Source organism: Gobius niger, assembly GCF_951799975.1.
Source record: "Gobius niger genome assembly, chromosome: 14".
Taxonomy (NCBI): domain Eukaryota; kingdom Metazoa; phylum Chordata; class Actinopteri; order Gobiiformes; family Gobiidae; genus Gobius; species Gobius niger.
In genome coordinates, this window is record NC_136865.1 from 21,871,375 (window position 1) to 22,012,258 (window position 140,884).

Below are 140,884 nucleotides of genomic sequence, written 5' to 3' on the forward strand. Positions count from 1 at the left end.
GTTTGACATTTGGCGACTATTTCAGTCTCTCTTGTTGCTTTACCTGATTAAGTGCGTAATATTGGACAGACTGACCGTTGTAAGGTTGAGAATTTTGTACATGTACAATTTCTATACAGGTGCATCTCAAAAACAATCCAAATATAATGCATAGGCAAAGTAAATCATTTCAACACAATAAATAGTTTTAGGGATAGTCTATACACACACTCATATTTCATTAGACCACATTATTTAGCTTTGATTACAGCATCCAGATGATTCTCAAAGGGATTAAAGGGATATTTCAGGATTTTTGACATAATATCTCCAGAAATCAGCAACTCTCTGGATAACAAGGAAATGAGGCCCTATGTCAAAAATCCTGAAACATCCCTTTAAGATCGGGACTCTGTTGTGGCTGTAGCTGGGGCAGATTTACCAAAGTGTCAACGCCACTACAAGCTTTCTGGCTTGTAGTCGACCACAATAATCACCGAGCTCCACCAAAATCTAACTTTTTGAGATGCGCCTGTACTTAAAAAAAAAAATCTCAATCAGCACCGAAACAAATAAAGAAAGAATTAATAAAACAAATGAGTGACATTATAAAAAACATATTTTGAATCAGGTTTACAATTAAACACCATGATGTATCCGTAAAGAAAATATAAAGAGTGGTCTAGGAGTTCATATGTGTGTGTTTCAGGTCCAGTTAGTTCCTCACACGATGTACTGGTAGACGTCCGCTTTGCCGTGGTCCGGGGTGGAGAAGGGGCTGAGCCAGGCCACGGAGAACGGGTGTCCGAACACCACCTTCAAGTTCATCCATTTGGACTTTTTGGCCCATCGCCGCTCCTCCTTCTTCAGCTGCTCGATCCCCTGGAAAAAGAGACATCGAGGTGAGGGGTTTAGTCGACAACGATTGTTTTGAGTAAAATAGATCAAGGTGTATTTACGCAAATTGTCAGCAGAATATAGTTTACTTTTATTTTTTGTTTATTTATTTTAATATTCTTTACGCATGCCCTGATAGCCTTATAGTTTTAAACATTCCTAGTTTGTGAACCTGTTCTCAAACAATGGCAATAAATACAATTCTGATTCTGATCTAACTTCAAATATGAGGTGAGGGGTTTAGTCGTAGAATGATTGTATAGTGTAAAATAGATCAATGTGTATTTAAGCAAATTGTCAGCAGAATATAGTTAATAATAATAACAATAATGCCTTACACTTGTATTGCTCTTTACAAGCCTGTATTACCAAGATTCTGAAACCGCCACACTGTCGTCATTATTCGTTCACTCCATACTCGGCGGTGGTAAGCTACTGTTGTAGCCACAGGTGCCCTGGGTTAGACTGACAAGGCAAGGCAACAAGGCAACCAGTCTGCGCCATCGGCCCCTCCGACCACCACCAGCCACACTCACACACCACATTCACCCAGGCTTCCTGGTTTTCACAAACTGTCTCCATCCAAGTACCGGCCAGGCCCTTCCCTGCTTAGCTTCCAAAGTCTGACGGGATTGGGCAGAGCAAAGGCGGTGTGGTTACGTTTATCTAGCTTTAAATACGAAATTATCGTTTTAAGCAGATAGATGTTACATCCAAGATGCGTCATAATAGTGCTTTTGTGTTTCTACAAACTACTAGAGCTAAAATGAAAGCCTTTAGGCAGTTTATAAGTTTATATTATGCAAAAAACATTTGAAAATTGTCATTACACCTGAATAAATGGTTAAAAGAGCTTTTGTGATTATATTGGTGTCTCAAATAATGTTGTTGATTATTTTGAGAACAATGCAGTGGCGTGTCGATACAGTTTAGGAGCGGATAACATTGCTCATCGGCAAAATTTGTGGTGTGGTTGGATGCAATAATACCACTATATATACATGCTCGGTTATCTGGTTGTAACTCCTTTAGCTTTGATGACAGCAGGCATTCACTGTGGCATTGTTTCAATAAGCTTCTGCAGTGTCCAAAGATCCAGTGTTGCATTAAGATCTTGTATTGATGATGGGAGAGTGTGACCACTGAGCAAAGCCTTCTCCAGGACCAGCACATCCCAAAGATTCTCAATGGGGTTAAGATCTGGACTCTGTGGTGGACAATCCATGTGTGAAAATGATGCCTCATGCTCCCTGAATCACTCCTTCACAATATGAGCCTGATGAAGCCCGTGCCATCAGGAAAGAAGAAATCCACTGATGGAATAACCTGGTCATTCAGGAAGTCAGCGGATCTCATTCTTTGGGCTCATAGTGTCGCTGAACTTAGACCTGACCAGCTCACAGTTCAGCTGAATCATCACTATTGTAAAACTGTACATTGACAGATTTTCCTCATGAAATTAAACCACTTGATACAGAAGGATAAGCACATTCCAGTATCTGAAAACATCCTTAATCTCATCTTGGTCGGTGTTTGTCAGTGCGCTACTCACGGTCTCGTCAGAGCAGATGGAGTGGACCTGAGTCCCGAACATCACTGCGGTGAAAATGAGGAAGAGCAGCCCCTCAAAGCACAGCAGGATCAGCAGGATCACAGTGGCCGGAGGAGAGAAGTTACTGCACTCTGACAGAAGAGAGGGGGGTCATGGAGTTACAAAATACTGATAAATTAAAAAAGTGTAAATGTGTTCTGTAAAATATAATCTAAATAAAATCTCCTCAGGATATTTTTCTGTTTATTATTAACTAGATATGGCCAATTTAACAGAAGCAAAGGCACATTAAGTCTGCTGAATGGTGTTCGAGCCTTTTGGGAATTTCAATAACATGCATTAATCATGGAAACAAAAAATACAAAATTTTTAAGGACATAATAAAGGCTAAGATATCAATTTTGTGTGACAGGAATCTCGAGTGGATTCTTACTTGCCCAGTCTTTTTCAAAACAGAACACAAAATGAAAGGCCGCCATGAGAAGAGCATGGAAGGAGATCAGTGCAATGTACATCTGCAAACATCACACAAATCAAAACAATAATGAACTTATTAACAATAACACGATTCTAAATTTACAAGAGTGTTTGAAAGATACTCACAGTGAAGAGCACAAAGTATTTCTGGTTGTTTTCCCCCACACAGTTGTTGACCCAGGGACAGTGGTGATCCATCTTTTTAATGCATCGTTTACAAACACTAAGGATGCGAGGAAACCACAATAAAGATCATAAAGTTGCACATTATGTTAACATCAGTGTGATTAAAACAATGCTTATCTTGGCAAAGATATAGTAAAGAGAATTATCCTTTCTACCGCAGTCTCCAGAGAGAAACGAGTGGCTCTAAAAGCATCTATAAAAAAACAAAAAACAGCTACAAATTTGTATTTAAAGGAATAGGCCACCGTTTTTCCATACTGAGCTTAGAAGAGTTTATATGTACCTGTCTGCGCTCAGTCAAGCAAAAAACATCAAAGAAGTTGTTAGCATTTAGCCTCTCCTCCTCTCCTCTATGGGGCCATACGGGGGTGAATTTAAAAGCGACCAAGCTCTTCCACGTTTTCCCTTTTTAAATACGATTTTAGGGCTGCAACGATTATTTTGGTAATCGATTAATCTGTGAAAGGTGTACGAAAACTGTATTTTTACCTTTTTTTTTAAATCACATTAAGCTAAAGTGGCGCCGCTTGAGGACATGTTGATGGAGTAAACTTAAAGTGAGTGTTTATGGAGTAGTGCCAATTCTGCTTTCTGAATGGATGAGACGCAGACAGATATTAATGAAATTTACAATGTACAAAACACTACATATCCTAAAAAAAAGTAGGCTTCCATCAAAAATAAAAAAGCTTTCATGTCATTTTTGTTCTTTTTGAGTCCGTGTTTACTAGAATCATTGTCAGCTATTTGAATAATCGATTAGTTGTCGATTAATCGATTAGTTGTTTCAGCCCTATGTGGTTACGTGAGCAGATACATGATCCAAGTATAGTTACACAACATTAAACATGTCGATTTTCTAAGTGGATAAAAAGGGGTACTATATTGTAAGGCGTAATAACACCTTAGGAGCACTTCGACGTCCGCGCAGTAAAGAAGCGCTCCTAAGGTATTATTACGCCTTGCAATATATTTCCCCTTTTTATCCACTTAGAAAATCGACATGTTTAATGTTGTGTAACTATACTTGGATCATGTAACTGCTCACGCAAATGTATTTAAATAGAGAAAATGTCAAATCAAAAATCAATCAAAACAACTTTATTCATCCCAATGGGCAATTCTGTTCACTGCTCTCCGGTCATAAAAACAGTAAATGGAGACACATACAACCATATACAGACGTCATGAACTGAAAGTGCATCAAGACACAGGGGGACCAGTTAAAATGAGGGGGAAAAAGAACAAGATAAACACTGCCTTCCTAGCTATTGTCATTTAAATTTCTGACAGCAGTCGGAATGAAGGATTTTGAGTAGCGGTTTCTATTCTGCTGGGGGACGACATATCGCCTCCCGGAGGGCATCAGAGTAAAGTGCGACCGCAAGACATGGTTTTGTTGACCCAAAATCGATCGAGTCTTTTGGAGGACTCTTTTCTTACAGAGTGAGGCGAGGTCTTCAAAACGCACACCAGAAATCTTACTACACACTTTGACAATGTGGTTCAGACTGTTCTTATTTTTCACAGACAAGCCATCAAACCAGCAAATAAAAGAAAAGGTTAAGACACTTTCAATAAAAGAATGATAAAAGTTACTTGAAATATTTGCTGATACATTAAAAGAGCTCAGTTTCCTCATCAGGTGAACTCGCTGCTGTGGAAGAACTTGGTCGCTTCTTCACCCCCGTTTGGGTCTATAAAGGAGAGGGGGAGAGGCTAAATGCTAACAACATCTTTGGTCTTTTTGCAAGACTGAGCTCGTCTAAGCTCAGGCAAGAACATACCTCAGTATGGAAAAACAGTGGCCTATTCCTTTAATGCAAACAAGACCAGAGCTCACACTTGTTGTAATCCAGGTCCATCTTTCATCCAAAACCCACTGGTGCCCCAAATAACCTCCACAATCTGTCAAACTAAACGAATCAATCAACCTCCATGCATAGTCTCCATGTCTTCTTAACCAGGCTGTATTTATAAACAGTATCTTTGAGTAAGATTATGTCTTGAGCGTAGGTCGGCCACCCACAAATCTGAAATAAAACAAAGAACAATCCCCCCTTTCGATCAGACTGACACCGTTTTCTCCCTTTGAGCCCGCTGTGGATGACTCACTCCCTTCAAATCAATTACTCCGCAGCGTTTTTGTTCTTTTCAAGTCGCGGTTCCCGAGAAACTACCCAACATGCACCAGTGGGACTCCGTATTGTGAAGCTGCGAAGTCCACGGAGGAACACGGCACAATAACAAGGGAGCAGAGACGCAACGAGAGGAGGGCTGTGGATTCCCCAATGGCCCGACTGCACTTTTGTCTGAACTGTTCCGTACCTGCAGTGGTGCGCTCGGTCCGGTTTGATGCTGCAGCATTTGGGACACTTGTACACCACCTGCCCCGGCTTGAGCTGCAGACTCTCGATAAACTCTTTGGTCGCGTTTCCCTTCGGCACAGCGCCCTGTAGAAGAGGACACGGGGAACTTAAAGGACCAACATTCTACTTTACGATGCCTTAGCCTTCACATTTTGTAGTATAACTTAGAACTTGTGTCTAGCTAAACAAAACGCCAGCAGAGGGAGCAACAAAAGTGTTCGGATTCTAAAATGTGGCTAGGGCTGTCAAAATAATTACAATGAGTAACAGATAAACGATATATATTTGGGAACAGGCTCTAAAGTTGTTTTTCACGTGTCCAATGAATTCCAATGGGAGACTAGCGGTGATATGGAGGGACTACAGCAATGACGGAGCAATGGCGGCCTCTAGTGTTGTCGTAACAAAGCAGAGCAGCCAGTGGGCATTGAATTTGGCTAATTTTAACCTGTTGTAGAGCCGACTACAAGGATCTACATCTGATCACAAAGAAATAATACATCGACTCTGGACTTTCATAAGTAATGCTTTTCTGGCATTCATTATCCAATTACTTTTCCATACACAATGAAGGCTTATTTTAACAAAAATATCTTATACTTTGCCTGGAGAAAGGGTGATCTACATTGTTCGAATTAGGTGTAAACGTTTTTGGCCTTTTATCCGTTGTAATTTCAGCAGGATATTAAGATGAAGTTGCGTTTTTTTTTTACTGTGTTTATCTAAGGAGCTCTCAGCGGTTTGGACCCGGAGGTAGCTAATTATTGTGTGTGATGTCACAATTAACAAACGCATTGACTTCACATGGTTGGCACGGCAACAGTTTAAAATTGTCACTCCCTGTCGGTGTTAAATAAGGAAGTGAAACTATAAACATCACAAAAATGGCCGGACTAAAGAAAGCTGGGTACAAGCTTTAGCAAAATCTGAAAATAATCGTGTTAACCATGTTTTAGAAAACAATTGCACTTAAAGCAATTTTAGAACAAAGGTTTACTGTCATTTTATGATTTAGAGTTGAAAGTATCCAGTACCTTTACAGTCAATAATACACAAATCCACTAGGGGGCCCCATCAAGGCTGAATGTAAAGCCTCAGCAGAGAAGGGAGTTCTTTTTTACACATACAAGTTTCAAATCTACGTGTGTGCACTCAATATTTAAGACAAAACTGATGTTTCTAGTTATGAATTTATTATAAACTGACATATCATGACTGCTCTGCTTCAAGAACTCACTAAAAGGAGCCTCGGACAGAAATTTGCACAGGGGCCCCCATAAAGTTAGAAACTGCCTTGTCTATCCCAAACAATACATAATGTGTATATTGCCACATACCGGGTCTGTGCACATAGCCCTGGCGTGGGACGCTAAGGCGAGGAAGGCCAGTCCGTTGAACAGCAGCCCGTTGAAGAGACTATAGGCCACGTTTTTGACCGGGAGCAGCATGACGAAAACCACCACAAACTCCGCGTAGAACACGAGGAACCAGGTGATGATGCCGCACACGATGCCGCACCCGTCCCGAATGAACCACATGGTGCCGTGGGAGGAGCGGGGCGGGGGAGGGGCGCAGTGCTCCGGGCGCAGGTAGCCAGGCTGACGCTCGATGTCCCGTGTGCGGTGGGCGGGGCTCTTCATCCTACAGCAGCTCCAACCTCATGCTGAGAGGGAGAAGAGAGGCAGATGGAGGAGAGAGAGACTTAATAATGAGTGAAACAAGAAAATCTGAGATGCTGGGGTGTGTGGCGGAGTTAAAATTATGCTGCAAAGAATGGTGAGCAAGAATCCCCCCTCAGCGATGTGACAAACTCATCACGGGTTATTGCAACCGCTTGATATTAATTATTGCTGCCAGGAGTCGGGTGGCACTGGCACAACTTATTAGGTTCAGGGGGCATTGACTCTTCACATAGCGCCTGTAATTTGTCCCATTTTGTCTTTACTGGGGTTGTAAAAGCGCAATATTAAAATGAGTTTGATGAGCCGCATTATTTAAGTCTTACAAACAAACACATACAAACACTGTTAATTGCTCAGTCCCCAAGTTAACGTCTTTTCCCCCACCAGACCCATTTTCTCCAGTTCTTGAAAAAAAAAGACCAAGAGAAATGAGATGAAAACGAGTATGAAAATGTGTGTCGAAAACACAATGCAAGGAAAAAAAGATCAATTTAGGTGAGCTTTGTAGGTCTTAGCTTTCAAATGAGGTGTTACTCTGGCCTATAGTGTAACCTGGGTAAAGATGAACTGGAGAAAATGCACTTGGTTAAGGCGGGGGTTAAGGCGAGGTTAATATAAGCATTCAATAGCGAGAATTAAAGCAGTAATAAAGTAACTCATGCCCCTAGAGGCCTTAAGCGCCACTGCAGGTGTCGCAGCAAGTTGCAGTTTTCTACTCATTTATTGTTCGTGAGAGTAAATACTGCGCTGACAAAAAAAACAAGGGGAGAGAGGGATATTGTACATCCAATTACACAATATAAATATTTTTTTTCACTCAAACTTGGCTGTAAATACTGTTTAAGTGGCGCTAGCCCGCAGTTAGCTTTGCCCGTTAGCTTCTTCGTGATTCCATTAGTGTGTATTGGTGCTCCGGGTCGGTGCAGGTAAAGTTGCGATTGTGGTTTTCTGGCCAGAGACACCCGGGGGAGATGAAAGACCCCCAATCATCCCATCAACACTTATATTATCCCCAGAAGGACTACAAAAGTTACTTAGTACCAGTGTTAATTTCGTCGACTAAAATATTTAGTCTTAATTTTAGTCAAAGTGTTATTTTTGACGACTAAAATTGGACTAAAACTAAATTAAAAGTTTTTCATGAGACTAAAACTATGACTAAAATGTCCGGATATTTTAGTCGACTAAAATAAGACTAAATAAAAATGAAAGGGAGAGACTAAAATCATCCAAACTTCTATTGAAAGTCTGAAAGAGCCTCATATCATGTAAATTCTCTGCCAAAGGATCAGCTCTGAGCTTTGTTCATGTGGAGCAGCTCCATGAAGTCGAGGAACAAGATTAAATATGATTATAATGAATATTATCAATGCAAAGTCGACTAAATTTGTCTTCAATTTAGTCGACTAAATTCACTTGCAATTTTAGTCAACTAAAACTAGACTAAAATTGAAGATATTTTTTGGACTAAAACTAGACTAAAATCGAATTACATTTTCATCAAAAGACTAAGACTAAAACTAAATTAAAATATGTTGTCAAAATTAACACTGCTTAGTACTGCTTTAATTGTCTGATTGAGCTTGCCTAAAGTGACAGTCTGTAAGTTGTTTACAAATGTAATAGATTGTGTACAGTTGACTGCCTGGGCCTGTGATTGTATAATATTAAATAATAATAGTTTTTCAACTAATTAGAATCCCTGACGCCATAACGTTGACGACAAAGTATAGCAACGTCATTTGCCTCTCATACAACTAAAAATCTTCTTAAGTTTCCATTACTTTGTGGCTTAAGTAATAACATTAAGCCTGGTTCAAGTCCATTTTAAGGCTTGATTTCATGGTTAATTAAAAAGTTTGTTCATCTTGCCACAAAAGAAATTCGCCTTTGACACAAGTGTTCGATCAGCATCTCAAATTAAACAAAGTCATTTTTCTTTCTCGCTTTTGTGACTCATCGTTCTCTGTGAAAGCAATATTCATAATAACCCCACAATTATCCTCCTGCACAAAAAGTGACTGTCTACAAAGAAGCACAAGAAAATTACAGCGAACAAATAAGTTCAGTCTCATTCAGTATTAAAAGGGAAATAAAATCTGCTTCAAAGCTCGGGCTCATGAATAAGCCATTACGTTTAGCCATTGCCGGGACTGTGTGTGGGCAAACGCAGACTTCAAAAAGAGGACAAAATGTTGAGAACTCAGATAAGGTTCACTATTGAGAGCAGAAACACAGAGATATCCTGTACTCCGGCTCAGATCATTGTATTTTCCTATGGTCCAGGTTAGTCCATCCCCCGGGAGCACAACCCATTCTCAAATTTCACCAACATCCGAATGCTCCTGCAGCTGCCCCAGACCTGCTGTGTAACAAAAACAGATTTCAGCAGATTTTTATCTTCTTTTAAACTGATAGGAGGCAGGATTTGCTAGTTTGGTGCTGGATGAAGTTGGGAAGTAAGATGTTTGTCTAATCTCAAAAGACCTAATGGACATCCTACAGTCAATAATTGAGAGTGTACAATGTTATTTCCTGTATAACTTCCCACATTATCCTATTAAAGGTCACTAACATCTGCTCTTCTTAGTGATGAAGTTCAAATAAAATGGCACCACATTGATGAAAAAGGTCCAATATAAACCTCTAACCTCTCCCTTAAAAGTAAACCCTTATTTGAAAGTTAAGGCCCACCAAACTGATCTGAACTTTTTTGTGCTTTTTGTTACATTTATGAAGCATTTTCGTCATGTTTTTATGTTGTTTTTTGTCACGTTTTGGTTATTTTTTCATCGCATTTTTGTCACCTTTTTGTCACTCTTTCTTGTTGATTTTTGTAGATTTTTCATAACTCTTTAGTTGTTTTTTGTTGTACTTTTAGGTGTGTTATTGTTGCTTTTGTCACATTTTGGAAGTAAAGTTCTCGTCCTTTTTAATAGCTTTTTCGCTGTGTTTTCATCACCTTTTTGGTTGTGTTATTGTTGCTTTTCTGCCACGGTTTTGTCCCTCTTTGGTCACTTTTTTGCTTTTATATTTGAGTAATACCAAAATGGAGAAAATGTACTTGGTTCAAGGTGGGGGGTTAAGGCACACATAAAATGATCAGAAAATGTAATTACCTGCTATACAGTGTAAATTCAAGCACATTATATTTGGTTGCCGGTAAAGACTATTGCCGCATATTTCATTTCAAAAGGAAAATCGAGTGGTATGTTGTTCCCTCCAAAATTCAGCTGATTCACTTATGACAGAATTTCAGGTCCAACTTGTTTCAGTGAGAAAAGCACTCTCAACAAAGTACTACTAATAAGAACCTATTGTTTATGCTCATTATTATTTTGACTTTCCCAGCAGTAAGCGAAATGAAATAAAAGTGTATTATGGCTTTTATTAGGGCTTCAAGATAAGAGAAACAAAATGCTATACTCAATAACTGTCACTTAACCATGCCTACACTTTATATTGTACAAGGGTTGTACTGATACTGATACCAAAGACTTTCCTATTGGTATCGGTGAGTAACTAAACCCTAGACCAAATTGTGTTTTATGGGCTATGCAGACAATAAAACCCTTAAAAATAAATTTTGGGTTATCTTTTTTGGCTACATAGAATCAAGCAGGAACAGTCACAGTGCATAGATTATGTTTAATCAGCATATTGAGACAGTTTTGGCTTATTCTTACAGGCTTTGTTATTGTTTTTATTCACTTGCTGTGGTACTCAGTATGGGTGACTACTCTGAACCCAAGTATCGGTATCGGATGGGAAAAACTGGTATCAGAACAACAGTATATTCTACTAAATTTAAGACGGAATTGTAAGCAAAACGAGTAAAATAGGGGATTAAATCTGAGCGTTGGCAATTTTTTTTAAATAACATGGGATTGTTTTATGCAATACGATATGGATATAGCTCAACCCAATTATTATTTGGGGTTTATTGCGCAATCCAAGCTATTTTATTTCTGCCATCTCTATAGGTATGGTGAAATTTAGATATAAGGCCACCTGAAGTACAATAAATGAAAATACTTACTTGATAACAGAAGATCCAGTACATTTATCTTTATTCAAATAACTACTATGCCTTATACTGTCTAAATGAAGGTACAGCAAGTTTAAAATGTATGCCTGATGCTCACATACTAAATTATTGAGGAGATTGTCTGACACCCCGGCTCTGATGGAGGGGCAGCAGAGCAAGCAAGGGCTGTTGGGATAAGCAGAGGAGACTCACGGAGGTTCTGGTGAGATAAATTAACCAATTACCACTTAAATGAAAAGTAATGGCACCAAGGAATACAGATGTGGCTCTCTTAAATGGCTAAATTAGGATGCATTAACTTGGACCAGAGATAGTGCTGCCAAGAGACCAATGACTGTGGGTTGGCTGTCCATCTTTGAACTATTCAGAGGCAGGTTTAAGAGAAACTATTTTGGAGGCGTCACAGTGTAAAGGAAGCAACACAATTTTGATAATTTGCTTAAAGTTTACTTTTCGTATCTAAACATATCTTTTGCGACTGAGTTGCAGGTCACAGTTCGCTTTCTTTAAATGTTTGGATTCACTTCCTCTAACCATGATTAATGACTAAGAGAATATGTGGGATGTTACAGTAAATTGCAACGCAGGATTAAGTAAGCATAAAAGATGCCTGACTGTGACACAGAAATAATCTAATATCAACAAGAGCTGAAAAAATTAATAGATTAATCGGATCGATTATTGAAATAGTCGACGACTATTTTAGTAACCGATTAATCGTTTTCTGGTTCACAGACTCAAACAGAGCAAAAATGAAATGAGTATTTTTGATGAAAATCTACTTTGTTTTTAAAGTTCAGGTCTGTTGTGTTTTGTAAGTTGCAAATTTCATGAATATCTGTCTGTATCTCATCCAATCAGAAAGCAGAATTAGCCAAGAGCCTCCAACAAACATTTACTTTAAGTTTACTTCATCAACATATCCTCAAGCGGCACCACTTTAGCTTTATGTGATAAAATAAATTTGAACTATTTTCCAACGCCATTCACAGCCAAGCGATCAATCGATTAATCAAAACAATAATAAATAGATTAATCGATAACAAAATAATCGTTAGTTGCAGCCCTACGAGTAATTGGTAATATGAGCATATTTGTTGCAATTGCATACACATTATTATACAATTACACAATTAAAATTCCATTGTTATTAATCATTTAACAAACCTTTCCCCGACCAGCTCCAGTCAGTGGGTGACCTCTGCTCGTAGTCTCTTTGTATTTCAATAAATAAACTCAGATCAAAGTAATTAATCATCATGTTCCAACAATTCCATTTTGTGAGAGGGGCTACTCATTCACGACCAGCAAGTTATTCAAAGGAGCAGTATCAGAATCCATCATCTTTTCGAGGCATTTTGATCACTTTGAAGCACGCCTCGCTCTTAATGTTAACATACCTCTCCCTCTCCTCCGATGTATCCACGAAAGTTTGCAGTCGCCTCTTGTATTTTGTGTACAGGAGAGCAAAAGAAGTCTCGACTCGCTGCTAGCCCCTGTCCCCGAGCTACAGTGCTCTGTTCCCGGGCGGCCGCTGCGAGGAGCTCCCGCGGCTGGGATCCACTTTCACTGCCGCCCTCTCGGTTTCGATGTCCCGCTAAAATCCCCGCCTGTCCGTGTACTAGCGACGGGATGGGGTCTCGAGATGGACACGTTGCCTAATTTACCCGTGGTATCGGTTTTAGGCAGGTCCAGAAATGAATATAAATGCGGACCACAACACGCACAGTCAACCAGGAAGTGTGTGCGCCGTTGAACCAATCATGTGCCCTGGGCTTGGTCTGTCAGGCAGAAGGAAGCAGGGGGAGTAAATTTTATAAAAACTCTTTGAACAAGCGAAACCATTAACTGAACGCGTACATATTCCAGATTGAGTAGGCTAAGTCACACTAAAACACAGAAGCCGACAAAAAAGAGATTGATTTATCATAACAAATCTCATATGAATGGGATTGTCATGTCAAGTAGAAGGTGTCTTGTCTTGTTTGCGTCTATGAAATTGGGCGTTAACGTAGGCATAGATTAGTGCATTAACCTTTATCTCAAAATGACTCCTTGTTGTATTATTCAGGCTTTCAATAGATTCAAGCCTTTCCTTTGCTCTGAGCGGAAACCTGAATGTCTATGGCTTAAACAAGATGCCACACCAGTGCAAACAAAAGAGGAGTCTGGGGGAAGTTTGTTTGAAATACAACTCATTGATATTCCTCTTAAACGTCTGTGCAACTAAGTAGACAATTTAGAAAAAGCATTAATTCAAAGTCAAGATATTGTAAAGCACATTTAAAAAACATTTGCCCAGTGCCGTTCTCAAACAAGAACAAGCGTAAAGATGAAATAAGTGACTGAGTTGTTGATTAATTCATAGAAACCAATGTACAATTTCCAAATATTGTATTGCAGTATTACAAATCACTTCTTTCCAAATTCCTTGAAAAAGTGTAAAATTAGTCTGAATAAACTTTTGTAAAAAAATAATAATAAATGAATCGGACTTTTTTAATGACTTGCACAGATATAAGTGTGCACCATGTTTGTGTATATCCCATAGTATGGACCTCAACCACTTTATTTGACTAAAACATTTTAAATCATGAGAAGTTTTATGGTAAACCGTGGTAAACTAGCACGACGCTGACGACACGCCCCTTTCCCCGTGTCGTCGGCTGATGACGCACTAAGTAAGCGCCGCCGCCTCGTACACACGCCGCTCTTGTTTTCACAGAATGGCAACAGTTCAAGTTAGTGAGGCTGAAAAAGTCTATATTTTACATGGCATACGGGTACGTTGCAGAGTTTGAATTTAAGTGTATGCCCCGTCTTTGAATTGGCGTATAAGCTATTGTTATGTTGTCGTTATTGCACGTTAAACGCTTCAGTTTCATTGTTGACATGTCCTCTTCTTCTTGTGGTCAGGATGATTTGCGAGTGGATGGAAGAGGCTGTGAGGACTACAGACACGTGGAAATAGAGACAGACGTCGTGTCAAATACAGATGGATCAGCTAAAGTCACACTGGTAAATAATAAGAGCATTGTGGCTGAAATGCCCTGTGCTAACCTGCTTCCTTTACATCTGCATGCCTAATTCTAATATTGCACCCTGTTTGTTTACACGGTAGGGGCACACGGCGGTTCTAGTTGGGGTCAAGGCTGAAATTGGGAAACCTCGGCCCATGATACTAGATGAGGGATATCTAGAGTTTTTTGTTGACTGGTGAGTGTGATGAGAACACAATGGAAAACGCAAAAACACATGCAAATACATTCAAAATGTTATTAATGCAGTTATTGTTCAAATCAGGTTACCTTTAAAGATAGAAATCATGTCATTCAACATCCACCAGGAGGTAGTGTTGTGACATTTGAAGTTATAAAGAAAATATCTCATGCCATCACAATTAACTAAGAAAGTGTTAAATGCAAAGAAAACAGTTATATACGTTATGTAATAATGTAGTAGTTAGTACATACTCTCGTTGACTCCCCTTTATCTCGATTGTTCCCAGTTCAGCCAATGCGACCCCTGAGTTCGAGGGCAGAGGAGGCGAGGAGCTGGGCACGGAGCTGAGCAACACTCTGTACAAAGTGTTCAACAACAAAAATAGCGTCGATCTGAAGAGTCTGTGTATCCTCCGAGGAGAGCACTGCTGGGTGCTGTATGTGGACGTCCTGGTGAGATACTGTGGCAAACTGGTGACATTACCTCTATTTTGCATGATGATTATACCGAACAATGTTTTGCAGCTTTTGCAATGTGATGGAAACCTTTATGATGCCATTTCAATAGCAATTAAAGCAGCTCTTTTCAACACAAAGTAAGTTAGAGATCTACTGAGTTTTACACTTCTGTACGACTAAAATGCATGTGTTGTAAAATGTTGTTGAATATTATGTTGTTAAAAAGCACTGAAGTGGCTATGGCTGCAAAAATGAATAATACACAAAATTGTAAAACTATCAGAAAACCAAACTACTATTTTACTAATTCACAGGATCCCAAAGGTGCACATATCTTCAGATAGCGAAGGAAGCAAAGAGATCGAGCTTTCAGACGATCCTTACGACTGTATGAGACTGAATGTAGAAAACGTCCCATGTATCGTGACTTTGTGCAAGGTAAGATCTTAATTATTGATGTGTGTAATGGTGCAAATGACTGGTTTAGTGCAGTGGTTGCTGACCGTTTTGGAGCCGTGTGTACCCCCTGAAGCTTTGTGCGACGAGTCACGTACACCCTACTTTGACGCGATTGAAACACTGGGAATATCACATGTAATATTATGTTTGTTTCCTTCATTATTACAGTGAACTCAAGCAAGTTTTCCACATTCAATATTTTTTGCTCGTCTGTTTTTTTTTATATATTTTTGAAAACAGGCTGTTAGTGTGAAAGAGTAAAGCTGAGTGTTTTGCTTGCCAGTGACCAGCTCATTCTGAACATCAGACTCAGGTTTGGACTCTGCGCTCTGGCCCCGCCCCCTGAGTCGTACTGTCAAGCCAACGGTACAGATTCAAATGCGCTGGTTTATGCTTTTGTTAAAGCGAAGATAATGTATACGCAGGACATTACTATCTTTGCACGTGCCACTGCATCAGCTCGTAAATTTTAATGTATGTCAGATACAAAGCCACGGGTTTAGCGGCAGAGGACGGGGACAGCCACATACGCTTCCCATTCTCCCCTCGCTCCTCGGATCTGAATTAGAGGAAAACTCCTGTTGTAAATCGAAGTCACCGTCAGTCAGTTACGGCGCTGCTGTTGTAGCGAGGGCTGACACAGCCGCACTCCGCACTCCGCACTCCGCACTCCTCGGGTCCAAAGCGGCGCTTGAGGTTCGTTTCATTTAGGTCCAGAACAAGCTCAGCCATGTCTGAATTATAAGACTCTTTTGTGTGTATAAACACGTTTCCCGTGCAATGGTTTTAACGGGTCAATATCGATCAGATTGTGATTTTTTTTCTCCAAAATTTCTTTGCGTATCCCGGGGGCGTCCTCCGTACCCCTGGCGATGCGCGTACCATATTTGGGGAACCCCTGGTACCCTTGGAATTGTTTGCGTAAAAATAAAAGTCTTCTTCCACTTTAATGATTTAATGAATGAATTAATTAGATGTTCTGGGCACACAGTGCAGATGCAGCGAACAACATGTAGACAGAGATGGACAAAAACAACAATGAGTGCAAATTGATTAAAAATTGCCAAATATATAAAAACATTAAAAGAGAAAAAAACTAAGTCAAAAGTACTTTAATGATGGTTTGCTTGTGACATTCAGCAATAAAACCCACATTCCCGCTTGTCCATGTTCCATTCACGTTTTGCGGTGTCTCTCCAGGTGGGCCACAGACACGTGGTGGATGCGACGCTGCAGGAGAAGGCGTGTTCCGTTGCCAGTCTCCTGATCGCAGTGACACAGAAGGGCACAGTGACCTGCCTGAGGAAAGTGGGAGGCGGGAGTCTGGACCCAGAGTCTGTGTTCGAGATGACAGAGGTGAGGCAGGGCCATCTGTGCCGCCGAAGCAGCTGATGAATTAGCAAAACGTCTCGACTATAGAAGCCAGTTTGTGCTTTGTAGTGCATAAAAATACACACTTTTCTCAAAATATAACCAAGCCCCTTATGGTATCACTATTCAAGGATTCTGGCATTTTTTATTAAGTTTTGGGGCTGTTCATCGTCATTATATTGTTTAGCATGGCTTTCCTTCAATGAAAGCAATGAGAGAATGCACACTGTCCACTTATCCTATGTTGAAACTACTAAATTTGTCATTTGTCTGTCTCTGTCACCAGACTGGAAAACGTGTCGGAAAAGCCCTCCACGCTCCACTCATGAATCTTCTGCAGCAGGAAGAGAATCTGGGAAAGTCGAGACAGAAAGTTGGTTTTCTTGGATAGGCCATTGTACAAACAGCACTTTTTCACACTTTTCTAATAAAATTCAAAAAAATATATTTGTGTGTTCCATTTTTTGCTTCTAGTTTCCATAGCAATATTATGAAAACAAGTAAGAAAAGTCCTTTCCCTCCATCTCCGTCCAGTGCCACGTCAGACGTTTTAGGAGGAGCAGATGTGACCTTGGCCAGACTCGCTCCACTTGTGCTCAGACCATTTTGGACCAGTTCAAAATTAACTCTCGTCGTTTGCCAAAAGTGCACTCAAAGTCTGGTCGACAGAAAGTATTCAGTCTTTCTTTGCAAAGGCTGGATGGTTAAATTTAATCAGCTTGCACTACCCAGAAACCTTTGTTTTTCTGTATGTCCCAATGTGAAGTAAAATGTTTGTCACTGAATGCTCATAGTTCCCTTTGGAGAGCTATCCAATATTACCCTTTTAGCCTTTATAATTAAAATAGTCATGCATACTTTATGGACTCACGTGTTACATTCAAACCTGTTGAGCAGATCTGGTCAAAATTAATTTCCAACGAAAACAGACACTGATCAGACCTTCCAGCATGACACCAGACAGTTTTCCTCCTACCTTTCTGCCATTAAAATGTCAAAGTTGTTTAGGTCTTTTATGCAACATGTCAGACTCAGACAGTGTTTATTTTCCCTCAGTTTCTTTTGCACTTGCAGAAGGTTACGTCAAAGTCAAGTTCACAGTGTCCTCTGCCAATGTCCAGCTGTCTCCCCCGCCCTGACTTAAAGCCGCACTTTCCAAAACATCTGGAGTTCACGTGAGTCCGGTCCCAAAGCTGTCAAGTTTTGGACTTGGGTGTTTTGTCTGGGAGGGTGTGAGACAGACAGAGAGGCGCACAGAGCGAGAGGCGGGACATGATAAATTGACAGCATCCACGTTGAAGCTGCCTCAGAAACTCTAAAGGACTAAAGATGGACGTGAGAGGAGCCTGTGTGATGCTTGGGGTGCTGCTGCTGGTGAACGGGTCAGTGCAACAAAACCCAACCAAAAGGAAGCCAGTCAAGAAAGGTAAAGTTGCTGTTTTTAAGAATGCAATATAATGAGACCGTCATTTTTGGGGGAAGCTGAAGAACCCCATTGATCTCCAAACAAATGCATGTGTGTTCTATTAAATATAATGGCATATTTTTCATTATAGTGTGTAGTACATGAATAAAAATGCACTCTAACAATTGACATAAGTAGTGCAAATTTTTTGGTATTAAAGATGATTCCAGTAGCTAAAAATCTCCATGAATCACAGCTGGAGACCTGTACGACTCAAGTGAGTTGGGATCTAAAATTTTCATGGAGTTACCGACATCAGGTTTTCAAATTCAATTTCAGGGAGTGGTTTCTCTGTCTGCTGATTTGAGTTGTAACTTTAGCCTATATGATTCTATTTAGAAGCAGCCACAGATACAGCGATTGCGGATCTTCAAAGCCAGATCAATAACATCGTCCAGGAGCTGAATGTGCTGAAGGAACAACAGGCTCTGCAGACAGGTATTAAGACACTGTCATGTTATCCACTGTATGGAATGAATGAGGCAGCAGACACGAGATATACTGTATGATTGAAAAAATAATATTATTTTTTACAATATTGAGCCATTTCCGAGGTCAACTGTGTCTTACCACCTCAACATATCAGAAAATCACCGTACCCCCAACCCATCCCCAACAATAGTAATAATATAATTCTGTATTGTGTATATTATTTTGCCTGGGCTAAATACACATTCAAAGTGAAGGACCCCACTTTGGCAACCACCAAAAGTGTTGTAGGGATATTTTTAATCACAATTTCAGCTTCTTTTTACTTCATTCATGTGTATTAAACAAGAAGTTTGAAGAAAAGACAATATTTTACATTCTATTTCTATTATTTTATAAGTACAAGTCGTATTCGGGTTGTCGCTGGGTCGCAATACAGGTGAAACTTGAAAATTAGAATATAGTTAAAAAGTGCATTCACTTCTGTTATTCAGCTTAAACTCTGAAACTAATGTATGATAGACTCATGACATGCAAAGTGAGATATGTATCACCTTTGTTTGTTTTCATTTTGATTATTATGGCTCAGTTTTCAAAAATCCCAAATTAAAAATCTCATAAAATTGGAACATTTTGAAAATGGGCACAAATTATCACAAACAAAGGCTTGACATATGTCACTTTGCATGTAATGAGTCTATATCATTAGTTTCACATTTTAAGTTGAATTGCAGAAATAAATTAACTTAATGATATTCTAATTTTTCGAGTTTCACCTGTATTGTCATCAAACAGACACATATTGTAATATTGCCAGCCTTATTTCTGTCAAATGATCCCACAGGTGTTTCCAAATCTTTAGTTTTGTGTCCTATAAGCCACAAACATCCCAGAGACTTGTTTGACAGAAATAAACATTGACAATTTTTACTAATGTCATACTGTCTAGTTCGAACACAGTGGGCACAGACACTTCAGATGGTTCAAACTTAACAAATATTTTCCAGAGTTTAAAAAAACAAACACTTTATTGCAGTTTCCTCAGAGTTATGCAACGACCAAATGGTCGTCAAAGCTCAGATCTGCTGCCTCGATTAAAACGTAAAACACAGATGGATCACATGTGCAGCCTTTCATATCAAAAGCACATGTCTAACCCCCTTTGTGCAAAAATTACATCCATCCTTTTGATCTCAGCTTTTGATCTCGTCCCGGGACATTAATCCAAAATATTTCCTGTCCTTTTCAGTTTGTTTGAAAGGCATCAAGGCCCACAACAAGTGCTTTTTGGTCGACCCGGTGAAGAAGAGGTACCACTCGGCGAGCGAGGACTGCAACTCCATGGGGGGGGTCCTGTTCTCGCCCCTCTCGAGCGCAGAGAACGACCAACTGCGGGACTACATCCGCCAGAGTTTGGGGCAGGACGAGCAGGTCTGGCTGGGCATCAACGACATGATAACAGAGGGCGAGTGGATGGACCAAACGGGGTCAAGAATCACCTACAAAAACTGGGATATGTCCAACCATAGGTCCCCCCAGCCTGACGGAGGAATGGCCCAAAACTGCGCGGTCCTTTCCCTGGCGTCCAACGGGAAGTGGTTTGATGAAAAATGTCGAGAAGAGAAAGCTTCTGTCTGCCAGTTTAACATAGTCTGAAAAGTTATTGGGTTTAAGGGTGGATTCACACTAGATAAAGGCTGTCTTATGTAAAAATGGCACAATTCATATTAATCCAGCAATTACTACTGCTATATCAAGTTTCATCTTTCCTTTTACACGCGTTGCATTTCCAAGTCATTCCAAGAGTCAAATCTGGACCACTTTTGTTCCTCGTGTCAACACAGTCATTGCACAGCTATTGCACCTTCAACACTCTTTTGGCTTAAGCCGCTTCAAAGCCATTGTTTTAAAGCTTAAACCAGAGAATCAAAACAAGTTACACAATCCAGAAGTAAGGTGTAATTTTGGGTCCTTCTGTGGTCAATGGACAAAGCACAAAGTTTGGTCATGATGCGTCATTGTGCTCCATAGCAGGGGTAGGCAACGTCAAATCTGTCCCTCCAGCATAGAAGCCCTCCAGATGATTTTGAGAAATAAGATCAAACGGAGATAGAGTCTCTGTTAATCTCTTAACCCCCACCTGAACCGAGCACATTTTCTCCAGTTTTGGCATTAGTCAAATCTAAAGGCTTGAAAAAAGTGTCAATATGAGATGAAAACGTAACAAAAAATGACAAAAAAGCAAAGAAAGAAAGAAAGAAAAAAAGAGCAACAAAAAACATGAGGAAAAAAGTTCTGATCAGATTTGTCGGTCTTGGCTTTCAAATGAGGCACTGCCCTATCGGCCTGTAAACTTAGGTGGGGGGGCATGAGGTTAAAGTACTGAAAAATGTGAAACATACAGTCAATTCCTTTACATTTTTAGCCGAACACCCACTGAAGTCATATATGACGCACAACTGGCATTTGTTGAATGTGATGCTTTACTTACATTTGGGTGGTTCGGCCCTCGGTCTTTTGACGAAGAGAATCGTCCCTCCACCAAGCAAACTTGCCTACCCTTGCTCTATTGTCACTGCATTTGCAAGTATATTTTCCTTCAAAAACAAAAGGTTTGTGATAAAAAGTGTGCAAAGGTGCTGGCATCTTTCAGAACCCAATATTTAATTCGATCCAAATAATAAACTCACCTTCCAAACGTGACCTTACTGACCATTTTCCCCTCCTGGTTTGAACACCACCAGTTACAGATGAGTTTTATTCATAAATTACATTATTTTATTGAGTCAACACATATCTCTGCAAGTAACAACATGAAATACTAACGTTTTGTCTTGAAAGCACATTAACCCAAAGAAAAGGGGGGAAAATATCTACAGCTTTCAGAGTATCCTGAACACACTTTTTTGACAATGAGTCAATCCATTTGGACCCAGCATCAAGCTCAGACTTTAAAAATGAATGTATTGACTGGTTGCATGTTTACTTTACAATGTAAAATTGCATTGCGCTTGTTGTTTGCTCTGAATGCTTTCTCAATAAACTAAGAAAGCTGTTTGGCATCGGGTTTCTCCATTTTAAATAAAATGTTCCGACATAATTCTGACAGCCAGTGTGAGAAGGTCTGCATATTTGGCTTTTATATTTGCGGCAAAACAAACCGGCCCTTTTACGGTAAGTGCTGGTCACAAAATGGCGCCTGCTGCAGTCAGTCCAAAACCAAACACTATTCCACTTTGAGACACCTGTGGTTTCAAAAGCAAAGCACCATCCAAAAAGCACTGTCCAAGTTAGCATTTAGGCGCCGAGGAGAAACAAAACATGCCTGTAAAAAACCCAATCTTAAAAATGTATTCCACAAAAACTAAAATTGTATTTACAGAAATCCATAGAAAGAAACTATTATTGACAAAAAAGATTCAATAAAACTACACATTACCGCTTCAGAATTTGAAGCTTCACCTAAAACATTCAAACAGTCCACGAGCCGGAGTTTAGTTATAGTCCTACATCAGTGTATGGGAATATATGGGAAAATCATTATGTTAAAAAAAAAAGACATTTCATGATCACATTTTAAATCCCTTATCATAATTAAGCTCTGGTCTTCATCTGTTGAACAAATAAAAACTATAAAACAATCGTACTTAAAACGACGAGTGTGGGGAATGATTATTTAAAGGAACAGGCCACCATTTTTCCATACTGAGATATGTTCTTGCCTGAGCTTAGCCGAGTTGATGTGTAACTGTCTGGTCTTTGTGTGTGCCCTCAGTCACGCAAAACGACCAAAAATGTCGTTAGCATTTGGCCTCTCCCAATGTATTCCTATAGCTCCAAACGGGGGTGAATTTGGAAGCTACCACACTCTTCCATGGGCACAAAGACCAGACAGGTACACATCAACTCATCTAAGCTCAGGTAAGAACATATCTCAGTATGGAAAAGCGTGGCCTGTTCCTTTAAGGCGGGACAATGCAGGTGAATATATGGGGCAGATACAGAACAGGTTTGCATTTATGGAGGGGATTTTTGAATAAGATTATAAAAAACAAATTTCGCCTTTTTGGGATTCAAAACTAAACCTGGCAAGATTTAGATATTGAAAAATCCCTTCTAAATATTGTACTAGACTTTACTTTTTGCTTTGACAATAAAACTAAGATGTCAAGGGACAAAACTAGCCAAAAAAATCTCAACACTGACCACTGTATTGACATTTCGAGTTCCTGCAATGAAACTGGAAACACATGCAAACTCCAGCGAGTAGCAATGTGCGGCGTAAACATATTCCCAATACATTCTAATCCGCGTGATGTAGGACTGCAGTCGGACGTCCCGCTACAACTCCTCCTCCGTCACTGTGTCAATGGGCGGCTGCGGCTCCAAATCAGCCGCCGAAAGCCGTATGGTGTTAAAATCCCCTGTGCTTTTGAACGTGTACAGCTCATTATCCACCATCCGCCGGTCCTGAAAGCCCAGACTGTCCTGCCTGTCGATCGGGGTGCGCGGCCGGGACGGTATGAAGGTCTCCGAGGGCTCCAGAAACCCCCGGTACTGGTCCAGCTCGGGTTCGGCGTCCGGTTCTTGGATGGTGGGGAGAGCGGCGCCGTCCGCGGGCCCCGTGAAGGTGTGGTAGGAGTCGGACTGGATGCCCTTGTACTGGTCGGAGAGGCTGTCGGCGTAGCTCGTGTCCCCCAGCAGGTGCCCGTAGATCATGGTCTCGTCGATGGACGCGTACACGTGGGATTCGTTGTCCGAGCGGGCTTTGGAAAACGTCCGGTCGTTGGGGCGGAAGATGTTCCCTTTGCCCATGTATATAGAGGACTCTGTGGACATTTTCTGCTTCTTTTTCCTGTGAACGCAAACGAGGTGAGAAAAGAGTTACGTTAAGTAATCCAACTACTGATTACTGATAACTAACAGTAGTCTAGTTACTTATTCATCACTAATACTTTAGTTTTAGTAAAATGGATCAAGCCAGGCTGTTCAGTTCTGCTCTATTTAGGTTCTCGCAGTTGAGAATGTCATGCACAAGCTTAATATAGAAGGTGCAGTTACACGTATGACCTGAGGTAGCAGTAGTGAGTATAAAATGGCAAACTTGCATCTAGCCCCTTTAAATGAGATAAACTCAAAATAATGTCTGTATTTCCAGCCAGACGGTAGTTTTCAGTTGTTTTTCTAAATCTCTGACATTTTGCGCAAGACGTTTTCACCTGTCAAAATATTACAAAAAAGTAATCAATAGTTACTGGATAAAGTAACCATGATCTTACCAGTTTTGTAATTACCATGTTACTTTAAAAGTAATCTAAGTAATCGACTACAATCAAAGGCAATCATTTGTATTCATCCAGTAAGTAATTCAAGTGGAACTGCAATTAAATGTCTAATTAAGTAGTTCTATTCTACATGGTTATTTGTAAAATTAATAAATGACTATTATTCATGAACTTGTTAAGTTGAGGTCGATTTGATGAGAAACCACTGATTTACAGCTGCTCTTTTCTATAAATGGAAAACATGAGAGAAGTGTTATGACACCATGGGCTGCTTTTTGCACAGAAGCGACAGGTGTTTCTCAACTGGACTTTCCAACGTTTATCACATAGAGCAGGGAGGCAAACCACGGTCTGAAGAGCCACGTGCAGCTATAGAACAATTAGATTATTTACATGCAGTTGTGCTCAAAAGTTTACATACCCTGGCAGAATTTTAGATTTTTTTTATAAAACTTTTTTTCAAAGAATATGAAGGATAACACAAAAGTTTGCTATTTTTAAATCATAATGAAAAAAGAAACTACCAAAATTACCTTGATCAAAAGTTTTTATACTGTGTATTGCTCTCTTTAACATCAATGACAGCTTGGAGTCTTTTGTGGTAGTTCTGGAGAAGGTTCTTTATTTTTTTGGATGGTAAAGCGGCCCATTCTTCCTGGCAAAACGCATCCAGTTCCGATAAGTTCCTGGTTGTTTTGCATGAGCTGCACTTTTGAGTTCTTCCCACAGTGCTTTAATGATACTGAGGTCAGGAGACTGAGATGGTGAAAGGCCTATGATGGCCTATAATGAAAAGTGCATCATACCTACTGAGAAATATAGAGGTGGTTCGCTGATGCCATCTCAGTTTCCTGACCTCAATATCATTGAACCACTGTGGGGAGTGCTCAAACGTGCAGTTTTGCAAGACAGCCCAGGAACTTACAGGAACAGGAGGCTTTTTGCCAAGAAGAATGGGCTGCTTTAGCATCAGAAAAAATAAAGAACCTCATCCACATCTGACACAAAAGAATCCAAGCTGTCATTAATGTTGAAGGGGCAGCACACAGTAAGAACCTGGGTTTGTAAAGTTTTGCTCAGGTTCATTTTGGTACTTTCTTTTTTCATTTTAATTTAAAAATATCATGGCTTCACACAACCACTGACTTTGAGTGGAAAAAAAAATCTGTTATCTTTCGTATTCTTTAGTGAAAAAAATTCTGCCAAGGTATGTAAACTTTTGAGCACAACTTTATACAAATATATTTGGATTCATCATAATTTCCTTTCAATACAATAGCAATTTCAGTCACGTATTTCCACAGTTTTCCATGTTAATTGTAAAGATTCTTCTGATCTACTCACTTTATAACGACGCAGACCACCACCAGCACTATGATGAGCAAAAGCAGCGCCGCCGCTATCCCCAGGAGAATGGCCAACAGATCTGAACAGGCGACACAATTAACATAATTAAAATATAGGTATTAAAACATTCCTGTCCAAGTTCTTCGATAGTCTCCTTACTGCTCTTCTTCTGCAGGACGATTTTGGCCACCGCCCCAAAGTCTCCTTCCTCCGGGATGCAGTTGGACATGTTCAGGTAAAAGCTGTAGGGCACGGTCAGCTTGTCGATGGTCTCGTCCTCCCGGCGGCTCATCAGCTCCTCCTCGTAGCCCAGCATCTTGACGCGGATGTTCGTGTGGCGGTCGGCGCACTTGGGCTGGCTGACGTTGGGGAAGTGCAGCAGCGCCTGGTAGCTCCGGGGCAGCGTCAGGATCCAGGACACGGTGGAGAACGGACTCATGCCCCGCGGCCAGTTCGGGGTCCCGAGCAGAGTGGGGGCCTTGGTGTTTGGGGTCACCCTGTAGATAATAGTTTCTGTGGAAAGATGAAGTGAGAGAATAGATAAAAGGTGCGTTTGGGAGCGCGTGACCCCTAATCCTCCCCCCACCTTAACCGAGCGCATTTCCTCCAGTTCGGCTTTGCCCAAATCTAAAAGCTTCTCGACTGGAGTTTACAGCCTATAGGCCAGAATAATGCCCCATTAGAGTGTTTACCTCACATTTGTCGTGTTTTCATTGCTTTTTGGCACTTTTTTGTTGTTTTTTTGACACCATTTAGTCATGTCTTTGTTGCTTATTGTGCTATGCTATATAGGGCACATTTTTGTCACTCTTTTGAGGATTTTTTTGTTGCTTTTTCATCACTTTTTAAAAGTGTTTTTGTCGCTCTTTTGTCGCAGTTTTTGTCACATTTTAACTTTATTTTCATCCTCATTTTCATCGCTGTTTTGACACTTTTTTCAAGAAGCTAGATTTGGGTAAAGCCAAACTGGAGAAGATGTTCAGGTGGGGGTTGAGAGGTCAAACATCCCACAACTTTAATAAAACCGATCCATGAGTTTCAGCCACATTCGTTAATCGCTTATTCTGTGAATCACTATGGCGTTCCACTGTTGCTGCCACATAATTATCATATTAAAGATGTTTTGACTTAGTTTATGCTCATCATTTTTCAGAGCGTGGTGTCCTGCACTGGTCAGCTCCATCTCCTCCTTCCTCTTCCTCCTGCGCAGCTCCCTCCGCTCCACAACAGACGTTCACCATCTCCTCGTTAGTCCCTTTTTTGTTTCCTGTAGCTCTTTAATGCCATTGTGTTTAATTAATATGACACGTTTGTGGACCTAATGATTACTGGTCAGCATTTATGGATTCCTCTTGAAATATAAAAGTCTTTCTTTCACTTTCATCTGACACTTTGGCATTTTATTGTGGAGAACATGAATGTGATCTGATGAGACTAACTGTTTTGAGGCACAATGCTGCCCTCAAGTGGACTGTTGTTTGTGTAGGTCTAGCACAGGTAGTGAGACATGTCAAGTAAACCACAGCTGGGTTCATCTAAACATCAATCAATAGGGGAGGTTTGCTAAAAGGCGTAGGATTACTGAAATGACACCCTCTGCCTCGGGATTGCTGTTTGACTGTGGCTGTCTGGATGGAGGTTGGGTGCCTCTGCAACACTTCCTCCTAGCGCCCTGTGACGCTCAATTCCCCTTTGCAAGAATGACGCCGTTATAACAAATGGCTTACTGTGCAACACAATCTGTAGGAGAATAATGTTGAATGGACACAGATTAACAATGCAAAAATGTGTCTCAGACGTGTCAAAACCTGTCACTTTCATGTTTAACTATTTGCCAACCGCGCTGCACAGCCCACACTGAGCTGCCAACACCATCAATGACTCACATTCAAACAAAGGCAAAGTCAGTGTCTTCCCCAATGACAGTATCCACTCGTCAGAGCTGCGACTGAACCAATAAACTTCCAGCTCTATTCCCTCTGAGCCAGTGTCGCACAATATTGATTTTAGACAATAAGAAGGCATGAAGCAATAAAGATGGTATTTCTCCTTAATCCTACCTGTGATCTCTGGGCTGAAGGACACATTGAGGAAGTGCCCCTTGAATTTCTTGAAGTCCTTTGTTTTGGCTGTGACTGAGATGTTGGTGTGAGCCTGGACTTTCTGGATGGGTCCGTTAAAACAGTAGTCGCCCACAGATTCGCCCTCCGTCTCCTTCACGTGCAGAAACACGGGCCCGGTGCACTTCTGTCCCGGCAGGGCCTGCCTCAGGGTCCCGGTGGGAGAGACCAGGTCCACGGTGCTGTCCTGGGAGATGAAGATCCTCCAGTTCGCGCTGTGGAGCGGCATCGGCAAACACGAGTCCAGCTTGGGGACAGTGAGGATGTGATCGGGGCAGGTGGAGGAGTTGTAACATTCTGGAAATATAAAAGACGATGGTTTAGGGGTTTGGTATTGAGGAGCAAATCTGCACCACCAATATGAATGACATAACTTATAACTTAAAGAGCCTATTCTGGATTTCTTTCTTTACAAACAATGAACGAGGTATCAAGTAAATTCAATAGTTAGTTTTGATCCTCATCCCTAACTTTCATCCCAATTCTTAAGCAGGACTTTCATAGGCACATTTTACAGTGACACTTTTCATGGTCACTGTGATAGAAATGATAAAAACTAGCCTAAATCTAAACTAAACTAGTTAGATTAGAGGTCGAACGATGTATCGGCCAATTCGGCTATCGGTCAAAAGATATCGGGCAATAAAAACTGATATCTCCGGGACCAACAAAAACAAGTTCTACCATAACTCCCAAGGCCTCAGTGAAACAAAAACATCACAATGAAAATGTGTAAGCTACAAGTTTGACTTGTTTTTGACTTTAGTTTCACTGAACCCAAGTGAATATGGACATGTCGTTTTGAAGCACAGAGCCTGGAGAATTAAATTGCGTGAGTTGAGTTATTGAGTTATTTAGTAACATCCACAACTGTATTTTGATCGCTTTGCTAAATGCCACGTAGGCAACAGTGTGCTAATGCTAACAGCAGCATGCTAATGCTAATGGGAACTAATCAAAGCTGGGACAGAAACTATGATTGAATCAACTAAACTTAAAAAAAAAAAAAATTGGCCACTACTGGAGTGGCCAAGTATTTATGTCTTTCCAGGATTATAGACCAGACATTTGGAAAAATCTACCAAAAATATCGGCATCGGCCTTAGAAAAACCCACATCTGTCAACCTCTAAGTTAGATGCACTGTAACGTTCCACAATCAGAGTTTACAATAAACTGGAGGAGAGGAAAAAAACTGGTAAAGAGCCTTTAACTACTCCATTCTCACTGGTAGGTGGGTGTTTTGCCCAAGGACGTAACAACACTATACACTGGTCAAAGCAGATTGAACCGCCCACCTTGTGTTATTTTCCGAATGCTCTACCGCCCGAGCTATTGAGCGGCCTATCTGCACAAACAAAATCTTAGATGGAAAATCCACAAGCTGTAAAATCATCTTGGGGAAACCGCGATGGATCAATCAAACCCAGTGACTTTCTTGTGCAGAACAACATCTCTCTCACCGATCACTTCTGTGGTCGTCAGCTGCACGTCTTCGTTGGGACAGTCCAGGAAAGACAGACTCGCTTTGGACCCAGACGCTACATTAATCTTCTTTTGGTGTTTGGAGTCGATCGTCATCTCGCAGTACGGATCCGAGCCCACCTTCTCCAGCTGCACGGACAAGGCCTGCTGCTTTGAAAGGTCCACAGTGCACAGAACTAAAGAGAAGAAGAAGAGGCACATGAAATGATGATGTACTTTTCAGCCTCTGTTAATGTTCATGACGGGGGCGTTAGAAGGAAACCAGCACAGATTAAGCAACGATTTATCCTCAAAGATCATGAGTGAACAATAACTATTCAACAATACCAGTGTTGGAAAAAGTTTAGGTTCAACTGGTATCGAAAAAAATAAAAGTATCAAAAGCAGGTACCGAAAACATATTAAATCTTTAGATGAAAGTTTTGATGCTGTTGTGAAAAATAGGGGGAAATGGGGGGAGGGGGACGACCATGTCAAAAAAGTACAAATATTTGGAAGAAATAGAAAACAAATGGAAATTGAGAAAAATGGAAAAATAAAAATAAAAAATGTTTGCAGTTAAAAGGAACTTTCTTGATTCTTTCACCCCTAAAGAAATTATGCAAATGTAAAATAAAGGAATAAATTAACATTATTGTTCTGTTTTTTGGTTCTATATTACAAGTATCAAAAAAAGTATTGTTCAGGTATCGGTATAGAAAACCAAGTTTTGTTAAAGGCACACTGCGTAACATTTTGGACGATACTGTTGCCATCGGTACAAAACATGATCCTAATGACCAGCTCGACACAGAAAATGCTTTTTCTGCCGTAGGTAATCAAAGAATGGATTTGGATGAGGACCTAACCTGTTTAAATCTCAAATTCTACTGACTTCAGTCACGTCTCCATGGATACGAGTTGGAGACGTCCCCACTCCAGGTAAAGTCTTAGGAGAGCTGAGCCGCTCACAGCAAAAGAACATGTTGGTTTGTACATTTATTAGGATTTTTCCAATGATGAACATATCTGTCATAAAAATAAATACTTGAATTTCAGTTTTATTATTATTGGGTAAAATTCTAGGCGGTGTGGCTTTAAAGTACTGGTATTGGAATAAATAGAAACAACGGTACCCAGCACAAGTTAGCAATGGGGCGACTTAGGAAACATACTATATCTCCTTACCTGGATGTCCGCTTCTCATCACTGACACCCTGAAGTTCAGAGTCAGTCCCTGCAGAGTCCGGTTCGTCGCACAGTTTTTCAGCACCATTTTGAAGTTGCCCTGCTGGTGTTTCGGTTGCGGGTCGGTCAGGCTGAATTTGGTGACCTTTTTGTCCGCTTTATGGTACTCCAACACCACATCTTCACCGTCATCGAGACACTCGGGGAGCGTGTAGTCCGTGAAGCTCATGGTGTAGTTGTGCATCCCGGGAACAACGAAATCCCACTGCATTTCTTCTGTGTCCGGAAAGTCACCCGGGTAATTCGGTGTGATGAAGGTGGTATTCGATAATCCTCTTGGCAGGTTCACTTTGAGGATGGCCACCACTGAAAAGACGACATTAAATTAAAATCACACTTTTGTATGTTAAATTTCACTCATAAAATGCTCTTACTTTCTGTCTGAGGTCCATGGCTGAACTTGAAGTCCACAGGGTCCAGTTTTCGGTCTCCTGGCACCTGTAGGAACATGCGGCCCTTATACCGGACCAGGACAGAGGACACAGTGCCCCCCTTACAGAACGTCCCGATGCTGGCGGGGCCCGTTCGCAGATACGTGACCACAGAGTAGGTGTGCTCGTCCGGACAGGTGTGCTTGTTCGGGACCTGTCTCATTCCTGGCTCGGGGAAGTCCAGTTGGAAGGCATGGGTCGAGTCCACTTTGAGGTCCCAGATAAAGGTACGGTTAAATTCCGGGAACACGGAGAACTCGTTTTTGAGGATGTCGCTGGAGCAGGACGTCTTTGCACAGTCTGAGGGGGGAGAGAGAGAAGTTTGGAGGTGCTGCATATAAACTATCTGACCCGCAAAAAAGTGGCAACAAAAAATAAGGTATTCTATTTGTTTGTACGGCCATTAGCTTTGATTACAGCACCCATTTCCAGTGGCATTGTTTCAATTAGCTTCTGCAATGTCAAAAGATTCAGCGTTGCATTCATTTTATACCCAGATCTTGCACTGATGATGGGGGAATGTGATCACTGCGCAAAGCCTTCTCCAGCACATCCCAAAGATTCTCTATGGGGTTAAAATCTGGACTCTGTGGAGGCCAGTCCATGTGTGAAAATCATGTTCCATGCTCCCTGAACCAGCCTCATGAATCCTGACATTATCGTCTTGGAATGTGCCTGGAATTGTTCATTTTGTCGATTAAAATATTTAGTCTTAATTTGAGTCAAAGTGACATTTTTGACGACTAAAATTGGACTAAAACTAAAACTAATATTCTAGTAGACTAAAATAAGGCTAAATTAAAATGAAAAGGAGAGACTAAAATCATCCAACACTTCTATTGACAGTCTGAAAGAGCCTCAGATCATGTAAATTCACTGCCAAAGAAACTGCTCTGACCTTTGTTCATGTGTGTCCATGAAGCAGAGGACCTTGATTAAATATAATGAATAACATAAATGTAAAGCCGACTAAAATTGCAAGTAAATTTAGTCGACTAAATTTACTTGCAATCTTAGTTGACTATTGAAATTGAATTCCATTTTTGTCAAAAGACTGAAACTAAATGAAAATATGTTGTCAAAATTAATACAGCAACGGAGCAGCATAAACACTGACTGTAGAACATGGGGACAGGTTCTTAAAAAGTATAATGAAATGAAGGATGTAAACTGCTTGAGTAGACCATATTTGCGAGGAAATTAGTATGCCTTAAAAAAAGAAAATGAATAAAATATCACTGAATTAATCTTCCCAATAGGCGGAAGGCTGGGACTTTGAAGTAATTTGTCGATTGTCAATTATATCGTCAAATATATCGGTATCATGATATTTCCTTTTTATATATTGTGATATAGATTTTAGGCCACAATCGCCCTGCCCTAATACCTGTGCCATAAAGCAACAAGGAATCCATTCATGCAATAACCTGGTCATTCAGGAAGTTCAGCTGATCTCATTCTTTGATCAACTGCAGCGACCCCAGATCAGAACAGTTAGTTAAATCCAGGTGGGGACTTTTTATTTGGTCAGGCAGTGTAGTTTTTCATAGTCAGCCTTATGATAGATTCGGGGTAAAACTACCAAGTGTTTGTAATAAGTTGCAATTCCTATTTTTTATTTGAGTCACGGTTTGTCAGGAATAACTGACGGTCGGCCCTAAACCGACACCAGGTGAAGCAGAGTCCTCTCACCGATGTCTCTGATGATGTCGACAGTGAAGAAGTCCTGGGGCGTCTTGCAGCTGAACTCCACAGACACGTTCCGGGGGTCTCTCATCACCTGTTTGTGGGAGCATTTCTGTTTGGAGTTCTCCACCACGCACACGTCGCAGTCCGGACCGAGCGGATCACGGCTGATCGTGATCTTAGTGTCCGGGTCTGTGCTCACCGACAACATCCTGCTGCCTGGAGAGAAAAGATTTGATATAACAAACACATGCAAACTAGTTCATGCCATGTCAGAGCTCAAATTGCATTCACTGCAAAGTATGTCTTGCCAATTAGGTAACAGACATTATTTTTAGATGTATTTATAACTTGCATCTTCTTCTAAAGTTTATGAATTCTTGCTCGCACAGTACACTAGGGGCACAACTACTTTATTTGCTCTCCATAAAAATAAATCAATTGAAGATATAAATTGTGCCATACCAAAGCAAAAGTATCTTTTTTTTAAAGAGATAATAATATACAACCTTTAAAGTGTATATGACACATTTGACATTTTTTTTGCTAAAATGATTGTACACAGCTTTCTTTTGTTTGACTATTTTTGTGATGTTTATAGTTTCACTTCCTTATTGGACACTGACAGGAAGTGATATAGATGAAAGCAAACAATTTTTTTTGCTGCGTCCGAAACCAGTATATTGGTTATAAGGTTATATAAGAGGTCTTCTGCCAAACAGGATGTGCGTCAGCGTCCGCCATGAAAAGAAGCCTCCAAATTGGGCTGTCAGTTAGGAAGTAGTTAGGGAAAGAAGCCTCAATGCTAACTATCTTAGCCATTTTAGCATAGTGACCTCTGGTGGTCCCTTACCGGCGATTAGGATTATGTGCCATGCCATGAGCCACTGCGCCAATACCCCCACCCCCCTCGGCCCCACCCTCGAGTGATTCATGCACAACCACTGTTGATTGACAGGTGCATATTTAAACTTTCTAAAAGTTAAAAAGTAAAAAAAAAATTCTCCTTAAATGTTTTTGTTTGGACACTATGTTGTTGTTGGACACTATACACTAGGTGGCGGCCAGCGCTTTTTTTGGCCTACACCAATACCTTTAAAGAAGAAGAAAAGCAGCTGTTGGTGATGTCACTCCCCTTCCCCGGGGTAAGGACGGTCGAATTGTGCAAAATAGCTCTGAAGCTCTAGTTCACAAACTGCATAGATCTAACAGTTGACCCCATGAAAGGTTAAGGATTAGTTGTTAGTGTTAGTGCTTAGAGGCTAAAATTGGAAGGTTTTGGACGCAGCCTTAAACTGTTGCCGTGCCAACCATGTTAAGCCAATGGAAAATGAGTCAAACTGCTATGGAGCTTTACGTTTATCTATGTCACTTCCTGTCAGCAGCTTAAAAACTTATAAATAAAATATATATAAAAAATATATATTTATATATATAAAATATATAAATAAAAATACATTTTCTTCATTAAAATTGCTGCTTCACTGAAATAAAGTGATAATTATGCAACTAATGTTCTTGTAAATATGCAATATGTTCAACATTATCATGCACAACTAAATGAACAGTGAATAAAAAACTAACCCATTAACCCCCACTTTATCCAAGCACATTTCTCCCGTTTGGCATTGCCCAAATCTAAAAGCTTTTTGACTATCGGCCAGTGTAATGAGTTTAGTAAGTCTTAGCTTTCAAATGACACATCTAAGCTTCATCCTTTTTGTTTTTAAATCACATTTTTGTAGCATTTTGGCCACATTTCTTTTATTTTCCCCAGTGTAATGTAGCTGATCAAGCCACAAAAATGTGACCAAAACATGTCAAAAAAACAACCGAAAAGGACGAAAACGTGACAATCATAAGGAAGAAGCTTAGATCAGTTTTGTAGGTCTTAGCTTTCAAATGAGGCTTTACACTGGCCTTACAACGGCCAAGAATGTTCACCATTTCCCACCTCGTTCTGCTGCTTTGGCCGTGAACTGCGTCTGGGGCAGGTCCTGGTCTTTGGGCACCTCCAGCATCACATCAGTCCCTCCGGCCAGACTCAGAGAGGACGGAGAAGAACCCCTGCAGTAACTCCTCTTCTTACCCGTCCCGTCACTGCTTTTACCGGAGCTGATCGAGTACTGAAAACCATCGGGGCAGGAGGCGGGGGTCTCCTCGAGCCCTGGCGCGGGGAACTCCAGGGTGAGGACGGTTTTCGGGGGTGAACTGATGTCCCACGTTAGAGTCCGCTTGAAGCCCTTGAAGAGCTCCGGGTCCACCCCTGCGGCGTCGGGGGTGCAGGATGTTTTCGTGCACGCTGCAAATGAAAGAAACAGAACAGACAAAAGTAGAAGTTGTTGAACTCTATGAACCAATCCTGAATAAACTCACCGATAGTGTTTGCGATCTTGGCGGCGTACACGTCTTGTGGGTTGGAGCAGCTGAACTCCAGTGTGGTTTTGGCGCCGCTGGTTAAAGTCTTTTCCGTGTCACTGCAGTCGCCTCCAGAGCAAACTTCACACTCGGGATCAGAGGGTTTTCGACTCAGGACCACCTCAGTCCCAGCGCCAACCGTGACCTCCATCGTCCTGCCCTCTGAAGAAACAGCACGACAATAGGAATTTGTAAATGAGTTTCGTAATAAAGTAATAGACATTTCCCACGGAGCACATATTTTACATAATTGAAAGACCTTTGCTTATTTTACACAACATCAATGGATTTTGGCAACAAAAGTCTCAGCGTTTTTTCATCATCATGTTTTTGGCTTCCAATATTCAGGTTAACCCAGCACATTTTCTCCATTTCAGCTTTACCCAAATCTGAAATCTTCACGACTGGAGCCTACAGCCTATAGGCCAGGGTAACGCCTCATTTGAAAGCCAAGACCTACAAAAAGGATTGTGGCCTTTTTGCCAAGATTTTGTTACATTTTGTAAGCAGTCATGTTGTGTTTTTGTCTCTTATTTGTCTGTTATAGTAGATTTTTTCCCCCTGCTTTTTTATTTTGTTGTTGTTGCTTTTCTGGCACATTTTTGTTGCTCTTTTGTTGCTTCTTCGGCGCCTTTTTGTTGCGCTTTGGTCCTTTTTATTGTCGCCGTTTTCTGGCTTTTTTGTAGGTCTATTTTGGTTTTTTTCATCACTTCTTAAATCCTGTTTTGTTGCTTTTCTTGTTGCATTTTCATCCTTGTTTTTGTCGCTATTTTGACACTTTGTTCAAAGCAAAAGCAGATCAGATATAATGTGTATTAATGCTTAAAAATAATATTTTTCATAACACAAATGCAAACATTTTATTAAAACCCTGTACCTATTGTTTTAATCATTTAATTTCTGCTCTTTGCAAACTTTGAATAATTAGTCTAAACTCATTCCATACATTTACAAGGCATTTTTAGCATCCCAAATCTTCACAGGGATGGGTTTTTTAGCCCATTTCACAGTTTTCACTGTCACAATAATGCTGAAAACAATTCTCCTGCCACTTCTTGAAAAAGACAAAAAAGAACAAAAGGTTTTATAATTAAATACACTTTTCATGAATGTCTTCTTTCATAATTTACTTGAGGGAAAAAAATCATTCCACCTCCTGGAAAAATATCAGGTACAGGGTCTTTAATTGTAATTTCTCAAGATTTCTATATATTCCAGTAAAAAGAGGAATTATGTAACATTTGGATATTTAAAAACAATTTTGACACATTGTAAACTTTAGAGCAAAAATGTGTGAAAAAGTCAGAAACATTCATCAAGTGTTTTGAACAAAGTTATGCAGAAAAATTACAAGCAATGTCAGTATTGCCAAAGAATTGCAATTGTATGCCTGTGGGACTAAAATATGACATTTAAGCCTTTATTTTCATATATAGCAGAATATTATGACCACTTGTAGCCCCACATGCAACAATCTTGATACTGTAGATATGCCTGTTTTTCATGTGAATCCACAACGCTGCTCCTGTTTCTGAAACATCCATTAAATGACAAATAAAATGGCTTACTTAAAGGCGCCGCCATGAACACTGGCCCCACGGTTGCCTTCGGGTTGACTTTTAGCTTCACAGCGGCTTTATTTTTCACATCTAAAGCCACAGTGGGACCCCCTCGACAGAACCGCTCCTCTGGATCGGACTCGGACTTGGACACAGAGACCTGGACCCCGTCTGGACAGGGGTCTGTGGATGTGGCGAGTCCGCCGTTTCCATGCAGGTCCAGCCTCACAGTGGTCTTCGGAGGCGCGCTGAGCTCCCAAACGTAAGTCCGGGGGAGTTCAGGGAGGAGGTCCTGGGCCTCTGCTGACGACGGGCTGCAGGAGTCTTTACTGCAGTCTGTGAGGGAAAAGAACGCATCATTTAGAGATCATATTTTCTTACTAATGTGAAGCAAGCACAAGTGAGGAATATAAATGTCTCATGAAATACTTATGAGATAAACAACTTTGATTACCATAAAAGGGCTGACTAAAGACTTTATCTTCAAGGAATTTTTTGGCTCAAAGGCTTTATTGGACAGGACGGCTGTGCTCAAGGAGATAAAGACGAGACATCCAGCAAATTGTCTGGGCCAGGACTCAAATCCATGACGCTGAGGACTGAACAGACTTTTGCCAAATGTGCAGCAGCCTCATCCACCACAGTGGTTCCCAACATTTTTTGTCCTACTTATTTTATACACAGAGTACCCCCCAACTCGAGGATCCTGCCAAAACTTTAACAAAGTGAGCAACTTAAAGCAGTACTAAGTAACTTGTTAACCTTAATAAATCCTTTTCGTAGTCCCACTGGGGGTAATAAAAGTGTTAATGGGATGACTGGGGGGTCTTTCATCTCCCTTGGTGTCTCTGCCCATTAAACCACAATTGCAACTTTCCATGCACCAATACACACGAATGGAATCACGAAGAAGAAGCTAACAGGCTAACGGGCAAAGCTAACTGTGGGCTAGCGCCACTTAAACAGTATTTACAGCCAAGTCTGAGTGAAAAAAAATATCTCCATTGTGTAATTGGATGTACAATATCCCTCTCTCCCTGTGTCTTTTCTGTCCGCGTAGTATTTACTCTCACGGACAATTAATGAGTAAAAAAAACGTAACTTGCTACGACACCTGCAGTGGCGCTTTGGCCTCTAGGGGCATGAGTTACTTAGTACTGCTTTAACATAGATTTATGCCGTAGTTATAAAATCATATCAAATTTATGTGCAGCACATTTAAAAACAACTCTTGTTGACCAAAGTGCTTCACAAAAAGGTCTACACAAAAAAAATCAGACAATATACAACACAGCACTAACAGCTCGGATTTTGTTGTTTTATGTTCAAAATTTAGCTAAAATACTCTAAAAGTCAAAGCTTATCCTGAAAACATCATTGACACACTTTTGTTTGAAAGTAAAATTGAAATTTTACTCAGGTTTCACAATTTTTTTGAAGTACCCCCAGGTCCCTCTACCCCTGATTGGGAAACACTGCACTAGACCACTGTTTCCCAACCAGGGAACTACTTTGTAGGAGGTATTTGGAATTGCCTCAGATTAAAAAAATTGTGAAACTGAGTAGAATTTTGAGAGTAATTTAGCTTCATTTTGAACACAACAGTGTTCAGAGGGGAGTATAAATGAACAACTCAAGGGCGAGACAAAAAAGGTTAGAAACCACCCTGTGAATGATTGTTGTTAGAGGATAATATTAAATCGCTATTTATCATACTGGGTCAACCTGTCCAGTCGTACTATCTCTGTCATAGCCTTGACTGTGGTGCTCAGACTCAGTATCAGTATCAATAAACATCTCCTGTATAAGACATCCAGACTGCTGCCTATTCTTCATCTATCCTCTCGAACACCATTGTTAATTTGGCATCAACGAACATGTCTACATACAGCTGATCTGGTAAGTGCATTTTTATCCTTTGGTAAAAGGGTGGTTAAGAATGGCCTTACCAGATGTAATAATGCAGTGGGAAACATACAACTAGTAAAAACTACATAAAAACTACATAATCTAAACAAATGTTATTGGTTGATTGTGGATGTTTGGCTCCGGTCGAGAGTAGGGCCTTTAGGTCCTGACAAGGAGACTCGGGTATTCTGCACAAAGCGTGAACTGAAATAGCTGGAACAAGCTGTGAAGCTCCATGCAGACAGTTTAGAGTAGGTCAGGTGTTAAACTTGTTGACTCCAGTTTATGCAGATATCCGTAATAGGCAAAAGTGAGGTACACATATTGTAGACTAATTTGAATGTAAAGCTTTTGTTTAATGTTAATTTTAGTGTCAAACAAAAGATTTATGAATAGCAAGTATGTGTTAAAACAAAAAGCTGTGTAAAGCTGTTTCATGTTACTTTTAATTTTGAACTGAGTGCTGAATATTGAGTCGGTAATAATTACATAGGCCATGTAATGAATTACATGTTGGAGTTAGAACTACGTCACAGTCAGAGGACTGTGACCACAAGCTGGTGTGAAAACCAGAATAGAACTATCTGTTTTTGGTGATCGTAAAAGCTTGTGTTTTAATACACATCTGCTGATTTTTCTTCTGACTATAGATTAGTTAAAAGGAATAGAGTAGCTGTTCTGGTTAACGGTTTATGGGTAGGAGAGGAACCTAGGATTATTTATCCTATCAATAACCCGCTTACCCGAGGCGTCGATTTTGTTTTGGGATGTGCACATTGATAACACTTCTGCTCCATATACAGCCTATGGAAGCTTGTTGTGTTCACTTCTAATCTAACTGTGAAACTCCAGAATCAACTGAACATTGAGATAAATATCACATTACAATAAAGATAATAGAGATGGCTATAGCTCTGGATGCAGCGAGTAGATCTTTATTTCCATGTTTATATGCTTCATATTCTGGGTTTGCTTCCACATAGGACAGAACTAAACCATTAGAATTTCGATTTTATTTCTGAAATCTTGATTGCGGCTTAAGTTGAAGGAGGTTTATTTTTATGCTGCCGTTTGATTTTGATTTTTTTTTCACTCAAGTCAAAACCACAAGAAAGCTGTAGTTTAGAGGATAGCATTAAATCGCTATTTATCATACTGGGTCAAGCTGTCCAGTCGTACTATCCCTGTCATAGCCTTGACTGTGGTGCTCAGACTCTCAGCTACTGAATGTCTGTTTGTGTATCAGTATGATGCTCTGAGAGGGTATTTATGCCTTTTCTGTGAAGCATAGACAGACTTGAATAGTAGGACTAGCGCAATATCTCATGTTCATGTCTGCACTGATGGTAAATAAACATCTCCTGTATAAGACATCCAGACTGCTGCCTATTCTTCATCTATGAGGGTTGATCTAAGGTTGTTGGGAAATTGGGTAAGGTTTAATAATGATTTGATGTCAGTTTCTTAATGTTTACGTCTGTCTGCCTAGTGACGACAGGTCTATAATAATGTGCTATAACCAGGTATAAAGCCTCTGTTGATGCAGGTTAATACATATTGGGCACTGTCCCCATTTCAAATAATCCTGCCTGGACGGAGCGAATGAATAATTGTGAAACGCTTGATAACATTGTGTTGGCGATAACATTGTGCCCTTCCCTGTTTAACTCCTTAATGATTCACACTGGACAATAACGTGGTACTTTTGGAACCCTTTCTTTTGCTCAGGGGCCCAAAAGAATGTACTTTGGCCTCCTTTATGTCTACTTTAAAGTACTTTGGGTAAAGGAATTATTATTGGTGAATCATATCAGACACATTATTGCTCAACAGAAAATCCAAAGCGCAAGTTGACTCAGAGATATTTCTGTTCGCTGCTGACAGCCAACAACACGCCCATTTATGTGTGAATTCCCCATGGCGACCGAAAATGGAAACTGCTAACTATTAATATGTAAATCACCTAACACATGGAAGTGATTTATGGCGGTATAAATAGCCATGGTGCGAGTCTCACCGATTGTGTGTGTGATGGAGGCAGAGAAAGCCTCCTCTGTGGGCTTCGAGCATTTGAACTGCAGCCTCACTTCCTGTTCGGGGGTCAGGGGGAGGGACTGGTGGCAGGTCGTCTCCGTGGCGTTGACCCCGGTGACCACACAGACGCTGCACTCCGATTGGTCCGTGGAAATAGTCACGGTGGATCCACTGTCGGGGCGCACCACTGTGTCCTGGCCATCTGATGGACACAGAAAGAGGAAGCAGTGCAGTAAACGATGTTGTAATGTAAATAAATCAGATACAAGTTAGAGAAGTGAGAACCAAATCTCACAGTGCAATATTATTCAGATACAGCATTTAGTCCCAAAACCAAACCCCAGATTTAAATCAATTTTCCATTAATTTTGCTGAAAAAACATTTAAAAATGCAGTACTGCTTTTTACGCTCTTTTATTTCAAGACTATTTACATTGTAGATTCTCACAGACTTGTGTTTTAACCCCTTAACCCCCACCTTAAACGAGTGCATCTTCTCCAGTTCGGCCTTACCCAAATCTAAACGTTTCTCGACTGGAGAGCTATAGCCCAGTGTAAGGCCTCATTTGAACGCTAAGACCTACAAAACTGATAAAAACTGATATTTTTCCTCACATTGTTGCCATGTTGTCGTCACATTGTTGCTGCTTTGTCCATCGCTATCTTAGTCACTTTTTGCTGCTCTTTTTTTTTTTTGCGTTTTTGTCACATTTTTGCCACTTTTTTCATCGTTTTTTTCTAAATTTTTAATCACGCTTGCCTTGTTTGTTGATTTTTTTTTGTTGCGTTCATCCTTGTTATCGTCTCATTTTTGACGCTTTTTCGAGAAGCTTTTAGATTTGAACAATGACAAACTGGAGAATATGGGCTTGGTTCAGGTGGGGGCTAAGAGTTTAAACAAAACCTTGCTGTCATTTCTTCTTTGAACATTTCTGACATTTTCTCAATGAGCTTCACAGTGTCGTCGCCAGAAATGATTTTCACCTCACAGAAAACCATTTCAGGGACGACCTTATGAAGCTCATTGAGAGAACAAGAACAAAGGGTTGAAGAATTTAAAATATAAAACAATTGACGTATTTCATCCTTTTTTCCATATATAATCCCATGTGTTAATTCATAGTTTAAAGCAGTGCTAAGTAACTCATGCCCCTAGAGGCCACTGCAGGTGTCGTAGCATGTTACATTTTTTACTCATTAATTGTCCGTGAACGATAAATACCACGCTGACAGAAAAGACAAAGGGACAGAGGGATATTGTACATCCAATTACACAATGGAGATCACTTTTTTCGATCAAACTTGGCTGTAAATACTGTTAAAGTGCTGCTAGCCTGCAGTTAGCTTTGCCCGTTAGCCTGTTAGCTTCTTTTTCCCGATTCCATTAGTGTGTATTGGTGGCTCTGACCCGGTGCAGGAAAATCTACAATTGTGATTTTCTGGCCAGAGACACCAGGGGGAGATGAAAGACCCCCAATCATCCCATTAACATTTGTATTACCCCCAGAGGGACTACGGAAAGGATTTTATAAGGTAAACAAGTTTGCACTGCTTTAATGTCTTCACTCAGAATAATGTTAATAGTGTTGAAAACAAAGCATACATAGAAAGTGTTCCCAAACATTTGACCAGTAACGTACATGCATAAAGAGTTTGAAGGCAGAAAGGCACAATGGAGGCTAATCAAGTGATCAAAGCATGAATATTTTAAAAGATAGAAAATATTAAATGCTTGATAATAATAATACAGCAAAATACTTACTTCTGCAGTTTATCAAGTTTTGAATAAATCTTCTAATCAGAAGTGTGTGTTTTATGGTAATAGGTTACTATTACAAAGCTGATTATGCCCCATCATTTTCTCTCATCATTCAAGAATAAATAAAAAGGGAGAAAAATGAAGGTAAATTTTAATTCCAGAACCAGGAGTGGGTTTGTAGAGCTACAGAAGTGGAGACTCACAGGTGAGAAGAAATTACACTTTTCCCAATAAACATGTCATGTCAAGCAAGTGGGTAATTTACCAAGCGTTTGCTCAAGTGCAAAACGAGTAGAACGAGCAAAAGTGGAGCAGCAGCAGAATCATTAGTGCCTTTTTTTTAAACTTATTTGCATATCAGTTTTGTGGCCCTGATACTGCAATACACATCATTTCAGATGTTAAATCAGGTGCAACAAGGCCACAAAATAGTAGTTTACTTTTCAGCTTACACTCGCACCGGTCTTGATAAAAGACGCCCCCCAATTTTGTTGGATGCAAGATATGATTGATATGATATGAACAATGATGCGATTAGTTTCCCACTTTTGTGCTGGCACAATATAGAAATATGCCAATGCATTAATGCATAGAAGTGTAGACTTTTAGTACATTTGCTACTTCCTTACAAGAAAAGTCCAAGATTGTAACGATGAGACAAGTCCAGAGACACTTCTGACACAACCATAACATGTTTTTTTACTTGATTTTCTTTATCTTCTGAATAAACTGCATTTGTTTCGTCAGTTTAATTTGAAGACAGTACTAAAAACCTCCTGAATGCATTTGCTGTCGTACCTCATTAGTGATAAATATAGCGATTGGATTTACGAGTTATGTTTTAAATCAAGGTTCTGTTTTTGCACATCATCAACAGTAGGGCTGAACAACTAATCGTTGACAACTATTATAGCAATCAATCGTTTTCTGGTAAACACAGACCCAAATCGAGCAGAAATAAAATGACATGTTGTACTTTTGATGAAATACAATCTGTTTGCTTTTAAAGTTAGGGTGAGTAGTGTTTTGTACATTGTAAATTTCATAAATGTCTCTGTTAGTGTCTCATCCAATCAATTTTTATACACCTTCCACATCCAATCGATTAGTCATAATAATAATCTGTAGATTAATCGATGACCAAAATAATCGTTAGTTGCAGCCCTAGTCAACAAGTTTAGAAAATACTAACTCTTAACCTCCACCTGAACCGAGCACATTTTCTCCAGTTTGAACAAAAAGTGACAAAAGAGCGACAAAAACGTGCCAGAAAAGCAACAATAACACAATAAAAAAAGCAACAATAATGGGAGAAAAACAGACAAAAAAGTGGCAAAAATGCTTCAATTGAGGCTTTACACTAATATTAGCATCACTGTTTTCAGAGCACATTATAACATCTAATGGTAGTCAAAGCTCTTTTCCAATTATGGCGATTTCAATGTGGATATTGATCGCAGTTGCTTGTGTGCAGGCCTGATTGTCATTTAAAGAGGCTAGATGCAAGTTTATCATTTTATACTCACTACTGCCACCTCAGGTCATACGTGTAACTGCAGCTTCTATATTAAGCTCGTGCATGACGGCACTTCGGACCCGAATTAACACCTTTTTGAGTGACAGTGCAGGATTTTAGAGGCAGTTGTGGTGAACAGGTCTGAGCTCATTGTATAGTCCCTTTAAACACCTGTAAACATCCTTGTAAATAGCATCAGAGCTTGGTCAGTGTTTTCCGTATTGTGCAAACAGCGGTTGTAGTGTAAGACAAACCCGCTGCTGCTGCTGCTTTCACTGCTCCCTATTCAAACAGATAAATCCTGATGACTGTTCGTTACAGGGAATGGGGTCATGTGATTAAGGAAAGGCGGCTCGTCGATATCCGTTGGGAGACGCATGAGTAACAGCTGAGACGACGATACCTGATACTTCACAATTGTCAAAAGAAACGGGCCGTGGCTCCAGGCAGCTGTGAGCGCCGACACTGCTGCTTTTGTTTAGTAACGTGTGTAGTAATGTAGTTTAGTTCAGTTTAGTTTAGAGCAGTGCTGGACAAACTGTGGCACATATTCCGGTACTTGGGCTCCTTCAGGTGATACTCGGGGTCATCTGCAATTTGAGACTTTATAGATTTTACATAATTTCATTTATACTTTAGTAATACATTTAAGTGGGGTGTTGTTCTCCTTTAGACATGGCACATGATTTAATTTCAGTCCAATTTAGGCAAATTTTACCCCCGGTTTAGTCTATATTTATGAGTCTACTTAACCTCTTAACCCCGACTTAACTGAGTGCATTTTCTCCAGTTGTTATCCAGGCATTACCCAAATCGAAAAGCTTCTTGGAAAAAAGGGTCAATATAGCAATGGAAGCGAGGATTAAAAAACACAAAAGGAATGAAAAAAAGGCACAAAAACGCAACATAAGAGCGACAACAATGACAAGAATGTAGTAAAAACCAAGACAAAAAAGCAACAAAAAATATGAAAACGCAACAAAAAAAATGTGAAAAAAATACGAAAACACAAAAAAATAAAAAGCAACAAACAAATATGACAATACAAATACAATACAAAAACATGACAAAAAACGACAAAAACACAACAAAAAAACAACAAAAACATGACAAAAAAACAGCAAAAAACACAACAAAAAACTACAACTCCATTTTTATTGCTTTAAAGCTTTTATAGCTTTTAAACCTCTTAATTCTGTAGCTCCTGCTCTGTTTGTGAGAATGTGAGCAAGACACTAATGCATAATTTCCTTCGGGATCAATAAAGTCTGTCTGTCTGTCTGTCTGTCTGTCTGTCTGTCTGTCTGTCTGTCTGTCTGTCTGTCTGTCTGTCTGTCTGTCTGTCTGTCTGTCTGTCTGTCTGTCTGTCTGTCTGTCTGTCTGTCTGTCTGTCTGTAAAAAACACAACAAAAAACCTATGATAAAACAACAAAAATGTGACAATAATGTTTTGCAGGTCTGAGCTTTCAAATGAAGCGTTACACTGTTGCTCTCCAGTCGAGAAGCTTTTAGATTTGAGTAAAGCCGAACTAGAGAAAATGTGCTCAGCTGGGGCGGGGGGTAAGAGCTTGACTACTAACACCCAAACTGGCATGATAGGGTGGATTTACATCCCTTTATGATCACAGACATGTCATTGTAGTATTTTGGGTTTGAAAAAGCAAAGACCAAACTTAGCTCAGTCTGTATCAATGCAGCCACTCCAAGGACGTGATGCTGCATGCAGTAATCAGCTAGCATTATTTCAGTCCTAAAGGCTATTGTTGTTTTTTTAAATGTGTGTTTCAAGATCAAATAAACGCCTTATCTATAGGACCTCCTCTTTCACTTGTACCTGCCGCGTTCCACGTTCTTGGCCTATTACTCCTCACTGTTCTCTTTCTTTAAAACAAGTTTGGACTTGAATGACACTTCCCCTGAGAGCTGCAGCAGTTGTACAAAATGTAGGCTGAAGGTAAACAATGGGCGTGTGACATTAGCCCCGTAACACAACACAAAGTTTCTCCAAAAAAAAAAAAAAAAAAAATCGTTTATGGACTTACAATGACAGTGCTGGGTTCAGAGACAGTGGGAGAAAACGCCACTGCGGCTGAGCGGTGCCATTTTCGCATTAGAGCAGATTGGCCGCGGTCAATCATTGATGAGGTAATGATGAATTCAAGCCAAAGGGAAGCTCCATAAACGCCTCATAAACCTTTGAAAATGGAGGTCTTGGAAAGCAGCTCGGAAAGACTGCGCGTAATTTCACTCCGCGCACCCACTCAACGAGCCCCGGCGCTTTCATCCAACGCAATCAATTATACATGATGGAGAATTTATGTCAAGCACTGTCCTCCAATGCGCGAGAGAATGGGGTTCGAGTGCGCGGACCACTTCACAGCAACATTGTGTCTTTGATTAACATGGGGACACAAGGGGCTTTTTTCCCCTCTGCTTTTTACGCACAATTCTGGCAAAGTTAAGTTGCGTCTGAGAACTTTTTTTCCAAGTAGTACTAATGATTTGACAAATATGGGAGAGAGAGAGAGAGGAAGAGAAGGGCTGAGTGCGCAACATAATAGAGGCAATTTATCAGAAATGACAATGAGACTCGTTTAAAAGCGCATCCTGCAACTTTGGGCATGGTTTATTAAGCTTTGTTGGATATAAGAGGCAAATTGGTGAAGCAGGATGACTCAATCATTATGTTTACGCACAAAATGCCAAAGACGTAGATCATATCATGCTTTATGTTGCCTTTTGTTGAATATTTATCCCCTGAATTCATGCACGATGACGTTGACACAACAAAGCTACACTACACTTACCTGTTGCGCGCAGGACAGCCAGCAACACGAATCCCCAAAGTGCTCCGCTCCGATGATAACGCATGGCAAACGCAGAAGCAAGTCGGTTTTTTTTAGATGAGAAAAGCGGAGAGGATTCGACACTTTAGCGCATGGTGTCGGCTGCCAGAAGCACAAATCCCCCCCTTCACGTTGTTTGTTGGTGGGACCGTCTCGTCGCAGCAGCTGCCGACAGTTGCCACTTCCTGATTGTGCGTTACCTGTACGGCGCGTTACGGAGAAGGGCGGGGTCCCGGGACGTCAAATCAAAGCTGCATGGCGAGGAGGAGGAGAGGGTGAACCTGTCTCAACTTGAGCGTGGAAGGAGAACCGCGTGTTTGAAAAACCCCGAGAAGAGACGGACCAGACCAGAGAGCTGGGTCTGCGGCTATGCGTGGATAATTGGTGGAGTCCTTAAGTGACTCATGGTGCACAATGCGTGCCCTATTTTTATACGCGCCAATTGGACATGCCAGAAATGGTTGGCATTGATCAGTGGATCCCCCAAAAGCACAGGGAGGGGAGATACAGCGTGTAGCTACATCACCAAACGGCAAACTGTATACGAATCTTCAGGGGCTGTCCCGAGAAAGTGCAGCCTATCACGCAGGGCAGGCTCTAACGGCTTAAACGTAACGCTATTTCTAATCTGATTACATGTGGGAAGATTATTTATTAATAGCGAGTAACAGATGTATGAAAACATGGGACGCGTTGTTGTTGGTCATGTTTCCCCGCGGAGCAAAAAAAATGAATCACACTGAACAGACTTTACGCACAGGCTGTCTCCACAAGCTGACACTATCATCGCCTATAAAGTGACACCGACGCAAGTCACCACAACTATATTAATGTCCACAGACCACTCATTGTTGTTCACCGTGGTCTTTTTATGAGTGGAAGAAGAATAGGTCAATGTAAAGTTACGTCATGGATATTATTGGCTAATAGGCTGTTGGAGGTTTCTTAACCTAATTAGCTGTTGACTTTCTGTTCCTCTAAATCAGTGGTTCTCAAACTGTGGTGCGCTGTTGTCTTTTGATTGACATGAACCCAGGCTTTTCTCAGTCCAACTCTTGTCTTAAAGGAACAGGCCACCGTTTTTACATACGGTGATATGTTCTTACCTGAGCTGACAAGTTGATGTGTACCTGTCTGGTCTTTGTGTGTGTGCTCAGTCACGCAAAACGAGCAAAGATGTTGTTAGCCTTTGGCCTCTCCCAATCTATTCCTATGGCTCCAAACGTGGGTGAAGTTGGAAGCGACCACGCTCTTCCATAGGCACACACACAGGTACGTATCAACTCGTCTAAGCGCAGGTAAGAACATATTACAGTATGGAAAAACGGTGGCCTGTTCCTTTAACCTCTTAACCCCCCACCTGAACTGAGCACGATTTCTCCAGTTTGGCTCCTTTACCCAAATCTAAAAGCTTCTAGAAAAAAAGCCTCAAAATATCAACGAAGTCGAGGGGGTAAACTCTACAAAAATGTGACAAAATGCAATGAAAAAAAATGATGAAAAAGCAAGCCTTAGCTTTCAAATGAGGCGTTGCACTGTAGCTCTCTAGTGAGAAGCTTTTAGATTTGGGTAATGCTGAACTGGAGAAAATGTAATGGGTAGAAAGTTTCATGACGAGCTTCACTGGTACTTTACAGACTTGACAGCCTCAAAGTGTGACACTTATTCGCACACTTGACATTCAGCGGCTGCCCTGGGGTAGACTGCCTGAAGCAAGGCGGCCAATCTGCACCATCAGCCACCATGCACTCTCTCACACAAAAAACATTCACACAGGTGTCTTGCCCAAGGACGCAATATCCTTGGTCACATTTCAGTAATGCTTCTGTCCCCATTTTAGAATATTTTATTCCTAGATATATCCATTTTCTAGACCTGGTTTAGTCCCAGCACTGGCCTGGGAGTGGAGTACACACAGTTACATTAGCTTTTTGAAGAAACTTTAATTATTAGAGTAGTTGGATACTTTTTACTTACTTGTGAAATTGTAATGAAGTATCTCTACTCTTACTTGAGTAAAAAGTAGCTACTTGCACCACTTTGAGTACATTTTAAAGTTACAAAAGCTTCATGTCGACCTTTAATGTATGTCGTGTTTTGTGCCCCTTGTTGTTAATATATATATATATTTTTAATACAGTATTTTCTTTGGAAGTGTTAGGATTTTAGGAAGTTTTGTTTCTCATAATTTATGTCCCATCTGAAACATAAATCCCACTTTTACATTCAAGCAGTATCACATTTTCTCACATTTTTACTTTCTCTTAAGTTTCAGTCACTGCTTTTTACTTGCGCTTGAGTAAAAGTATTTCAAAGTAACGTTACTCTTGAGTAAACATTTTGACTACTCTTTCCACTTCTGGTCCTGTTACATCCGGTTTATAACAAACACAAATACTTCCTCAGATTTTGTGAGAAAAGTTTAAGATTAAACATTAAAAGGGCTAGATGCAAGTTGGCCATTTTATACTCACTGCTGCCACCTCAGGTCATACGTGTAACTGCACCTTCTATATTAAGCTCGTGCATGATGGCAATTTGGCAACTTTTTGAGTGACAAAGTAGGATTTTAGAGGCAGTTGTGAACAGGTCTGGGCTCATTCTACACATTAGGACATGGCTGGAACATGTAGGGGAAGGAAGATACACAATTTAAACATTTTTAAACTCTGTATAGTCCCTTTAAAGTGGAAATTGGTTATTCCTCCAAAACACTGTATCAGCGTTGGCTTGTTTGGGGGGATTTCACAAACAATATACACATTTCACAGAGAGACAAAATGTAGAACGTCCTATTATATAACAATGATTTGCACAATACCTGTAATGATGCACTTTTAACCCATGCATTTACGTTTTGATATTTTCAGAACCCCATATCTGATTGATCAGGCGTAGCGGTTGTTTTCGTGCACACACGAGCCATTGTTACAGCAATATCCCACCGATCGTTGAAGTGAGTGTGTAGCGGAGCCTCTTATTATTGCCTGCACTTTTCTCATCTGCAGAGGTTTGTCTCCACATGCCTCCGACACATTCCTCACGTCGAACACACAACACCTGCGGCATCACCATAGATCTGCCAGTCGCACTGCTGCAAATACAACAATGAAGAGAAAGGAAAAACTGGGGGATTTTGTTTTGTCAATGCTTGTATTCGAGGATTCTTTACATTTATATTCCTCATTCTTATCACCCTTTTCCTTGTTATTCAATCATTATAGTTCCAGTGCTAGTATTCCCCAAAGGTACGGTAAAGCTGGACTTGATAAGATTTCTAAAGCTCTGTGTTGACATCCTTATAAGTGTTGTTATTAAGTCAACAAATGTGGCCGCTCCATGAAAAGCTGTTGCATTGGGAAACGTAGAAAACACACCCCTATGTGTGAGGGAGGTAGAACCAGTCGGGCCGCCTGCTCAGTGGGTGTTTGCGGGAGGAGACTAAAAAACGCTTCTCTTTGTCGCGGCGAAGGGGGAGAGGTGAGAGAAGGGGGAGAGAGAGAGAAAGAGAGCAGCTGTGTGTCCGGCTGTGGAGAGTGTGGGCCAAATATGTGCCACATCTTACACTTGTGATAAGACTGTAATGTGCCTTCCTACAAGAAAAGACACACTGTATGTACTGTGGGGGAGACTTTCAGGGGAAGATTTGGTCACACGGGGGCACTCGTGAATTGCTTTTGGGGAATTCAAACTTTTATGTGTTTGGATGTAACTTATGTATCATCAAAATGTCAATGTCCAGCTCTATGCAGACGATGCTGTAATTTTCGTGCAAGGAAAATCTACACAAGAAGTTTCTAAATTGTTAACATCTGCCATGACCGATGTCCAAAAGTGGGTCAAGGAATCATGTTTACAACTTAACAAAAAGAAACCAGTCTGTATGATGTTCAGTAAAAAAGCAACTGATTTAAAACAGTCCAATGTTTTCCTGGATGGAGTCGAGCTCAGCCTCGTCACTGAGTTCAAATACCTGGGACTGACATTGGACCCAACGCTGACATTTAAGAAACATGTTAAACGGCTCACTAAAACTGTTAATTTCAATGTAGCAAATTTTAGACAGGTAAGACCCTTTATGTCTCTGTATGCGGCCCAAATGTTTTTACACTCCATGATTCTGTCTCATATAGAGTATTGTATAACCACATGGTCACTTGCTGCTGGTACAACACTCAAACCAATAGAGTCTCTTTTTAAAAAAGCCATAAAAATCTTGGACAAGAAACCGTTCTCCTTTCACCACTGCACTGTTTTAGAGAAGCATCATTTACTCAATTTTGATAACTTCATTCATTTTAAATATGGTTGCCTTGTATATAAAGTATTGCATGGACTTGCTCCGCCTCCATTGCAGGATTTCATCAAGCCAAAGTCTGTTAGTGGGATGGGCACCAGGGCATCACCTCGAGGAGACTGTGAGGTTCCACACAGGAGAACCTCCTTTGGACAGACTGTGCTCTCTGTAAAAGGCACTAAGTACTGGAATAGTCTCCCTTTATCAGTCAGAGAGACTCCAACTCTGGCCACTTTTAAAGCACGTTTTAAACTGTGGCTAAAGGAAAACCAGGCCTGTGAACACTTTTAGTTGTTACTGCATTTATTGTTGTCACATTATGTTAATTGTAAATTGTGTATGTGCTGCCTGCCTAGGGACTACAGATGGAAACTAGCATCCCTGCTATAATCTGGCATATTTACAGTGCTCATGTGCAACTGTTCATCAATATGCGTTGTCCCTATCAAATAAATAAATAAATAAATAAATAAATAAATCATAGAGAGGTTTTCAGAGGTGCAAACTTCATCAAACGCATCACAAAGGATTTGTTTTTTTCTCATTTACCTCCCACACTCGATTCCTATTATAGCCATAGCAACCAGTCCCTCTTTTGGCTACACTGCACCTCCATTTAGACCTTTGCCTCTCATCCCACTTTTTCTATACAGGTAGATGTACATAAAGAATGACGAATTATCCGCCAGTGTTTCCAAGGAATTGTCCCAAAATGAAGGCCTTAAATCAGGGGTGTCAAACATACGATTGCGAGCCTGATCCGGCCCGCAAGATGATTTAATCTGGCCCCTGCCCTGTAGAGCACAAATTCCAGAGTATGTTAAAAAAAGGAAGTCTTTAGCCCATTCCTGTGCGGATTTATGATTTTTTAAAGAATAACCAGAATGCTCATTCTAGCTACTAGGGGGCATTACATTTTTAAAAAGGAAAGAGTTCCACACGTGTCCAGCAGAGGGCAGTGACATAATAAGAGCTCAGGACATGAACGACACATTATATAGCCACGTGGTAAATGGACAGTCTGCCCCAGGGCGGCTGTGGCTTCAATAACAGCTTATCACCACTGAGTGTGGAGTGAATGAATAATGACTATGTAGTACTTTGAGGAACTTGTGACACAGGCTTGTAAAGTGCAATACAAGTATAAGCCGTTGTTATTAATGAAACTACAGTCAAGTTGGGGCTTTGACCACAGCTTATTATTATTAATTTATTGGAAATGTTTTCTCTATTATATGGGCCCGCGACCCGCCGTGGGAGCTGACCCAAAATGAATTTGACACCCCTGCCTTAAATGACACACTGACTTGTCCCACTTTCACCACTATTTGACGTTAGCCACCCTATACTCACATACTTGCACTGGTCGAAGCTGGATTTGAACCACAAACCTTTTCTCATACAAACCCTTCAAGCTCGTCCCAGCAAAACGTCCACATCAGATTGAGCTGAAAACCTGACCCACTGATGCTGAGCCCTGGATTAGGCCTATACAGTTTGAAACTCAGACATCGGCGTGGACTAAAATACATTTACAGTTTGGTTTGGCCTCACACTCCATGATCTCATCTGTGACTCGAGTTTGTTATTTTAACACGCGGGATCACACGCTTCAACTCTAAAAGTGTCTCCCAGAAGCAGCACTTGAATCCAGGTGATTCATGTGAAGAGAAAGTGATAATTGAATGAAAACAGTAAAATTATGATAACTATTCATCCATCCATCATTTGTTTTAACCTCTTGCCCCCCACCTGAACCGAGCACATTTTCTCCAGTTCGGCTTTACCCTAATCTAAAAGCTTCTCGACTAGAAAACAGTGTAATGACTCATTTGAAAGCTAAGACCTACAAAAGTGATCGTAACTTTGCCGTCACGTTTTCGCTGCATTTTTGTCACATTGTGGTTGCTTTTTTGTTGTGTTTTCGCCATGTTTTTGATGCTTTTTTGTAGATTTTTTGTCACTTTTTTGTCGCAGTTATGTTGCTCTTTTGTCCATTTTTTTGTCATTTTTTTGTGACGTCTTTCTCTTTTTTATGTAATTTTTTTCATAGCTTTTTTTTCATAGTTATTTTGTACTTTTTTGCTGCATTTTCATCCTTGTTTTCATTGCTATTTTGATGCTTTTTTTTAAGCTTTTAGATTTGGGTAAAGCCAAACTGGACCAAAATGTGTTATTCTGTTTTTCTTCTGCTACACCTCGCCAGAATGAACAGAAACCCATCATTCCTCTATAGACCAAAATGATTCTCAACATCTTATCAGTATCATAACACGGCATACTCCAAATAAAAGTCTTGATTTCTACTTATAAACAAAATAATTCGCAATTTTTGCAGTTGTAAGTAACACCAGATGCAGGATTCCCTCACGTAGATCCGTTGTTTCAAGCCTCTGTGTCAAAATACTTCAGCAACAAGGATTGTACATACATAGTACATTTAATAAGTAAGTGAGAACAGTTTATTCAAAAAGTGACTCCAGTAAATACCAGTGTAACTCAGCAGCCCCCCCCCCCCCCCCCCCCCCCCCCCTCTCTCTCTACTGTAAATACTGTCCAGGCCTGTAATACCACCTTTATCCTGCGAGTGTTTAACTGCTGGGAAAGAGACACCAGTTCTCAGCCTGACACCCACTTCCTCCTGGAGTCAGAGGGGCTAAGCCTGAACCTAGAGTCCAGACCGGGGCTCCCCTTTCAGCTGTCTGCAGCCCGGACCAAATTAGCCCCAGACACTGGTGGGGCGAGCGCCAGTACGGGACAGAGCTCAGCGGGGCAGCAGAGGAAGAGAGATGGAAGAGCATAATGTAAACTTTGGTAAGAACAAGATATTATAACGTTTATGATACATTTCTAAGTTTCTAACAACTTCATCTTAGCAAAAGCTGACATTGTAGATAGATTTTTAAGTTGAGTTAAGTGGTGTTCAGATTCATTTTGGATTGGTCTTGCTTTATAATTTGTAAATACTATTTTCTACTGCTATTGTTATTATACACTGCTTGTCTCGCTCTAATATTAGTTTTTGTCGTCTTTAGCTTTGATTGCAGCGCACATTCACTCTGGCATTGTTTCAATAAGCTCCTGCAAAGTCAAAAGATCCGGTGTTGCATTAATGTTTCACCAAGATCTTGCATTGATGATGGGAGAGTGTGACCACTGAGCAAAGCCTTCTCCAGCACATCCCAAAGACTCTCATCCATGTGCAAAAATTATGTCTCATGCTCACAATGTAGCTCGATTAATCCTGGCATTGTCATCTTGGAATAAGCCCCCGCCATCAGGGAAGAGCAAATCCATGGATGGAATAACCTGGTCATTCAGGATGTTCAGGTTGTCGGCTGATCTCATTCTCCTAGACCTGAGAAACTGCAGCAACCCCAGATTAGAACAGTTAGTTAAATCCAGATGGCGACTTTTTTGGGGGGGTCAGGCCGTGTATTTTGCTGTTTTTGACCATTTTTCTCTGATATATGAAAGTTTTCTCATCCAGATTTGGAATTTTACTATCTATGTCAATATTTTATCATGTTTTGATCTCAACATGTCATAATAGATGTAGAGATAATAGGCCTACTAGTTATTCAATAGTTTTCTGTGATATCAGTAGGACCTGCCCTCCAGTGTTGTCGCTTGAGAAACATGAATCTTGTACTTGGCCCAGGACGTTGTGGCAGATGCAGTGAGGCGGTGCACGGTGCAGACGGAGCCTGCAGAGCCATGGGACAAATATTTCACAACAAATGTTTCACTTGCTCCTCGTGCCGTGAGTCGATTTGAATTAAATTTGATGCGCTGGGTGTATCTCCAACTCTATATTTACTTTTTGTTTTTTTTGTTAGAGAAAATGCTGAGAGGGGAGCCGTTTTATACAATATCAGGAAAGCTCTACTGTGAAGATGACTTTATGGTGAGCGGCCCAAACGAACACAACAAAACAGCAGCGGCTTCTTAATCCCACACTGCACAACAATTCAGGTTATATGTTGCTATGCCACAACTAAAATATGAAAACTTTTGCTTCATAAATCCTTTTCGTAGTCCATCTGGGGGTAATGCAAGTGTCAATGGGGTGATTGGGGGGTCTTTCATCTCCCCTAGTGTCTCTGGCCAGAAAACCACAATTGCAACTTCACTGCTACTGGGTCGGTGTCACCAATACACACTAATGGAATCACGAAGAAGAAGCTAACAGGCTAACGGGCAAAGCTAACTGCGGGCTAGCGCCACTTAAACAGTATTTACAGCCAAAGTATCTCCATTGTGTAAATGAATGTACAATATCCCTCTCTCCCTTTGTCTTTCTGTCAGCGTAGTATTTACTCTCACGGACAATTAAAGTGATAATCTGTAACTTTGCAAAGTGAGGAGAGAGGGAAATTTGAAAGTAAACCATCAAATTCCTCCCCTCTTTAACCAGAAAGCCCTTCTTAGTTTGCAAAAATGAGGAAAACAGAAGCAGAATATTCAAAAGTAAACAATCAAGCTCCTCCCCCTCCTCTTGATTGGACCTGACAGGCTGGTCCACAGGAAAAGCTCGTCTCATTGGTCAACGCGGGAGGAGACTAGACACTGATTGTTGCTGAGATCTGGGAAGGAGGGACTTCACAAAAAATTATATGTATATATTATTACTAACTTAAAAATGCAGGACCAGGTGGTGGATTTTGCACATTTTATAACATTTGTAAAACATTTAGACTTCCAGACTATCACTTTAATGAGTGAAAAATCACAACATGCTGTGATGCCTGAAGTGGCGCTTATAGCCTCATGAGTTACTTAGTACTGCTTTAAGCATTTAGAAGATACAGATTTATTGAAACTTTTTTGCTAAGCAACAATGCTGTTTTTTTTAGGTATTCACTTCTCATTTTGAGTAAAAGATCCCTTAATACACAAACAAAAAATCATGCTTGTTGATATTTGGCCACATTCTTTATAATGAGGGTTTATTTGCATTTGTCTCCTTATAGCGCTCTCTACAATCACACAATGTCATGTACAGCTCTCACAATGCTTTCAAGGCCTCGCTTCTTATAATAGACTTACTGTTGCTTCAAAGAGGGAAGGAGAATGATTAAAACTCTCTTTATATTGATTGCAGTACTCAGGTATCCATCCAGCTCCAGAGGCCTGTGCAAGCTGTGGTCACCCCTTACAAGATGAAGTAAGTATTAGGTTTACTATGATAGAGCTTCAAATAACACTGGCTTAGAATGTACTGCAGGAGTTTCGATGAGAGCCATGTATAGCCGTGTCTTCTGACTGTTTTACTAACTCAGGTGCTGCAGGCCTGCGGGGCGTCCTACCACCCCTCGTGTTTCCGCTGTGTGCTGTGCGGGCAGAGTTTAGAGGAGCAGCCCTTCACTGTGGACACCGAAAACAGAAAGGTTTACTGCGTCAACGACTACCACAAGTTAGTACAACAACAAAGGCTCTTTTCTCCATGATGGCGCCCGCAAGTCCAGCTTTGGTTGAACCCAGTTGGCCCAAATCTTTACAGTTAAGCAGTGTTCATTTCTTTTGTTCTTTTCTTTTTTCTCCAATATTTCATACATTTTTTCAGAAGCAATAAAACAAATTAACCTTGGGGCGTGCCTTGAAATTTACAATCACTTCACCTGAAATAACCGTTGCCATTTATTCTGAAACTTATCTTCATCTCTGCCTTTCAAAACAATGCCTGTGATATTTTGATTCTGGGAGATCCATTGGCTTAATGGCTCGATAAATATGGCAAAGAGTGAGGGACTTATTGGGCACCCCTGTCTTAACCCTCTCTGCAGCCTATTATATTGTGATATAAAACACTTTTTATGTAAATTTGGTCAACAAAATCAAATATTGAATTAGTCAACTTCGCATTTACATTATAGAGTTCGGGAAAGTCTACAGTTACCATGGAGATCGGCCATCTTTGCAGCTGTTAGCATACATTTCCATTGACTAACATTAGCTAAAAACAGTTTATAAAGTGGAGAAAATAGCCGTGGAACAGCTCCGTTAGCTGCTGAGTTACTGCTGGTAAATACATCTAACTCACTGTGGTGTCCAAGTGTTGTAATGTGAACAATAACTCCAGTATTTTAACTTCTAAAATCTCCATTAGTTTACAATTGCTGCTAATCCCATAATGCTTAGCGATATGACGTCACATTCCCGAACTCTATTGTATTCAAACATATTAAAGCAGTACTAAGTAACTCTTCCCCCTAGAGGCCATAAGCGCAACTGCAGGTGTAGTAGCAAGTTACGATTTTTTAATTTATTAATTGTCTTGGAGAGTAAATACTACGCTGACAGGAAAGGCGAAGGGAGAGAGGGTTACTGTGCATCCAATTATACAATAGAATTATTTTTTTTTCACTCAAACTTGGCTGTAAATACTGTTTAAAGTGACGTTAGCCCGCAGTTAGCTTTGCCCGTTAGCATGTTAGCTTCTTCTTCGTGATTAGATTAGTGTGTATTGCTTTCTCCGCACCGGGGGCAGTCAAGTTGCAAACATGGTTTTCTGGCCAGAGACACACTTAACACATCTTTATCGCAAGTGCATTTAGTTCAGCTACATGTACTTTAATACGTTTTAGAATAAATTGTACTTTTTGGAGTAGTTTTATCATATAAGAAGTACACTTCTTACTTGAGTTAAAATGTTTGGTGTTTATTTTACTGAGTAAATGTGTAAGTGGCAAAAGCTTCATGTGACATTTAAAAATCAATTGAAGTTTAAATATTTTAAACTTTGGTAAATGTTCTTGTATCTTATCTTCAGAATAATTTCTTTAATCTCATTTACATGATGTATTCTTATTGGAAATTGGCACAATTTTCACATTATTGTACGTTTTCTTGGTTTCATTGCATCAGTAAAGCATGAATCAGACTTTTACGCTCAAACTGCTCAGTTCTTACGTTGAGCTTCACCAAGTACTTTTTTTACTCTTACTTGAGCAGTTTCTAGGTCTCCATATAAACATGTGGAGCAGAGGGGACACCAGTGATGCCTCTGTGTGAAAAGTTCATTTGAACAACTTTTCAAAACAAAGGGAGCGGCCAAATTTGACTTTCGTGTAAGACAACATCTACACAAATGGCCCTACACTTAAGGTTTAGTCACTTATTATGTAACAAAATGCTAAACTTACTCAAATCCTTACAGTTTTCCACCTCTGAACATTTACAAACACACATATAAAGTCACTCACTGGTGATTTGTCTCAGCATATTGTCTAATGATCTGGCATGACATTACAACAGATGGGTCAGAGTCCATAGTGGTCAGTATCAGAAAATATTGGTTCTTAAATGATATTAATGAAAACTTTTTGCAAAAAAGATCTCATATTTAATACAAGGTTTGTTGGTCATTGACTTTCATTTTAGAAATTCAGTACACACAATCCTCTAAACGTTTTTCAAAGGAACTTGTGGTCATAGAGACAGACTAAACACAGTTAAAGTGATTGATTGTGTGTTTCAGGGTGAAGGCTCACAGATGTGCTGCCTGCAAGATGCCGATACTCCCAACCGAGGTGAACTTTAATATGAAACTGGTCAAAATGAAAAAAGACATCCTGATATTATTCTGTTTTTTTTCCTCAGGGCTCAACAGACTGCATCCGTGTAGTTTCTCTAAACCGAAGCTATCACGTGGAGTGTTTTGGCAGCGAAGTCGACCTTATATGAAAAACAGACACTACATCCTGTAATGTTTTGTTATGCACCTCGTTTGCCATTGTGTTTTTTGGCCTATATCATATCTGGGAGTAGCCTGGAATTTTTTTTTATCAGAAAATGCTTTGCTTTATGAGCTTTATGATTGTGGCCAAAATTAGCCTTGTAAAATGCAATGTATAGGCTGATATTGTCATGTGTTGTTGCATATGCATTAAATAAGCAGAAAAAGTTGAAATTCTGATTTAAAAAAACAACCCAATAACAAATAAAACATATTCCCGAACTAACACATTCTTCTACTTATGTTACCTAATGCTTGTAACCCACATGTACACACAGAGAAATACAATATTTGAGTAATGGCTTTTTTTTCTTTTTTTGCTGACTTCACTACACAGTTTATGTTGAACTGAGCAGCTTCTGCCCAAGGCGTGGGAAGTCCCTTATTCATGCGCCACTACTGCCATCTTCTGGCGAAAGCCGGTATAGCACCATAAATTACTGTTGGCTGGAAAAGGTATATGGGACTGAATGCCACACAGCAAAAATAAACAAAACACCAGTAAGGAAATGAGAAGTTGTCGAAGGGTTCATTTTTGTAGTTAAATAGTTGTTTGTGTGAATGAAATTACCGGTACTGAAATAAATGAATATTGGAAATTGATTTGAAACAACCCTGCCGCTAGGTGGCAGTCAGCCCGGCTAGCTCAGTCGGTAGAGCATGAGACTCTTAATCTCAGGGTCGTGGGTTCGAGCCCCACGTTGGGCGCTACTCTTTTTCACTATTCATTATTATGTGAAATGTAAAAAAAAAAAAAAGCAAAACAACTCAATCATTACAATTTTATGACATTTCACAAAACAAACATAACTAATATATAGGTCATACATATTTCATCATGATTTTGTTCTATCTAACATTTGCATCTTGAGGATTTCTTTTTATTTAACAACTTGGATGCCTGATAACGATGAAGATGCAAACTTTCCTGTAAATGTGTCCCTCACACTCAGTCCCGTGGTCCGCTGCCCTCCGTGACCCCTGGGTGCTGCGCGTGGACATCCCAGTTCCAACAAGAAGTTTCCGCGTATTTGCAAGCGCTAGGACGCTTTTCCGGGTCTTCCTCGGTGGCAATATTACTTACAAACAAGTACAGAAATGTGTAGAGTTGAAATTCCTCAATCCTGCCACCAGGGCTTATCCGCCCGGCTAGCTCAGTCGGTAGAGCATGAGACTCTTAATCTCAGGGTCGTGGGTTCGAGCCCCACGTTGGGCGCTACACTTTTCTATCATTATTATGTGAAATATCAACGTAACTCAATCATTAGAGCTCCCTGCTACAGTTTTATACAAAATAAAGTCATCCTGCTTAATGTCTTAAAATAGTACATAGAGATACCTTATAGCCTATACCAGTGTTTCCCAACCAGGGGTACGGGGACCTAGCAGGGGGTACTTGGAACTATTTCAGATTGAAAAAAGGGGAAAATGTAACATCATTTTTTTTTTTTTTATAGGAAAAGCTATATTTTTCAGTAAAATGTGTTGTTTTGGGAGAATTTTAGGTTTATTTGGACTGCAACATTGTCCTTTTTCTTACAAATACCACTTTTGAGTAATTACTTTTTAAATAAACTGTAATACCCTTGAGGTAGGGGGTACACGGTTGACCAATGAAAGGCCAAAGGGGTACGAAAGACAAAAAACATTGGGAACCACTGGCCTATACAATGACTACAAAAACTTTAGGGGGCAAAAAGTATCAACAATAATAAAAACATTTCCCATTGTTTTCACCCTTTTCCTTGTTATTCAATCATTCATTCTAGTTCTAGTTCTAGCTCTAGTTCTAGTTCTAGTTCTAGCTCTAGCTCTAGCTCTAGCTGTAGCTGTAGCTCTAGTTCTAGTTCTAGTTCTAGCTCTAGCTGTAGCTGTAGTTCTCGTTCTAGTTCTAGTTCTAGCTCTAGCTCTAGTTCTAGCTCTAACTCTAGTTCTAGTTCTAGCTCTTGCTGTAGCTGTAGTTCTAGCTCTAGTTCTAGCTCTAGTTCTAGCTCTAGCTCTAGCTCTAGCTCTAGTTCTAGCTCTAGCTCTAGCTCTAGCTCTAGTTCTAGCTCTAGTTCTAGCTCTAGCTCTAGTTCTAGCTCTAACTCTAGTTCTAGTTCTAGCTCTTGCTGTAGCTGTAGTTCTAGCTCTAGTTCTAGCTCTAGTTCTAGCTCTAGCTCTAGCTCTAGTTCTAGCTCTAGCTCTAACTCTAATTCTAGCTCTAGCTCTAACTCTAGCTCTAACTCTAGTTCTAGCTCTAGCTCTAGCTCTAACTCTAGTTCTTGCTCTAGCTCTAACTCTAGCTCTAACTCTAGTTCTAGCTCTAGTTCTAGCTCTAGTTCTTGCTCTAGCTCTAGTTCTAGTTCTAGCTCTTGCTGTAGCTGTAGTTCTAGCTGTAGTTCTAGCTCTAGTTCTAGCTCTAGTTCTAGCTCTAGCTCTAGCTCTAGTTCTAGCTCTAGCTCTAGTTCTAGTTCTAGCTCTAACTCTAACTCTAGTTCGAGTTCGAGTTCTAGCTCTAGCTCTAGTTTTAGCTCTAGCTCTAGTTCTAACTCTAGTTCTAGCTCTAGCTCTAGCTCTAACTCTAGTTCTAGCTCTAGCTCTAGCTCTAACTCTAGCTCTAACTCTAGTTCTAGCTCTAGCTCTAGTTCTAGCTCTAGTTCTTGCTCTAGCTCTAGTTCTAGTTCTAGTTCTAGTTCTAGTTCTAGTTCTAGAATGCTCCAAAGGTACAATACAGCCGGAGTTGATAGATTTCTCAAGCTCTGCGTTCACATCCTTGTAAATGTAGTTTCATTGAAAAGCGTAGGAAACACACCCCTATGTGTGAGTGAGTCGAGCTGCTCAGTGGGCGTTTTTTGCAGGAGGAGACAAAAAGCACGTCTCTGGAGTGAGATATGGGGCTGAGAGAAAGAACAGCTGCCTTGTCCTCCTTGTTGTTTTGCAATTTCCCTTGGCTTTAACCAAAACAACCTGCCCTGCCTTCAGGCCATACCGATAGTTACATTGTCGCCCTCTAGTGTCAGTATTAACCTTTTTTTTTCGCGGATGCTCCCGGAAGACAGAGCTGCGGTCGGTGCCAAATGTAGATAAAAAGTGATTGAAATGGCGTCAGGGTCGGTCCGTGGCGGTGCTCTCTGCGCCGTGTCTCTGGTCAACTTCGCCTTCGTCTTCGTCACCGGCTCCGACTTCATCCGCTTCGTTTCATTCAGAACCATTTACCACAACATCACCGGCGAAACGACCCTGTGCCGAGGTACGCGCTTCTGCCGCAACAAGAAGTTTTCCGCCTTTTGCAAGAGCTCGGACGAGTAAAACAACTTTCTTTAGCGCATTTGGGGGGTGTCGTATTTGCAGTGGGTGTTTTCTCATTGTTTCTTCCTTTCCGCGTCTTCCTCATCGGTCATAAATCGTAACACAGATAAGAAAAAAAAAAATGAAAAAAAAAAAACGTTGGAAAGTAGGGCTTGATATTGCACGATCCTGCCGCTAGGTGGCAGTCAGCCCGGCTAGCTCAGTCGGTAGAGCATGAGACTCTTAATCTCAGGGTCGTGGGTTCGAGCCCCACGTTGGGCGCTAAACTTTTCCACTATGCTTTATTTTTATGTGAAATGTCAATGAAAATTCATGTCATCCCGTATAACATTTTACATAATAAATAAACTAAAATATAGTTCGGGAAATTCCACAGTTGGAGATCTGCCATCTTTGCAGCTGTTAGCATACATTTCCTAACATTAAATTGACAATTGCCGCTAATCCCATAATGCTTAGCGATATGACATCACATTCCCGAACTATATTAGCAGCTAAACTAAAGATTTTAAAAGTTAAAATACTGGAGTTATTGTTCACATTAAAACACTTGGACAGAGATGTATTTGCCAGCAGTAACTTAGCAGCTAACGGTGTGGTACTACCACGGCTTTTTACTTCACTTTTTATACTGTTTTTAGCTAATAATGGAAATGTATGCTAACAGCTGCAAAGATGGCGGATCTCCATGGTAACTATGGATTTTTTTAATACGTATTTCATTACGAATTTGTTTTCTATTGGTGAAAAAAATCCTTCTTCCTTGGGTCCATGAAAATGTTGGCTGACAATTTTTTGTACTATGCATTTATTTTTATTATTTATTGAAATGTCAACAGAGCTCAGTCATTAAAGCTCCTGATTACAATTTTATGAAAATTAAAGCCATCCTGCTTACATAATAAATACATTAAAATACAGTTATTTATGGATTTCAACATGATTTTTTCTTTTCTATTGATGAAAAACATCTTTTCAGACCTGACTGGGGGGCGGGACATCACTAGCTCATTTCCATGGAGATGTTACTGCTTTGCTTCAACTACAGGAAGCCAAGCATGAAGTTTAAATACTTTAGGTCCTCCTCTTTTAAGCTTTTAATTATTCACTGCAAAAAAATAGCATTGTAGGAGCATATTTGGTGTCGTTGGCAATTAGAGTAAAAAACATGACCATAATAAACAATAAAAATAATACTATACAATGATGAAGATACAGATTTTCTTGTGTGTCCCTCAGACTCTGTCCCGTGGTCCGCTGCCCTCCGTGACCCCTGGGTGCTGTGCTGCCTGCTGTGGGACGGGTGTTTGGTGGCTCTGTTCGTTTTGCAGCACAGTGTTTTGGCCTGGAATCCGGTCAAACGTGTGTGTGAGCGATCGCTCGGGGCACTGAACCGAACCTTCTACTGCTGCACTACCGCTCTCGCCCTGCAGGTAATATACACCAGTCCAGTATATTGAAGTATGTATTGTATCTATTGAGTAACATCAACAATAGAAACTAATCTGGGATGGTAGAGAAGAGAGACTGGCCACAGACAGGATCAGAAGTGGGCTGACAAATCCAGACATGGAGCTTTAAGATAAGTGGTGCTACTACTGTCCTTGTTTTGACCATCACAAACCCAAAGTATTCATCTCCAGACCAGCTGTTGCCCCGACCTTTGGAGGGAGCAAGCCCGGCTAGCTCAGTCGGTAGAGCATGAGACTCTTAATCTCAGGGTCGTGGGTTCGAGCCCCACGTTGGGCGCAAAGATTTTGAGCAAGACATTTCTGGATGTGACAAACACGGTGCCGTCTCAGAATAAAAACACCCCTTCACACAAACAGTCTGATATTACAGGCAGATGATTCAGGACACAATGTTTTATCTCAGAGCACTTGTTTCTGTCTTTTTTTCAAAGTTTTGACTGATATCTTAGTCTTGTTTATCCCCTTCATTTGTTGTACGTTTCATTATGAAGGTTCCTATTATTGCCCTGCCCACCCATGCTGCTAAAGAAGTGGCAACTGGCCGTGTTAGCAGGTTTTGACACTTAAAATTCTCACAACATTCAGCCTGTTGTTTAAGTGCAGCAGTTGAATGTTGTTATGTATATGCTTTGTACAGATTTTGTAAACTACTTACACCAGTGTTAATTTTGACAATATATTTTAATTTAGTTTTAGTCTTAGTCTTTTGACGAAAATGTAATTCGATTTAGTTTTAGTCAAAATAATATCTTCAATTTTAGTCTAGTTTTAGTCGACCAAAATTGCAGGTAAATTTAGTCGACTAAATTTAGGACAAATTTAGTCGACTTTGCATTGATAATATTCATTTTAATCATATTTAATCTTGTTCCTCTGCTTCATGGAGCTGCTCCACATGAACAAAGCTCAGAGCTGATCCTTTGGCAGTGAATTTACATGATCTGAGGCTCTTTCAGACTGTCAATAGAAGTTTGGATGATTTTAGTCTCTCCTTTTCATTTTTATTTAGTCTTATTTTAGTCGACTAAAATATCTGGACATTTTAGTCATAGTTTTAGTCTCATGAAAAACTTTTAATTTAGTTTTAGTCCAATTTTAGTTGTCAAAAATAACACTTTGACTAAAATTAAGACTAAATATTTTAGTCGACGAAATTAACACTGACTTACACCTGGCCTCATTGTGAGATAATTGCTCCATTATTATGTTTGTGGCATTTATTAACACATAAAGAATCAGGGAAAATAGTTATATTTGTGTCATGCTTTTCTACATTTTAGGTGTTGATGCGGTGTTGGCAGCCGGTCACTGGCGCCCCCTGTCTGTGGTCGGTCAGAACTGCTCCCTGGAGTATTTGGTTTCCGCTGATCTGTTTCTCCCTGCACTTCGTCTGCTGGGCCCTAATCTGCAGCATCTTCATGATCTTCGATTACTCGGAGCTCATGGGCATCAAACAGGTGACTCTCTATACAAAATTGTCATTATTATTGTATCTACAGCTGCTGTTTTTGCCCCGTCCACTAGAGGGAGCAAGCCCGGCTAGCTCAGTCGGTAGAGCATGAGACTCTTAATCTCAGGGTCGTGGGTTCGAGCCCCACGTTGGGCGCAAAGATTTTGAGCAAGACATTTCCGGATATATCGAACATGGCTGCATCTCAGAAGTAATACAAACCTTCACACAGACGGTCTGATACTACAGGCAGGTGATTCAGGACACTGACTTGCACAATGTTTTATCTCAGAGCACTTATTTACGGCGTAGAGTCTCAAAGTTTCAAGCTTTGTATTGGTTGTTCTCTTAATTTGTTTCAGTTTCAGAAAGTGCGTGTGTTTTAAGCCCCCCCAAAACCAGCTTCAAGTCTGTGGGATGTGTCATTATGGAAGTTGCAGTTATCGCCCCGTCCTCTAGAGGGAGTAAGCCCGGCTAGCTCAGTCGGTAGAGCATGAGACTCTTAATCTCAGGGTCGTGGGTTCGAGCCCCACGTTGGGCGCAAAGCTTTTAAAACAAATCAGTAAAACAGCGTGATTATTGTCAGTGGGAGGTAACACTTTCTTTAAATAAACACATACAGACGTGAAAGAGTTCATAATAAAATACTCCTATACTGAATACAATTTCATAAACCCTTTTAAAGATCACAAAATAAGCAGATTGTGTAAGGCCCTTTAATTCAATTCAGCAGTGCTCTCAGTCTCATAAGCTTTATTCTTCTTTTGTTTATTCGAATCTGTTCCTGAAAATTTCACACAAGCTCCCAATTGTAAATCTTTTGGACGTAAATTAGTTTCACCTGATTTCAGACCTGTGGTGTTGTTTATGAAGATGCTGCTGTTGCCCCGTCCACCAGGGGGAGCATGCCCGGCTAGCTCAGTCGGTAGAGCATGAGACTCTTAATCTCAGGGTCGTGGGTTCGAGCCCCACGTTGGGCGCAAAGCTTTTAAAACAAATCAGTAAATCGTGATTATTGTCAGTGAGAGTTAACAGCATGAACAGCTGCAAGTGTTCATCTTTCCATGATTCTGAATGTAGTGTGTGAGCTAATTCAATTGTTCTGCCAATGAAAAGTTTTGTACATGGAGACATATACTCTAAATGCAGTATAAAATGGACTTCTCAGTATTTTTTTTATCCTTGTCTAGGTCTATAACACGTGCTTTGGCCTGGGGGACCCTCTGGCGGACAAAGCGCCCGGAGCCCAGAGGTTGCTGTCCCACCTGCGTCACCCCGTCTGCCTGGAGCTCATGCTGGTGCTGTGGCTGGTCCCGGCTCTGTCTCTCGACCGGCTCGTCCTGGCGATGGTGATGTCCCTCTACCTGCTCCTGGGACACTCTCTGGACACACAGGACCTGGCCTACCTCTGCGTCCACTTTAGGAGAAGACTCGTCTCCAAAGAGGACAGTGACTGGAAGGGCAAGTGATGCACCAGGACTGAAATACTTAGTTATACAGTAAGGTCTGCTCAAGAAGTTAACATTCTGACTATACTACTGACACACAGACATTTAAACACATTAACATTTGAGAGAAGACTGCAATAGTTCATGTTTGAATCGTAATGTGACCTGATGGAGATCAGATATGACTTCATTGCGGCCTTTGCTACATGTATATGATTTTTATTTGAATGCAGTGACTTCTGCAAAGTGAATTGGCCATTGAAAAATATACAGTTATACAGCTAGTTTATTTTCTTTCTTTTATTTCCCAAATTGACTGCGGAAGGAACAAAGGGAGAAAGTCATGTTAATAGAAAAGCCATATTAACATAGTCATAAAGGTTTCTCAAAGTCGTCATTTGAGTGAACTTATTACCGTTTAAAAACTTGCCCTGGAACATGTCAGGATTACTGAGGGACATAAAACATTATGTTGCTCGTCTGCCCCGGTAAATACACTGCCCCCAAAAAATTCACATGTGCCTTTAGCTTTTATTACAGCAGTGTTCATTTCGTCGACTAAAATATTTAGTCTTAATTTTAGTCAAAGTGATATTTTTGTCGACTAAAATTGGGACAAAAACTAAATTAAAAGTTTCTCATGAGACTAAAACTATGACTAAAATGTCCAGATATTTTAGTCGACTAAAATAAGACTAAATAAAAATGAAAGGGAGAGGCTAAAATCATCCAAACTTCTATTGACCGTCTGAAAGAGCCTCACATCATTTAAATTCACTGCCAAATGAACAGGTTTGTGCTTTATTCATGTGGAGCAGCTCCATGAAGTCGAGGACCTTGATTAAATATGATTATAATGAATATTATAAATGCAAAGTCGACTAAATTAGTCTTAAATTTAGTCGACTAAATTGACGTGCAATTTTAGTCGACTAAAACTAGACTAAAATTGAAAAGCTTTTTTTGACTAAATCTCGACTAAAACTAAAATAAAATATGTTATCAAAATTAACACTGGATTACAGAAAATTATTGAAACAATGCCACAGATGTAACATCAAAAGCTCCAATGTTAGATTAGTTTTTCACCAAGAAATTGTATCAATGATGGGAGAGTGTGACCACTGTGCAAAGCCATCTCCACCACATCTCGAAGATTCTCAATGGGGTTTTGATCAATGTGTGAAAATGATGTCTCCTGCTCCCTGAACCACTCTTTCACAATGTGAGCCCTATCATCTTGGAATATACTGTACCTCTGCCATCAGGGAAGAGCAAATCCATTGATGGAATAACCTGGTCATTCAGGACGTTCAGGGAGTCAGATGATCTCATTCTTTGGGAGATAATGCTGCCTTCATGTGCTCTGGTAAAGATGATCCTTTCCAGTTGTGAAGTGGAAATGACCAGAGCAAGTGCTTTTGTGGCGTAGTAAAGTGAAATAAACAAATAAATGATAAAGTCGTCTACAAACCGCTGAACTACGGCTACTTTGTGTCTGCTTTGATCGACAAAACATATGAAGATTGGCTTTTATTATAAGACAGTAAGTGTGGAAAAAGAGACAATATTAACACTAGTAGCTAAATTGCTATATGCAGTGTCGGCTTCATAACAATAAGTTCTTCTTCTTGGTATTTACCATAATTACGAGACCACATGAAGGCAGTAATAGTGTTCCTGAACCTGACTTCCTGCTGTATAGTTTAATCGGTGCCACTTCTCTTTTTGGTCAGGCAGTGTATTCGATTTAATGACTTTATGCAATGCAATACAGGCATTTATTTTTTTAATAGAACGGTGTCATACTTAATGTCTATTTACTTGTGAATTCAGTGCACTAAAAGCAATGTTACCCCTTAGCTTGACACTTATGAATCTTTAGCCATAATGTTGAATTGTATTGACCATTTGAATGTTCTTGTAAAATGCAAAACAAAATTATTACTGTACATCTGTGTCACATTGCGTTTTTGATAGAGACGAACTTAGTGTTGCCTTCTTTGCACAACTCTTTCAAATAAATGTAACAATGACTCATGTTTATTTTCCTTTTTTTTTTTATTGTAAAAAGGCCATACAATAGAAAACAGAACCATTTCAGAGAGAACCGTGTGGAGGACATGGACAGAAACCTTTGTATTTCACTGTGAATAAAAGGACAAAAAGTCGTCACACGTTTTACACATTCAAAACTTGACTGAATGAATCTGGCCAGTGAAGAAACTCTCAAAAGGTTAAATAGCTTATGATTTTCTTTGCTACAATACAGTGGATAGAAAAGATGAAAAAGTTAAGATTTCAAATAAGAGTAAAAGAGGTTTGGTTATGTTGGTAAAAAACAAACAAAAACTTACAAAAGTGTTAGAAAACTGAACAAAAAATTTCATCTTTCAGTAAATTAATCAGGGGCAAGAAGTAAATGAACCATCTTTCTTGTCTCCTCTCCTTTCCAAGAAGCTCCAAAAGGCTTTCCACCTTTCCATATAAAAGAGGCTAATAATAATACAGCTAACTTTTGAAAGAGAACCTTTTGAATATAGAAATTCTCCATTTAAAGCAGTTCTAAGTAACTCATTCCCCTAGAGGCCATAAGCGCCACTGCAGGTGTCGTAGCATGTTACGTTTTTTTACTCATTGTCTGTGAGTAAATACTGCGCTGACAGAAAAGACAAAAGGGATAGAGGGATATTGAACATCCAATTACACAATGGAGATATTTTTTTTCACTCAAACTTGGCTGTAAATACTGTTTAAATGGCACTAGCCCACAGTTAGCTTCTTCTTCATGATTCCATTCGTGTGTTTTGGAATTGCAATGGTGGTTTTCTGGCCAGAGACACCAGGGGGAGATGAAAGACCCCCCAATCATCCCATCAACACTTGTATTACCCCCAGAGGGACTACGAAAAGGATTATTTACGGTAAACAAGTTACTTAGTTCTGCTTTAAAAGTGACAAATCAGTCGCCCTTTTCAAGATTCCGATTTCATTTGGCATTTAGTTTTACATTCTCATGTTTTTCTAGGACACCTTCGCCCGTTTTTGCAGAGTTAAGACACTAAAGGGCGATACACAACTTAATACTGAACAATGAGACGCCTCCAGTGGCTGGATTTGGAAAGAAAAAATTAGAAGAAGATCAAGTGTATTGTGGAAACTACACGATTAGAAATAAGCCGATCTGCTTTAGAAAAATAAATGACCACAGATGAACTTGTGTGTAGATATTTTATATAAAAAAAACCAAACATGGATTCACTGTCGATCGGCCAAAGCTCTAAACATGAACTGACAAAGAAATGAGCAAATTAAAAAGAAATTACAATTGGTGATTACAGTTTCTACTGGGATGCTATGCAGATGAATGGATTAATAGAAACAGAAGTATCCATAGAAGAAAATCCATAGAAAAACAACGTGTGATGAATACAATAAAGGGGAAAAAAAGCGATTCACTGAAAGCGAAACAAGTAAATACACATAATGTCTACTGAAAAACTGTAGATTTAATGATGAGGGGAAAAGTATATCACCAGACAAAATGAGTATTGTCCATATTGATGTTGAAATGTGTGCGGTTTGAATGAAATAGTTTTGAAAAGCTTTTTGAATCGGTAACATGTTGTGCCCACAGATGCTTTGATTTCCCCCTTTTCCCCCCCCAGCTACATCAGGATCAAAGTTGATGAATCTTGGCAAAATTGTCTTTCTTTGCATCTTGGTAAAATAGCAGTAGCCGGCGTGTGTCTTTTGTCCCATAGAAATATTTACAAACCCGAGACGCCTCGTCAGTCCGAGTCCTCCTCTTCCTCCTCCGGGATGTACAGCTGGTCGTTGCCGTCGTTACCGTTGCCGTGGTTGCCGTTGATCTTGGGGTGCAGCTCCCGCGTGGACATGATGCGGATCAGCATGGCGTCCATCGTGGCGTCGTCCAGCGGGGTGGAGGAGAACCACAGGGGGCTGTTGGGCACGCAGCAGCGCTCCGGGTGCAGGTAGAACAGGTTGGTGCGCTGCTTCACCGACTCAGAGCTGCAAGAAAACAACCAAGCCGGTGACGTGAAGTGCTTAAAAAACTACGAGGAAAGCTCTTGAATAAGTTATGTTAAATGACAGAGCAGCAGGTCAAATGTAAAGCCTTTTAATCCCATGTTGAAACCCAAATCTTATAATTCAATGCTGTAAACCTAAAAAAAGATCTGCACAGAATGTGGATTTGCAACGATTCAATCAAACAGAGGAATGCCTGATATGTGCCCTTGAAAGGAAAATATCCTTTTATATTCATGATTAAACTGATACAAATGGAGACAGAGTTCTGGACAGCTGCTTTATGCTACCAGTGATGCTGTAATTATTTTGAGGACAATTTTGGAACAATTTTTGCTCTGGTATTTGTAAACCATTCGAGAGGAATTGGTGGCTTCTAAACCTGCAAGATAAAATCTCAAACATATCTTTATCACTGACTAACACTTTGTTGACTAGAAAGTTCAATATTGATCTAAAACAGCATTACCAAAAACAACTTAAAGTGCAACTCAACGGGCGTGGCAGAGCCTTTCCCCACCCACAAACTAAAGTCAAAAATTGCTGAGAAAGGGGTGGTCTCGGAGGCTTTGGGGGAGACGAGGGGGGTGAGTGTGTAGGCGGGGTCTGCTCTGTTGACAGTCTCAGACCAAGCCTCTAGATCTGACAGGACTGACAGACGGCTGTAACTGGTGTCACCACTGTGCGCAAGGTTTATTTTTTCGTAGGAGAGTTGGTGCACTCTCATGACTTGTGATTGCTTGATGTAGCAACTAGTGATGCTAGTGGGTCAGGGTTTTTTTCAACCCGCGGGTCCCGCATTTGGGGCAGGTTCTAACCCGACCCAGCCCGCCCCGCAACGTTGTTCTATTTTTACAACCCGCCCCGCCCCGCACCCGCAACCATTAAATATTACGCGTTACAAATATGATCCGTATGAACAGTACCGGCGTGTCATCGCGCGCGCTCTCTCTCTCTCCCTCCGAAGAGCGCTGGGCAAGAGGGAGAGAGGAAGAGAGCAGAGGTCAGCCTAACGCGAAGTCACACAGTCGCACATACGGTGGAAAACAGGAGACATGAGCTCCACAAAAGCGTTCTCTGGATCACAAGCTGCAAAACGCTGCTTGTTTTATGAAAATCCGACGTATATTTACGCCAAAAACCTGCTGTAAAGACGACGGTGGAACCCGCAACCCGCGCATCACTAGTAGCAACTATCCTACGAAAAAAAAAAAAGATCGCCTCTGGTAGACGACTCGCTCGCTGTCAGTGACTGCGAACAGAGAGAGAGCATCATCGCACAGTAGCTTTTCTAAGGGATTTATTCCTCTAAACCACCTCGGCCGAAGTGTGAGCATCGCAGGGGCGCCATCTACTGGTTTGACTCATGAGCTCAGGCGGTGTGTGCGAGACGCGTGTCCTAGTTGCTGCGTGACGGAGGCGGAGGCGTGTGTGGGCGGGGCCACAGAGGCACAGAGGCAGAACCACGGGCAGAACTGATGACGTTTTGTGGACGCCGTGGACACACTCTCCTCCAACCGCAAAATATCAAATGTAGTTGCTGCGTGAAACCAGTAGGGGGCGCGAACCATGCGGTTTTAGACACTAAAGTGAGATTTTGAACAAGTTTGCCCCAAATGTCAACATATTGACTGGGACATGTAGCTAACTCTATTCAACAACCATTTAGACCGTTTATCAGCAAAAAAAAAGTGGATTTGGTGTTTAGTTACTCTTTAAAGCAGAACTAAGTAACTCATGCCCCTAGAGGCCATAAGCGCCACTGCAGGTGTCGTAGCAGGTTACGTTTTTTACTCAAACTTGGCTGTAAATACTGCTAAAGTGACGCTAGCCCGCAGATAGCTTTGCCCGCTAGCCTGTTAGCTTCTTCTTCGTGTGTATTAGTGTGTATTGGGTCTGCCATTCGGGGCAGGGAAAGCTCCAAGTGTGGTTTTCTGGCCAGAGACACCAGGGGGAGATGAAAGACCCTGCAATCATCCCATTAACACTTGTACTACCCCCAGAGGGACTACAAAAGGATTTATTAAGGTAAACAAGTTGCTTAGTACTTCTTTAAAGCCTGGCTCCAAAATACAGTTTCCTCCCGTGACAACTCTGAGAACAGGGTCTTTTTTTTTTTTTTTCTTTTTTTTTTTAAAGCTTTCCACCCTTTTGCCTTTCTTTGGAAAAGCTCTGTAGGAGGAGACTCGCCTGCCATCATTGATTCTCTCTCAAATGGTGTAATGACAGTCTCCTTAATGGGGCTCACCATTTGGAGAGGTAGAACTCGTAAAGTCGGACCGGACACCGAAGAGGATTCTCCACGTTCTCCGTCATCTCCAGCACTTCGTCCTGAAGCTCCTCCGCTCTCCGCTTCTTTGCTGCGGGCTCATCTGGATGAACAATTTCACTTAGTTAAATAATTTTGAGGGAAAGCACAATACATTACAACATTACAAAGACAGTGAAATGATTCTAGATTATTGCAGAGAATAATGACAAATACATTTTTTTTTTAAAGACACTGCTCGCCTTCAGCTCCATCCTTTATTGTGTGACTGTTTCATTGTCTGTCTTTTACCTATCTGGTTAAGGGGGGGCACAGGCGTCGCCACAGGGGGGTAGAAGCGGAGGAACGTGGTCTTCTTGTTGTTGGGGTCCGTTTTGGTGCAGCGCATGACGTGGGCGAACGAGAGCTGCCTGTGCTGCTCCACCGTCCTGAAGCCGAAGTATTTACAGCAGAAGAACAGCAGTGTGTTGAGCAGGACGATGGGGGAGTAGGCCCCGAGCTGTTTACACTCCCACAGGAACTCCTCCTCCACCCGAGAGTGGACATACCCTGAGGGGCAAATACAACAAGAGTTTGTATCAGAAAAGAAAGATGAACAGTTCAGAGCGAGGCTGTTGGCAAGTGGGCAAGTGACAGCAACCTGTAAAAAATATGTGGATGCTAATTACGGCAGATGTGGCTCATTTCCCTTTCAATCCATCAAGTTTATTGTCATTGTCATTCAGAAAAAGAGCAGCAACAAAATTGTGTTGGAGCATTAGGGCTGGTCGATATGACGATATTTGACAGTCTGAGCTGACGATTTGTCATTTTTGTGAGATCGTTTTATCACGGTTCGGCAAACCCAAGCCGCTAACTTTCTGCTACGCAATGACGGACGCTAATGCGAGCATTTAGTAGCGAGCCGCTCCTCTACAGTCACATACACGGCCAGGCTCCTCAATCTGGAGATTTAAAACCTAGAGTTCTGTCTCTATTTCAGCGGTATTTATGTTAGTGTCTTTCCTCCGTAACGCCGCTGCTCTGCGTAGATCGCAGTGTGTGTTTATTTATTTACCTGACACATGTGCGAAGATGCAATTGTGTCCTTCATCCTTTCAGTTCTGTCAGGCGCTGCATCGTCTCATTTGTTTAAATTAAATCCTGGCTCACAAATGCGCTGTTTATCCGTGTCTTTGAAAATATAAGTCTTGTCCAACTTTGGTGAATTACTTGGTCAAGTTAAAACGTATGGTAACGAACTGCTTCCGGTTTGCCTTTTACACAATAAAAGTCACGGCATGTTATCGCTATAGTAAGACTCTTATTGTGAAAGGGTCAGACAGCGACAGAGCGTCACATCACAGCAGCTTAACGTCATGAGAGAGACGTCTCAGAAAAGCAACAGACACGAACAACAAGCCTTCACCAAACTTAGTGTTACTATTTTACTTTGATTGTCTGGAGTTTTATTGTGTTGTTTAATGTGTAAAGTTAGTTTACTGCAGTTCTAAGTTGAATAAATTAGTGTATTCATTCAACCTTTCTCTTCTTCAGTTTGTAGTTTAAGCTATTTAAAAAAAAAAATCGTGATAAAATCGAAATCGGGAGTTTTTAATTCAAAAATCGTGATATTCTGTTTTTGTCAAATCGCCCACCCCATGGAGCAAACAACAACAGTACATGGTATGTTATAAAATGGCCAGCGTAAACCACATCTCCGCAGCTGGCAGAAGAGATTTATTATCCTACAAGAAAATCGATCGCCAGCTTTAGTGCATCACTCACCACTAGATGTCACTATAGGTTTGAACCCTCCGAGCGTCTTTGTGAAATCTGTAGAAAACCTGCAGTAGAAACGATCCATGAAGATGTTCTCCACGCGACCGTTATCGAACAGGTGCTAAAAGGAACAGAAAAAAAAGCATTAGTCGCACTTTTCGGAAAGCAGCCTTGAGGCGGACTGAATATGCAAGAGCACCCAGACACTAACACTGTGAGAAATCAGTTTATTTCTGTGAGCTGTTTACCCTCCTGAACCGGGCACATTTTCTCCAGTTTATCATTAACCAAATCTAAAAGCTTCTTGAAAAAAAAGCGTCAAAATAGAGACAAAAAACTAGATGAGAACGAGGATGAAACCGCAAAAGAAAACATGACAAAAACGTGATAAAAAAGCAACAACAAAGCAAGAGAAAAAGTGGCAAAAAAATGCAACAAAAAAGACAAAAAGAGCCACAACAAAGTAATATAAAAGCGATGGAATAAGTGGCAAAAATGTGACAAAAAAAAGCTACAAAAAAGCTACAAAAAATGTCCCCAATTTTTTTTAAATAAAAAATAGACAAAAAATTATATAGAAAAAATAATTTTAAAAAAGCAATGGAAAAAGTGGCAAAAAATGGACAAAAAAGCCACAAAAGAGCAACAAAAAATGCTAAAAAAAAATAAATCTATGGAAAAAGTGGCAAAAATAGACAATAAAAAGTAAAAAAAAAAAAAAAAAAATGGAAAAAGTGGCAAAAATGACAAAAATAGACCAAAAAAATTATTTAAAAAAAAAATAAATGGAAAAAGTGGCACAAATGTCAAAAAAAAAAAAATGAAAACAACACGGCAACAATGCACGGAAAAAGATCCACTTAGATCAGTTTTGTTGGTCTGGCCGTTCCACTTCCCAGTCAAGAAACGTTTAGATTTGGGTAAAGCCGAACTGGAGAAAATGCACTCGGTTAAGGTGGGAGTTAAGAGGTTAAAGGCACAAACTGAATGAAGCAGAAGTTACCTGCTGAATGCCGAGGCAGAGGTAGAAGAGGCTGTCGGGGGAGTAGTTCTCTCCGTTCGGACGTTTGATTTCGGAGACGAAGAAACACAGGCACATACTCAGCTCCGCCGTCGTGCAGCGAAGAAGATCCTCCTTCAGATCCACCGGGCGAGCTTCAAACAGACACATGCGGGTAAGATACTGGCTTCAAAACACTAGCGTGAAATGTTCTTCATATGATCAGTGAAGCCGCCGTACAGCCGATGGTGAGTTTCTGTAGATCCGTTTGAGCTCGCCTCCACTGGACCCAGCGCTTCCAGGCGTCGAGTCCGTACTCGCTCTTCAGTCTCTTGGTTTGACCCGAGGCCGGAGGCGGGGCTTGGCTGGGGACCTCGTCTTCCTCCGGCTCCGGAGACTTTGGAGCGTTCTTTGGCTTTCGACCCTGGAAATGCAGATATATGGTTGAGAATACGTTGCTACAGAGGTTACATTAACCGAAAATTCTCTGTCATTTACGGAATATTTTTACTTTGACGGAAAATTTCAAAGGCCGTCCGTCATTTTGAAGGATTGAAAATCAAGCCGCAGCTCTGCTGTTTTTCAGAGCGCGCGGGGCTCTCTCTCTGAAGTTTCACACCGCGTCTTACAAGTTGTATCACTGCCTTGCTAGCTAACTTTCCTGACACCGGGCGCTAACAACAACACGGGGAATAAAACCATGATGCAAACGCGGTTAAAGACTAATAATATCCTTCCCATCTGGAGCGCTCTTCTCACGTAAGTCTCAGGACGAGCTCATCTATGTCTCCCCCTCTCTCTCTTTCCCCCCGCGCGTGCGTAGTGCAGGGATGGAACTGGTAAACATTGTCCCGTTCACCCACCGTTTCTTACATTCCGTTACAATTGAAAAAATGCAAATAATAAGCTCCACTTTACATTTGTATAAGCGTAATCTGAGCCTTGATATTGATGAGCAGGTGATGCTCTGAAAGTCGTCCTCCTCTGAGACTTTTACGCACGAGTTTATACACATTTCTGTTGCAAAATGTACCATGACTGTTCAGATCAGGTTTAGTTTAGCTCCATTTATTCTGCAATCTCACATTTTTACTAACAGAAATAATATGCAACCTATCTAGATCAATAAAGTATCATCTTATCTTATCTTATATATATATATACATTCATTACAAATAAAACGCAAGATTAATTCATGAAGGATAAAAATTGCTCATGACGGATTTTTTTCAACCCTGTCCTTCGAAATGAAGGAGAGAAATTATCCCGAGCGAAACCACTGCGTTGGTATAACGTTTTATATGACGTGTGTTGTGTAGCTACTGACCCGTTTTTTCTTTTCTCTGGCTTTTCGATGAGGTCGTGCCGGAGGAGGCGATACGCTGCGGGTCGCCGCCTCTTCCCTCATTTGAGCCCATCTTTCCAAAATTTCTGAAAGAGTAAACAACAAAAAAACCTTGAGCTGGGTTGAGTTAAAGATGCCAGTATGGAACCGAAAAGAGCCAAGGAACCAAAACAATCTCAACCCCTGAACCGAGCACATTTTCCATAGTTTGCCTTTATCCAAATCTAAAAGCGGAAGAGAACGAAGAGGATGAAAAGGCTACAAAAAAGTCACAAAAAAGCAACAAAACAGTGACAAAAACGTGACCAAAAGCAACAGAAAAAGCCACAAAAGTGACAAAAAAAGCAACAAAGAAGCAAGAAAGTGGCAAAACCACACATTTTTTTCAAAAAAGAAACCAAATTAAGACAAAAAAAAACAATGAAAACACATCAAAAAACTCATTCCACAAAAATGTGAAAAAAAAAAAAAAAAACACAACGTGGAAATTACAAAAATGTGACAAAAATGCAGCGTTAACACAACAAAAAAGTTAGGATCAGTTTTGTCGGCCTTAGCTTTCAAATGAGGCGTTACACTGTTGCTCTCCAGACGAGAAGCTTTTGAAATTGGGTAAAGCCGAACTGGAGAAAAAGCGCTCCGTTTCTCTTTACACATCAAATCTTGAAGTCTGACTTTGTTGAGGCTTCTTACCGACGGTCTGGTCTGACTCCAGGTCCATGGGCGGGGGGCTGAGGACTCGGGGCTCACTGAACGGGTCACCGGGAGGAGTCCCCACTGGCCCGTCTAAGAGAGGGGCGAGCTTTTCAGTGGCGAAGGGGCGACTGGGCGTCCTCAGACCGGGATCCGCGTCCGCCCAGTTATTCAGGAAAGACGTCAAATCATCCGTGTCCAGGTCATCACTGTAGGTACTGGTGCGGTCTGGGGAGATGAACGGAGAAAAGCTCAGAGGGATTTCAGAACCAAGGACAGTTTCAGAGATTTTGTCTATTGTTTAAGAATATTCCTACGAAGGACACCTCTCAACCTCTGCCCATTGCTTACATTTCATATTGATAACCTGTCTATGCCCAGAGTGTGGTATTTGCTCCTCACAAACATCTATAATATCATTAAAACAGTTTCCCAAAAGCCTTACGCTACGCACTAAGTTGGCATCCTATAAAATATATGTAAAAGTTGCCAGATTTGAACTAAAACTGTAATTAGGAAAATCTAGACAAAGGAGGAGAATGAAAAAATGATAGAGATTGTGCTAAAATCTGCCCAAACTCAATTATTTTTTAGTTCAAAACCTATTATTCTTCAAATTAACTGTACATTTTTTTTTTAAAATCAGTTATTTCTGCAAAATCGCGTACTTATCAGCTGACGACATAAAAAGCTTTGCTATAACAGTAAAGTTCTCCATCTGAGAGGCGCCTTACAGAGGCTAAAACAAAAATGTTGAATTTTCAAATATTCATTGAATGCCAAGATTTCAGACCTAAACTTTGAATTTCAGCCCTAATTTAAACCTTATTGGTACGGGATTAGGATTACCTAGGGACCTCAGGTAAAAAGTAAATTACAGACGTCTTCGGAGTTTTCTATTCCCGTGCCAAACTGCCATGTCAGTAATTTGGAAGGTAAAAATTCCCCTGATTTTGACCTTGGGTAATTCTGCAGGTGGTGCAAGGTGATCCTATTCCCGTGCGAATCAACATGTCAGAGTTTGGAAAGTTTTTAACCAGCGCAATAAAGTATAAGACCAACATCGATTTAAAGCAGTACTAAGTAACTCTTCCCCCTAGAGGCCATAAGCGCAACTGCAGGTGTAGTAGCAAGTTACGATTTTTTAACTTATTAATTGTCTTGGAGAGTAAATATTACGCTGACAGGAAAGGCGAAGGGAGAGAGGGTTTCTGTGCATCCAATTATACAATGGAAATATTTGTTTTCACTCAAATTTGGCTGTAAATACTGTTTAAAGTGACGTTAGCCCGCAGTTAGCTTTGCCCGTTAGCATGTTAGCTTCTTCTTCGTGATTTCATTAGTGTGTATTGCTTTCTCCGGACCGGTGGCAGGCAAGTTGCAAACATGGTTTTCTGGCCAGAGACACCAGAGATGGGGAGATGAAAGACCCTCCAATCATCCCATAAACACTTGTACTACCCCCACAGGGACTACGGAAAGGATTTATTAAGGTAAACACGTTACTTAGTACTGCTTTAAAACTTTTTTTACTAATACTTTCATGACCACATTTAAGCTATAGTAATAATATCATGCCTCAGAGCAATTACTCCGACCTAAATGCTGTTTTTTTATACATTTAAAAAAGTATAAAAGAGAAAAACTACAAAATTACAGACATGAACCGCAAGTACAGCCCCGTTGTCATGGCAACGTTAGACAAACCAACATGGAGTCTCTGGGGAAAGTTTTGATGGAGGAGGTTTCAGAGTGAACGGATGAAAGTAGAAAGGAAACTGCTAAATCGACGTGATGCTGATGTCGTTGATCACGAATAAATTAAAGGCTTGTTGTCCCCATTCAGTGTTCATTATCTATCATTATTTCATTGGACTCCTTTTGACCCAATCTGATCGAATACTAGGTTTACTTTAGATGGAATATCAGTGTCATTACCGTCCTGTGCGTGTTGCGGTGGCTCCGTTCGGCTCGTCTGTCTTTCGGTCGGCTTCTCTTTCGGTTTGTCCTCGCTGTCCTCTGCGACCATCTCCGCCATCAGGATCAGCTCGGCCTCGAACGGGTCGGTCGGGATCTTCTGCTTGATCTCCTGAATGGTCTCCATGATCTTCTCTGCATTGTCCAACGCCACCGGGAGGAACATGGGCACGGGCAGCTGGGAATAAGAGGTCAAAACACCACTAATCACTTACTACTTTGAAAAATCAACCTCTAATTTTCTATAATTACACATTACAGGGTTTAGTAAAGACCATCAACCTCTGAATAATTAATAACTGCTCATTGTAAAGTTATATCGGACTCACGGGGAAAGGCAAACCCAGTGTCTGCGGCGCACACTGGCTGTACATGCACATCGGCACCGGGACGTAAACCGGGACGGGCACAGGCAAGATCATGATGTCAGGCGTCGATTTATCTGCAACAAAAAACATGACTTGTTTTTAACCTGATTTTTTTTATTTTTTTTATTCACAAACGATGAAAGAGGAAGACACAAATTTAAAATGTTAGCTCTGGTCCAAACTCATTCCTAACTTAAAGGGATATTTCAGGATTTTTGACATACGGCGTCATTTCCTAGTTGTGTTGTGTTGTTTCAGGAGATATTTTTTTTTGTTATTCATGCAATTTTTATATTTGATGAGTTTCGGGGCGCTAGGCTAGTGATAGGCTAGCGCATTGCTACGGTACCAGCTAGCCTGCACTAAAAACAGTCTTAGACACTCCACAGAGCACCTGAGGAAAATCATTTATAACACCAGACTAACCATATAAATGTCTGTATCAATAGAATAATTATAAAGACTGACCTTGCATCACATGAATGATCGCATTTTGAGGGATTATTTTATAGCAGATCACTCCGCCGCTGAGTAGCTTATACAACCACGAAGCTGATGCTGCTCAAATATAAGTTCTTTTAAATGCAAAATGGTTCAACAGACATTAATATGGTTAGTCTGGTGTTATACAGTGGGGAAAAAAGGTATTTGGTCAGTTTCACATAGACATTGTATTGGATTTTGGCCAAATACTTCTTTTCCCCACTGTAAGTGATTTGCCTCAGGTGCACTGTGGAGCGGGCCAGACTGTTTTTAATGCAGGGTAGCTGATACCATAGAAATGCGCTAGCCTTGCATTAGCCTAGCGCCACGAAACTCTTCCGATATAAGAACTGCATAAATTACAAAAAAAAATATCTCCAGAAATCAGCAACACTCTGGATAACTAGGAAATGAGGCCCTATGTCAAAAATCCTGAAATATCCCTTAAAGGAAAACAAAACAAATTTTGTTCCATTACTAGAAAAAGGAAAATCAGGTCATGGCCTTTAAGAAGCTTATGTTGTAAGTAATGTTAAAACATTTCACAATTACCTGTTTGTATTTGACAGTCCACGGTCTGAGTTCTACACGAGACTCCTTTATTTTGAACGAGCGGTTTGCAGAGCAGCGCCTTGTTCTTCAGGATTTTGGTCGTGGAAGGCGCTGGTGGATAAGTCTAAGGGAGAAAAACAGTTGATTTAATGTCTGGATGTACAGGTTTCAAAAGCGAGGGCAGGGTAAGTGAAAAGCCGTCTTCAAAAACAAAGATGAGCCTACTTACTGATTTTGTGTTTGTCGTCTTCACTGCTTTTGTGCCTGCAGAAACAAACAACATAAATGTTTAAATCTAACAAAACCAAGTGTCATTTTCAGGAGGCGGTTCTTACTTGGAACATCTGAAGTGGACACGGGACCAGCTGCAGGGCTCGCGAGTGACATGACGTTCGCGATAACAGGTGTAGGAGCTAAAGAATAACAAGAGAACAGTTATTACTTAAAAACAAAAGTTGTCTTAACAAGTGGAATGCATAAATGTGACTTACTCTTCAGGTTTATCACCCCCTGCGTCTCTGTGACCTTAATGCAGAAGCGCAGCAGACAGTTGAGGTCGCAGAAGTGTTTGGTGTCGCCCAAAAGGGACAAACTCTGCTTTAGTTTGCCTTTTCGAGTGCACAAGTCACACTTCGCCACCTGGAATGGCACACAGGGTTAATACTGTATTTAATGGATGCTGTTAAGTTTTTAGAGCAAAAGGTACGGCTGCTCGATTATAGGAAAAATAATAATCACAAGCATTTTAGTAATAACTGAAATTAAATCAAACAATGCGTAAATTATTTTCTTTGGACAATTAAAAAAAAGTCCAAATTATATTAAATATGCTCATGTTTTTTAAACTAATCCCCTATAGAGACATCCCTGGCTCACCTGTCCCCTGCTGGCCAGCCCTCACACCTGCCCAAGCAAACCAAGCTGCACAGCCTGATGACGAGGGCTGTCAGGTTAATAACTATATCGACTTATCGTTCAAAAAATGACAGATAAATGATACATTTTTGGGCGCGATATTTATTGTCTGTATATTTATTAGTATTTCGCCCTATTTTTTCTTTGTAAAACTTCGATTTCTAACTGAAGCAAATTGAGTTTCATTGTATTTCATGTTTATTGCAGCTTGTGTGGTATTTTATGATATGATGATGCACTTTTGGAACAAAGGTTCACTGTCATTTTTGAGAGTTGACAGTATGTAGTATCGTTAGAGTCAGTAATATCGTTTATCGCGATACTTTCCTGCCTCAATATATCGAACTGCAAATTTGTTATCGTGTCAGGCTTACTGATGACATCATCACAAGGCGCTGTTTGTTTATGTCGGACCAAAGCATGTACCAGTAGCACGTGAAATGTGAAGGGGACAGAAACGATCATCACAGCGGCATGAAATAATACCAATACTTTGAGTTTTGCGTTTGTGAGATCTGCTCCTCTAAGACTTTTCTGCAACAACGAGCCCTGGGAAAAGGATATAGAGGCTTCCAAACTTTGGTTCTCCTTTTAGCGAAAGGTGAGCACTTATTAGTGGCGTTATCTCAAGAGCTACGTAGAAAAAATATGATCATTATATTACTATTTCCGCAACAAATACAACAGTTCATCACGCTGCAGGTTCAGCCGATCAGTCACACTCACACAAACGGACCTTCTGCGCTTTGGATGGACAAGCGGGAGGGCATCCTTAATGATCGTTTTTTCGATTATGCCATTTTTGTAATCGTCTAGTGTGACAATCAAAATATTCATTGAATTTCGATTAATTGCACTACCCTAGCATAAGGTAAATAAAAACATTCAAATGAAATGTGAAAAAAAAAGCGTTCAGTCTCCAAAGAAGAAACTGGAGGATGTTAAAAACCCATTTAACTCACGTGGCAGAAGAGCATGGTGTACTTGGATCTGCAGGCGTCAGAGCAGAACTCCTCCGATGAGTTCCCGTAATGCGCTGTCACTACTTTCTTTGAACCAGAGTAACAGAACCTGCACGACTGACAGTGTGTGCCCCAAGCCTTGGTCAAATCGTGTCTGTGCAGCAACTTGCAACCTGCAACAAAAGAGAGAGCTCAAAAACAGGACTTAAATATTCTGTTTTCATATCCCCCGATAAAATTCAGCGGCAAAAATGTCTAGTATGTTGTTTGCTCACCGTCGCTGCAGAAGTGACAGTCTCTGTTGGAGATTCGTCTGACCTCTTTTGTGACTTTCTCCACTTTACAATACTCGCACACATTCACCAGAGAGTTGGCTGTTTTGAAATCCAGGAGGCAGTTCTGAGTACAAAAGAAGACCAGCTTGTTCTGCAAAAGAAAGTAATAAGATGGAACATTTTAGTCGGTAAGGAGCATTTCAGTGTCATCAGTGTGATATTGTAACCACTGATGGATGATGGAACCACACAGGCAGATCTTCTTAGAGGTGGCAACAGCGTGAGACAAACTCATATTTTTATCATATTTAGATCTGCTATTTAAATGTACTGTGGCAATAGACGGATGAGTCACAGCATTGCTCAGAGGTTTGAACCTGATTTAGACTTACTTCAGTTGTCAGTGGTCAGTATCCCGCAGAGAAAATAAGGAACATGCCACCGTTTTTGCATGTGTTCTTACCTGAGCTTAGATGAGTGGATGTGTACCTGTCTGGTCTATATGCGTGCGCTCAGTCACGTAAAAAAGACCAAAGACGATGTTATTTAGCCTCTCGTCCTCTCCTCTATGGGCCCAAACGGGGGTGAAGTTAGAAACGACCAAGGTCTTCTATGTTTTCCCTATTTAAATACGGTGAGTAGTTACACGATCCAAGTGTAGTTACACAAAATTAAACATGTCGATTTTCTAAGCAGATAAAAAGGGGAACTGTATTGTAAGGCGTAATAACACCATAGGAGTACTTCGACTTAATTGCCCGGATGTCGAAGTGCTTCTGGTGTTATTACGGCTTACAATACAGTTCCCCTTTTTATCTGCTTAGAAAATTCACATGTTTCATTATGCGTAAGTATACTTGGATCGTGTAACTCTTCACGTAATCGTATTTCAATAGGGAAAACGTGGAAGAGCTTGGTCGCTTCTAACTTCATCCACGTTTGGCCCCATAGAGGAGAGGAGGAGAGGCTTTTGTTAACACCGTCTGTGCCGTTTACGTGGCTGAGGGCACACGTAAAGACCAGACAGTTATGCATCAACTCATCTAAGCTCAGGCAAGAACATATCTCAGTATGGAAAAACGGTGGCCTGTTACTTTAATTGTAGTGAGTGGGCGGCAGGTGGTTCAATCCAACAGACAAATGCAGATCTTACTGAAGTTATCGCCTGCTCAATTGTTCTCCAGGCTAAACAGCAGGTCATAATGTTGTCTCCACTGTTCTGTCACAGTATTGCATTTAACGCACCTCTATTTGTAGGACATCCGGTTTTATCTGGATTCTCATGTCACACTGGTGACAGTGGAGGCCCCTGGGTGCTGTGGGGTTGGAGAGAGTGGCCACAGGCTGAGGGGCGATGGAGGAGGAGAGCTGCTGAGGGGCGATGGAGGAGGAGAGCTGCTGAGGGGCGATGGAGGAGGAGAGCTGCTGAAGGGAGATGGAGCAGAGCTGCTGAGGAGTGATGGAGGAGGAGAGCTGGGCTGGTCCCGCCTGTATCTTGGTGAAAACGTTCGTAAGCGATGGCGACTTTTTGAATTTTTCCTATAAAAACAGAACATGGAGTCTTAGAGTTAGAATCTTGAGGCCTTTTTTTACTACTCTTGGTCAAGATTTTTGTTTTTGTTAGCCAAATATATGTACATCTCAGTCCGATAGAAGACATCAGTGATTTGCGATATGGATATTGTGTCACCTAATATGGCTAGTTTAATGATAATTTGGCGATGTAGCATTGACTAGTAACTTAAGGTCTCGGGCAAGGACACTCCTTCATCAAATACATTGTGGAAACCTCAATACCTTCAGTTTACAAAACAAATCCACAACATGTGCTTCATCATTATTACCTGAAATGCAAGGACGCAGGGCAAAGTGCAGAAGTTTCTAATCGAGGTGTCGGACATGGCCAAGTGATATGAAGGGATCGTGATCTTAGAGCAAGTGTCACAACTCAGCCGCACTCCTGTAGGAAGAAAAAGGAGGAAGAAAATGAATAACAAAGTAAATACTGAAAACTAGGGCTGCACGATATATGGTAAAATGATCTCAATATCAAATTCATTGACCCCTCCCTTAACCCCACCCAAATAAATAAATAAAAACAATATCAAAAAGGTTCAGTTGCATGTTTTACCCGAGGTGCTGACGGTCTGGACTTTGTAGGCCATGACGCAGCTGGTGCTACAGAAGAGGTTGACAGAGTCGTCGGGGTTCGTGTTCTCCACCATCTCAGAGATCATGCGGGTCGAGCGGCACATGGTGCAGATAGAAGTCACAGGGGTTTTCTAGAAAATAAAGTTTACAGATAACACGGTGGATTAGGGATGGTGCGATAAACAATAATACAGTTAATCGCGCGGAAAAAAAGCTGTTAGTTTTTTTGCTTTTAAAGGAATAGGCCACCGTTTTTACATAGTGAGATATGTTCTTACTGGGGCTAAATGATATATCGTTATTGTATCGATAGAGATATGAACATTCAAAATATAAAAATCGAAAAAGCAATATATAAACGATAAGGATTTTCATCAATAAAACTGCACTCTTTTGTATTATGATTTTATTTTGCTGAAAGATGCCTAGTTTTCACCTAACCCATAGTTATATCGTATCGGCCAAGTTAATTCCAATCCTATCAGTCCATGTAACTGCCTTCAATAAAAAATAGATACATCTGAGGATATATAATTTGAAGCAGAGGTTCAGTGGCTGAACATTTACTCGTCAATCCAATACTGGTTGATCAATCCAAGCTCCAGCCAGTTCTGTGCACTTGGGCAAGACACTTTACCACCACATTATCACATTATCTATTAGAAAAAATGCAGTAAGATGCATTTCCCACCTCTCTGTATTTTTTGAGGCAGCCCTGGTTGCACAAAGTCTTGTTGCCGTCGTGGAGGATGAGCACGAGCGGTTTGGAGACGAGGAAGGATCTGCACTGAGCGCAGCCGCTCATCGACAGTTTGTTCGACGCCCGGAAGTTTTTAAAACAGTCGTCGCTGCAGAGTTTGTGACAGACGCCGTTCAGAGTCACCTCGTGTATAAACTGAAAAAAACGACAAAGGAGAATTAGAGACTTTATATTCAACAGTGTAATAGAGTAAGCATTTTTTTATGTTAGCAGAACATCATGTAAATAAATGAATAACTGTGTGAGTATTTTATTATTGTGACATGAGAGATACACTCTGCCCGTTCAAATAGATGACTGATTTTAGCATTCAAAGGCAAATCACCATGTTAAATCTCAAATAAAATGCAATCGACTGCTATGTAAACTCATTCAGCTGTGAAACGTCTAAAACCGCTGCCGTGTTACTTACGACTGTGAATTGGCCGCACATGCTGCAGACGGTCGCGCTGCTTCCGGTGACTTTCTTTTTGAACGAGGTGAGGCAGATCTGACTGCAGAAGTCCTTCACGGCCCCTGACATGTCGGGCCAGAGCACCACGTCCTGAGCTCTGTAGATCAGCCTGCAAAAGCACGAACAGGACATTAGTCTCCACACCTTTGATTTTTTCATTATTTTATGTCTTTACATTCATTCATTGCATTAGTGACTGGTCGTTTTCAGATTCTAGATTGTGCAGTTAGTCATACAGACCGAAGCATTTTCAAAATCTACATATCAACAAAAGACATTTAACCATGTAACAATGCACTAAAGGCCTTTGTGATGTGTTGACGTCATCTGGGCCCAGCAACATGTTTGTGATCTACGTTATACAGCCCTTGTGCATTTAGGGAACGTTTGGCTGAACTCACTTGTGACAGTGGTGGCAAACCCTGGAGTGAGCCGCTTTCTTCTGGGGCATGTTGGCGGTGAGGCAGCCTGTGGAGCAGTACACCAAGCTGGAGCCTTTCCTCTGATACGCAGTCTGTCCTTTCACCAGAGCCTTGTTACATCTGAAACAGGACATGTGCGGTGGAATCGGCTGGGCTGGTTTGTCGGAGGGAACAGAGAAGACTGCGCCGATCTGTAGGTCATTCTGCCACACAGACAAAGGTGTAATAGTTAGGTTAATAATGTGATGCTGCAATACCACAACATCCACAATAGCATTTACATCAAATAGAAAGTCTTAAATACTGGAAGAAATGAACCCCTTTGATTTTGCTTTTTGTTACAGTCTCAGACTATTGGGGATTGTAGGACTGTATTATAATTTTGGAATTCTTCCTCCACTCAACACATCGAATTCAGCAGCAGTGCGAGATGCTGCTGAGGAGGAGCCATCGACTGAATTAGTAAAATTCTGTAGTAAATAAACCTTCAGTGGTTCCTCTTCATCTTTCACTGCAGCATTGGAGGTCAGTGCTTGATCGTACTCTTCATCCAGAGGCTCATCCTTCACTTGGACCAAAGCCGGAGACGAACTCTCAGAATCAACTGACGGAGCAGGCTTTTCCTACAACAAATTCTTCTGTTAAAAAAGCTCATATGGAGTATTTGTTGAGGCAGTACAAAGTAACTCATGCCCCTAGAGGCCATAAGCGCCACTGCAAGTGTCGTAGCAGGTTACGTTTTTTCATTCAAACTTGGCTGTAAATACTGCTAAAGTGACGATAGCCCGCAGTTAGCTTTGCCCGCTAGCCTGTTAGCTTCTTCTTCGTGTGTAATAGTGTTTATTGGGTCTGCGGATCGGGGCAGGGAAAGCTCCAAGTGTGGTTTTCTGGCCAGAGACACCAGGGGGAGATGAAAGACCCCGCAACCATCCCATCAACACTTGTATTACCCCCAGAGGGACTACGGAAAGCATTTATTAAGGTAAACAAGTTACTTAGTACTGCTTTAACAGAAAAGTGTAGTCAATAATTATCTCAAAAATAATGAAAAAAAATAATATAGTGTTCCCTTTCACTGATAATGGAAAGGGAATACTTACTTTTGTCCCATTGACTAAGGTGGCTGGTGAAGCGCTCCCTGAAACACATGAGATACATGTACACAAATTAAATATTAGACAAACTACACTTATTAAAAATCACTATCTCCCACATAGTATTTGTATCACATAAATGTTGTATTTTACCAGTGTTGGATAAAGCTGGTGACTGGGCAACATTCATATCCACTGCATTTTCTTCTTCTTTAATTTGCGCCTCTTGTTCCTCCTGGTCAACTGTTCCGATGTCCATGAGCTCATCCAGGGCAAACGACGAGGAAGCGGCTAAATTTCTACTCAGCGTTTCCTCTGGTGGTTTGGAGTCGTCCGTCTCTGAAGTTAAACTGTTCTCGTCCTCCACAGGGTCATTTTGCTCCTTCGACTCTTCAGTTTTAATGTCTTGTGTGTCTTCAGTGACCTCTGGAGAGTTCACTTCATCTTTATCAGCCTCCATTTGTGCCCCACCAGCCTCTTCTGTCATCTGTGGACAAAACACATTCAATTAATGATGTAATACAGTGGGAAGAAAAACCCCTTAGGAATTTCTTAAATTTCTGGGTAAATTGGTCATAAAATGTGGTCTGATATTTATTGAAGGATTTCAGGATACTCTTAGAGACGATATATCGTCCGTAACAAAAGGTATCGCGAAAGGCCTAGCCAGTGATTTCTGTAAGTCTTTAGCGAACACTCTTCTTTTTTACCTCATTGAGTATTCTGGGCTGTGCTGTTGAAGTCATCTTTACAGGGCGGCCACTCCTTGGAAGTGAAGCAACAGTGCCGAACTTTCTCCATTTGTTGACAATTTGTCTAATCGTGGATTTATGAACATCAAGACTTTTAGAGATGGCTTTGTAACCTTTTCCAGCTTTATACAAATCAATAATTCTTAATCGTAGGTCTTCAGAGAGCTCTTTTGAGCGAGGCATGGTGCACATCAGACAATGCTTTTCAACAAGAGACAATTCTTATTTAGTGTGTGTTTTTCAGGGGCAAGAGGAGCTTTAAGCCACACCTCAGTGATTGGACTTCAGGTTGGCTCACACCTGACTCTAGCTCTTGGAGCAACCTTAGCCAGGAGGTTCACTTAATTTTCCTCCCTAATAATAATACTAATGCATTGGTTTTATATAGCGCTTTTCTGGACACTCCCTGTCCAGTGAATGTTTACATGTTATGCTCAATAAAAATACAATAACATGTAATTGTTACTGTGGTATTAGCTCAACCAGACACTTTGTGTCTATTCATGTGATTTAAATAAAGATCAGACCACATTTTAGAACCAATTTATGCAGGAATTTAAGAAATTCCAAACTTTTTCCTCCTTCAGTGACTGTATTTTGTTGTTTCATGTTGACAAACATTGTAAAATTGCAAAAAGACTCCAACCCCAGGCACTCCAACCATGAGCACCACAAGGAACGCTTTTTTTTTTTAAAGGCCAAGTCAACGTGTGTTGACCTAACACAGGTCTGCAGTATTGAGAGTGTCGAGGTTTATCGTCCTTTTGCTATTTTCCCTATTCCCAAGAACCATTTGTATTAGTTTTGAAATCAATTTGTGCAACAAATCAGATCCTCTGTTCCAAACATTGCAGACTCTCAAACGGAATTTTGGTAGAAATAGAAACAGGTGCTCAATTTTGAATGATGTATTAATAATATTACGTTTAATCATGGGATAAAGAGAAAATATTTAAAGCTCAGCTCTTGCTCCCTCTATGTGTTGGTCTCAATGCTATTCATATTTTTGGTTACTAGCACTAGTGGGGTGGAGCAGCGGCGGCGGCGGGGGTTGGGGTCAGGTTTGAGGAAGGACGCGGAGGAGGAGGAGGCAACGGACCGTTTATGGAGAAGAGCGGGACGACGGACACTAGACCGGCCTCCGAAAAGACACTGTCGTTGTGAGGGAACAGAGAGTCCTCGCTGAGGCTGTAGAGAGAGGACAAGACAAAACTGATTTTGAGACAACTTGAACAGGGTGACATTTGCAACAATACCCATTAATATTGTTGATATAACATCGCATTAGTTTGCTACAAGTTCACCATATTACGCACTTTTGCCTTTATATATGGTGTTATTGTTAGTCAGAATGTGTTCAAGTGTTCTTGAGGGGGCTGGAGAGGACCACGGTTTGTGAATGCAGGTGTCAGAAGAGGCAGGGAGGGGAAGGGAGAGAGTTCAGTTTCCTGACAGTCATTCAGCTGAACCTGGTCCGGAGACACAATATAGAGACTGTAGAAGGACAGTCATACAGTGGAAGGGAAAAGTTAGAACACCGTTTGGAATGTCTAACATTTCTGCCTAAATTGGTCATAAAATGTCGTCTGATCTGCATTAAAATCAAAAGAATGAGTAAACAGTGTCTGCTTAAACTAATACCACCTAAACATTTACATTTCATTATATTTTTATTGGCCATGACATGTAAACATTCACAGGAGAGGGAGGAATAAGTATAAGTAAAACATGATAAAAAGTAATGGTAAGAAATTCCAAACAGTGCGCTAACTTTTTCCTCCCACTGTAGGTTGACCCGCGATGCCGAGGGATTTGTGGGTGGGACAGGTGGAGTAAAAGTCCTAAATGGAGCTGTGAGGGGCGCAGATGATCTTCTCCGCTGCTCTCCCTGTGTGATGGAGGCTCCTATGACAGGGATGCTTTGTATTGTCCATTTGTTGAAGGTTTACACGAAGGGGGCTTGGATTCTAGCTCTTCTCAGTTTGCAGAGAAAGTCGACATGAGGTCGTTGGCCTAAATTACTCCTGTATCATTTGAAGACCTCTGCATTGTGCAGTAGCCCCATCGGCACACCTTGTATCATAGGGCACTTTTGAATCCCCAAAATGCTTTGCGGCAGAGGAACTTTTAGCTCATCAATTCGAGAACCATATCAAAGCCAGAGATGACGGGACGATGATACTGGATGGAAATAGTACAATATTTTGGATCTATTGATGTATTGACTGAAACATTGCAAACATCTTTTTCAGGTTATGCTACGTGATGGTAAAGAAATAACTTAAATGATTAAAAATATATATAATTTCATTGTTTTCAATAATTATTGTAATACAAAAAAAGACTCTTTATTAAGATTGACTTTTGTTGCTCACAATGAGCATCTGGAAATTAGTTAAGTCGGCACAACATAAAAATCTGCTTCACAATAAGCTTTAGCTTCAGCTTCAGCATGATCCTTCTGTCTCCCATGTGAACAACAAAATGAACCGTCACAAGGCTTGGATTTTGTGCCTAAAAGCAATCGAGGCCCCGTGTTGTGTTGTCTTGTTCATCACTGGAAACTGCTGCACCGGGAGTGAGCAGACGAGGTGCGCAACAATGGTGAGCTGCCCTATGTATCGGATGTATATATCAAAGTGTAGCTTTAAATTACAAAGAGTGAAAGTAAAACATGTCAGTGTCTATGTATCACATCATTTTGGTGAAAGGACAAAACAAGCTAACACTGGGAGAAAAGAAACTGAACTTGAGACCAATCAAATGACATGTGTTGATTGTAGTATGTACTATTAATATTATTACAGCTGTATCAGAAAATATGCTAAAGCTCAGCTCTTGCTTTTGGTCTCAATGCTATTCATGCTTTTGGTTACTAGCGCTCATTGATACTATCCAGTTTTCTTTATTATTGTCAAAAATGGGAATTACATTCATAGACAGGTGAGAAAGAAATGTAGTGTCTGTCTATCTGGGGACTTTGATATGTTTTTTTATTTACAGGGGCCGTGCAAATTTTACATTGACCCAAAAGGAAAGATGCATTGTACCAGGTTATAGCAAAAATGCTCATTTCTACCTGTTGTCCCTGGGCAGGTTACAGAACAAAACTGATTTCATATGTAGATGATGAGCATATGACCATGGGTTTATACATTGTAACATCACCATTATACATTTAACTGAAGTAAGTTTGAAATATTTAAAAGCCTTTCTCCAGGTGAACGGCCTCATGACATCGTTACTTATATTTCATAATGAACTTAATAATTAATAACTAAATACCTGCAACAACTTCAGTGTTGTGTTGAAAGATCAAATGACATAAATACAGATAATTACTGCAGGGCAAACCTTTCCTCCACAACAGAGTGAATGCATGTTCTGATAAGCGTTGTCTTGAATAAAAAAAATAGAAATACAACCCAACTTGAGCAAACTTCGCAGCAGTATTTTGGTAGATACTGCTTTACCAGATAAAAGCCATAATATGCAGTAAAACTAAATACTTACAAACAGACTGAATAAAATGGCGTTTCAAATCTAGGAGAGCATTACATGGCTGAGGTGGTGACAATAGCCCATAGTGTTGGGCCACTGGAGTGATTGCAGCCATGCTGGGCTGATAGCTGATAGCACTAGTTACCTGTAAACACTAGCCTCTGTTTGCTAAGCTAACGTTAGCATATTCATAAATCTACTCGAGCCTCGCATTGGCTCTAGTCTATACATATATGTCTTCATAAAACTCAATGCAGTTGTGAAAACACCATTAAACTGTAGATGTTTGTGCACACGGATAAGCCTCGTACCTCGCGGCTCAGTGTCCACAGCTGGAGCGGCGTGCGGGCTTTACCGCGCAGGGACCAGGGTGTGATTGGACCGAGCGGCCGCTGGTCGCCTGTTTCCGCAGAGCGTGTTGTCTTTCTTCTGCTCCGTATCCTGCTCCAGAGGTTTGCAAAGCACTGACGCCTGCGACTTTCGTAAAGTGCGTTTAACCTCGTTAAACAATTATGCGGTTAATTACATTTTTATCGCCCAGTTTGCTGCAGAAAGTGCAGGACCGATGCCCAAACCAATGTTATTGCAAGTTCTTCTTCTTCGTTGAATTTCAGGTAAGTCGAGGAAAATCACTGAGCTCTTGGGCGCCCCCATTGGAAGAAGCGTTTTTGTTTTTTTTTGTTTTTACATCTTTAGCCGGTGCAGATGCCTGGCTGAGTTGGGTCAGGCAAACACACATTTTAGAGCAAGTGTGAGCAAACATTTTGATGCATAGGCCCAGAGCCGGCTTTAAGTGAAATGAGCCCCGGGGCTAATGTCTTTTCAGGCCCCCCATAATCAATCAATATTTCTTTATATAGCGCCTTAACAACATCTGTACATATACTGTATGTCTGTCTGTCGGATTTCTCTCTCTCTCTACAATGAAAGGATAAATTAATGAATAATTTTAAATTTTAACATGCATTAGTAACTTCTTAAACATAGTACTATTTTTTTTTTTTAAAGACAAATTTGTAAAAAAAAAAAAAAAAAAAAAACAGTGACCCCAATTTGAGCTCCGTGGCCCTCGCGGAAGAACCTTTGGTACCTTTGCCACACTTGTGGGGGACACATTTAAAAGGGAGGTCCTCCCACAGAGATCTTTTTTATTTTAATGGTACATTTTGGTGCATTTTTTCATGCATTTTAACAGAGCAATAGGTACATTTTTTCCCCCCAGTGTCAACTTAGTGAAAATGGCTCAGACCTTGTTTAGACCTGGTTTAGACCTGGTGTAGTCATGGTTTAGTCTTGGTTTAGACCTGGTGTAGTCCTGGTTTAATCCTGGTTTAGTCTTGGTTTAGACCTGGTTTAGTCCTGGTTTAGTCTTTCTTGGTTTAGTCTTGGGTAAAAAATCATCTGATAAATGTGATCAGTAAAAGCAAAGGGAGAGGGAACGAGTTTACAGCCCGCACTGAGCGCATATTTGTCTCCGTATGCCCATGGGCCCTTCAGCCTGCTGGGCCCCTGGGCTTAGCCCCTGTAAGTCCCTTCATAAACCTGGCCTTGCATAGGCCATAGGAAGTTCGCAGAAAGCAACAAAATATAATCTATTTTGATCAAACATTGGTGCACCATAGTGTTCAACTATTTAAGCCAATGCATATTAGGCTCAATGTTTGGCCACATTTGGCCCTCAGGCCTTAGTTTGCCCACTTTCACTTCGCTATTTAGTGAAGGTGGTTTAGTCCTGGTTTGGACATGTTTTAGTCGTGGAGACAATCCTCGTGTAGACTTGATTTAATTTTAAGGTTAGGCTTTAAGTCAAGTTTCACTCTCATCACCTTGGAAAATTCTAGAGAATCACAGTAAATTTTGATCCATTATATGTAAAAAATATATTCAGTTTTATTACTTTAGGTAAATACATTGAGGACACATATTTCAGTGTGATACAAGTTTCACATTAATGTCAGGCGGAGATTAAAAAAACAACAAAATACTGAAGAGTAAATAACACTGGAAATGTCTGAATATTACTCAAGGAACCTGTTTCAAATGAGATGCTGAAAACTGTATCTCATTTTGTTCAAGATGAGAAAGTATTAAAGTAGTAAAGTAGTAAAATTTTCTGTATTTTTACACCTTCATCTCGGTCATTTTTTACAGTCTTGGTGAAACAAATCATATTTATAGATGCTCTGTTCTCTCACATGCACATGTTGAACACAATCTGAAAACTTTTAGGAAAATATAGTAACCAGTCAAGAGGAAACAGTGAATTTTCGTGCTTTGTGCCACCCAGTCCCACACTAGGTGTAAAATACTCCTGGTTCACTGTGTACAGGACAGTTTCTTCTTGTTGCACTGCAGGGCAACAGTCTGTGGCGCCCCCTGCTGCAGCTTCAGGGAACTCATCTTAATGTCCAGTTCGTCCATGAAGCCCTCGTCCACGGACTCGCTGTCCTCGCCCTCGGCCTCTGAAGGCAGGAACACGTGGAGGTGGGGTCTGTGGGGTCCCGGGACAGTTGTGGGAGCGGCACGGGGACTACACACAGGGAGGCAGGTCTTACCCACGACAGACAGAGGCTCACCCAGAGGGGAAACCTGGGAAATAAGAGGTAAAAGTCGGTCATTAGGTTCAATAGTTGAATACTGAGGTGGGGAACAGGTCAGATTTATGTGAAAAGTGAAATCTTATGATAGAGGTGACGTTATAATCATAAAGGCGAGATGAGTTTGGGAAATTTGTAGACCCAATACCCAACAAAAATGTTAACCTTCATTATTAATATTAACTAAGAAATAATAGTTTTTTTCTTTCTTCTCTTTTTTCATTTGTTCTTTATGAAATTAAATGAGTGCATATGATTAATATAGATATTACACAATTACAAATTACATAATAACAATAAATGTTAAAAGTCTGTGAATCTGATCATTGTTTTGCTCTACAGACGCACCATAGTAATCTTTTGTCTAAATACTTGTTGATTGTCAACAATCATGATTGAAATCACAAAATGTATGAAAAACTATGATAAATAATAAAAAATACCATTACCTGAAAATACCAAATGTATCTGTGTTGAGAAGACACTGTGTTTTTTTTTTTTTTTTCATGAGGATGGTCCACTTCAGTACAGACATATTAAATATATATCCATCACTTCAATGCCTCTTGAGAAGAAGCATCAAATTTTCGAGGGGCTCCACAATTGCCCACGTACATGTACTCTTGAAATATCTGTAGTTCTTAAAGCACTTTTGTTTTCTGTACTTTTTTACTTCTACGTGAATAATTATGAAGAAATACTGTATGTGTTTTCTTACTTGAAAAAAGTCACTTCTTCCATTGTGAGTAAATCTGTAAGTGATGATGTCATTTTCATGTATTTTATTTTTCAGAATTTCAGAATTTGGTTTCTCATAATTTGTGTCATTGTTGAAACATAAATCAGACTTTCACTCATAGTAGTCAAGGAGCTTTTTACTCTTGCAGTAATTACTTGGGTCACTACTTTTTACTTAAACCTAAGTAAAATTACCCGTGAACGCATCTCAGTCGTGGGGTTGTGCGAGTGCCTCCGGGTGACCTTAGGTTTGAGGCCGGGCTGGATGGACTGGGAGAAGTGCAGGTAGAGCGGCCGAGATGTGCCCGGGGGATGGAGGGGGTCCTGGGACAGCGGCAGCGGGGGGTTGGGGGTCAGGGTGGAGGGTTTGAGGAAGGACGCGGAGGAGGAGGAGGCAACGGACCGTTTATGGAGAAGAGCAGGATGACGGACACTGGACCGGCCTCCGAATAAGACACTGTCTTTGTGAGGGAAGAGAGAGGGCTCGCTGAGGCTGTAGAGAGAGGACAAGACACATTTAACAGACATTGCAATGTGGAAGGCCCAGGACACGCTGGTGGGACTATGTCTCTGAGCTGGCCTGGTGTCGCCTCGGTGTCCCCCCAGAACAGCTGGAGGAGGCGTGCGTGGATCGGGAAGTTTGGGCATCTCTGCTGAGACTGCTGCCTCCGCGCCCCGGCCTCGGATAACGTGGAAGAAAATGGATGTATGAATGGATGGATGGACATTGCAACAATACCCATTAATATTATTGACATTAGTTCTACATTAGTTCGCTACAATTTCACCATATTACGCACTTCAGCCTTTAAATATGGTGTTATTGTTGTTGTTCAGAATGTTGTGTTGTTATGGGGGCTGGAGAGGACCATGGTTTGTGAATGCAGATGTCAGCAGAGGCAGGGAGAGGGGAAGGGAGAGAGTTCAGCTTCCTGGCAGTCATTCAGCTGGACTTGGCCCGGAGATACAAAGAGACTGTGTAGAAGGATTATGGGTGAGAGAGGTGGAGTAAATGTCCTGAATGGAGCTGGGAGGGGAGCTGATGATCTTCGCTGCTCCCCCTATGTGCTGGAGGATCCAACGGCAGAGATGCTCTCTATTGTCAGGTTGATGAAGGTTCACAGGACTGCGGATGGAAATGAGCTAAATCCGGCATATTTACAGCACTAGTCCTCTGTTATTTAATATGCGCTGTCCCATTCAAATAAATTAATAAATGAAATGAAATGGATGAGGGCTGGGATTCTAGTTCTCAGTTTGCAGAGAAAGTAGACATGAAGTTGTTGGCCCTAATTACTCCTGTATCATTTGAAGACCTCTGTATTGTGCAGTAAAACCATTGACAAACCTTGTATCATGGATCATATGAATATCATATCAAAGTGGAGCTTAAAGGGACTATACAGAGTTTAAAAATGTTAAAATTAAGTATTTTCCTCCCCCTACATGTTCCAGCCATGTCCTAATGTGTAGAATGAGCCCAGACCTATTCACTACAACTGCCTCTAAAATCCTGCACTGTCACTCAAAAAGGCTTAAAGGGGGGGGGGCATTATGCAAAATCGACATTTTCAAGCTTTACATCATGTTATTATGTCATTCCCTCATTAAGTGCTGCCTTGGCACATTCACGTATTGTTGAGTAATCTGTAAAAACTCTGATGGCGGCCATTTTAGAGATAGCTTTGCCTGAGTCCTCCTAGGAACGCCCCCACCTCCTGGAGACGCCTCTGAGCTTTCGTCACCAGCCAAGTCACCAACCACTGCTCCTCAGCAGAACCCCCTCCCCACTGATGCCACAGACAGAGTGTGGAGGGGGCGTGTCTGAAAGGGTCAGAGGTTCTTAAAGAGACAGAGGCCTATTTCAAGACATTTTGAGAGAGCAATTTTATACAAGGCAGTTATTCTAATTTACTGCATTTACAGACCAACAGAAGGTTTCGTCATCATTGTAGTGTGATATAGACTGGTGCTATGTGATTGAAAAAAGCATAATACCCCCTCTTTAACATAGAAACTGCAGTTATGCATAAGACCTGAGGTGGCAGTAGTGAGTATAAAAATTACCAACTTGCATCTCGTCCCTTTAATTTAAAATGCAAATACGCAAACACTAGGAGAAAAACTGAACTTGAGACCAAACAAATCAGATGTATTGATTGTAGTAGGACATACTAACAAAAGTGAATGCTGGCCGGTGATATTGCTGATAATTGCTGATGGTTACTTAACACTGTGCCATCCGGGTGAGAGGAGCCCATCAAATAGTGATGTGGGAGCGAGGGAGGTGTTCTCTCGGATTTCTGTCCCGAGTTCAGCCAATGTGCCACCGCTGTCGGCTCCGTCGGACACGTATCGGTTTCACGCCTGAGATTTTAGCGCGGTGCTCACAGCTCACGGGAGGCGGGCGCTACATAATCCTGTCATACTGTGAGCTCAACCGGAAACACTTAGACTGTAATTCCAGCCAGCCAAAAGTGACAGCCACTTTTACTGAAATTAAAAGTTGAGACGAGTGACAGCAGCTTGAGTATCAGTGATCACAAGCCAGACCTGGAATCAGATTGAACTGCTTGGTTACGGTTTTGGTCCAGGTGCCGTCAGTGTGCCCTTGGGCAAGGCACATGTATTTTGTTCCACTGTTCATTGTCCTGCAAAAATAACAGCAACATTTTTTCAATCAATTGTGTAAGATACTTGGAGAAAGAATAGAGAAATTCACTTGTTACATCAGCTCTCAAGAAACACTCAGGTTGTGTAAAGCAGACAGGAAGTGTGCAGTAAATAGAGGCGTCTTATATACAACAAATAAAAAAGCGTTAAGGGGCAAAAAAGTATAAATAATGAAACATAAAATTAGAACAGCCTATAAAATGTAGAATATCAAAATGTCAGCATTGGCCGTGTAAGTTTACAGTCCTAGTGCAGGCGCTTTGAGTTGCCTTGTGTACAGAGATTATTCCACGTAGTTTTACTTTACAGTCTTGTTGTACAGCATGACAGCAGTGGGGATGAAGGCCCTTCTTGCACTGAGGGTGTCTCAGTCTGCCACTGAAAGAGCTGCTCAGCTCCTCTACAGTCCCGTGCAGTGGGTGGGAGGTGTCCATGATGGAGGTGAGCTTGCTTAACACCCTCCTGTCCCTCACCTCCTCCACAGAGTCCAGGGGGCAGCCCAGGACGGAGCTGGCCCTCCTGACCAGCTTGTTCAGTCTGTTCTTGTCCCGCTCTGTGCTGCCCAGACCCAGCACATGGCAGCGTAGTGGAGAGCAGAGGCCACCACAGAGTCATAAAAAGTCCTGAGCAGAGGCGTGTTCACTCAGAAGGACCTCAGTCTCCTCAGAAGGCTGGAACAGTCCTGTTTTTAGGATGCTTTTGGAGCATATCTAAAGTGGTTGGTCTAAAAGTTGGGTGTTGTTGTACGTAGTCATTATGATCAATAAAGTTTACCTCAACTTTAATCAGTAACTTAGATATAAAGTCCATCCTTCCATGTTACACCAAACTGCATATGTGGTCTTCGTTCTCTTGATCATTCCATTAGTAGTGTGTGAGAGAGAGCCAGAGAATGGGTGCCAATTTCTGCAAGTCAGCCCCAGGGCAGCTTTGGCTAAATCAAGTTAAATATAGCGCTTTCAGAAGCTGGTGGAGAACCATGTAAATACACTAATCTAAATATACTATGCAGCAAGTTCACACGTGACTCAGGACAATTCACTCCCAGGTCTTTGCTGCTATAGGGTCTCCCAGGCAGACTTTTTTTCCCATCTGATTCTGATCACTCACATTGAATATTATTGCTATTGATCTGGCTTTGGTGAAAGTTGAATGAGCCATTATTCTGCATGTTTTAAGCTGAAAAGAAATTCCTTTGCTTTACCCCAAATACGCATAACATTTCTGTTGGCTATACCGAGCACCAATATCCAAATGCAATTGAGTGCGTACACATAAAACTGAATAGACATTGACCACACCACCGATCAACTTTTAATCCCTGTCCATTTCTCACCTGAGTCGAGCCATGCCGCTTTTCCTCCGCGGGCCTTTGGCGGTGAGCGCGGGCAGTCGCACCCGGGCTCCGACAGCTGTGGGCGGAGGCGGCGCGGGATAAGCCTCGCTGTTTATCAAATACGTCTGGACCGAAACACTGCTGCCGTTTTTCTGCCTGTGCAGCCGCAGCCCTCCTCCTGCTGCCGCCGTGTCCAACCCCAAGCCGAGCACCGCTGCTGGGGGCTCCGTGCCATTGGGAACGTTCATCTAGCCAATTATCCAAAACGCGTAAAAGTATAGCCTAGTCTGTGTCTGCGTCCAAGTGAAGTTGAAAGGCGCGCCTTCTCGTTGGAGATAGCATGTCTAGTGAAAGAAACCGATGCCCCCGGATGGACCTGGATCTGTTATTGTGTACCTAGAGGGGTTGAACTGACAACACGAGACGGGATTATCGGCCCCAAGCCTCCTTCCCGTGTGGGGGACCGGCGGCAGCAGCGAGCGGACAGACATCAATGTTGCATGTCCATAAAAGATGCATGTGCGCGCGCTAGTTTAGGAGGACACAGCAATTGACAAAGTCTATCTCTTTTCCCTCGTGGACAGCTCGTCTTACACGCGCAGTCTGCAGGTGGTGCGTGAATGGAGATGCGGCGAAAACAATGGGGAAAATACCTGGAGCAAATTTGATAGTTTTTGCCAATCCACTTAGAAATCAGCAGTGGTGGAAAGTAACGAAGTAAAAAGTACAAATCATAGGTACATTTACTTTAAATTTTATGAAGAATACTTTTATTTTACTACATTTTAGAGCCTGTATCTGTACCTTCTACTCCACTACATTTTTGAATTGAAAATAAAATACTTTTACTTTTAACCCAAAGTGACCTATGAACTGGTTTAGTCCCAGTTTAGACTTGGTTTAGTAGTTTGCTCCTTTAGACCTTGTTTAGTTCTGGTTGAGATCTGGTTTAGACCTGGTTTAGTTCCTGTTTTTGACCTGAGTTTGTGGTTTACTTGTTTAGACCTGGTTTGATTCAAATGGTTTAAAAAAAATCCTGCATTAAACTCTTAAATACTTTGAACTTATAAAGCACATTTTACAATACATACTTTCATACTTTTACTTGTGTTATCAGATACTTTTACTGAAGTACATGTTAGTCCTGTATCTGCACTTTTATGTAAGAATATTGAGTACTTCTTCCACCACTGGAAACAAGCCAGTGTTTTGCATTTTATTTTCTCCAATAAATTAACCTTTCCCTTCCTTAGTTGGTTCATTCAAGGGTTGGATTTCTGTTGTAGTTAATATGGAACTATTTCAACTTTATTAAATGTCCAATCTGTGTAAAATGTAGAAGTTGCCCCACACTTAAGGTTCCCAGATTGTATGAGGGTCTGAGCTTTCAAATGAGCATTAAGTCCATGCTTGTGTGCTCCTAAAATGGAAGTGGGAAACAAGGAGCGCATCCTCTGGCCCCTCAAGGTCATGAGCATTTTAAAGTCGACTATTTGAATAACCCTGTGCTTGTTTTGGCTTCTCTCTGCCCTGTGCGGTGAGGTCGTCCTGTGTGACAAATGAAGACATAAGTATCGTGCTAAATAATGCAGACTGAAGGCTCCCAGAGGCTTATACAACAGTCGACTACACGGTGTTTATGTAAAGTCAAGTTCGCATGAAGAGGTGGATTTTTAAACCATTTAAGCAAAATTTGAGCAATCCAACTGGCCGAAGCTTTTGTTTTGATTCTTGATGTAGGATCTGCTAAAATGTTTATCCATGGGCCATTCAGGTTTTCTAAAATGCAGTAAAAAAGGGAACTAGCACCTTCTCATGGCCCTTATGTACAGTATGTTGATATTGACAGGTCTATATTGTCCCAAGAGGAAGTCAGATCAGAAACATCTTTATATTTGTACTAACTTAAACCAAAATGGCAACTAGTCAAATGCACTTAAAATAACTACCTAAACAAATATGACCCAAAAAATCCTAAAATCTTCAAAATCTCCAATCCATTTCCCCTTGAGTTCTTGTTCCAGTCTTGTGTCTGGTCCAGGTGCAGTCTAGGTGAACGGGCTGGGAAACTGACCCACATCGGGCCCGTCCTGTCGCCTCTGGCCTCAGTCCAGAGCTCACAGCCAGCGCGGAGCAAACGACCCGCTTCAGCAGTGGAAACATTGCACCTTTTGCCCTTAGTTATAATTGCGCCAGTCTAAAGGAGCCAGACACGAGACTCGGCTGGCAGGATGTGGGGAAAGCTCCGTTTAAACATTGAGAGTTTGTTTTAAGCAGTTTAAGAGTCGCAGTTTTCATGTATTATGTCATAATTCATAATGAAAAGGAAGCAGATTCTTGAAAATGGATTTAGATACGTTTTTATTGTCTTGTACTTCTCTAAGTTACATTTAACACTAGAGAAAGCATTGCCTCCTGTCTTCTGCGCCAGCTGCGTGTCCTCTGCTGGTCATGTCCAGGTACTGCGCCTTCTGAAAATGCCAAAAAATCAAATCAGGGAAATATTTAGAAACGTGTCTTTTTACTTTTATAGGCAAAGTGGAGTCATTGGTTTCTCCCATGGTAAAAGCTGATCAAATATTCCAATAAAAATGTTAAAGTTTCTTACCCAAAAGGCATCCTTGCATCTGACACGACTGGCATCTGGTCTGCCACACCAGGTCCACAGGATTCAGTTTACTTTTCAACTAGAAACAAGTGAAAGCTATTTAGTTTAAATTGTACTTTTAAAAACACACATGTGGCACTTCTTTAGGATCCTCACCAATCTCAAAGCAAACGTCCCGTTGTTCCTCAGCCTCCGTCACTCGGTCGAGGCTCCTAAAACGAGAAACACTCAATGAGGGCCGAGCAGTGACGCGGGTGTCAGTCTTCAGCTTCTTGAATCTGTTGAACGTGCTTGTAATGCTTTAAGTGTGTGTTTTTCCACTATGTGTAAATGTACAATATCTAAAAATACCCAGTAGTGAGTTTTTAAACCAAAAACTATCAAAAATGGCAAAGGCACGTTTCAACAAAAAGGCGCAGCAAACAACCAACAGCCGCCTCCATATTATGCACAGTAACCGGAGTCCACTCAAAACTGCAGCAGCGCGTTCAGAAGGGTCGTTTGGCACCACACTCAAGAGGACGACTGTACCAGAGCCGGGTTCATCCGAGTCGATCAGAGTGGAGTTTATCAGATGAGGAGTTCGTTTTCTGAATGGGTCACAGTGCAGACTAATACTTCACAGCTTCAGACTTGGTTCCTCCTCAAATATAAACTTCATACAAACCGTGACAATCTGTGGCATACACTAAAACACTGCCAGTGAAGTGAAATGTGTAAAGACGTTGGACAATAGTTTAATACAAAAATAGCCCATTGCCAAAAATGAGTCAACGTGACCCCCAGGTGACAAAATAAGAAACAGCCATTTGCCAAAAACCGTCCTGGTCTCTGGACTAAAGCAATGTTGTTGTGCCGCATATTCATGGCTCGATTATTACCAAAGCTGAGGTCAGCTTTTTACAAAGAGCAATGCTGCTTTCTCACTGAAGTTGTCACTATATTCTTCAAATGTTGCTGAATTAAAAGTCAACCAGTGTTTTTGTTTTTTTTGTTTTTTGAAGGCCAGTGGTGATATCTTAAAAACCACAAATGAGCTGAAGGTCTGTGAGCGCCGCGATTATTGTGAGGCCTTTTATAGTTTATAGTCCTGTGCATTCGTTCGATCAACTTTGAATACTGAACTGTGACAGCAGGGGGTGCTGTCCATGCAACAGGAGTGATTCATTAATACAAAGGTGTGTGCGGTCTTTCAAAAGCTGCACCAAAAGCTATTTAGCAAAAATGTCTCAAACACAACTACACCGCTACATTTGAAAACATGCAACACAATTAGATGAGATCTACCGGAGGATGGTTGTAACATGACTAAGCATTGGTTTGATATTGAACTATGAGGTGAAAGGGTGGTTCAAACACAAACTAGTAGTTATATAATGTATTCATTAATCCTCTCAGGTCATTACTGACCAAACCTATATTTTACATTCACAGAAATTTAAGGTGAATGATTTACAGCAGTTCTATAAAGGGTCAAACAAAAAAGTGAACATACAGTACTCACATACAGCACAAGTGAAACCATTAGATTATCAGGATATTGTTGATAGTTCAGAACGGTTGTGTTGATAAAACTGCTACAAGGTGAAAAAGAAGTTAAAAAAATCAGAATGAAGTCACTGATACTCAAACAAGAACCCCCATAAAGACTCGTCGAGCAGCGCAATAAACTGAGAATGGTTGGGCGACTGAGGACAACGAAAACATGAAGCATCAACTATTGCACCAAGGAGGATCCGGCTGCACCTCCAAAGGAAGCGGTAACGGAATAAATAAAAAAAAGATGCTCAATGGTTAAGATAATGTGCTTTTGTTTGTTTTCAATTTTGTCGTGTGCGTAAACTTGTTCCCCTGCATCTTGGCCAGGACACTCTTGAAAGAGATTTTTAATGTCAATGAGTTTTATCCTGGATAAATAAAAGGACAAACAAAAAATAAAAAATTCCATAAAGTGTTTAAACTGATAATCTCGTTGAACTCGTTTATTATGGACAGCATAATTTTTCATCTTGTATTATTCTGGTCATAACTAATCTTTGCATCTTGTATCTATGTAATAGCAACTGTATCTTTAATACACCTAAAAAATGGTCAGAAATGGGTCAATGCTGAGCACTGAACAGCGGCTCTGCCTAATGTGCTGTAGCCCCACCCATCCGGTGTGAATGACCACTGCACACAAACACAAATGTCTATTTCTTTACATTTTCTGTATTTAATGTACACGCTTTGAATTTTCAAAAATAAAGTCCCACTGCCCATCGATGCAGCCACAGCCTCTGGAGAAATGTTTATGACTTGATCGTTCATCAGCTGGAATCACTTTACTTAAATATACTGTATAATTGTATGAACAGCTGTGTTTTAAGAGTGAAGTGATCACGGAATCAACCCACAGATCAAATGTTTTTTCACGCAGGACAAAAGCAGGCGTTAAAAACAGGTACAAGGACACGGTCCAGCTTCCGCATTGCCCGGGCAGACGGCGCTCGAGGAAATTCACTCAACCAGAAAAACAGATGAGACCAGGTGCTACAACCACAGACAATACCACTATAGAGCACATCCACAACAATCTGCACTGTGATGCCATTCTTCATGAGTGTGACGCCAGACGCCCTGTGTCACCCCTGACATTTTCAAAGCACAAATCCCCAAAAAGTTTTATCTTCGTGTGTAGAGTGTAGACTTACCTTTCATGGTCTGCTGCTCTGTCAAATACCTCTGGTGTTTACTGTCCACTGACTTCTACTGCAGACTGGGACAGCTACAGCTTTACGAACACAGCACACAGCACAGCACACCATTCACGCTCACAGTAAAGTGCTTAGGACTGAATCTGAGAGTCCAAAGCCAGTGAAGAAAGACCCTTTTCAACATTTAAAAATGGCAAAGGCATGGGAGGTTTTGGATCTCTGATGAAAATAAGGCCGCAAGACAATAGCAAAGAGTGTCCAGGGCGCCCTGAGTGAAACTATTGGCTCTATAACTTATCACTGTAAGCACAACAGTGATAAACAGTGAGCACTTAAGAGTGGGTCAGGCTAAGGAATAATGTTTTTATTACAGATTATAGAAGGGCCTTCTATGCTAAAGGTTAAACAAAATCTCTAGATGAGCACCATTCATTAATGGCACGACCATTTTTTATACAATGCCATGGTGTTTTTTTTTGTTTTTGACTGATTTATTGAATGCATCTTACACATAACGAGGCAGTGCTTACTGTGCACATCCGTTGCAGTGTATGCAGGAATGAGTGTGGGTGAGAAGGTGTTGGGGTATGTGTGCAGATGCTAAAGGGGTGGATTATTTTTACTTTTTAAAAAATTGATTAAGGTATAAGTCAAATTCATTAAACGATAATAGAAAAAGGAGGGTCTTGTAGTCTAGGAGGCAGCAGCTATGTTTCTTACATCCAGTCGACACATGGCGTATGATGCCATTGGGAAATGTATGGTGGAAATGCATAAATGTCAATATTCAGATGTTTCAGCCAGGTTCATTGTTAATGTCAATGCTATATTTGGGCCCATCAACATTGAACTATGAAGTTCTGTCGTCAGCAAGAGCAAAGTCATGGCACCAAAGGTGTGACTGGTATCAGCGGACAGTTCTAGAGGTCACAAGAAGAATTAGGGGGGGAAAAAAAGTCAGTAAAATACAGAGCTTAAGAAAGCTCCCTTTTCCAGTTACAAGGTTATTACACATGAGTATGAAGACGTTCGAATACAGTTTTCCTAAAGGTCCATCCATAAACATGCTCTAGGGTCCTCTTGGGTCAGTGGATGTTAAAAATCAGCAGCTACTACTTTTCCACAAGTACCTCCTCAGTATTAAGCGCCACTGCTCGCTCAAGCACTACTTTACTCTTGTGTATCCAGTTTTCCATCATTTAAAATGTGGTCAACATCATCTAAGTGGGTGCTAAACATGCAACAGCTGCTGGATCAATGGCATTATATTGTAATTTAACACCTTAATAAGGAAAAACAGAAGGCAGTAGGCTGCAAGGTCAAGACTGTGATGCCAATCTGCAGATAAGATACAAGCCAATGAAGTATGTAAAGTTATGCCTGTTGGTATTGCTTACTGGGGTGTAGTGTGGCGTCAGACTTCTGCTGATTCAGCAGGCTGCAGTCACATTCTAGTGTCAGCTCAGCTCATGAAACGAGTGGAAACATGTTTAAGCCTTGCAGGGGTGAGTGGGTACCAGTGGAAAAGGGTTTTTTGTCAAAATGTCTCAGAAATGGAGCACACTGCTGAAGATTGACTGGGTAATTCAGTTACAATTCCAAGTACTCACAGCAACAGGGACTTATTGGGACATTTTCATCACAAACGATGTATTTCAAAGTTCTACATGAGCTCATTAAGATCCATGTCAACCAGGTCTTTGCAGTCACTTTTGTTTTTATGCACATCCTGGCACTTAGAGTTAAAACCAGCTAAATGTATAAGATATTTCAGACATGCTAAAATGTCGTGTAGTTCAACTGCCGGCTATTCAAAAGGTTTTCAAAGTGACTAAATGTTTACCACTGACAGATTTAGAGTTCCTCCACCACGTTTAAGACGCTCAAACCTGTTAAAGAAAAACAAAAGTACACACAACCAACACACAAACATTACATTTAATGTTTTGAGAATGCCCCTCGAGTTTAGTGGCTCTCAAATACAATCAATACTGCTATTAATAATCAGGACATATTCAAAATAGCTTCAGAAATATTTATGGTTAAAGTGTTAATTATGTACTATGGAATGAGACCAAACCACCGTCTAAACAAAACGCTTTATTTCAGTGAAATGGGGAAGTGTTTAGACAAACTTGTAACATTTAAAACTTAACTGGACTTACATTTAAAAAACGCCAACTAGGGAGCTCCACCAAGCCCGGCATGACGATGCCCCCTAGATGGGGAGTGAAACAGTTGCTTTTTCTAAATGTTTAGTCCAGTTTAATGTTAGAAGTTTGAATTGGACTGGATGAAACTACATTGTTTTAATGAGAACAATCACATGTAGGACTGCAACTATTTCACCAATTGATAAGTTTAATAATACCTATTTTTACATTTAATTATTGGATTGCGAAAGGCATAGGATATAAAGTTATCACCAAGAGAAACTCTGAAGTCGCTTGAGGACTTTGTCATTTTGTCTAAATATACTGTCAAACAGGGTTTAACAATTAACTTCTAGCTCTGGCTAATAAAGCCTCTTCCCTGGCATTGCTTTGGTTTATCAAAAATCAAAATAACAGATTACAATTGGTTGACAATTACTTCTGTAATCTCAGTAAGGCATGTGGACTAAATATGCATTAATGCCAATGCAAAAGGATACTAGACATTTTCGCAAACTTAATGGGTAATAGGTAGTTAAGAATGGATTATATTACAAAGCTAATCATCAAACCAAGACTTGCTATAGCTGCAGTGCTATAGTGATTAACTATTTACAGCTTTAAGTCCAAGTCACTCAAGTCACAGTACTTCTCACAGTCCAGGCCATAGTAAAGTCAACTCATTGGAAGTGAGTCACCGCTCAGCTTTTTCCAGATAATTTGAACCTTGGGAATTTCTTAATAAAAAAAAAAAACTCTACTCTCATTGAAGACTGAAAAATAGAAAGCTCAAGTCCCATAGGTTTGGCCAAAACATGGATAGGACTCCGGTATTCCATCGATTACGCTGAAGGTAATTTGTGCACTGAAATAATAAAAAAGAGGCTGGTCGAGGCGTGCGGACTTAAAAAAATCGTTCAGGATTCAACAGCATATGTGGAGTCATAACATTGAACAGGTCTGTTCAAAAAACTAATGAAAAAATCCCATGTACTAGACAAGTGGTTGTGCGTCTCCTTAGATCATGGGCTGTAAGGGTCCAAATAGCCCTGTCCTGGTCACTATAGCTCGATTAGTGTTCGGGTAAAACCCAACGGAGCCGACTACTAAAGTTAGACTTTACAGATGCGTTGTTACTGTTTGATGGGACGTCAAAGAAGATCCTGTAAAAAGAAAGTGGTACATATATGCAACATATGCAGATCTTAACCATTCTTGCCCTGTGGTCTGCAGTCATCCTTTGGTCATCTAAGATGTTCAAAGACAAACTACAGTGAAAAAAGCTGCAGTTTAGAAGTCCGACTGACAGTGCCATGCAACACAAACGCTCAGTGAGACCCAGAAGTCATATTGAAGGAGCAAAACATAACTTGAGACCCACCCAGACCCAAGTACGTTAAATAATTAAACATTAAGTTGATGCTTAAAAACATACTATGAGGACTGAGGACTTGCACTGAAAAAACTACGAATGAAACAAATAAATTTACAGCAAATAAAAGTACAGTTTAAATAGTAAAACTTTGAAGTTTCACACAGACTGCAGTTAAATCTGCATGCCAGGCATTGTGTTTATAGGCACATGGGCCAATATTTTTTTTTTCTTTATATAATTGATCAGTGTCTCCTTTTGGCAAATTGCATGAAAATGCTATGCTACTTCTGCTACCCCGAACTTACAAACACAATCATAGACTCACTAATAGTTTTTCACACATTGGACAAGAGAACCCGTAATATTTGTGGATAACCAACCACAGACAAAAATGTATCCAATATGTATTGTAGGATGTAAATAACTTGCTGGAGGACATTTTCCCGTTCATACAGTCAGACACTGCCGGGTTGGTCAAGAATGGAACAGGAAACTGGCATTCATAAGTTTAGGGTTGAGAAACTAGCATAGTGTTTTAATGCAACAAGCAAATTAAGGCTCATCACAGCAGAAAGGAAACTTATAAATAAGCCTTTAATGGGGAAAACCATGAAACCATTGAAAACAAGTGTGCACAGCTTATAGCTGAGGACAGTGTCATTTCTTTGGAATAGTCTTTTTTTGAAAGCCCCATTTATCTTGAAGCGAGCATGTAACTCACGATTGAACTTTAACTTAAGAACATAGGCGAAATACTTACAAAAAAGGTTATGCTCAGTAACAAGCCCCTGTAAAATCTCTCACAGTATGCCTTTAATACCAAACAATGAAAATACAGAAGGATCTTTGACTTACTGTATGCCTTGACTTCACCTACCACATTGTCTTTGCTCAGAGCTCACGGCTCGTAGTGAGACAGGATCCTTTGATGCCCAAGTGATTTGTTGTAGACCGTGGTCTGCTGTGGCAACTCAACTCGTTTTCCATTTGATGTTTTTTTTTAATAATGTTGATGTATTTGTGAGTGAACAAACTCGAAAATATTCAATCAGTGGCCAAATATAAAAGTGAAGGAAGTTAGTCCTATAATAAAATGGGCATGGCCATGGCCTATTGTTGTCACTTTAACAAATAAAATACAGCCATTGCGGATTTTTAACAACGATAGAAAACTGTGTCCAATGCCACAAAAGCACAAAGAAACCACTAATTATTGTGCAGGATTAACACCTGAACACAGTTTTGTTGAATGGTTGTACAATGACAAATAGACCGTCATGGCATATCTTAGTCTCTGTTGATTGAGAAATAAGTGTTTTATCTTTGAGAGCATCGACAGGTGCCTCAGAAAAGAACCAGCCAAAGAAAAGTGTGGCTCCAGTTAACGAAAGCTGTCGAGTTCTTAATTTGCAAATCAATGTGAGGGCTTCAGAGTTTGTAAAGCACAACATGAATATGTTGTATCTTCAAAAGGGGAGTAGTTTGCTTTTCCTCAACCATGGCGTATTGATGCTAAAGGTTTTTTTAATCATTCCTCCACTGGTGCCAGTCAAATTGTCAAAAAGGCCAACAGAGGGCCATTCAGGTTATGTTTTTGTATGTCCTTCATTTTTCTCAATTACTTATTTCCAATTGACCCAAAGGAAGAAGAGCGACCAGACTATATAGAGGGATTTCTGATTGATCTGGTAGTTGGATGGCTGAAGTAGGAGATGGTAAAAACAAATAATCTTAAACTCGGTAAGAGAATAAATCAGTCAGCAACACCGGGGCATCTCAAGGGGCTGTACTCTCTCCATTCCTCTTCACCTACACCACAGATTTCAACTACTGCTCTGAATTCTGCCATCTTGATAAGTTCTCTGATGACTCTGCAGTGGTTGGAGTACAGAACTGTGGTGCACAACTTTGTCAAATTGAGCAGAATGTGGTTCCTTTCACTTCAAATGCCAAAGACCAGAGAACTGGTAGTGGGCCTGAGGAGCACCAACGCTGCTGTGGCCGCCACATCCATCCAGGGGGCCGGCGTGGAGGTTGTGGAGTTCAAGCACCTAGCACTATACTTGGGAAATAAACTGGACTTGAGCAAGAGAATGGACAAGTTCGACAGGAAGGGGCAAAGCAGTCTCTACTTCCAAAGGCAGCTGAGGTCCTTCAATCATCTGGATATTGTACAAGTGGCATCTGGATATTGTACAAGCGGCATCATGTACCGTTTGCTGGGGCAGCACCCTCAATAAGATCATCAGGAAGGCAAGTCATGTTGTAAGGGAGAAGCTGGTTTGACTGCGGTGTCCGAGATGAGTATGCTCTCCAAAACGGACTATTCTGGACCTTCCCTCCGGCTCTCTCCAGAATGTGCTGGTCCGCTGCAAGAGCTCAATCAGCAACAGACTGTTACTGCAACACGGCTCCATTGAGAGGCACAAAGGTCTCTTGGTAGAATGTCATTATAGACCATGTACCAAATATAAAAAATAAAAATGTGTCACATATTTATCACTGCCTCTGTGAACCTATATTTCTTTTCAGCATATGAACCAAACACCTGTGCAAGAGGTCAACAATTTTTTTTCCACGTGGCTGATGCAGCCCATGTGATCTACTGATTCTAGGGGAATGTTTGTTGAAACTATTACAAACTCAATACAGAGTTTGCACTATTCATCAGAAAGGAAGATAAAAATTGCACTGAGGCATCTACAACGGCATTCAATCACTTTGTGACCACATTCAGAGAAGCACAGCTTACACTCTTACAGATTAAAGCCGTTTCTGCAAATAGAGTTAAGCATTTCCTTTAAGTGGTCAAAAAACAGCCTCTGCTAATACCTTAAGGTTGATGACACTCTTTAGTATAGAACAATAACTACATTACTTTGCTATGATTGGTAATCACAGATCTAAAACAATCTTTAATAGGTAAATGGACTAGTGCCAATTTATGTAATATGAGCAAAATGAATTACAGAAGTGACGAAAGACGTATTTCCACTGGAGTGGTACCGTATGGGCCGTCTCAGCACAGGAATGATGAGCTTCACACATTTACTCAGCGTGAGCAGCTTTGTTTTAGACACTGGTGGTGCAATAACATTTTCAAGAGCAAGTTCTCGCCTGGAGCAGTGTAAAATATAAAGTGTACCTCTCCAGTGCGGACAGCAGTAGACTAAACACAACTTTTAGTTTGAAATTCTGCTGGTATTTGAAAGGCAATGGCCCCATTGGACCCACATTGTACCAACCATGTGGAAATGCACCTCAGTGTTGTGCTTTGTTGTAGTAATCAATTTTAACTTGGCTCAATTAGCTTGTTTGTATAAATAAAAGTGTAAGATTTCCTCATAGAACCAATGTTGTTTATTATATCACATGCTTTGACTCCAAATGTGATGGCACAAACACAGCCATATAAAGTTTAAACAGTCACGACGACTCACAGAGCATAATACATTTGAGAAAATTATACATGGGTCATAGAGAACTACTGATCACATGATGTGATCTTTTATACTACTGACAATTCAAAATAAAAATAAACTGACCTTGGTCATTAAAGGAGTAAATGTAGCGCTAAAATGCTGCAACACTTGAACTTAAATACAAAAATGACGACATATTTATTCAGAAGATTCTATACAAAGAGTGCTGCTACGAGCAAAGGGGTTTAAAATCGGGGTTTCTTAGCGGGACCATCAAACTCTTCACGGACCCGGCTGTACCCACTGTTACCAGGACCCATTCCCCGTGCGCCGCTCGGTGGAAAGCGTTCGCTACGCTGTGGAGTGGAGCATAAAAGGGGCAAGTATGGGGCCGTGCATGAGTGAACAGTTCATGTCCGTGAGGATTTAGCATCAGCGGAGGCGATTATTAGATCAAATCATAATAATCAGCAGGAGACACATCCGAGGAAACGATCCAAAATGAAGGTCCACAGGCGCCACAGGCAACATACGGGAAGAGAAGAGGGTAATGCTACCGTTAGTCATGGCCACAGCAGGCTGCGGCCTCTCCAGTGTATACTACAACTCAATGTAGCTCGAGACGTCAGATTACAGTAAGTGACATTTGTAGGAAAATATATAAATAATGTTAAAAATCAAAACCATGATGTTCAGAGCCAAATAGGATAACAGTGTGGCGTTTTTGGAAAATCAAGAAAATGTTTAGTATTCGAACTTGAAATCCCATTGTCTTTTATACACGGTAAACTAAAGCAAAGGAGCCTACAGGAGAAGTTTTCAAAAGTGTTGCTATCACTTGTGAATGTCAAATCCAGTTATACTTCATCCACAATGATTTATTTTATAAAACCATAGTTTTAGCCTATTGGGGTGTCAGCATCTAAGACACTGTCTCGTTCTGGGCCATGGTAGCACTGTTTGGCAACAGATGTTTCTTACCATAATGCCTTGAGTTGTAGAACTTATGTCCACTTGTACATTATGTTACCATAAAGCCCAGTACAAAAGTTTTTTTTAGTTTTTGCTGTGTGGAGATGAACAACTGATGTCTCAAAACAATGTAGTCCGTTTGCTCTGCCGAGGTGCCTTTCCGCACACTTAAGGCGTCTTTAGGCAAATATATTATGCAGCAGTCCACACAGCTATGTTCAGACTTTGATAACTTGAGAAATCAGTGCCTAAAACACCGCAGGAACATTAATCCATCACCCTACCAAGCAAGTGCTACCATGGCACTACAATGTTTACCACTCCAGGAATGTCACGTGACAACTATTATTTTTGTGACCCCCAGAGTTTGACTCTGAATCAATGGCCGCACAAAGTGCAGGACCCAGTTGGTCCATGAGTGAAAGAACATTATAGTTGTACAAGCCCTGGGACATTCACTCCTCCAGTGCTATAAAAGCTCCATGAAGATGGAAGCTTGCAGCCTCAACCCATTACTGATTGAATCAGGCAATCAGAAACGTAGACAACCGCGAAACTACAATGTTGACCCTATGCATGGGAGGATTTCGAAACTTTGCCTAACAGTATTATCTTGGGCAAAAGAATTGTGATTAACATTATGATAATTACTTATGGGTAATTCCGTTTTGCATTATTGCTTACTTAAATGCTTGCAAATAGTGCAGAGTTACAAACACTTTCAACTAAAGACGCACCGATCCAGCTTTTTTTCTACCAATGCCAATACTGGTGTTTTGAGTATCTACCAATACCCGATACCAACTGATGCTTTGCATTAATATAAACAATTCACAACATGAAGTGATCCGATTCAGCGCATTATAAATAGCTTAGATCCGCTATTCGAGTTTAACAGCATTTTAGAATTATAATACAAACACTTGGCCTTTATTACAGTAGATCAGTGGTTCCCAGCCTTGCCTCCCTGCGCATGATGGAGTCCGGACAAGCTCCCCATGTCCGAAACCAGGCTGCTAGTCTTGAAGTCATGAATGAAACACAGGCGTGGCATTCTTACCTCCACGTGTTTTTCTTAAAATGTGCAACTTCATCCAATTTGATCCTTTATTTTTGCCCTATTCTACAAGATGGCGTTGGCTTCAAAAACACTCAAATCGCTGCCATGAACAAGCTTCCGTTAGCCCGTGCTGAAAGCAATGGGGGAAGTCACGTGCCCCCAATCTACTTAATTTTACAGTCTATGGTTAAAACTAACTCAGTGATTGAAATGTCCAGGTTCTAAACTTTAAAAAAAATAGTACAGCCAATATTCACTTAGATTTAGATTGTGAAAGTTGGGTTTTTAAAACGGTGAGCGCCAAAATGAGCATCGGTTCAGTATCGGATATTTGGAATCAATACCCAATATGGTACTGTTTTGGCAGGATAGACTCAGATATCCAGGACCAGTATTGGATCGGTGCGTCTCTACTTTAAAAACATAAGAAAAATGGATGCTTGTATGTGACTTGATGTATATTATGTTTCACCAAGACAGCAATCAAAATTTGACTCAAAATGTAGCGATAAAGAAATCTAGAAAGTCTTTCACGATCTACAGGCTGTAGACCCACAGATATGTGGCTAATGCTTCCGTTGCTGTAAAACCATGAGAGTGAAAGCAGAACTTTGTCAACATCATATCGCGTAGCTAATTGCGGCGTTTGGTTTATCGCTAATCGCAATGAGAATAAGGCGATTAGTGATATTGTATTTCGTCCCACCCCAAGTTTGCACCTTTTTTCGTGCCACAAATAAACTGTTGTAGCTTGTTTACAAGCTTTGCAAAAAAAAATTGTGGCAAAGTAGCAACAAAAACCTAAGTAAGTAAAAATGGATATGAAACAGTCAAAAGCAGACCTGAAGAAATACGACAAAGAAATGGCTGCCTTGATTAAAATAAGCTTCAGATAAAAAAAAAATACAAAATTAAACCTCCAAGTGGCTGAAATATATACACTACACACGAGAAAATGAGTGACCCTGTAATAATGGCCCATTGTCATGTGGGTGTTACTTGTCAGCCAATAAATAAAACAAAAAACAGACCTCAATTGATATATGTCTGTACACACACGCACAATACAGTATTGGTCACCTGCAAAATCCGATATCACATCACAAATGGAGAGGTTAGCTTTGTATGGGCAGAACTAGAGCCAATACAATTACTTAAGTTATTTGATTTAGGTGATCAAAAGCCACTGTTCCTGACCAATGAAAATTAATATTAGCCAGTATGTCGTTATCTGCATTAGTGTCAGGATCAAAACTATTTTTGTTGGTCATGATAGGCAGATGATAAGTCTCTCGACAGGCCAATACTTTTTCACAAGAGGCTGTACCTTCCCCATCAGTCAGTCCTTGTTTAAAATCAGAAAAAGCCACTTTCATCAACCTGCACTAAAGCTGTGCTGCTGCAGTACAAAAACGCATGATTTATTAGTCATGCAGTAAGCCAGTCCTAACAAAAGTTACACTTCTAGACATTTTTACTTCAAGTACAAAAAAAGGGTCATAAAATCCATGAGCGGAGTAAAACCAGAGATATGTGTGAGCCCAGAGTCACTTAAAACACATGCCTCGAAAAAGGTGCCTGTCCCGCTCACCTCAGACAGGGCTTGCAACTGCAGCCTACTACAAGATACAATACCGAGTGAGCAGTATTCAGCTTTAGGACACACAGTAGAGTCAGAAGTTTTAGTACAGGCTGAAGGTCGTTGGCTTGATTTATTAGGATTAGCAAGAACGTGACTTTGGGGGGTTTCGGCCAGCATTTGTCTCAGATTACTTAAAAATTGAACATTTCTCATCGGCTTCAAAACCCACAATCCGCAGCAATGACAAATCCATAATCCACATGACTTCTGTGCAGATCAACAATCTAAAAACTAATGATTTTCCCAAAAAGGGGATACTTTACCATTTCGTTGTTCATAAGGCCGGGGGATCCGCCCATTCCCTGCTGCCCTTCAAAGCCCATGCCGAACTTCGGATTGGGTGTGGCATAGGCCATCTCTGTACAGAAGAGGAACCCAGGTTACTATTCACAAGCAAAAAATTTATCCAGGCTCCAGACGGTCCATTATTTTTAAGAGTGCGAGTACCAGAGCGAGGTGCTGCAGTTTGTAAGATTGTTCTTTCTTCAGAGCATGTCTATGCACTCCTCCAAAAATGAAACTTGTCTTGTCTAGGGTTGTATTGACCCTAATATTCATTGAGCATTGATACTAATAGTATTAGAGTAGTATCTACTAAAAGTATTAGAATCAGAGTTGGTTTTATTGCCATTGTCAGTGAGCAGGTTCACAAACTATGAATTTGGTGCAAACATGCAACACGAAACATAAAACTTGGTAGAGATAGATAGTAACCTAATAAAACTAGAGGTCAACCGATACGGATTTTTCTAAGGCCAATGCGGATTTTGGGGGATTTTTATTGGCCAATGCTGATGTGCTCTATAATCCTGTAAAAACATACTTGGCCTCTCCAGCCGTGGCCCATTTTATTTTATTACTTTAGGTGATTCTATCATTTTCTGTCCCAGTCTTGAATAGCTGCCGCTAGCATTAGCATACTAGCATTTTGTGCAGCGATCAAAAATACAATTACAAAGGTTAAAACTACCATTTTCGCTGCATGTTTCTCAGTTCACTTGAGGCCGAGGATGTTGTCAGAGGACTCATTTTAAAGCCTTGACTTTACTCTTTCCAATGCAAATCCAATGGGAAGGCTATCACTTTAGATCCCGGAGATATCAGCTTTTATTGGCACTAGATCGGCCGATATTGCAAAATACCTAAATATAGGCCTGCAGACAAATCGGTCGACATCTAAATAAACTACAAGGGCATGCATAAAATAGATATTATACACTATTCATGAAGGCAGAAACAGACAGTTTGACAATATAAACTATTTACAGGACTGAATATAGCCAATGACCATCACATGAATTATATAACCTAGCATAATTTAAGCACAATGACAAGCAAATACAGTATATATTTAAAGGGGGATTTGTTTTTTGCTGTGGTATTGAAATTGGTATAGGGTTTTTTTCCTCCCAGTATCAAAATTGTTTGAAATTTTATTATGATAACGAGTTTAGTCGCTCTCTAGGTACAAAGCTGGGCCATTGCAATTCTGTTTTTTTAGTCTGGCAGCAGCAAACGTTCAAAATGATTGACAGCCATCTGTCATAACGACACACTCAAAACTCTCGGGCCTGTTGGTTTGTGTGCGCGACTTAGAAAAAGAAAAACGTTCTACCCGTGTCACTAGAGAGAAAGTTGTGCTGGAGACTCTACCTCATAAAAATGAAAAGAAAAATGTATAGGACTTGACACCACACTGGATAACATTTTCATGCAAATAACAAATCTGAATAGAAGAAGCTGAATAATTTTCAAACCCCAAAACAACTAGCAGAGTAAAGCTTCATCATGCCAGTAAAAAGTTAAAATGATTCACCACAACATGACAGTATATGCTTTATTACTACTCACCTCCCATGCCACCAGAACTCAGCCTCAGCTCCCTTTCTCTCTCTCTCTGAAACAAAAGCAATCATACATTAAAAATCTCACAGATAACATTTCTGGACAAAAAAAACTCTGTAAAAACAATTCTCACATCCATGAAGTTTCCCATTCTGTAGCTCTCGTCGCGCTGACGACGCAGCTGCTCCTCTATCTCCCTCTTGCGGATCATCTCCTCCTCACGTCTGCGGCGCTCTTCCTCTTGTCTGTCACCGCAAAACAGTATTTAGATAAGTCTCCACACAAAGAGCACAGCCACATAAATAAAAACATGAAAGCAAGAATACCTGAGCTGCATCTCCTTGCGCTTTTGCATTTCCTGACTGTGCATCTCCTCCATGCGCCTCAGCTCCTCCTGTCTCCTCAGTAAATCTTCATGGAAACACAAAGTCAGTAAAAAAAAAACATTCCTTCCTAACCTTATTTGGTGGAACAATCTATATCAAACCACTAAATGTACCTTGTCTGAGCATATTCGCCTGGTGCTCGTGGTAAGCGTCCTCCATCTCACTTTCCAGTTTCTCACGAGCTTCATGCATGTTTTTCTCCACCTGTTGTCTCTGCTGCTTCTCCATCTCATCCAGGGACTTCCAACGCTTGGAGTATTCATATTCAAAAGAGTTGGGGTGAGCAAAGCGGGGTGGCTTTTCCCTCTCCCTGTACAAAAAGATGATTTCACAGTTAACAGTGCATTTTAGTTGACCAAACATCTGCCATACACAATTGATTTTCACAGCCTGAAGCCATTGATTTTGCCACCCCCACGTGATAAAACACCACCATCTGCTCCTGGACCGGGGCAGTAACACAAAACAATGAACTACTACAGCAGGCTGATCAAAGACTTACACTTGGGTTCTTTTGAACCAACAAGGTATAACTTCATTCCAAACTAATGCAGTCGCTTTCTGCTCTCTTTTGGCCCGAAGGTTAATTCTTCTGAAATGGAAAGATTCACACCCCCCCTCTTTCATTCACTGGGTTAGAGAGGTAATGTCCTGTTTGCAGATAGAATATTTAAGATATAGTTTGCAAGGGTCTCAATGTAAATATTATAGAACATGGTCATCCTTCATCGAATTTGTAGAGAGTTTGCCATTTACTGATGTATGACTGTGTGGCTGACTGTTTTGAGTAGCCATTAAAATCGCTTCAATGTCTGCAAGATATGTGCACACTGCAGCCTTTGTTTGTTTTTGTTTTTTTTTTGTTTTTGTTTTTTTTGGGATGTTGTGTCTTGCTTTTGTCTGTTTTTACTTGTATTTATATACATAATTGGATGCGTATGTGTGCCACTGGCTGGCACGATATGTATGTGTATTAAACCGAAAATGTTTAAATAAAGTTTTCAAAAAAAAAAAAATATTAATAATTGTATTTCTAACTCTAGTTATTTGTTACACTACTTGTTATTCTTTATATGTCACATTGGGGCTATACCATCATAAAGTCTCATTAAAACAAAACATTAAAGAATAATAAAATGGGTTGTGAAACACTCCTAAACTCCTAAGTTCTTGGATCCTTTACCCTGAAAAATTGAAAGTTGGAGGAATGTTTCTTGGTAGTCAATGATTTCAAACACACTTTTTATACTTGACTATACTATACTATACTTGACTATTGTTTGTTGCAGTAATTCATTGATTTGTACTTTTCAAGTTGTGTGTCTCTGTAACTGAAGTCCATAAATAAAGTACCTTCACATTTAAAAAAAAAAAATAAAAAAAAAATAAATAAAAAGACTTACACTTGGTATCTTGGGTTCTTTTGGGCCAGTTTCTCGGGAAGACCATCCTCATCATCAACTTGCTCCAGGGGCTCAACAATAACGGGACGAGGTGATCTAAACATTAAACACAATGATTAACATGATGGATAAACTATGCAGTACAAAGATGCAAAATGGCAACAGGAATACATACGAAGTGAGTAAGAAAACTCCATCGTTGCATCTGTCCAGGGCCTTTCTGGCTGCAGGTTTGGATGCAAATTCAACAATACCCTTCCCGGTGGAGCGCCCACGGTCATCAACAATAACCAGGGCCCTCTCGACCATCCCAAACTGTGAAAAGGCTTCCTCCAGGAGCTCATTGGAAACAAATGGTGACAAGTTCTTTATGGACAGAGCAGCAGAGTGAGTGGCAAACCTCACACGCAGGGGCCTTCCTTTAATAAGAATGTCATCAAGCTCTGCCTTTGCGATTTCAGCAAGGGCCCTTGACTCCTACAACAAAAGCATCAAAACCCTGGTTTACATCACTGTCAACTTAATCGGCACATGACACTGGCATTGAATTTGAGCTTACCAGTCTGATAAAACCGAAGCCTTTGGCTTTGTTGATGAAGACTTCACTGGGCTCTCCGTACTTGGAGAACATTTTCTTGAATTCATCCTCAGTGATATCATTGGGCATATTACCAACGAACAGACGGCATCTCTGAGTGTAGGCTTTCTCACCAGGCTTCAGCAGCATGGAGAGCTTGAAGTCAATCTAAAACAAAAGATGAGATTTTACGCTTTCGTAATAGCTCTTTGTTAGGTCGCCCATCCCCCACAGTCTGGCACTAGTGACCTACATATAAGATCTGCGCTTAACGAAGGCGTGGCACATCGTGTAAGTCATTTTTTACACATTACATGATTGACTTTACAGTATTATGCAAACACGTGATTAAAAGATAAGTTTGAAAAGCCGTCTTGCGTTTATTTCACAAGATGGCGGATTTGCAGGTCGATTGTAAACGTTTGTTCGTTTTGTTCACCTGCAAACAATACCAACGGGCCTGATCGCCTGATTCTACAGAGCACCGCCCGGTCGGGAGATGAAGAAAAGAGATTTCAAACGCACCCCTGTGCTAAAGGCTAACGTGGCTAACAATGAGGACGACAAAAAAACTCAAACCTTGGTCCGTTCCTTGTCCGAATCCTGCTCGGTTTCCATCGGTTTGGGCTGCTCCTGCTCTCTGGGCCTGGACGCTGGTGGTCTCTGCTGAAACCCACTCCTCTGGTTCTGTTGATGGCCGCCTCTCTGGTTGTGCTGGTGGCCGCCTCTCGGGCCCTGTTGATGGCCGCCTCTCGGGCCCTGTCGATGGCCTTGCTGCTGTTGAGGGCCTGGTCTTGGGCCGGTCTGGTTCTGCTGGGGCCTTTGACCAGGCTGACTACCTCCGCCAGGCCTTGGACCCTGCTGCTGGTTCTGTAGCTGCTGGTGTGGGGGTTTCGGGGGTGTCTGTTGCGGAGTTTTGGGGGCTTGCTGTTGGGGTCTTGGGGCCTGTGGTGGCACTACCTCTTTTTGCTCAGGCTTGGGGGCCGGCTGTGCCGCGGGCCTTGGGGCTTGCTGTGGCGCAGGCTTGGGAGCTTGAGGAATAGGTTTGGGAGCTTGCGGAATAGGTTTGGGAGCTTGTGCAATAGGTTTTGGAGCTTGCGGAATAGGCTTGGGTGACTGCTGAGGAGGTTTCTGGCTTTGCTGCTGTGGAGGCTTGGGGCCCGGTGGAGGGGCCTGCTTCGGCTGTTGACCATTAACATTAGCCGGTGGGGACTTGATCTGCTCCTGGGGCTTGTTAGGCTGGCTTGGAGGCGGTGATGTGACTATCGGCTTCGGTGGTGGTGATGGGATCTTGGGAGTAGCGGGAAGGGCAGGGGTCGCTTGCTTGGGCTGCTCCACGGGTTTCTCCTCCTTCACCGGGGCTTTCATGGTCAGAGCTGGGCCGGGAGCCGGGGCGGCCGGGCTTTGCTGGGGTTTCTGTTGGGTCTGGTTGACCGGCTTGTTGAAGTTATTTCGTCGATTTTGGTTTTGGTTCTGAAACGGGTGGTTCCTGAATTGTTGATTTCCCATGTATCCCCCACGCATTGGACCTCCAGGCCCAGCGCCTCTACGGGGATTGAAATTGTTCATCCCCATTCCGCCGCGATTATGGTAAAATCGAGACATCGTTTCTTTAATTAGTAGTTACACGGAATAAAAAAAAGATAAGCGTGAGGCTTCTATGAGACAACCTCGACACAAGAGTCTAAAATGGCGACTGGCAACGGCTCTTTTCCTGCTTCTTTCTCCAAACAACAGACCCGCCCCGCACCGCTCATTGGTCTCTGAATCAAAGTAGGCGGGACAAGAGAACAACGCTGTACAGTCATTGGTCTGTTGAATAAAAAGGGCGTGACTACGCTTTAACTGTCTGTTCATTGGTCAGAATCAGAGGATGAAAGCACGTAGGGTGCTCTGCATGTTAATTTCCAACACTAGACTTTCTATAATATAATCAATGAATAAAACAAAAGACGAGGGAGAAATAAAAACACGGCACATGATTCATTGAATTCACATGTCTTTAAATATAGAAATATAGTTTCATCAAGTACTTTATTTTGAAAATCAAATCTAACCTCTGCCACCCAATTTTAGTTTTGAGTCCCAACAAATAAGAGCCACTACACATCCTGAACTATTTTGCCCTTTCATCTCTAGATGCAACTTTGATTTTCGTGTAATGCAAGACACATTAGTAATGGGACCCTTGTTTCTTGACACACAGCCATTCAAAGAAAAGTTAAAATAATAAACTCATTCTTTTGTTTATGGTAATTTATTTCGCATACAGGTGTTTGGAAAACAACAAACATACACTTGCACCTCTTAATATGTTTCAATGCTCATATAAACACACAGAAGAATGAGATGACAACACAGTGGCAAATAAAATATCCATTGAACAAAAGAAAAAAGTTTAACCATTGTCAAAAACCAAGAGAGAACACAGAAGCCTACGGTGCGACAAGACGATGAGGAAAATTAATTTAAAAAGTAGCTGCAAGTTAACACGAGGGTTAAAATTGATTTAGAAGAAACCATAAGAGAATCCAGATCCAAGACATTCATTGATTTGTGAACAATCAAACACGTCTTTCCTCTTTAATTCAGCACTCGCAAAACCAGTTTTAAGGAAAACAATTAGTTGTGAAAATCATGAAGATACTAAAGTCATTCACAAAAAAAGGAAAATTAAAAAACACCTGATAAGATAAATGTTTTAAGCACTCACAACTTTTCCAGAGATACACTCGCATGTCCAAGGATTACAAGTTGTTCAACATTACATTTTTTTTGTCTTTAAGTTTGTAAAATTAAACCCTTCAGTTACAATGTTGGAACAGCTTTGTTTGCAAGCCCTCCCAGTGTATAGCCTTATGTATTCATTTCTTTTTAACATTTGTGGTTATTAGTGCGTTTAACAAGAGATCTGACCCCGTTTAGCTATGGTAAATGTCCAAAAGAGGAAGCCAACATCTGGTTTCGTTAAGATATTTGCGTTTTTTTAAATTTGAAACATGTTTGGTTGTATGGCAGACGGTGTAGGAAGTTCAAAATGAAGCAGACCATGCAAAATTAAACCAAGTGGATTGAATTTGTCAAGAGCAACGTCAAGGGAGGGACAGTAACAAGACCGATGATGTGCAATTTGCAATAACATCCCGAACTAGTGATAAATTCATGCAATATATTACAAATGGCCAGTCAATCCATGCTAAATGAATGGAGATACGATAGGTAGGTACACGGACGAGCAGAATAATTGGGCAAAGTAGTTTGGGTTTTATTATGTATCTAAATGAGAGATAAAAAGGAACACTAGAGCAGTGGTTCTCACACTTGGGCTTCTTCAGGTCATTTATTTTTTAGTAATACCTCTTCTTTAGACATGGTTTACACCCAGTTCGGGCATAAGTTAGTTGAATTTAGGTCAATTTTTAAATCATTTTAGTCCTGATTTCATCTTGATCTAAGCTTGCTGGTACTTGGAAGTGTATTTTTATGGTGGTAGGACAAATATTGTACGAAGTATGTGAAGTATGTTTGAGAATCTCTGCTCTCGTGGCCAGACTAATATCATTACATCGTAGGTCATATTAAAAAGTAAATGAAAAGCATTGAAAATTGGTGTGAAAAGTGTCCAACAAGACGAGAGAACCAGGTAAACGGCGACAGGGTATTGAACAGTATATTGTAGATTAAATACTTAAATTTGGAAAGGGTAGCGGGCTCACATTGTACAACAGAGGAATGTACTGGGTAAGCAGAGCTATGCCGAGAAAGCTGGAAAATTTGCAATAATAAAAATCGATTAGGGCTGAAAAGGAACAAGGCATTTCAAGACAACAAAGGGAATGTATTGCGAGAATTGATGCTTCTCCCTCCGAAGGCTAAGACTATGGATAAAGCGGTAAAAACTAAGTTGATACAGTGTTTTTTTTGTGTGTGTGTGTTTAAAGAAGAGCGCTCATGGCTTTTTCCTGTTTTCTCCGTGGGTAGGACGATGGTGAGGGGTCGAAGGTGGGAGGTCAGTGTCTCAGGGGTCACAGTACAGTTACGGTGAGGTCAGATCCGAGGCAAATACTGCTCAATAAATTTCTTTACTTCGTCCATCTCCTGCAAGAGCACAAAAGACATTAAATAAAATCTAACTAGAAACATATTGCAGTGGGAAAAACAATCAAGCTAATATACAGTAAAGTCCATGAACACACCGTAAGCAAAGGTTTTTTTTTCATTAAATTGTATGAAAACAAGACATAAAATACTAAATACTCATTGACCTGGGGACAGGAGCTGTGCGCAAGGTTGCAGAAGCATTTGAAGTTGACCATTTCCGGGTTGACTATGGTTTTGATCAGTCGTGACGTCAATTCGCCGAACTCTTTGGGGACCATGGGGTCACACTCCCCGTGGCACTGAAGGATCGGGATGTTCCTGGCACCACACGACGCCTGGTCAAAACAAATACAATACAATGAAAAAAGGTAAACAGCTGCTCAAAGAAACAAGTAAAGTCCCATAGAGAAACAAACAGAAAATGAATAATGAAAGCAAATAATTGTCATACCCCGGAGAAAGTCCTGTGAAGAGGTAACCAGCAGCTCAGAGCCACAACTCCAGCCACCTGAAGCTGGCTGGTCAATGCGGTGTACAAGGACAAAGCTCCACCCTAAGCATAAAAATGTAAAACGGTTTGACATTCTCCTGAAAGGTAAATATGCATTTCATTCACTGTACCTGAGAGAAGCCTCCGAGTATTATGCGGTGAGGGGGGATGCCATTTTTGGCCTCATGTTCAATTATGGCCTTAACTAGAATAAACAAATAAAAGCAATAAACAGATTGCCTGAAATATTATCACTTTGAAAGGTCTTTGTAAGGAAATAGATACAAATCATTAGTGTTAAACAACTTTTCAGAAGCCAAAAGTGTAAAACCTGTATTGTTTTCCAAATGCTATTCATGGGCGCCCCCTAGTGTCAATCTAGATGAGCTAGTGGTGCATAGGCGCAATTAAAAACGCAAAAACTCATTTCTTACCATGTACAATTTATGAATTATTATTGAATCATTGAATTTAACTTCTGAAAACGGTCATTTGATATATTTGTGTGTGCGTGTCAACTCACTGCTCTCTGCTGCCTTTTTGATTCCTGCCTCGTCTTCTGCTGTGTGTGGACTAAGGCCTTTGAGGTCAAACCTGAAAACAAAGAGATTAATCAGAGCTGATTTATGGGGGAATGTCCTGAAAATCACATTATTGTTATTATTTTCTTCACGAAAGTGCCACAATCAAACCACAAAAGGAAAATGAAACACCGGCTTTACATGATTATAATAAACCAACAATTTCTTCAACAAGCAAACATCCCATTAAAGATCTTCTTCAGGTATTCAGTGCTGTTATCGTTTCGAAACACGGGAGATGGTGGGCGGGGCTTAGCCGCAAGCAGGAAGCTAATGCTGCGTTCCAGGCGACTGGTAAGTAGTACATTTCTGATCTCTGGCTAGAAAAAAAATAATCCTTGGAACAAGACTCGAACTGCTAATTATAGCATGTAAACTTGGAGGTGATCAGAGTGGTCCAAGTTCAAATACAAGATGAAGCGAGCAAAGAAGAGAGTGCAGCTGATGATAAAACCACTGCACCAGTGAAGTGATTTTGATCACAGCCTTCAATTTCACATGTTTTAAATAATATCTGATGTGAAGAAACAATCTATGACTTTATTCAGCTGGAAAGCTCTGGGGCCATAAGATGATTTTAAAGTGGAAAAATCCCAGTACCTGTTGCCTGGAAAGCAGCTATAATGGTACATCACTCATTGTACACGATCCCAAAATGTTAAACTGCTGTTGGATACACCATACAAAACTTAAATTTACAGCCTCGAATTCTGTTCCTCCTATACTTAAACCTAAATATACAACACAGTGATGTTTTAAAGTTGTAACTTTAATCTTGTGAGCGCTAGTTTTAGTTTAAGCTTCTTTCCGCTGCTTACTTCAGCTGATGTCACTGATGATGTAAGGCAAGGTCAGTACCATACCATACCATACCAACTTTATTTATAAAGCACTTTAAGAACTGTACAGTTGGCCAAAGTGCCGCACACAGAAACAGATACAAATATTTACAGTAAAAAAAATACGAGGAAAAAGTACAACAACAACAGCAGGCAACCTCAATTTGCATTAAACGCCAGAGAAAAAAGGTGCGTTTTTAGGAGAGATTTAAAAACAGGAAGGGACTGGGCCTGTCTAATCTCTAGTGGCAGCTGGTTCCACAGCCGCGGGCCGGCAACAGAGAAGGCCCGATCTCCCCGAAGTTTGCGCTTGGTTTTTGGAACAACCAGTTGCATCTGATCCGCTGACCTGAGAGCACGAGAGGGGGCGTAAGGCTGAATCAGGTCAGACAGATAGGAGGGGGCGAGACCATTCAGACTTTTAAAAGTAAAGAGAAGAATTTTGAAATCAACTCTAAATCTGACTGGGAGCCAATGGAGCGAAGCTAAAACCGGTGAGATATGGTCATGTTTCCGTGTCCCTGTTAAAAGCCGAGCTGCAGCGTTTTGAACGAGCTGCAGTCGACAGAGAGCACACTGGCTCACACCAGCATAAAGGCCGTTACAGTAATCGAACCTGGTCGTTACAAAGGCATGTATTACAGTCTCAAAATGCTGCCTTGATAAAATGGACTTCAAGTAGTACTTAAGTAGTGAATGCACTTATGTTGTTTTTTATTCTAAATACAACATTTAACATTCCTGACTGAATCTAAACAACTAAAAATAAAGAATTGCCTTGGTGTTGCTCGGCTGTGACATCTCCTGCATACAAACCTCTGTAGGCCATGTTCAGATCTAATACTCGAAAAGCCAAATATTTTAGGCGGCATTCGGTGTGAAAAGCAGCTCCTTTGTTTACTTTTACTTTTATGAAAAGTCATTTTAGATACACCAGCGTTAATGCCTGAGCTTTTGTCACAATTATAAAAAAGGAGAGAACAGAACTTTGCCGTTTCCTGGGAGACAAGATAATCCTGCGTTACAAAGCAGTGTCTTTCATCAGCACTCACCAGGCAGACATCACGCTGCCCATGTTCAGAGTGACCGGCATCGAAGGCCTGAAATACACAAAGAAAATCCCAAATCATACTGCACAGTGCTTGTGATACCGCTGCTCTCGGGTCATGAAAAGGACAGACTTACGCGTGGGGGCAGATGATTTTCACATGAGGCAAGTGGAAATTGCTCAGCGCACTTGCCCAACCGTCACTGGGGAAAAACACAAACATCGAAGTGATTTCAGACAATAATGAAACAAAATCACCTCATTTACCTTTTGGAATTACAGTATGAGGACCCCAAATCTGATATGTAAATGGAGCAAAATGCACTAATGATTCTGCTGCTTCTACATTAGTGTGGCTACGGATGTTTTTCCTCACATTGTTGCCATCACTTTTTTCACATTCTTTTTCATCTGATTTTTGCCACTTTTTGTTTGAGATTTGTCACTTTATTGCTGCACTTTCATCCCTATTTTAGTCACTTTTTAGTTGAGTTTACATCCTCGTTTTCTTGCCGCTGTCTGGACGGATTTTTTTCCCAGAAGCTTTCAGATTTGGGTTATGTGCTCGGTTAATGCAGGGGTTAAGAGGCTAGGTTTTCTTCTTTTACTTTTAATTTACATTAAAATGTTTCCCGAATGTATTTTTTACCCTTCACTGGAAACAGGAAGCTAACCAAAAACATTCTGAGCCTATACCGTAACACTTTATCATCATCATACATGTTAAAAAGGCTGTAGGAGTTGCCTTGGGTACGAAATGCGCGGTATAAATAAAGTTGCCTTGCCTTGCCTTGCCTGTAGTTTATTGTCAGAAATGGTCAAGAATTCTGCCAGACAGGAGAGGAGCACATTATCTAAGCACTAGGTCAATCAAACACTGACCATTTAAATGTTGAAAATGGCAAAATAAACGAGTCAGTGTTGGACTGATTAACATTTTGTTTGTAACTTATGTGAAATTCAATCTGTGTTTTCTTCTCAAATTCACAAAAATAAAAGCGACAAAGGAACAACGCTCACCCATTGTCCCCCAAACCATGAAGGAAGATCACCTGCAACAGAAACACAATGATTGGATGTTTAATAGAATTGCTCAAAAGCAGAGTGAAATATGCAAAATGCTACAGTTGTCAACAAAGACTGTGTGATTTCTCTTTGAAATGTAAAAAGAGTTCATCTTGAAAGACAGTGTTAAAGCAGTACTAAGTAACTCATGCTCATAGACATTATTAATAGACAGTCATTACTCACTCGTCCCTGTTTGATAAAATAACTACGTTCAAGGGGGAAATCATGGCGGATTTAAAGACTCCTCCTCACCAGCTCTGACGAAGCCTGTTCCTAAAAAGGGCATAAGGGCGGGATCCTCACTGTAAACTCGACCCTTGTATGACGTGTAGTTCGGTCATAGCTCCAATGCTAACAGTCCGGCCCTCATTAGTATATGAGATTTCTAAATTTTGTCTTACGAAAACCAGCCTGGTCCCTTTAACTTGACAGCTGTTTAGAACGTTTCTAAAGTCCAATGCTATGCAATGTAAAACTAGCTTGTTCTGCCGGCACTATATGAAGGTACTACAGCAATGTCGACCAATGTCTGCCCCTAGCGTCGTCTTGTGAATCTCTGCTACAAGCAGGTATTGCTCATGCCCCTAAAGGCCATAAGAGCCACTGCAGGTGTCGTAGCATATTATGTTTTTTTACTCATTAATTGTCCGTGAGAGTAAATACTACGCTGACAGAAAAGACAAAGGGAGAGAGGGATATTGTACATTGTACAAACTTGGCTGTAAAAACTGTTTAAGTGGCGCTAGCCCGCAGTTAGCTTTGGCCGTTAGCCAGCTAGCTTCTTCTTTGTGATTCTATTAGTGTGTATTGGTGACTCGCCCGGTAGGCAGCAATTGTGGCTTTCTGGCCAGAGACACCAGGGGGAGATGAAAGACCCCCAATGATCCCATCAACACTTGTATTACCCCCAGGGACTATGAAAAGAATTTATTAAGGTAAACAATTACTTAGTACTGCTTTAATGTGATAATGTTCAAGTGACAGACATTTAATTTGTACAGCAAGTCAAGACAAAGCACTGAGGGAAGTCACACAAAAGAGGAAAATAATATATTGCAACTTGTATGACATTGTGATTAGAAAAATCCATGGCAGTGTTTAGGCAGTAGCAGTGAGACAGATTGGATGCTTTTTAATGCTCAAATAGTTTAAAATAAAATAAAATACTGCTTCAATTAATGTTTGCATTACATAACATTCCATCAAACAGAGGAACAAGGGGAAATGTAAATATTCAAAGCAAATTGGACACAATGGGAAACTTTTGAGCAAAAAAAAGTGTCAGCCAAAACTATAAATGTTGACTATTTTTTCAGCAGATGTTTGTCAAAAACACAAAAAATATTAATTACCTTTGAAGAAATGTAATTTTAAGGCAAGTTTCAATTCAATGTAATGCGTTTTAATGACATTTAAAGGGGCTAGATGCAAGTTTGCCATTATATACTCACTACTGCCACCTCAGGTCATACATGTAACTGCACCTTCTATATTAAAACACAAATAACTAAAACACATTTAACCCTTTTTATTGATGATTCTTGCATAATAATCTCAGCATAGATTCACATAACCATTATTTAGCAGGAGTGGACGGGCCTAAACCTCTTATTTCATACAGCTGTTCATAAATCCCTCTGAAATTGACCTAAATCTGGCTGTTCCCGCTGCCCCTCACCCTCCCTCCTCCGTGGGGATGATGTCAGGACTACAAGTTGAATGTGTGTTCCTGTTCAGTGAGTTGACTAGTTGTTCTCATACGTTAATGTGTAATAACGGTGAATAAACATGAGATCTGGGCAGAGTCTGAATAGCGTGTGGACTCACAGCGGCGGTCTCCGTCTCGGACCCGCACACCGTCGCAGCCTCGTCGAGCAGCGGGACAGACATGTTGTTGCCACACATACACTAATGAAGAGGTGCTGCAACAGAGAGAGGGAAGAGGGTCAGCTGACTGCAGGATTATACTGGACAAAAACCTTGGCTTAGTGAATAAAGAACGGCTGAAACACAATGCAAAATGGAATTAAAACATCTTTGTTCAAAAATGATGTTAACATTAGTGAGGTTCTTAATTTCATTTATACTGAGATTCTCGCGGAAGTCCACATTGACCGTCTAAATCAAAATTAACTGTAAATTATAATATCAGATGTGCAGTAAATTGTGCCAAAATCAAGCTAGTATTTATGAGAAAACCCTTATTTAAAAGAAAAATGGGATGAGGTAAGAATATCCATGTCAAGACTTCAGGTTCACTAAACAATAGCTTTAGTTATAAGTATAATCAGTATTCAGAAGTCCGCTGTGAGTGTTCATATATTAAGTATAAAGTTAACAACATATCTTTTTAATGCAGCTTTTAGTTAACTGTTTTTATTTATTTACTGTTCTTTATTTAGTTAATTTAATTCTAATAACTTATATCTATAGTATCTATCTACAGGTGCTCGTCATATAACTAGAATATCATTAAAAAGTTCATTTATTTCTGTAATTCAACTTAAAATGTGAAACTAATAAATGACATAGACTCATTACAGGCAAAGTGACATATGTCAAGCCTTTGTTTTAATTTAGATGATTATGGCTTACAGTCCATTTTCAAAATATTCTAATTTTATGAGATTTTTAATTTGGGTTTTTTACAAGCTGAGTCATAATAATCAAACTTATAATAAAAGCTACTACATATCTCACTTTGCATGTACTGACTCTATCATGTATTAGTTACACATTTTAAGTTCAATAACAGAAGTGAATGCACTTTTTCATGATATTTTAATTATATGATGAGCACCTGTATATCTGTAGGGCAGAGGGGGCTGTTGTACTTACAGTGGTTTTATTATCTTGTTGTACTCCTACATGAGTAATATTATAACGCAAAAAAAAAGTATCTACACTTTTACTTGAGTAAAAATAGTTCCATGGAGTAAATCTTTAAAGGTGCATTATAGAAAAAGATCAGTGCGTATGTGACCGTTTAGTGCCCCAGTGGTCAGCACGGCGCCTTCATTGTCCATCACAGTGGCCTCTATGATGCTCTGGGACCAATCGTTCATTTTAGAGTTCCCGGTTGGTTTTCACTGCTGATGGACCCTCTCACCAGAAAACCAACAAAACAACTGACATGGAGCCACTGTGAGGGAACTTTTTAGAAAACATTTTCCATCTGAAACTACACGGAAACACACTGGAGTCTGGTGAAATTAATATGATTGGGTTGTTTTGATCATAATTTCAGTCTTAAAAGCAAATCTATGGCTTGTTCAATAAAAAACATGTGTGGTAAATACAATATTTTATACGATATATGACAATACAGTTTTATTTGGGTCATTAAGGTAATGGCGGGTCTCGGAGTTGGACCACTTTAGAACCACTGATGTAAAACAGTGGCATTTGCAGAAAATGGTTCTTAACTTTAGGCTACAATGGTGAGATTCGGCCCTTGGTGTTTTGGTCATGATGAAAATCATCCCTCTGTGACGCAAACTTGCCTACGCCTGCTGTACGCTCTGCCCTCTTCTCTCAACAGTAATGTGCCGTTGTTGTTGCTGTGGCCCGGATTAAAACTGATTCACTCAACTGAGGCGCGCCCTCGTGCTTCATCCACACACAGGACCGTCCCACCGCGAGCTCTCCATCGATTACACGTCAGAAGGGGAATTTTTACAACGCCGCAGTAAAAGCATTGACTCATTAATGGCCTAAACTCCTGATCTGCCGCGGGTACAGCCAGGTGTGACGAGACGGGACGGGGGGCAGTGTGATCGGTGCAAAGTCGATGAGGAGTGGAGACCGCGAGGTTAATTTGTAAACGAGGAGGGGACTCGTGTTCAAATGCCACACTAAAGGTTAAGCACAAAGCAGAAAATAGAAGGAAGTGGCTCAAGAGTCAACCTGCTTCCTGACCCAGATCCTTCACGAGGAAAATGCTCTCTTTCTTTTTGACCTAAATGGGGACATTAACAAAAAGGTCGTCATTCATGGCAGCCAATAGGTCCCACACAAACAACCATTATTAAGGTATAGGCCTGCACGACAGAAGATAAAGGTACATTGTTATAACATACTATTGCCATATTTTACTCTACCATTTTCTACACATTTCCAGAATAGGCTCAAATATAACTTCAATAAAAAATGCTTAGTTTTAGTCATGAATGAAGTGTAAGTACAAAAAGAGGGTACATTTCATGATCTATAATATTGCGATACGTTGTGCAGCGCTAATGTAAATGTGAGTAGCACTGGTGATATGTAAAAATGTGAAAGAATGTGCAGTAGTTCAAATTGAATGGAGGGCATGTCGGTTTAGGGACTGTATTGTTGCTAAAGGACAAAAAAGGTACAACTCGGGGGAATGCTACTGTCCTGCTTTAATACAAAAGAAAAATAGAAAAAGGCCTCTTTGCCGCTTGCACACACGGCTGACGTTTTGCTGCCACCGCCTAAACAAAAACATGCTGCAACTTAAAAACTTCCTCAAATGATTTTTGTTTCCGTTTTAGTCTCGTTTCTGGTCCTGATTTAGTATTTTTCAAGGCTTATTTTGACCAAATTTGATGGAAAAAACAATTACTAACACATTTCTTTTTTTAATTAAATGGGGCTAGATGCAAGTTGGCCATTTTATACTCACTACTGCCATCTCAGGTCATACGCGTAACTGCACCTATATTAAGCTCGTACATGAAGGCAATTCGGACCCAAAGTAACAACTTTTTGAGTGACAGTGCAGGATTTTAGAGGCAGTTGTGGTGGTCTGGGCTCATTCTACACATTAGCGCAAGGCCAGCACAGAACCTCAGGCCCTCAAGAAGATTTTGAGAAAGATTATCACACAAATCAGAGAGTACTTTTAACATTATTAGAGTTAAATGGGAGGGGAAAAAAGGTAGAAATACTGTCAATACACCCAATTAGGTCATATGTTATGTACAACACTGGCTTTTGAAGGAAGTGCACTGGAAAAAGAATAATCGTTTTAAGGAAGAAATGACGAATCTACTTGAATTAAAGGTTTGAGTTGATTTGGTCTTAGATGAGATAAAGCCTCTAGTAGTAGTTATTCTCTTAATTCAGATAATTTTGTTTCATTTAAAGTGAAAAACAATTATTTGTCTGATTTCAAGTGGGTTTTATTCGTGTTCCATTGGTGCTATAGCATTTGTATCTTGGATTAGTTCAAATTCAACATAGAAGAACTTTTATTCAAGCAATTTTAAGTAATTTATCTAATTTAAGATGGTCATGTTTCCAGTGTTGTGCTTTACTTTGGGCTAATAATCAGCGGCTTCGGCCCTCGGTCTATTTACAATAAATAAACTTGCCTACCCCTGCATTAGGACATGGCTGGAACATGTAGGGGGAGGAAAATACATAATTTCAACATTTTTAAACTCCATATAGTCCCTTTGATGGACTGTAGATGTTGAAAGGGCTTAAGAAAATTCATCATTATCACAATATAGTTTTCAAATATCACATTGTTTCTTGCAGCCCTAGTTCTGAGCCCGACCACCATCATTTCATCAAATCCACGGCAAAAGCAGTAATGACGGAAATAAGCTAAAACGAGGGCAATTTAAGAGCAGGTTGCGTCAGAGAAAGAGAGATTATTGGCGAGAGGTTGCAGCGGATTTTGACAAGAACATTGTGTCGTCTCCATTTTTGCAAAAATGACACATCCCAGACTGAGGCAGCATTTCATCTGCATTCATTATCGCTAAGCCGTAATCGAGTCAAAGGCAAATCATTTCAGACCCATGTGAGGAAGAGACTGCGCCTCCGAAGCTCAGAAGCAGTTTAGTATTTGTTAAGTGGTATTCCTCTTGGACAGCGTACTCGTGTTTTTTCCCCCCTCCTTGTGCAACGGAGCCATTGTGCTCGATCGATTTCTCTTTTAGGTTAAAGTAATGAAGGTTGTAATGTCAAAATAAGAGACATAAAGACATAAAGCATGCCAGGAAAGTCAAGTGAAGGAAAGGGGAACCCACTGACGGTAAAGACATGTGTTTTTAAGCTATAAAAACAACATAATTTCAAAACAAAAGAAAAAAAATGCAGAAACAGTGAATAAGCCATTCGGTTCTGGTTGAGTTCTGGACAAATTCTCCTTTAGACGTTGTTACAGTGGCTTAAAAGACCAAGACAATAAAAACCAAGGCAGTCTATCCGTTATGAAAAATCGAAGCCTTGAATTAAAATACGCATGACAATATTCTCCTTTCAGATCATAAAAGGTGGTTAAGGTGCTTTTATTTGTCATGATACGATTGTGCAACAAAATAAAAGTGGAGCGTCTTCTGAAAGTACTTCACGGTGTACTCGTGTAGCCTGTGCAACCGGCTCAAAGCCCATGTGGTTTTCAGACCCGACTGGTGCAGAAACAAAGTGCTGCTGCTGGAGGTTATAAATACATACCGGCGCAGGGTAGTGTGTAGTCTAGTTCTGCTTCAAAACCATCACAAAGTCTAGATTGCATTCAAATATGCCGTGCCAGTTATTACATGATTTACATATCGTGGCTAACAGAGGAGGAAGGGAACATCGTTTGGACGTTACCATAGAAATCCGACATGTTAAGGGGCGCTAGCAACTATTTATCAAAGACAATAATAGCAAAAGGTCATAGAATAAGCTGCGTTAGCTGCTGGGTCACTACAGGTAAGTACAACACACTGTAGCGTCCAAATGCTTTTTTGTGAAACTCTATTTTCCCTCGAGGCAAAATGCTCCAAGTGCATGACAATTTATAACAATAATGCACAAGCCAAATAATAAAACATTTGGTAAAACGAGGGCAAGGCCTTCAGTTTATTTGTTTATCATTTCGCACAGCCATGAAGGTCTGTTCAATTTCCAGAGGCTGTACTTTGTGTGAAACGGTTCAGCGCCACTGTAATAGACAACAACAAAGAAATGACACAGAGACGCCAAAAAAAGAGCCAAATTAAAGACATCACGGGAGTCCATTCGCCGTGACTTCAATTACAGTCAAGTTCAAGTCAACACAGAAACAGAGATTTAAAGGGTGCAAGTTGCATTCCTGGAACTTTACTGTGGAGACTAGAGCGGCTCATGCATTCAATTATCCCTTAAACAGATCTGAAAGCTGATAATTTACAAAAAACCTTTTGTTGTGACACACATTTTTCACTTTCAGCATCACCCATAGATTTCTACAAAAACAATGGGGCAATAGAAATCCTAGTTGGAATAAATGTTTTGCGAAAAACGTGATTAATCTGCCTCTAAGCGGTTCTTATTGAGTAGTGTAGTATATATTAGATGTTTATGGCAATTTAAGCAGCAAATAATGCAATCTGTCATACCTCTTTAAACTGAAGATATATAGATAGCTGTGCCAAATAAAGATCTTTGACACAGCTCCAGTTCATCTGAATTCATAAATTGTTACTCCAAAACAAATGTCCGTAGGTGACTCATTAATGTGAAATAAAATACATACATGAGGTTCAATAATTCTGGTAGATCTTGTCCTTCTCTCAAACTGAGCAAGATTAACGTTGGCTGAAAGGAGTTTGAGAAATAATTGTCATAGTTTGACACTGTATAGATAAGATAAAGTCTCCTAACTGTTCATCTGATAGCTAAATCGTGCCCTCAATGCCTCTCAACCCCCAAGATCTTGTTTTCGATTGGAAACTTTATACAGGCTGTACACCGGTGCAGCAATGACAGGCATCTTTCCAACAATACTATTACTCCATCTCGGGCTGACATCACTCTCTCTGCCTTTCTGGTGGAGTTAAATGCCGAGAATACAGAGACCAGGCTCATAGCGCGGGTCCAGTGGGAGCAAGTGAATTTAATCATTACAGTAGGCGGCTCGGGCAGAGGGAGAGTGAGAGGCAAATAACAGCAGCAGCAGCCGCCGCGCGGACAATGAATGGTGGAAACACAGCTAGCATGCACCGACACCCACAGCATTAACAACATCAACCCGCACTGGGCGTGTTTCGATCGCTGTAATAGCTAAGCGGATCTCGAGAACAATATCGCCGATGAATGACTTTGCTTTGTAGCCTCGTTTTCTCGCAAATACACATAATACACAAGCTAAGTAGGGGTGATGCTACGAGCTAACGTTCACGCTATTGTATCGCCTCTTTCGCGCGTCTAACCCGTGATATTTCAAAGCCAGATGGAGCAATTCTGGGGATAAATGTCTAGGCTTATTGATACGCTGTCGAGGTTTATTACAGGCCAGCAGAAAGCGATAAAGGTGGCAGCCCTGGGCCGTTAACTGATGAAGAAACACTCACCTCTCCGCTCGCTCTCCCAGTTCACGACAGAACGGGCACTTCCGGTTTACGTCTGGACTCACGCACAGGGCAGGGCCACGGCATCACCGCCACACCCAAGAGCAAATTTCAGATTTATTATCCAAATTCCCAAACTAAAAGCAATATTTTCTATGCTAGGGTGGGGAAATAAGCGAGAAAGCAATCAATTTGTGTACATTCATATATTTCCCCATTAATTATAGGCCCTATACTTCATTATACTATAAATGTCACTCATATACATGCATTTGTTTCCCCCCATTAATTATAGGCCCTATACTTCATTATACTATAAATGACACTCATATACATGCATTTGTTTCCCCCCATTAATTATAGGCCCTATACTTCATTATACTATAAATGTCACTCATATACATGCATTCGTTTCCCCCCATTAATTATAGGCCCTATACTTCATTATACTACAAATGTCACAGGCAGAGTCAATGTTAAACTGTTAGCGGTGGTTGATTGTGGTCCAAACTAATTCCTAGAAGACTTTAACATCCCATTTCTTCACGCCTTTTCACAAATATCAGTATTGTGACACCAATAAGCCTGTAAAAACCAGGCACATTTTCTCCAGTTTGGCTTTGCCCTAAAAAAAAACGGTCAAAATAGGAACAAAAATGACACAGAAAACAAGGATGAAAACGCAACAAAAGAGTGACGAAAAATTAACATAAAAAGGGAACATGAAATGAAAATGTGACAAAAAAGGAACAGATAGAGCAAACAAACCAAAAGAAACAGAAAAGAGCAACAGAAAAGTGGCGGAAAAGTGACAAAAATGTGACTACAACTGTATAGATGACATTTGTAGGTCTTAGCTTTTTTAAGCTTCTTAGACTTTTAGAATTGGGGAAAACTGAACTGGGGAAAACGTGCTCGGTTAAGGGAGGGGTTAAGAGGTTCAAAAACTGTTCATATTTATACTGAAGGACAAAACAATCAGAGAGGGCTTTAACGGTGACTTGGTGGAGTCTATTGTTGAGATTACATTTGTTTCAAGCTTTTAGCACCCAAACGATACCCACCCAGACACAGGGAGAATATGTAAACTCTACACAGAAACCAGGGTGGCACTCAGGACCATCATTAATGCTATGGACCGAGTTTGTTAAACACTAAGGCACTGTATCCTAAAAACTCTTGTTTAATACATGTATATAGTTAATCTCTCTCTCCCATTTGTATTTGAAGGATACCACCCTGTAGTAAAAAGATTCCACTTCTCCGTTGGTCATTAAAAAAATAATAGCTCACAGAAACTATGATTGACTTCAACGACCCCTTAACTACAATGTAAACAGTCCTTAAAATGTATATTTCAATAATTTACAAGACCATAAAAGACCCAGAAATACGTTTGGAGATAACATAACATATTGTGTGCTGTATATGCCTATTTTTTTTTTTTAAATACCAAGCACGCAGAGGCCATTTCTTCATTTGCAATTGCACTTTAATTTGCTTTTTTGTTCTCATTTTAATTTCAATTTACTGAAGCCATGTGCAAGTTGTGGCGAAAACAACTTGTATTTTCACACTTAATATACAACAGCATCTTGGCACACTGACATAAAGCTCCAACAGTCAGTCGTCCTTATACAGAGCTTATTCAATCATGCACAAAAGTCTTTTTGGGGATTTCATTTACCACCGTCATGGGCTGCATAATACATAGAAAATTATAGTTATCACAATATAATACAGTGCAGTAATAAAAATGTGCCCCGACTTAATTTTCTTCTTTTTTAAGTGCACTTTTAGTTTAAATGTTGATAACGTTCCCTTCTTTTCCTCCTGGTTTAGCATTTAAGTTTTGACCTCACACAGGGTTTTTTAATTCAGTGCAACATACGCACAGCCACACAGTGCAAAAATATTATTGCATTATTCAAGATAGCGATGTTGCATGTTTTTCTACATATTGTGCAACCCCTACCGCGCTCTATGTGACCCTCCTTAGCTTTGTCCCATCACCTCCAGGTCAGGTTTTTAAGTCCTCAGGAAATAAAGTTGGTTTGAGGGATAATGGTCTCCACTTTGTGATCTGCCGGATTCGCTGCTGCTTCGTAATTACAGATTGTAACTTCATGCCTGTGAGCCTAAAAGGTGAAATAAAAACAAGGTTAATAGGCAGTTGGTACTATGTAGACAATATTAGAAAAGGAATGGCATCAATACATTTAAAATAATTAATATTCTATACTTATTGCTACAAGTAAAATGTAATCCTTAAAATATTTCATACTCACCTCAAAGTACTCTCCTCTCAGGCCGATATAAAAAACTCTTGTACTTTCTTCCCCAAAGTTTTTTGAGATATGAATTGAGAGATGATTTACATTTGTAAATCGGGCAATTCTGTAAAAGAAAAAAAAATACTGTTTAACAAAATAATGTTTTCTTTCTGTTGATGCATATTCCCTGTGTTTCATCCTTTTTTTTTCTCTGTTCACTTAAAAAAAAAGTAATATAAATAATGACAATAGAGAGACCTGCTGTGTGTTGCAGACTGACTCTTGTCGTCCAAGAACTTCAGAATGAGCTCAGACTGAATAAAAGACTGATGACTCACTCTGTTTCAAACTCTTCTAAAAACCCATTTATTATCTTTTGAGGGAGGATTTTCACTGTACTCCATCTTATTTTTGGCACTAACTGTATGTTATTTGTATTTTGCATTGTGTACAGTACTTTGATTGGCTGCGTTGTTTTCAAAGTGTTTTACTACAAAGTTGGATTAGATTGTAGGATGTTTATGGTTTATTAAACTCAATGAGGGACTTTTAAATAATGTGTAATACAGGTGAGAACCAAGGAAATTATGACAGCAAGTAGTGTTGAGCAAGTGTGAAATTTGTGAATGCCACTATGGCCAGAGCTTCTTCAAATATACACTCGATGTGGGGGGTAGGGATATCACACTTGCATAATATTTTGAGACACTCACACATTTACATGTATATATTTATTTAAGGTTTGTTTTAATTGAAAACCTATTAAACATTCAGCCTCTGTAATCTTTTATCTTTATGATTTCCCCTTATGTAAAAAAATAAAAAATAAAATCATGATTTTTAATCATGGAATATTGGTGTGAATGTTTTCAAAACATTTTGTATGCTCTGTATCTTATGAATTCACAATAATCCCAAAAGAGTTCCTAAACAAATAAATGAACCTATGGGGTGATTTTTATGCTTCCACTGTTTCACTTTCGTTATGACTTTATAACAAACACAGCTGCACATGAGTCCTTTGGGACTTTTCCTTTGCCAATGTTATGCAATTATGATGTGACTATCTGGGTACGGTTTGCTCTGCATATTCAAATATTTAACCTGCCGCTGATTTCATGTGTTTTGAACACTGTTTCTGCAGCCTTCAGTGTGTGTTGCACTCAGTGCTTGATTTGCAAATTAGTATTTTCAGGAACACTTTTGGTCTGATGTGATGGATTGGGGGAACGGGCCAAAACATTTGCCGGAACACAAATTCAATCAAATTAAGCACTGGTTGCACTGTATGTCACACAAATACGTACGCGTACGGCTTATGAAATGGCACAGGGGTTTACCGTCGGTCCTAACATTCTTACATTAACCTATCGTGAGCTTTTAGAACCTCGGCAATTGTAAAATCGGAAAATCTTGATGTCCATAGTGGGCTGTTTCTCATCAAAGTGCCTTTCAAGATGCTTTGGAGGATAATTGACCTAAAATGACTTATTAAGGTGTCCTTACTTTGTGGGATACTCCAGGTCTGCAGTGGGATCCCTGTTGAGTCTGAAGGCCTGATCAGGTTCCCGTCCAGTGTCATCAAAAGACATCTGAGGAATGTTTTTGAACCTGAAATAACATTTTTCATTGCATTCTTCTATAGACCACTGCAACACACACGCTGACCAAAGTGCTTCAATAGTGCACCACTCACAATCGTATCTCAGCCGGATGAGAGTCATCATTTTCTCCAGAAATGATGATGCCTTTTAACTTCACGCTTCCTGTAAAACTAAAACAAAACGGGCATTACCATGGATAGAGAAATAACAAAACTAGAAGCTAAAAAACACTGATCAGGTGAAAATGAAGATGATGTATCCTGTTTGGAAAGCGTGTGTATACTGTAAAAGAGCGAAAGTGATTGCATTCATGTATTTAAATGGATGCCAAAAATTAGTGTGGTAGTGTTAGCTTGACTGAAACATTAACTTATGATCTTTAGACTTACGGTATATTGAATAGCAGTTCTTCGTCGGCATCACTCTCCACAAACTACAAAAGATAACAAATATTAAAGGCCATATCTGTATTTTTGTACAGTAGTCAAGACAATTCTATTATAGATTTGATGTGTTGAATCAAGCAGTGCATTTATAAGATTTTATTTGGCCTATCCCTAAACTACAGTCTCATAGACCCATGGGCTGTACAATATAATGACGTTTTGCTGCAGTAATAGCTATTTCATTCAAGGCACGCAATCAGCAATACATTAAACAAAGGCAACACTAGTGAACTGAATTAGCTAACGAGTGCTGCTGTGGTGAATCATGTCTCTAAGGAATTTTCCAGATCGTTTCAGGATCTGTTATCCCAGATGCAGAGATATGGTGAAAATGCTGTGTTGTGCCAGGTCTCCTCTGATGCCAAGGCTCCCACGCCCCAGGCCCCCTAAACTTCACCTTCTCCCGGTCGGTCCGCTGGTCCCAAGGCTTGAACACCAATTTTCCGTCCCCGTCCCGGGTCTCGTTCAGACATTGCAGCTTCTCCAGGTCGATCCGCCGGTAGAGCGCGTACTCCACGCCTCTCTCCGCAGGCTCGTGCTCCCCTTCGCAGCTGCAGCCTCCGCCGTGTCCATGCCCGTGACCGGACATGCTGGATCCTAATGCAATGGGATTGAAGCTCAAAGCCTGGAAAATGACCCAATACCTACCGGTGCTGGAAAAGACGTCGTTCTAGCTGGCAAAAACTTGAACAACCAGCAAGTTTCACTTCGCAGCGTAACACAAGACACTTCTACGTCAAATCAACGGTAGACTTCACTTCCGGTTAAGGTTGCTCAGAATAAAGGCACTCGTTATATCTTAGTCTGAAAAAAGTCTGTATGCTTCATATAAAATGTATAGAACGTGTTAGCCTAGCTGCAAAGGTATAACTGAAAAAACTGCACGCATCATGTAACAACTTTTTTGGTGAATAAAACCGTAGGTGCTGTACGGTTACCTTTATTTTGAAGTAGAGAGGACGT

At 40.6% G+C, this 140,884-nt stretch overlaps 11 protein-coding genes across 14 annotated transcripts; 4 read left to right on the forward strand and 7 right to left on the reverse strand.

Annotated features, from left to right (window-relative positions):
• Positions 1–377: 377 nt before the first annotated feature.
• Positions 378–12,993, reverse strand: zdhhc3b (zDHHC palmitoyltransferase 3b). Its single transcript, XM_079571027.1, has 8 exons — positions 12,591–12,993; positions 6,798–7,123; positions 5,420–5,544; positions 3,032–3,128; positions 2,862–2,943; positions 2,429–2,559; positions 487–861; positions 378–444 (listed from the first exon to the last, which is right to left on the reverse strand). Exons 2-7 carry the CDS (start codon positions 7,098–7,100, stop codon positions 703–705), a joined length of 897 nt encoding a protein of 298 aa, XP_079427153.1. The 5' UTR covers positions 7,101–7,123; positions 12,591–12,993; the 3' UTR covers positions 378–444; positions 487–702.
• Positions 12,994–13,861: 868 nt separating this feature from the next.
• exosc7 (exosome component 7) lies at positions 13,862–17,124 on the forward strand. The gene is made up of 8 exons (XM_079571031.1): positions 13,862–13,973; positions 14,107–14,208; positions 14,312–14,406; positions 14,699–14,864; positions 14,937–15,007; positions 15,185–15,308; positions 16,530–16,685; positions 16,987–17,124. The coding sequence occupies exons 1-8, from the start codon at positions 13,917–13,919 to the stop codon at positions 17,089–17,091; spliced, it is 876 nt and encodes a 291-aa protein (XP_079427157.1). The 5' UTR covers positions 13,862–13,916; the 3' UTR covers positions 17,092–17,124.
• A 601-nt stretch (positions 17,125–17,725) lies between these two features.
• clec3bb (C-type lectin domain family 3, member Bb) lies at positions 17,726–20,637 on the forward strand. Its single transcript, XM_079571075.1, has 3 exons — positions 17,726–18,126; positions 18,505–18,603; positions 19,844–20,637. The coding sequence occupies exons 1-3, from the start codon at positions 18,030–18,032 to the stop codon at positions 20,248–20,250; spliced, it is 603 nt and encodes a 200-aa protein (XP_079427201.1). The 5' UTR covers positions 17,726–18,029; the 3' UTR covers positions 20,251–20,637.
• Positions 20,638–22,766: 2,129 nt separating this feature from the next.
• On the reverse strand, positions 22,767–46,480 carry cdcp1b (CUB domain containing protein 1b). Its single transcript, XM_079570872.1, has 13 exons — positions 46,176–46,480; positions 40,077–40,295; positions 36,161–36,487; positions 34,551–34,754; positions 34,129–34,476; positions 32,181–32,393; positions 30,432–30,788; positions 29,998–30,363; positions 28,809–29,006; positions 27,287–27,643; positions 25,386–25,739; positions 25,224–25,305; positions 22,767–23,449 (listed from the first exon to the last, which is right to left on the reverse strand). Exons 1-13 carry the CDS (start codon positions 46,237–46,239, stop codon positions 22,936–22,938), a joined length of 3,603 nt encoding a protein of 1,200 aa, XP_079426998.1. The 5' UTR covers positions 46,240–46,480; the 3' UTR covers positions 22,767–22,935.
• A 6,736-nt stretch (positions 46,481–53,216) lies between these two features.
• Positions 53,217–58,228, forward strand: limd1b (LIM domains containing 1b). The gene is made up of 7 exons (XM_079571079.1): positions 53,217–53,325; positions 54,173–54,274; positions 54,351–54,418; positions 55,616–55,678; positions 55,794–55,927; positions 57,992–58,043; positions 58,114–58,228. Exons 1-7 carry the CDS (start codon positions 53,301–53,303, stop codon positions 58,195–58,197), a joined length of 528 nt encoding a protein of 175 aa, XP_079427205.1. The 5' UTR covers positions 53,217–53,300; the 3' UTR covers positions 58,198–58,228.
• A 3,102-nt stretch (positions 58,229–61,330) lies between these two features.
• Positions 61,331–66,056, forward strand: nrm (nurim; the record flags this gene model as incomplete). Its single annotated transcript, XM_079571455.1, has 4 exons — positions 61,331–61,481; positions 62,780–62,973; positions 64,293–64,469; positions 65,653–66,056. The coding sequence occupies 4 exons, from the start codon at positions 61,331–61,333 to the stop codon at positions 65,929–65,931; spliced, it is 801 nt and encodes a 266-aa protein (XP_079427581.1). The 3' UTR covers positions 65,932–66,056.
• A 3,261-nt stretch (positions 66,057–69,317) lies between these two features.
• LOC306973824 (zinc finger MYM-type protein 4-like) lies at positions 69,318–95,491 on the reverse strand. 3 transcript variants are annotated; one of them, XM_079570858.1, is made up of 27 exons: positions 95,473–95,491; positions 89,293–89,332; positions 87,595–87,928; positions 87,448–87,485; positions 86,833–86,970; positions 86,327–86,550; positions 85,884–86,034; positions 85,403–85,606; positions 84,692–84,842; positions 84,405–84,520; positions 83,806–84,099; positions 82,561–82,711; positions 82,286–82,458; positions 80,900–81,047; positions 80,744–80,821; positions 80,638–80,672; positions 80,409–80,532; positions 79,335–79,447; positions 78,967–79,183; positions 77,029–77,256; positions 76,318–76,421; positions 75,231–75,414; positions 74,994–75,145; positions 73,997–74,111; positions 72,521–72,778; positions 72,209–72,332; positions 69,318–69,942 (listed from the first exon to the last, which is right to left on the reverse strand). In XM_079570858.1, the coding sequence occupies exons 3-27, from the start codon at positions 87,926–87,928 to the stop codon at positions 69,702–69,704; spliced, it is 4,095 nt and encodes a 1,364-aa protein (XP_079426984.1). In that variant the 5' UTR covers positions 89,293–89,332; positions 95,473–95,491; the 3' UTR covers positions 69,318–69,701. The 3 variants fall into 3 exon arrangements, with proteins under 3 accessions (XP_079426984.1, XP_079426983.1, XP_079426982.1); XM_079570857.1 differs by lacking the exon at positions 95,473–95,491 and having other exon boundaries at positions 89,293–89,383; XM_079570856.1 differs by lacking the exons at positions 89,293–89,332; positions 95,473–95,491 and adding an exon at positions 88,152–88,524.
• Positions 93,985–99,286, reverse strand: LOC306973477 (uncharacterized protein; the record flags this gene model as incomplete). The annotated part of the gene is made up of 3 exons (XM_079570401.1): positions 93,985–94,283; positions 95,225–95,522; positions 99,039–99,286. 3 exons carry the CDS (start codon positions 99,284–99,286, stop codon positions 94,011–94,013), a joined length of 819 nt encoding a protein of 272 aa, XP_079426527.1. The 3' UTR covers positions 93,985–94,010.
• Positions 99,287–101,440: 2,154 nt separating this feature from the next.
• Positions 101,441–120,918, reverse strand: sfpq (splicing factor proline/glutamine-rich). 2 transcript variants are annotated; one of them, XM_079571585.1, is made up of 12 exons: positions 119,757–120,918; positions 119,160–119,345; positions 118,776–119,077; positions 118,601–118,696; positions 117,311–117,507; positions 117,138–117,222; positions 116,945–117,056; positions 116,818–116,857; positions 115,230–115,324; positions 101,803–101,858; positions 101,645–101,725; positions 101,441–101,513 (listed from the first exon to the last, which is right to left on the reverse strand). In XM_079571585.1, the coding sequence occupies exons 1-10, from the start codon at positions 120,780–120,782 to the stop codon at positions 101,832–101,834; spliced, it is 2,166 nt and encodes a 721-aa protein (XP_079427711.1). In that variant the 5' UTR covers positions 120,783–120,918; the 3' UTR covers positions 101,441–101,513; positions 101,645–101,725; positions 101,803–101,831. The 2 variants fall into 2 exon arrangements, with proteins under 2 accessions (XP_079427711.1, XP_079427710.1); XM_079571584.1 differs by lacking the exons at positions 101,441–101,513; positions 101,645–101,725; positions 101,803–101,858 and adding an exon at positions 109,634–111,648.
• Positions 120,919–123,109: 2,191 nt separating this feature from the next.
• lypla2 (lysophospholipase 2) lies at positions 123,110–135,664 on the reverse strand. The gene is made up of 10 exons (XM_079571536.1): positions 135,602–135,664; positions 129,132–129,226; positions 127,257–127,288; positions 126,374–126,439; positions 126,241–126,288; positions 124,292–124,362; positions 123,900–123,973; positions 123,730–123,831; positions 123,443–123,613; positions 123,110–123,275 (listed from the first exon to the last, which is right to left on the reverse strand). The coding sequence occupies exons 2-10, from the start codon at positions 129,207–129,209 to the stop codon at positions 123,225–123,227; spliced, it is 693 nt and encodes a 230-aa protein (XP_079427662.1). The 5' UTR covers positions 129,210–129,226; positions 135,602–135,664; the 3' UTR covers positions 123,110–123,224.
• A 1,808-nt stretch (positions 135,665–137,472) lies between these two features.
• Positions 137,473–140,662, reverse strand: pithd1 (PITH (C-terminal proteasome-interacting domain of thioredoxin-like) domain containing 1). The gene is made up of 6 exons (XM_079571416.1): positions 140,319–140,662; positions 139,865–139,908; positions 139,568–139,645; positions 139,378–139,482; positions 137,887–137,995; positions 137,473–137,736 (listed from the first exon to the last, which is right to left on the reverse strand). The coding sequence occupies exons 1-6, from the start codon at positions 140,508–140,510 to the stop codon at positions 137,635–137,637; spliced, it is 630 nt and encodes a 209-aa protein (XP_079427542.1). The 5' UTR covers positions 140,511–140,662; the 3' UTR covers positions 137,473–137,634.
• Between the last annotated feature and the right edge of the window lie 222 nt (positions 140,663–140,884).

Bases quoted from the DNA above. Each gene is read 5' to 3' on its own strand.
- zdhhc3b (XM_079571027.1), bottom strand. From the start codon at position 7,100: ATGAAGAGCCCCGCCCACCGCACACGGGACATCGAGCGTCAGCCTGGC. The intron at 2,560-2,861 runs GTAAGAATCCAC...CTCTTCTGTCAG, and splicing joins TTTTGAAAAAGACTGGGCAA to AGTGCAGTAACTTCTCTCCT. The intron at 862-2,428 runs GTGAGTAGCGCA...CTCTTTTTCCAG, and splicing joins CCATCTGCTCTGACGAGACC to GGGATCGAGCAGCTGAAGAA.
- exosc7 (XM_079571031.1), top strand. From the start codon at position 13,917: ATGGCAACAGTTCAAGTTAGTGAGGCTGAAAAAGTCTATATTTTACAT. The intron at 15,008-15,184 runs GTAAGTTAGAGA...ACTAATTCACAG, and splicing joins GCAGCTCTTTTCAACACAAA to GATCCCAAAGGTGCACATAT. The intron at 16,686-16,986 runs GTGAGGCAGGGC...CTCTGTCACCAG, and splicing joins CTGTGTTCGAGATGACAGAG to ACTGGAAAACGTGTCGGAAA.
- clec3bb (XM_079571075.1), top strand. From the start codon at position 18,030: ATGGACGTGAGAGGAGCCTGTGTGATGCTTGGGGTGCTGCTGCTGGTG. The intron at 18,127-18,504 runs GTAAAGTTGCTG...GATTCTATTTAG, and splicing joins AAGGAAGCCAGTCAAGAAAG to AAGCAGCCACAGATACAGCG. The intron at 18,604-19,843 runs GTATTAAGACAC...TGTCCTTTTCAG, and splicing joins ACAACAGGCTCTGCAGACAG to TTTGTTTGAAAGGCATCAAG.
- cdcp1b (XM_079570872.1), bottom strand. From the start codon at position 46,239: ATGCGTTATCATCGGAGCGGAGCACTTTGGGGATTCGTGTTGCTGGCT. The intron at 30,364-30,431 runs GTAAGAGCATTT...TCGTCTTTTCAG, and splicing joins CCATGGACCTCAGACAGAAA to TGGTGGCCATCCTCAAAGTG. The intron at 23,450-25,223 runs GTGAGTAGATCA...TTGCGTTCACAG, and splicing joins GTGGTCTGCGTCGTTATAAA to GAAAAAGAAGCAGAAAATGT.
- limd1b (XM_079571079.1), top strand. From the start codon at position 53,301: ATGGAAGAGCATAATGTAAACTTTG. The intron at 54,275-54,350 runs GTGAGTCGATTT...TTTTTTTGTTAG, and splicing joins TTTCACTTGCTCCTCGTGCC to AGAAAATGCTGAGAGGGGAG. The intron at 55,928-57,991 runs GTTAGTACAACA...TGTGTGTTTCAG, and splicing joins TGCGTCAACGACTACCACAA to GGTGAAGGCTCACAGATGTG.
- LOC306973824 (XM_079570856.1), bottom strand. From the start codon at position 88,385: ATGTGCACCATGCCTCGCTCAAAAGAGCTCTCTGAAGACCTACGATTA. The intron at 77,257-78,966 runs GTAATGACACTG...TCATCTCCCCAG, and splicing joins ACCGCAACACGCACAGGACG to ACCGCACCAGTACCTACAGT. The intron at 69,943-72,208 runs GTGAGCCCCATT...GTTTTCTTGCAG, and splicing joins GAGTTCTACCTCTCCAAATG to CTCTGAGTCGGTGAAGCAGC.
- sfpq (XM_079571584.1), bottom strand. From the start codon at position 120,782: ATGTCTCGATTTTACCATAATCGCGGCGGAATGGGGATGAACAATTTC. The intron at 116,858-116,944 runs GTGAGAATTGTT...TTTCAGAGAGAG, and splicing joins GAATGGGAAACTTCATGGAT to AGAGAAAGGGAGCTGAGGCT. The intron at 115,325-116,817 runs GTGAGTAGTAAT...TCTTCTGTACAG, and splicing joins GAGTTCTGGTGGCATGGGAG to AGATGGCCTATGCCACACCC.
- lypla2 (XM_079571536.1), bottom strand. From the start codon at position 129,209: ATGTGTGGCAACAACATGTCTGTCCCGCTGCTCGACGAGGCTGCGACG. The intron at 123,974-124,291 runs GTGAGTTGACAC...TGTTTATTCTAG, and splicing joins CAAAAAGGCAGCAGAGAGCA to TTAAGGCCATAATTGAACAT. The intron at 123,276-123,442 runs GTCAATGAGTAT...GTGCTCTTGCAG, and splicing joins CGCACAGCTCCTGTCCCCAG to GAGATGGACGAAGTAAAGAA.
- pithd1 (XM_079571416.1), bottom strand. From the start codon at position 140,510: ATGTCCGGTCACGGGCATGGACACGGCGGAGGCTGCAGCTGCGAAGGG. The intron at 139,646-139,864 runs GTAAGTCTAAAG...GTTTTGTTTTAG, and splicing joins GAACTGCTATTCAATATACC to TTTTACAGGAAGCGTGAAGT. The intron at 137,737-137,886 runs GTGAGTATGAAA...TTCACCTTTTAG, and splicing joins TGAGAGGAGAGTACTTTGAG to GCTCACAGGCATGAAGTTAC.